The sequence below is a fragment of the Bufo bufo genome, chromosome 1 (genome assembly GCF_905171765.1).
Source record: "Bufo bufo chromosome 1, aBufBuf1.1, whole genome shotgun sequence".
In the NCBI taxonomy this organism is placed as follows: Eukaryota; Metazoa; Chordata; class Amphibia; order Anura; family Bufonidae; genus Bufo; species Bufo bufo.
Genome location: NC_053389.1, coordinates 758,083,660 through 758,227,838, shown reverse-complemented (window position 1 = coordinate 758,227,838; position 144,179 = coordinate 758,083,660). Strand labels below are relative to the sequence as shown.

The following is a 144,179-nucleotide window of genomic DNA, read 5'->3' as shown; positions in this document are numbered from 1 at the left end:
TTTAGGCATCCAGCTCGCCGCACGGGTTCACACCCCGTCTAGGGTATCAGGGCAGACAGGTGCCAGCTTAGGGTTAGTCAGGGGTGGCCATACTTTTCCCATCCGTAGATAAGGGTCCCCCTTCCCCTCCGTCTGGTGCAATACGACTGCTGCTGGGATAGCAGTCGTGACACCGCCCTGTTGGTTGCCAAATTCTAGATCAGAAGATTCAAAGTACCGAAAGGCTGAGTTGTCAGAGCAAGTCAAGGAAGAAAGGAAAGTATCGCCCTCTCTCTCCGATTTGAGTTGGGACCTGCATACCACTGTCTCACCGTGCCTGTTGTCTGTAGTTGCAGCTCGTCTCCGTTTTTCTGTACCAAGGCATTATTTGCGTGGATGTTATCTACCTCCAGGCAAATATCTCAAGTAAAGTTCTTGTTGGTTCAACTACTGACTCTCTCCTTATTCTATACCATCTCTCAACGCACCTTATGGTGCTGGCGTCACGAACACCAGGGACCAGGGGCGGACATATCGCCTATGCAGCTGGTTCAGCTGCACAGGGGCCCAGCGTGTAAGGGGGCCCATTCATACTAGCGAGCGCTTCTGGAAGCGCTTACTAGTATGAATGAGCCCCCTCTGGTATGCAAGAGAGAGGCGGAGGCGGTGGCGGTAAGCACTTACTTACCCCGCCGGCTCCGCTTCCTTCCTGGTCTCCTCCAGCCCGACTGCGTACAGCGCGCACTATGACCTGACGCTGTAAGCAGTCAGGTCGCGTGACTGTGCAGCGCGGGCTGTTGGAGACCAGCAGGGCAGGCACTCACATTAGGACACCCCGGCAGACATGGAGAGCAGCGGAGCAGGAGAGGTAAGTTTTAATTATTTATTTTTAGTCTGATCTGATGTCTGATGGGGGTCTGTCACATCGATATGGGGGGCCTGAATAAATAATTAACAACTGACATTAGGGGGGGTTCTGAGCAAGTGACATATGGGGGGCCTGCCTATTTTATATACTGGCAGACATGAGAGGCACTATGGGGGGCCCTATCTTGTATACTGGCACACATAGGGGGCACTATAGAGGGGGAGGAGCAATATGGGGGCAATATCTTATATACTGGCACACATGGGGGGCACTATGGAGGGGGAGGAGCAATATGGGGGCCATATCTTATATACTGGCACACATGGGGGGCACTATGGAGAGGGAGCAGCACTATGGGGACCCTATCATATACTGGCACACATGGGGGGGCACTATGAAGAAGGGGGGAAAGGAGCACTATGGGGGCATCTTCTCGGGCCTTATCTTATATACTGGCAGACATGGGGGGCACTATGGAATGGAGGAGCACTTTGGGGGCCCTATCTTATATACTAGCACACATGGGGGGCACTATGGAGAAGGGGGAGAGGAGCACTATTGGGGTCATTATATAGGGAAATTATACTGGCACATATTATGGGGGCATTTTATTCTGGCACATTGTCAGGCACCATGGGGATAACGGGAGGAGCACTATTGGGGCACGATATAGGAGTATTTTATACTGGTGCAAATTATAGGGCACTATGGGGACCTTGTCTCAACTGGGGGCACTAAGAAGGTTTTTTGGGCACACAGTAGGGAGCATTGGCACACATTATGAGGGCACTATGGGGACAGTGGCTCTAAGGGGGTACTAAGAGGAGGTATTTTTTATACTGCCACACAACAGGGCATTTTTATTTTTACTGTAACACATTATAAAGAGAATTATTACTACCGGGGGAATTATGGTGGGCTTTATTACAGTTGAGGGACTATGAGGAACATGGATACTAGTATGAGCACTATAGGAGCATACTATAGGACACAATGGGGACATTATTACTGTAGTGGCACTACTACTACTACGTGTTGTCTGGTAGATAATTATTTCTATTGGTGGGACTTTGGGGAGCAGTATTACTGTGGGGGGCACCCTGGCACGGTATCAGCTTAGCACAATTATTTTTGGGGAACATTATATTTACACTATTAGTGTCAGGGACACTATTTGCTGGGCACAGTTATTTTTTAGGACACGGTGTGCCAATAATTATTGAAGGGGAACTATCTGTGTGTAACCTGTATAGGGAGCACAGCGGGCACAGTATTGGGGGTGGCAGGATGGGGTGTTCAGAAGGTGGGAGGATGATGGAAAAATAGGAAACTAAGATGTCTGTCAAACTCTGCAGAGAGAAGAGATGGCTGAAAGAAATCATCATGGCGGTCTGTTCTGAAAGGAGAAGATGAGGACAGAGAACATCTACATCAAAGGAGACGTCACTGGATGACAGAGGTATGTGGACCTGTATTAGGCTACCTTCACATCTACATTAGTTATTCTGGCAGTCTGTTCCAGCAGAGAATGGCCTGTTGGAATTCACTGGATCTGGCACTGCTGGATGCAGACAGAATGCCTGCCAGCCCCATTGACTATAATGGGGTACGGCAGAGATCCGGCCACAATCTGGCAAAAATGCAGAGAATCGGTGGGACACGGCCGGCCGATTCCTTGCATTTTCTGCCGGATCAGGTGGCCGGAGCGTAGTGCCGCAGGTGTGAAAGTAGCTTTATACTATATGTTTTGTATTGCTATAAGTAATGTTAGGATGGAATAGGTTAGGTTCGAATTTGGCTTGGGGTGGGGGGGCCCAGGCACATTCTTTGCACAGGGGCCCTCTGCTGTCTGTGTCCGCCCCTGCCAGGGACCCTGCCTCCAAGGCACCTAAAAACCCATTCCACCAAGGGCACCTCAACCACCATCTTGCGGGAATCCCTGGACAACAGAGTGTGCCCCGAAGGAACTCGTGCTGTCCTGCCCATCACTGCACGCCGGCCCAGGGAGCTACAGAACAGTGAGTAAAACTACTACTACCCCCATCGGCCCACCATAACTCACACATATTGCCCATGCAGCCCGGTCTCTGCATAAAATTGGCGTCACAAACAGGATCAAAATCCTCTGCGCCTAGTGTGAATAGGACCCTAAGTTATATATTCTTTGAGAGAGACTTTGAATGTGCTTTAATACAGTATTAACAGTGAAGAAAATATAAATGCCTTTATTGAACTGAAAAAGTGTTTATGTGGATTGAAATTGTATGGGGAGACTTTGCAAGACCCCTACTACAAATTCGCATTGTCAAAAAGTGGAAAATTGCATATTTTTGTGTCACTAAAACTGCTTGCTGCCATTGGATGGACAAATTGCACCAAAATGGCCGCCTGAGGGCTTTCTTGTTATTTTTACTGCATTATCACTGTGCCAACACCCCGCTAATGGCAGGAAAAAGTTAGTGACACCCCCTCAAGAGCGGGAAAAGTGAGTGCCGTCCCTTTAAAAGAGCGGGAAGATAATTATTACTGCGACACCATAGACTTTACATTATGCCTCCCGGTGCTCCCCTGTGTGGTGGGAAATGGTGGTGCCGCCACCCTTATGCAAGTGAACCTAGGGGGCGGGCCTGAAGGTGCTGTGTATGCCAGCCCATCTGAGAGGGAGGATGTGTGCTGTGGTGGTGCTGTTGAAGAGGAGCGAAATTCCAACATGGCTGATCGTATCACATCGCAGCCTGGGAGAGAAAGACACAAAGTCCCCAAGGAGGAGCGTGCCTGCAGCTATGAGGTCTGGGCCGCCCGCTGGAGGAGCCAAGGTATCGAACCTCCACCTTATGCAGAACCCACCGAACCAGTCGAGCCCCGCTATTCGGTTCACCAGCGCTTAATGAGGGAGCTGCGCTCGGTAAGTCACAGTAAGGTCCACGTGAGAAATATTATGAGGAACTCATGAAAAAAATGATGGATTACCCAGTTGACTCCCTACCGGAATTGCAGCGGCGAAAGTGAGTCGTTTTGTCATTTTTCAAAGAGCAGGGGTTCGGTTTTTATCCGGGATCAGGAGTCCGGCCGGGACTTCTTCGTCAATAGGAGGTCCGTTAAACGATCATACCTGCCAGAGACCCAGCACAACCTCCACGTGGGGGAGGTGGTAGAATTCACCATAGTGGAGAGACCACGCGGCTCCTATGCCACCGGCATTATATGTCCCCTGCCAGAGCGAGAGATCTAGGAGGAATTGCAAAGGCCCCAAGTAAAAGGAGCCACCGTTTCGGAGTCTTCAGCAAAAAGAGCCAACGCTCGCAGCCCGTCATCACCTTCCCTGCGGGTAGGATATTAATCGACTAGCCAGTTTTATGGGCCTGTCGTCGTCTGGCAACCCACGATTGGTACCAGGGAACCGGATGAGCCTCCACAGACCCGTCTGCGCTCCTGGATAGAGTGCATTGCCCGACACCAGGATTCAAGGAGTGGGAGGCTGACCTAGCCAGAATGCGCCGCTTGGCCGTGCAGCGCCACCTGGAGAGCTTGAAGGTTTCCCATTGTGGGCTGGAGCCCACTTCTGCAAAAGACATGTATAGACCCGGATGTGTACCAGAGTTATCTTCGGATGAATGGGACTCTGGAAGCCCCTGGAGACCGACGTGCCATCATCACCAGACCCCTATGAGCAAGTAGGCCGGCTGGCCAACTCATTACACCTCAATATGAGGGAACTGTTCATTTGGAGCCAGGGTCAGTTGTCAAAGAGGGACTCCTTGTTAATGTTTTGTGGCAGTTCCTCATGCCACTTAGGCGTCCTCTATTCCTTTAAAAGGACTCTATAACGGACTCCAGAAATACTGAAAAATACCCTGTTGCGCACGTTTTAGCCTTTTTATATCCCTATTAACCCCCCTTCTCAGGTTTCCTGAGCTTTCATAAATCAAAGTTATGCAACGTTTTAAGTCAAGTGCCCAGAAGGACATTCTTCTGCGTTTTATCCTATTCAACGCATGTTTTACAAGTCAAAGACTTTGCACTTTAACTGCCTATTGGATTACAAATATTTATACCCCAAATCAGAGATGGACTTTGTCTTAGAGGACTTTGTCATGGACTGTAATACCCTCATGATAAATGCTACACCCATTTTTGCCACCGTCAAGCAAATAAGTCACGACGCCCAATGTCCCTTTTGCGCCATGAGAACTAGGAAAAATGTGTAGAATTGACATTTTAATAATGTGTATTGTCATGCAAACTCTTTTGCTTATCTGAGCCTATTGAAGTAACTTAATATTATTATGCAATGTTGAACTAGGAGATGTATAGGTGTGCGGCACATGTTTTGTATTTTCCAGGTGACGGCGTAGAGATCCACAGCGTCCAGCAAGTCAAACGCCGAGGACGGCTTAGCTTAAAGCACAGGGGAATAGTGTCCCACCACATGCTAAAAGGGGACACTTCAAATCTTTATGTATGTCATTTTATGCCATTGTCTATTTCCTCTGTAATAGCTGCAAACTCCTCACAACAGGCTGGTAACTGCCTTTACACACAGTCATCACTAGGTGGTGCTATCACATCATTTATATATGATAGATCAGGCACAGGAAGGGAGAGGTTGAGAGGTTAGTAAAGGAGAGGAGAGCATGTAACTTGTGCTGTGTGCCCCTGGGCACTCCTCAGAAGGGCAAGATAGATAAGAAACCAAGCCCAAGGACTACTGGATCCCTCCTTTTGTAGTGCCACTGTCCTGGAGTCAGAGACTAAGTGGATTTATTGTATTGAAGCAACCTGTTCAAATACTGGAGCAGATGACTAATGCCTGCCGCTAGGGAGACCGCCCTGTTGGTTGCCAAATTCTAGATCAGAAGATTCAAAGTACCGAAAGGCTGAGTTGTCAGAGCAAGTCAAGGAAGAAAGGAAAGTATCGCCCTCTCTCTCCGATTTGAGTTGGGACCTGCATACCACTGTCTCACCGTGCCTGTTGTCTGGAGTTGCAGCTCGTCTCCGTTTTTCTGTACCAAGGCATTATTTGCGTGGATGTTATCTACCTCCAGGCAAATATCTCAAGTAAAGTTCTTGTTGGTTCTCCTTATTCTACACCATCTCTCAACGCACCTTACGGTGCTGGCGTCACGAACACCAGGGACCCTGCCTCCAAGGCACCTAAAAACCCATTTCACCAAGGGCACCTCAAACACCATCTGGTGGGAATCCCTGGACAACAGAGTGTTCCCTGAAGGAACTGGTGCTGTCCTGCCCATCACTGCACGCCGGCCCAGGGAGCTACAGAACAGTGAGTAAAACTACTACTACCCCCATCGGCCCACCATAACTCACACATATTGCCCCTGCGGCCTGGTCGCTGCATATCTATCCATGTATGCATCCTGTATACACATCACTCCTAACCTCCGTGACAGGCAGACCTCTTTATAATGCTGCTAGCCGTGCGCTCACACGGGTCGGCTCTGTGTCCGGTCCATCAGATGGCGGGATTATGTGATGCGTGTAGTTAATGCGCTCCTCATACACGTGAACACTGTCTATTTATAGGGCGGCCTCTGGTTTTCCTCTGTGTATCTCTGCATAATAATTCTGACTAAAGGAAGCTCTTCCCCTCTTGAGTTTACCAGGACAGAGAACCTTCTTCTTTATTTTAACTTCCCTTCTGTTTCTCTTAGCTTAAAGGGAAATCCACCTTAAAGCCTTCTATGTCACAGGGAAATGTGTATGGAGTCTATGTCATCGGTATGAGCCTGTGGGTTTATGGTCTCTTCACTAAACAATATGGTATTTTCGGAATAAGTGCTGAGACCCCCACCTAGTAGGTCCCCGTATTAGGCTGCATTGTGTGCTACTCTCCATTTTAGTCCACAGAGAGCCAAGTGTCCATTCATTTCTGTAACTCTCCAAAGGCTATAATGGAGATTGTGATACATATTTGCAGCCAAATCTTCTCCCCCGCTTCCCATTCTCTTTGTGGCCTGTGCTGGCGCTGGATTCCTGATAGGTGGGGGTCTCAGTAGTGGGTTTTCGGTTACAGAATTTAAAATCCTCCGCTCATGTTCACATACGGTGAGGTCACTGGAGATGGATAAATACAGCTCCTGTTTAACTCAATAGAAATTATTATGCAGTAAACCATTGCTCTAACTGTGGAATTAAAGGGGTTCTGCACTTTGTTTTACTGATGATCTATCCTCTGGATAGATCATCATCATCTGACCGGCGGGGGTCCGACACCGGGACCCCCCGCCGATCAGCTGTTTGAGAAGGCAGCGGCGCTCCAGCAGCGCCACGGCTTTCTCACTGTTTACCACTGGCCCAGTGATGTCACAACTGGTATCAACTGCCCTGGGCGGGGCTAAACTACATTCAAGTGAACAAAGCTTAGCCCCGCCCAGGCCATTGATACTAGTCGTGACGTCACTGGGCCAGCAGTAAACAGTGAGAAGGCCGCGGTGCTGCTGGTGCGCCGCTGCCTTCTCAAACAGCTGATCGGCGGGGGTCCCGGGTGTCGGACCCCCGCCGATCAGGTGCTGATGATCTATCCAGAGGATAGATCATCAGTTAACCGCCTCACGTCCGCCCATAGACTATAAACGTCCTATGGGTGGACGTCTATTTCTGACAGCACGTTTTAAAACGTCCTGTCAGAAATAGCAGCTGCACGCTAATCGTGCAGCTGCTGATCGGGTTGCCCGCTGTCAGTGACAGCAGGGCAACCCTAAGACAAGGCAGGGACAGTTCCCAGGTGTCCCTGCCTTCACGATCGCTGCAGACACAGCGCTCACCGAGCGCTGTGTCTGCAGAGCAGGAAGCGCTGTGCGCTTCCTGTTCCGGCCCGGCGGTCATGTGACCGCCGTGACCGGAGAGTGCAGGGGCTGTGTGAGGTCTCTCAGAGACCTCGATCAGCCCTGCTGTGAGGCTGTACAGCGCAGGATTGCTGCTGTACAGCCTCTATAGGGGTGCATTTGTCCTGTAACTGGGGCTACTATGTCAGCCCCAGTTACAGGAGAAATCAACTGTGAAAAAAAAAAGAAAAAGTGAAGCAAATGTCCCCCAGAGGTCTTGTATGACCTTATGGGGGACGAAAAGTGTAAAAAAAAATAAAAAAAATAAAGGGTTGAAAAAATAAAATAAAATAAAGTTTCACATGTAAAAAAAAAAAAAGTTCCCAAGTTAGGAATAAAAAAAAAAAAATTAAAATAGAAAAAATAAAGTAAAATAGACATATTTAGTATTGCCGCGTCCGTAAAAACCAGCTCTATAAAAATATCACATGACCTAACCCCTCGGATGAACACCGTAAAAAATAAATAAAAAAAACTGTGTCAAAACAAGCAATTTTTGTCACCTTGCATCACAAAAGGTGCAACACCAAGTGATCAAAAACGCGTATGTCCCACAAAATGGTACCAATAAAACCGTCACCTCATCCCGCAAAAAATGAGCCCCTACATAAGAAAATCTCTCAAAAAATAAAAAAACTATAGCTCTTAGAACATGGAGACACTAAAACATAATTTTTTTGGTTTCAAAAATGCTATTATTGTGTTAAAGTGAAACAAATAAAAAAAAGTATACATATTAGGTATTGCCGCGTCCGTAAAAACCAGCTCTATAAAAATATCACATGACCTAACCCCTCGGGTGAACACCGTAAAAAAAAAAAAAAAAAAAACTGTGTCAAAACAAGCAATTTTTGTTACCTTGCATCACAAAAGGTGCAACACCAAGTGATCAAAAACGCGTATGTCCCACAAAATGGTACCAATAAAACCGTCACCTCATCCCGCAAAAAATGAGCCCCTACATAAGAAAATCTCTCAAAAAATAAAAAAACTATAGCTCTCAGAACATGGACACATTAAAACATAATTTTTTGGTTTCAAAAATGCTATTATTGTGTAAAACTTTAATAAATGAGAAAAAGTATACATATTAGGTATCGCCACGTCCGTAACAATCTGCTCTATAAAAATGTCACTTGACTGAACCCCTAAGGTGAACGCTGTAAAAATAAATAAATAGAAACTGTGCTAAAACAACCAATTTTTTGGTCACCTTGCCCCATAAAGTGTTATATTGAATGATCAAAAAATCATATGTACCCAAAAATAGTACTAATAAAACTGGCACCTTATCCCCTAGTTTCCAAAATGGGGTCACTTCTTGGGAGTTTCTACTGTAAGGGTGCATCAGGGGGCTTCAAATGGGACATGGCATCTAAAAACCATGTGGAGTTCCTTTCCTTCTGCGCCCTGCCGTGTGCCCATACAGCAGTTTACGACCACATGTGGGGTGTTTCTGTAAACCGCAGAATCTGGGTAATAAATATTGAGTTTTGTTTGGCTGTTAACCATCGATGTGTTAGAGAAAAAAATTGATTAAAATGGAAAATCTGCCAAAAAAGTGAAATTTTAAAATTTGATCTCCATTTTCCTTTAATTCTTGTGGAACGCCTAAAGGGTTAACAAAGTTTGTAAAATCGGTTTTGAATACCTTGAGGGGTGTAGTTTCTACAATGGGGTCATTTATGGGGGTATCCACTATGTAGGCCCCACAAAGTGACTTCAGACCTGAACTGGTCCTTATAAAGTGGGTTTTGGCAATTTTCTTAAAAATTTGAAGAATTGCTTCTAAACTTCTAAGCCTTCTAACGTCCTAAAAAAATAAAATGACATTTCCAAAATGATGCCAACATAAAGTAGACATATGGGGAATGTTAAATAATAAATATTTTATGAGGTATCACTTTCTGTTTTAAAAGCAGAGAAATTGAAATTTAGAAAATTGCGATTTTTTAAAATTTTTGGGTAAATTTGGGATTTTTTCATAAATAAAGGTGAAATATTTTGACTCAAATTTATGACTATCATGAAGTACAATGTGTCACGAGAAAACAATCTCTGAATGACTTGGATAAATAAAGGCGTTCCAAAGTTATTACCACATAAAGTGAGATATGTCCGTTTTGCAAAATTTGGCCTGGTCAGGAAGGGGGCAAAGGGCCCAGATGGGAAGTGGTTAAAATAAACTGCAGAACCCCTTTAAAGTTAAAGGGGTTATCCCATGACTAATGTAAAAAATGAAAATCAGACATCATATAGTACATGACAATTTCTTTGTAACAAACTAGAGCCAGCGCTGTACCTCACATGGATCCAGAGATATCACCATTCAGTTCTCCAATTGCTCTGAGCTGGCAGCTCAAGGGTGTGTCCTTTGCTCAAGGGCCATGTCCTTTCTGCTGCAGCTCAAGGGTGTGTCCTTTATCAGGAGGCATGTTCTCTCTTCACCTAACAGCTTCAAACAGTAGCTACATATGGTGGCAGTGAGAATGTAGCTCCACCTCAGAGATGTCACTGAGGTGTACACAATGGGAAAGGTACAGTAATTGGATGTTACCACTAGGGATGAGCGAATTTCATATTTTGAAATTCGTTTGCGCTTCGTTTGGTGGTAAAAGTAGACTTGCGTTATGGATTCCGTTACCGCGGACCATAACGCAATTCTATGACGGAATGCATAACGGAATGCCTTTAGAGGCGTTCCGTTATTCATTCCGTCATAATAGAAGTCTATGGCCTTATGGTCCGTGGTAACGGAATCCATAACGCAATTCTGCTTTTACCACCAAACAAAGTGTGAACGAATTTCTAAATATGAAATTCGCTCATCTCTAGTTACCACCATACTGGTAGCACTATTTGTCCTGTACTGCTGTACGGCTCATGCAATTTAGAAGATATGCAAGGGTTGTAGCCATAGCGTGCCGTAGTCACTAGGTCCAGGCACCGCATTGAGAGTACATCTAGGTTGTATATTTGGAGGCATAGCTCAGGTAACAAGTGTGCTGCTCCTCTGTAATTCCTCCTAGATATTTCTGAAATATATTGACAACTGTGTGTTACTAGATGGGAAGGGGGGCTTACATAAACCCTCTATCCAATCACTGCAGACTGTAGAAACACGTGCTTTTGACAATAGGAATAGTAATTAGAGCAGGGGCGAAGTGGGAACTTAAAGTGGCCCTGGAAAAAAAAAACCAAAAGTGGCCCCATGTTGTAGGTGGGTCCAAATTGACAAGACGGGACAACAAAAGCAGGCAGGGCCTGCAATACCATAGTGCAGTACAGAATACCGCCTCAGAAGAACCAAAGACCACAGTGAAGCACAAAGTACTGCCGCCCCAACCACAGTATTCTACTGTATCACAGTTAAGTTCAGGGGGGCACCTGGGGCCGTTGAGCATCAGATCATTATATAACCTGGCCTGCGGCCATCAAGAGGGCTTGAGTGGCCCCCTGGGAAATTTCCCTGTAGGGTTTATGGCCAATCCGGCCATGACTGAGAGATACTGAGGACCTATTCAGAGGATAGGTCATAAGTTAAAAAATCCCAGAAAACCCCTTTAAGGGTCCATTCAGACGTCCGTAGTGCATTGCGGATCCGCAATACACCAGGCCGGCACCCTCATAGAACTGCCTATTCTTGTCCGCAATTGCGGACAAGAATAGGACAGGTTCTATTTTTTTCCGGAGCCACAGACCGGAAGATCAGGGGAGCGCTCCGGAAATGCGGATGCGGAGAGCACATAAAGAATGAATGGGTCCGCACCCGTTCCGCAATTTGCAGAACGGATGCAGACCCATTATACGGATGTGTTAATGGAGCCTAAGTGTGGAGTGGTAGGTATGATTTCCTGTTGGAGTTCCTCTTTAAAGTGGGCCTGTCACCTTTCCTGACATTTCTGTTGCAGTAACTACCTGCGTTCCCCATGTAATAACACCTATTCTTATGGCTCTATGTTGTGCCAGTCCTTTATTATTTCTACTAGAAGTTAAGAATGAATTGTTGCCAGCTTGCAGTAAAGGTACAGCTGGGTGTTACCAGCTGGGGTAGGGGGGTTCCCTGCACAGTCTGACACTAGCAGCACTGATTGGACAAAGTCAGACACACTCAGCAGTACCCTTAACTAGAGATGGCTGGCAATTTATTTGTAAACTACTAGTAGGAATAATAAAGGAATGGCACAACACAGAGAAATAACAATAGATGATTTGGAATTGTTACTACATGGGGAATGCAAGTTACTAAAACTGACATGTCAGGAGAGGTAACAGGTCCTTTTTAAAGGGGTTAGCCCATGAATGACATTTATCATCTATTCACAAGATAAGTGATAAATGTATGACCGCTGGGGGTCCAACCACTGGGACCCCCATGATCAATTGTGTCCCCCAAGTCCCTTGTGTGAATGGCGCAGTAGTGTGCTCCATTCACTGTCTATGGTACTGCCAAGTACAGCGTTTGGCTAGCTCCAGCAGTCCTATAGAAGTGCATGGAGTGGTGGTCAAGCATGCGGGGGTCCCAAAACTTGGAATATCTGCGCACATGTATAACCTATCCTTTAGGCCTTATGCCCACGACCGTGTGCCGGCCATACCCATGCTGTGGACCCTAAATTGCACCGTGCACCCGCCATCTCGGAAGTGAATGGGGTCCACACTGCAAAAAAGTAGTGCATGCACAGACAGGAAACCCACGGAAGCACTCTGTAGTGCCTCTGTTCCACACCGCACCTCCCGGATTACGGACCCATGCAAGTGAATGGTTCTGCATCCGTAACAAGGTGTGCACACGGGCAGTGCCCGTGTATTGCGGATCCGCTGTTTTAGGGCCACAGTACCAGCATGGACCTGCTACGGTCGTGTGCACGAGGCCTTAGACAGTAGAACATGAACTCTGTGAAATCAAGCCTCAGGGATGTCTATTTTACGACCTGGCCCGGCAGTCACCTGCAGTCCACTTCTCGGATGTCCTTTGTTAATATTCTCCTGTTTGCCTTGTCACATCCTGTCCTGCACAGGCTCACACTGTCATTAGTCCTGAGAACATCTCATCACATGCACTGAACACATCACCTACCCCTGAGAACAGCCGTCTGCACAGACTGGATGGGAATGAAAGGATCCTCACAAGGCTCAGAACGCAAATTAAAGCTTCAGGGCCCCAAAGCAGACCAGGGGCCTGAATTTTGACATGCCATTTTCATTACCGGTATGTTATTAGGCGGTAGAAGGACTTTTGGACCCCTTCTAGCCCTCGTACCCAAGTGTATTATGTCACACCATATAGCTGTATGTAAGGAAACTCACACCATGGAGATGTCGCTCTTGGTGGGATTCGAACCCAGAACCCCTGTGCTGCAAGACAACATGGTAACCACATATTGCATGGGGGCCTGGGCTCATCAGAGGTTTTGAGCTAAGGTTTATCCACACAGGACAATATCTATAAAGGGGTTAAACCAAGTTCATAGAAAAAAAATCCCAAAAGGTTGTTAATCGCTATTGTAAACTGCTTTGCACTTTTTATACCCAAAAATATACCTTTCTCAACCTCTTGTGTCCCCATCATCAGCACTGCTCACCTACTTGTGGGCACCCGGCTTACTCCTGGAGATAGGCCATATTCTGGGGGTCATTTATTAAGACCAGTGCTTTAAACTCCAGTAAATCTCTAAGCTGGCGGTGGTTTTTCCGAAGTTATAAAGAGGCGCCAGCCTCTATAAATTCGGCGCATCCAGCACCAGTCTAAGGCCTCCTGCACACAAACGTATTGCAGGACGCATTTGCGGATCCAATACACGGGTGCCGTTCCGTGGGCATTCCGCATCACGGATGCGGACCGATTCACTTCAATGGGTCCACAAATCCGGAATGGTGCGGGACGGAAGCACAGAACGGAACCCTACGGGAGCACTAGGGAGTGCTTCCGTGGGGTTTCGTCCTGTACTTCCGTTCCGCAAAAAGATAGAACATGTCCTATCTTTTTGCAGAACGGCCGGATCGCAGACCTATTAAAGTGAATGGGTCCACGATCCGCTGCGGCTGCCCCACAGACGGTGTTCGTGCATTGCACGACCACGGGGTTTGTGTGCAGGAGGCCTAAATGTAAGACAGGTGTAGAAAATGATGAATGAGATGCCGGACCATCCAATTTTTTAGACCTGGCGTGAACAGGGAAAGTCTGAGATTGTTGCGCTGCAATCTGCGCCTGAAATATGCCCAACATAGGCATATTTCAGGTTGATAAATGACCCCCTCAGTTTTTTTCAGGGAAGGTAAGCCACCACCTCGATGGGTCCGGCAGCAGCTTACTCCCCTCTCCCCATTTAGAACACGTACCCTTGGACGACCCAAATGGACATGTGTATGGGAAGGGCAGAAGAAATATATGTCAGCTGAATAAATGCTCATCCGACAGCTAGCAGAGGCATTCTTAAATTGTGAATTCCATTGAAGACTGCGACTAATCTGAATGGTGACAACCTGTGAATAGGAAATGTAGGGTCATGCTGGGGCTGCAAGCTGCCTGTACGTAATAGGCTATAGCCATAATACTGTCATTTACAAAGGGATTCAATTATTTCAGTATAATGAAAATTCACTATAAGGGTACGACCACACGTTTTAGGCCGAAAAACTGCTGGAAATGAGCAGCGACAGCAATGCAAATGTTGAAAGCTGTGGGTAAAACCCGCAGCAACAATTGGGGCCACCTAGTGGAGGCACAGAAGAACTACATTTCACTTTTGGTGCTAATAATACACCATATTTAAAGGGATGTTTTCTGATGGAAGGGAATATCCCATAAATTTAAAGGGGTTTTTCAACAGCTCTTTACTGATGGCCTAGCCTCCGGATATCTGATTGGTGGGGGTCAAACATCTGGGACCCCCACCGATCAGCTGTTTAAGAAGGCAGCGGCACTCTCAGTAGCGCTGCGGCCGAGTGATGTCACGTTCAGGGATCAGTAACCTTCGGCAGTCCAGCTGCTGTGAAACTCCCAACGTGCAAACATGCTCGGCCGTTCATCTAACTCCAGTATTCTGGGAGTTGTAGTTTCAGAACACCTGGGGTCCCAGAGGTTGCCTCTTCCTGGCCTAGGCACAGCTCAGCCCCAATGAAACGAATGGGGCTGGGCTGCGATTCCAAGCACAACTACTATACAATGCATGGCGCTGTGCTTAGGGAGCTGGGAGAAGGCTGCGGGGCTACTACGAGCGCTGGTGCCATCTCAAACAGATGATCGACGGGAGTCCCGGGTGTCAAACACCCACCCATCGATCAGATACTGATGACCTATCATCAGTAAAAAACCAAATTGTCGGAAAACCCCTTAAATAAATAAAAAAGTATCTGGAGTAATGTACAGCATTATTTTATTCATATCAATGCAAAAAATGCTGATCTCCAGTGTAATGTTCACCTTTCTGTTCCTCTTTTCAATGCCTCATGCACACGGCTGTATCTGTTTTTGCGGATCGGTACATCCTCCCCTCTCTGTTAGAAATGCCTATTCTTGTCTGTAAAATGAAGAAGAGGACATTTTATATCTTTTTGGCAGGGCCGTGGAACGGACATACGGATGCGGACTGCACACGGTGCGCTGTCCGCTTCTTTTGTGGCCCCATTGAAATGAATGGCTCCGCAAAAAATGCAGACCGAAACTACAGTTGTGTGCATGAGGCCTTACTCACATTATCTGGAGGAATTTTGTCTTTACTTTCTGTCCCAACTCTAGTTAACACTTTCCTCCCCTGCAGAGAAAGTAGTCCCTCAGTCAGAGCTCGAGATTCCACTATAGCAGGGATGGCCAACCTGCGGCCCTCCAGCTGTTGCAAAACTACAACTCCCATCATTCCCAGACAGCCTACAGCAGGGCATGGTGGGAGTTGTAGTTTTACAACAGCTGGAGGGCCGCAGGTTGAGCATCCCTGGTCTACAGCTATCAGGTTGGCCATGCCTGCACTATAGTATGGAATGCTCCTTGTCCACTGCCTAGAGAGATATATCTACATGTTCCTATAAAGGGGTGAATGAATGTCTGGGCCGCCTCACCTGTTTCTCTGAGATTCTTACACCAGCGCTAAGAAGGAGGTACAAAAGGTACTGAGCAGGTGAGTCAAACACTGGATGCTGTAAAAGGCGGATCAAAAAGATAACCAGCAGAGGGAGCTACCAGAGAGAAAAATGAAATGGATATAAGGACCACATTATTATTTTTTTTGCATTTATATTGCAATAGTACTTTTCACAGGATAAGATTTCTCTCACACTTCGTTAGAACCTCAAACGTCGATTGCACAAAATAGTATAACAAAAAAATAAAAACCTAAAGAAAAAACTAAAATTGCAGAATTGTGTTCCCCTCCAAAAAAAATATATTTTTTTCTTCAATAAACTGTACTGTATGAATCCATTATAGTGCCAATAAAAATACTTTAAATCAGAAAGAAAGAAATCTGCATCTTCAAAGCCTAGTTAAAGGGGTTATCCAACCCCTATAATGCCTGGGCCCCTAACACAGGTTATACTTACCTTGCTCCCCAGCACCTGCATCGCTCCAGATGCCCACCGACGCTGCATCTCCCTGTCGCCTGACACAAAACACCCAGCGACTGGGGTGGGGCAGCCAATTGCAGGCCGCGACAAACGAGCCTCCCTAACGTCACCCACGATGCTAGGGAGGCTCGCCCCTGTATGCTATTGGGAGATGCAGTGCCGGCATCAGAAGCGACGCGGGTGCTGGGAGTAAGGCAAGTATAACCTGTATGAGGGGCCCAGGTCTGTTGGGGGCATTATAGCGGTTGGATAACTTGATAAAGTTTTCTCTTTCCACCCAGCAGACCCCGGCCTGGAAAGAATAATGACCTGGTCCCTAAGGTTCGGTTCCGGTACCATGAGTTCCACCGCTGTCAACTCTGTGCTTAGATAACTGTAGGTAAACTTCCAGTAAGGACAGTGTCGCATGCCCCACTGCAGTGGTGACGTGTCCCCAAGTGGCACATCATTGCTGGATCACGAGTTGGCCAATCATCAGAATAGGGCATCAATAGCTGATCAGTAGGCTTCGGAGTCCTGGCATCCGGGGCTGCGGAACTGACAGCGCACGGTGTGCTGTCCACATTTTTTTTCAGTCCCATTAAAATTAATGGGGCCGCATCTGTTTCGCAAAAACTGCAGATCAAATTCGGACCAAAAATCCGGTCGTGTGAATGGGGTCTAATGCAAATGTGAACCTACTCTTAAAAGGCATGAAAATATAATCTGTGGAATAATGAGTTTAGCGTACAACCAGAACCCTTATACATGTCTAATCCTGACTGTATCGCTAAGGGCTCATGCACACGAACGCAAGGGCACCGACTGTAGGGCCGCTGTATGCGGACGCAGAACCATTCACTTGAATGGGGTTCGTAATCCGCAGCCCAAAAAATTAGCGCATGCACTACTTTTTTTTGTGGTGTGGAGCAATGGACAGAAAACCCACGGAAGCACTCTGCATCTTCCAGATTGTGGTGCACAAGGCCGACAACGATCGTGTGCATTTGCCCTTTCCCTTACGTCCTACCAGCAGCACAGATGGGGGTTAACCACCCCCCGTGGACTGGTAGGACCGGCAGAATGTTTAATGAGCCCAAGCATAATAACTCAATTTAACAATTAAGTATCCCCTTAAAGCAGCGGTGGGGAACCATTTTGCTGCCAAGGGCCATTTGGATATTTGTAACATCATTCGGGGGCCATACAAAATTCTCAATAAAAATTTTTTACTGCTGTATTTGGTCAAACATATAATTGACTTAGGGATAAGTTACAGAAATTGCACTTCAATTAAAATAATCTAGAGGGCTGTATTTTTGCAGCACAAAATAGCGCCTGCACTATATATATATATACAGTATATTACATACAATACAGGCGCCATATTGACCACACATAGCAGTCTAATTTTTAAGTTCAGAATGTTACTTATTTGACATTAATGGCAGGAAGCTAAACCCAGGGGGTCCAGAGAGGGGTTCACCCAGCTTTCACTCTCCCTGCCTCTTTCTTCGCAACTGTCCCTGCCTTTGTCCCTTTCTCAGCAAAATATCTGCCCCCACCTCCATCAGCCTGAAATCAGCCTCCTATCAGACCCCCCAGGCCTACATCAGCCTCAGATCAGACTCCCATCAGACCTCTAAGCCTCAGATTAGACCCCAATCAGACCCTTCCTAGCTTCAGATCAGACTCCCATCAGACCCCCAGCCTCAGACCAGACCCGGATCAGACGCCCAGCCTCAGATCAGCCCCCATCAGACCCCCCAGGGTCAGATCAGCCCCTATAAGACCCCCCAGCCTCAGATCAGACCTTCATAATACCCTCCCTAGCCTCAGATCAGCCCCCATCAGACCCTCCCCAGCCTCAGATCAGCCCCCCTAGTCTCAGATCAGACCCCTATCAAACCCCAGCCTCAGATCAGACACCCCCAGCCTCAGATCAGACCCTCCCAAGCCTCAGATCAGACCCTCCCCACCCTCCTTTAGCCTCAGATCAGCCCCAATCAGACATCAGATACTGTATTTACAGTAAGATAAACAAATAAACTTACCTCTCCAGCTCCGTACGGCGCTGCCTCTTGGCAGATTCACTTACCCTCCCTGTTCTTCTTCCTGCCGCACTATATTGTCACCTCACACCGCACAGCGCCAGGTCATAGTGCACGTCTACGTGCACTGCGTCCTGACGCTGGATGTGTCAGGACACAGTGTGGGGCTGAAAGAAGACCAGGGAAGGTGAGGACAGCCAGTGCAGTGCTGTTCTCACCTTCCTGTGCCTCCCGTATGCTAATGACCGCTTCCATAATGGAAGGGGTCATAAGCATTTTCACATTATGTTCTGGCAGGGGGCCGGGGGCCACATGAAATGATACCGTGGGCCGCATACGGCCCTCGGGCCGGAGGTTCCCCACCCCTGCCTTAAAAGGAGGGAGTCAACCCCCAGCCCACTGTGTTCCTTCCTTCCGGAACATCAACCAGGTGATATCCCTCCCGGTTCTGTCGACATCTTCCACCTCCTCTGAGAAACCTGCTAGACATCCTCTGGACGTCTTGAGATGTCTCCGGATTTATATGGATAGATCAAAGGAGTTTAGGAAAGATAAAAATCTTCTAATCCTGTTTGCCGGTAAGTTTAAAGGCTGTAAGGCGTCTAAACCATCCATCAGTCGGTGGATTAAGGAGGCTATTAGGGAAGCTATTGTTTCCCAATCTCTGGACCCTCCGGAGTTTGTAAAGGCCCACTCTACTAGAGCTGTGGCTACTTCTTTTGCCGAGAGGAGTCTTTCTGCCTCTTGACATGATTTGTAAAGCTGCCTCCTGGAGCTCTGAATCGACATTCATCTCCCATTATATACTAGATGCCAGACTAGCTGAGTTTTCGGCCTTTGGGCAGACTATTCTTAGTTCTGCCAGGCATGATGGCCCTCCCTAGGGGTTTCTTCTTGCTATCTCCCCATCTGTGCTGCTGGTAGGACGTAAGGGAATCGTTAATTTCTAACGATAATTTGTTTCCCCTTAGTCCTAACAGCAGCACACAAATAACCCACCCTAGTAAGTCTAGTTTTTTTCTTGCTATAAACACAGTGGGCTGGGGGTTGACTCCCTCCTTTTAAGGGGATACTTAATTGTTAAATTTAGTTATTATGCTTGGGCTTATTAAACATTCCGCTGGTCCTACCAGTCCACGGGCGGTGGTTAACCCCATCTGTGCTGCTGTTAGGACTAAGGGAAAACAAATTATCGTTAGAAATTAACGAAAGTCAGTGCTTCGTCCAAGCTTGCATAAGACATGAACGTGTTTTATCAAGGTGGTCAGTGTTTGGTACAGAAAGATTTGGCCAATCTTTATTAAAATACAAGTTCATCAGAAATAAATTTGAAGGAAAAAAAATATATATACTAATAATCAAAAAGCTGGAGATCAGAATAAACAACCAAAGATAAAACACTGACACATGTTAATAACTTATCTATACAGCATGAGAATTTAACCGTCCACCTGACGAGGACTCCTCAGTGGAACTAGATCCATCGGCTGATGAAGATTTCTTTATTTTGGATAAGACAAGGTGGTAAAAGAGCAATGAGATCTTCGGCATTAAGCAGTCATTTGCGGAGTGCAGGCTGTCGCTTCGCTATGCGGGTGCAGAACTACCCTGCACGTTTCACCTCAGAATGGGTGCTCCAGGAACCAAAAAAAAAAAAAAAAACTAAATACAACGCAAAGACTACAAAGTCAACCACAGGTAAGACAAATCCGGGTTAATGGAGGAAGGGTGTTAACCTAACACTAAACGAGTGCATGAGCGTTAGTGGGAGAAGCAGACGGACAATTAACCCATCTCCTCCCAGGGAGATAACATTAGGCTTCAGTTAGTATAGCATTACGTTACAAATTACCAGGTCACTCCACATCACTCTGCAGCGTGGCGATTCTTGGTATCACTTTAAATATCACAGGAATGTTTGCATTGCAACAGAAAACGGTCAGCACAATCCCCTGGGGAGGGTGTCACTTGATACTGGGGAGCCAGAGACTTAGAAACGTAGGTCTTACGGTAAAAAGTGAACACGCATCAATAGATAATGTGAAAACAATTCCCCCCCAATAACAGAGGAAAGGAAGAATTGACCTGAGGGCAGTAAGCACCTACACTGCCCCCTGCTGGGGATGGGAAGGGCTGATTTTGGTGTGTCAGCCCTGATATAATAGTGTTTGTTCATTGTCTTTCATCCAGTCTCCGTCACTCTGCGCCCATCACATGATTCCACAGCATGAATTCTGCTTCCGCGCCTTTAAAGGGAGAGGACAGAAGTTATCAGTGGTCATAAAAAAAATCCAATATTACTTATAGCGTCTGATAAGTCGTCATCAACACGTCAACGAAATGCAGGAAAAAAAGGAATCTCCACATAATCTTCACATTTCAATACTACATTAACCCCTTCTACCCCAGGCGATTTTCAGTTTTAGTTTTTTACTCCCTGCCTTCTTGGAGCCATAATTTTTTTTTTGTCCATTCACATAGCCATATGAGGCCTTGTACTTTCTAATGGCACCATTTAATACTGCATAGGGTATAGTGGGAAGCTGGGGGGGAAAAAAAATTCCATATGGGGTGGAGCTGGAGAAAAAAAAAAAATGCAATTCTGCCACAGCTTTGGTTCTCTTGCACACAAACATTTTTTTTTTTCCCGTTTCGTTTTTTGCATTCCGTATACGGAACCATTCATTTCAATGGATGCAGGGGAAAAAAACGGAAGGTACTCCGTATGCCTTCCATTTCCGTATTTCTGTTCCGTTTAAGAACATGTCCTATTATTGTCCGCATAACGGACAAGGATAAAACTGTTCTATTAGCGGCCTGCTGTTCCGTTCCGCAAAATACTGAAAAAGCCATACGGTCGTGTGCAAGAGGCCTTACAGGTTTTGTTTTTACAGCAATCACTATGAGGTAAAACTGACCCATTACCGTCATTCTCCAGGTCAGTATGATTAGAGATACCACATATGTACTTGTACACTTGTGGTTTTAATACTGAAAAAAAAAACTCTGGTTCGGTTCCAAGTTTTTTTTTTTTTTTACAGTAATAATTTATGAAGTTATTACGCAAAGTAACTTCGGCTCATCAGAGCCAATACAGTATTACAGCAAAGTGAAGCATCCAAAGTCGATTCGTTCATCCCTACCCATATCGTCTACAGAGCTGTGTGGGGGCCCAATTTTTGTGGGGCTATCTGTACTTTCAGTGATACCATTTTGGGGTGTAACTTTTCGATCACTTTTTATAAAATTTTTGGAGGAGAAGCGATAGAAAAAACGGCAAACCGGCATTATTTATTTTTATTTTTTTTCCCTATTACGCCATTCACCGTATTGGATAATTTATTTTATATTTTAATAATACAGGTGCTTTCGGATGCAGCAATATCTATGATGTTTATTTTTTTTAATTGTTAATTTTTATTTTGGGGAGTAAATTGTACTTTTGTTTGTTTGATTTTTTTTTTATTACTTTTTTCAACTTTTCTTTTTAAGTCACTCTAGGTGACTAACATGCAATCACTGGATTGCACTTTGTATAAAGTAATGGTATTTTATCCATTACAATATATAAAAGGTCAGTATATTCCAATATAGTGCTGCCACCTGCTGGCCTACATTGGAATATACCTGTGAACACCATCAGAGCCTGAGCAGGCCCTGGCCTTTCATAGACGATAAATGGCTGCCCCGATCATTGCCTAGGGGAATTGTTAAAGACCCAGAAGTGCAGCACTTCCAGATTTTGCGCTCTCAGATGTCGATCACATTTGACCACCGCATCTGCGGGCTTAAATTTCCGTGATCAGAAGAATCTTAGCTGCATTGCAGACATTAGCCCTGGTTGTCTGCTGTGTGAAAGACCCAACATGTCACATTTCGGGAAAGGGTTAAAGGGGTTTTCCAACGCAGAGAACCTTTTTTCATGTTCTCTTAATAGGTCATTTTCTGACAACACATTCCCTTTATTTAAAGTGATATTCCGGTTACATAAAGTTGTCCCCTATCCACAGGATAGGGAACTATAAGATTGGTGGGGGTCCTACCGCTGGGAACCCCGTGCCCCGCTCAAAAATAAACACAGAGGCCGGTCGGGCATCCTAGTGTCTGCTCCATTCATCTATATGGGAATTCCAGATATAGCCAAGTTCAGCTCTCAGCTATCTCTGCAAGTCCCACAGAAATGAATGGAGCAGCTGTGCGCATGCCCAATCAGTCATGCAGTACATTTCGAGGGGATCCATGGGGTACGGGGTCCCTGTTTTTGTGACCCACACCAATCTAATAGTTATCCCCTACCCTTTAAATAAAGGTGGTTAAACATTTTAGAATTTTTGGCAAGTTTTATTCCACCCCCCCATGTCACTGTAGACTACTCACTGTTTTATAGAAGGCCTTGGACTGGGTTCCTAAAACTTCTGATTTACTGACTAGGTCATCCAGTTTCTCCCCGCGCTGAAGTAAAGACTCCATGGTGTTGTGCTGATGACAGAGGAGAAACGGGTTACATACAAGCAAGGCAAAAACTGAAAAACAGATGATGTCCATTCCCTGTGACTTGCTCCTCTCCTGGTTGTATGGAGAGGTCTCCTAATCACCCGCTCAGGACTCTGCTCTGAACTAGATCTGCGAGCTTCAATCTGGCAGATTGTGTGAATGAACTCTGTCTGGACGGCCATTGTAATGTCACAATTCCCCCGTAGCGGCCATTTTAGGCGAAGTGAGCAGCTGACAACAACGTCTCAGGATCAGCTGATCATAGCAAATCTCGTAGTAGGCTTCCCATAGTTTTTTTTTTTTTCTGTGCTAGTTTTTTGGGCTTTCAGAAAAATCTACGGGAAAACCAGAAGAAAACCCCACCAGACTGCATTTAGAAAAAAGTGCTATGAACCCAAAAATCGCAAGAAAAAAAAAGCGCATCCAGATCAGTAGTGCGATTCATAATTTCCTACTGACAAAGCTACGTTCTGGCATTTTTTTCCCCGTCTGAGTAAACCCTTGTCAGTGGCTCTCCTACAATCAGCGTTATAGATAAACTTTACATATTTACTCACCAGGATGATTTTGGTTTCGTCCAGCTCAGCTTGTACTTTACTCATTGGATCAGCATCTCGAGGGTTCTGAGAACAGAAGAAATGGTTAAAGCTTTCCAGGAACGTCTTCCATCTGGTGCTGCAAGATTTCCAATTAACAACCAGTCAGAACTCAGGATTCCAGCAGAGCCAACCAGGACATATATATCAGGCTACTTTCACATCGGCGTTTTCCTTTCCCCGTTTTGAAATCAGTCATAGGATCTCAAAACCGGAGGAAAGCGCTTCCGATGCGTTCCCATGACGCACAGAAAAACGCTGCAAGCAGCGTTTATTTTTTATTGAAATAAAACAGTACAAATAGTTTTTATCTTTAGCACAATGTACATTGGTGATGGACCATGTGATGAGCGCAGTGACGTCACCAAAGGTCCTTTTCCTCCCAGGTCCTCAAAGAAGAAGAAAGACGAGCCGAGCTGCGCAAACAAGTGGATGAGGTGAGTTTAATATTTTTTATTTTATTTTTTTTAACCCCTCCAGCGCTATTGTACTATGCATTCTGTATTCAGAATGCTATTATTTTCCCTTATAACCATGTTATAAGGGGAAATAATACTGCTTACAGAACACCGATCCCAAGCCCGAACTTCTGTGAAGAAGTCCGGGTTCGGGTCTGGGTACCAAACATGCAGATTTATCTCACGCGCGTGCAAAACGCATTAAAACGCGCATTTTGCCGCAACGCCGGTGTGAACCCAGCCTTAGGCCAAGTTCACACTTCCGTTATTTCCATCAGTGATTGTGAGCCAAAACCAGGTGCGGTTCAGAAGCACAGAAAGGGGGAAATCTTCCCACTGTATCTTATATCTGTAGAGGCTTCACTCCTGGTTTTGGCTCACAATCACTGATGGAAATAACGGATGTGTGAACTCAGCCTTAGGCCTCATGCACACAACCGTGGTGTGTTTTGCGGTCCGCAAAACACGGATGGCGTCAGTGCGCGTTCCGCAATTTGCGGAACGGCACGGACAGCCTTTAATATAAATGCCTATTCTTGTCCGCAAAGCGCGGACAAGAATAGGACAGGTTATATTTTTTCAGTGGGGCCACGGAACGGAGCAACGGATGTGGACAGCACACGCAGTGCTGTCTGCATCTTTTGCGGCCCCATTGAAGTGAATGGGTCCGCATCCGAGCCGCCAAAATGGCGGCTCGGATGCAGACCAAAACAACGGCCGTGTGCATGAGGCCTTACAGGGGAGGCATGGACCTTCAGATAACAGGGCCACAAACGTCCGTGCTTATCTGCTAACCTAAGAATGGCATGTTTGCTATTACCAAAGAGCATCTGTCTGCAGGATCAACCCTATTAGATTAGGCATAATGCCAGGTAGAGCTGATCTGTTGTGCCGTTATTGAGTAGTCCAAGTGCTAGACAGCTGAACCTAATGCTGTTGTTCCCATGTCAATAAGTGCCTGCAATATGTAGAAATTAGCCTTTTATTAATATGCAAATGAGCCACTGGGGCAACGAGGGCGGTGCCGCTGCACCTTATTGCACCAAGAGGCTCTGCTCACTCAGTTAGGGATCATGCACATGAAAGTATTTTCTTTCAGTGTCCATTCCGTTTTTTTGGTGGACCGTATGCAGAACCATTCATTTCAATGGGTCCGCAAAAAAACGGAAGTTACATGTACTATTATTGTCCGCATTACTGACAAGGATAAGACTGTTCTATTAGGGGTCGGCTGCTCTGTTCCGCAAAATACGGAATGCACACGGACGTTATCCATATATTTTGCAGATCCGTGTTCTGCGGACCGCAAAATACACACGGTCGTGTGCCTGAGCTCTTACAGCCTGCACCACAACCTCTTTGATTGACAGTAAAGATGTAATGACGCCTGGCCCAAAGTCTTGCATCTGTGCGTACAGTAAAGGAGCTACTCAGCCGATGGTACTGGGCCTGCGCCAAACACAGTGCACTACTGAATCCATAGGCTGGCAGTTTGTTTGTTTTTTTCCTTACTGTACTGCACTTGCGCCAGCCAGTTAAGCGAACGTGCAGGTGCGAGACTTCAGGGCCAGGCCCTGCGTTTAGGTCTCCTCTGCCTCGCCCTGTCATTCAAATAGATGGGGACGTGGCCTGTGAGCGAGCAGAGCCGCTGGGTGCAACGGCACAGCCCTCAATGCACCTAGGGGCTAATTTGCATATTAAGAAAAGGTTCATTTCTACAGATTGTGGTCAGCTGGTTTTAGGGAGACGTAGTCAGTGACAGATACTCCGAGTTACATAAAAACGCGTTTCAGGCTGGCAGCATTCGTCCGCTGTGTACAGGTTTGAAATGAAGCCACGCTTACTGAGGGGTTTAGCCCACTTTTCACTGTTCTCATCCTTTCCAAAGTGTGATTTGCATCAGAATCTGGCATAAATTATAGCACAAAGCTATGGCAGCTCTCAGCTGGCACAGATTTCTATTCCTGGCACACGGGCTGCTATTAGGAGGTGTCAATTTTATTAAACGCCCGCGCCTAATAAAATTTGGTGCGTTTTGCATCGCTGGACTTTATAGTAAGCTGGACATATGTTACACCGGTTGTATTACAGCTGCTTCAGGGTGTCAACAAACCCACCGACAATACTGGCACTTTAGTAATAGGCGATTCATTTAGTCACTATCTAAATGAGAGATGGAAAAAAAAACAGGCCCATTCTCCTGCACATAAGGCGACTGTTTACTGCTCTGCTGCCTCCGCCTCCTGACAATTTAATAACCACTCCGATCTTCTGCCCCAATAAGATCAGAACAACATGCTCAGGAGAATCCGTGCCAGCGTCTTCCTGCACAGTACACACTGTATAGAACGCCAGCCGGGGCACTGCCACCTCTGCACTTGATATTATTAAATCATATGAATGCAGTGTGACCTCACAAATACCCAAGTGGCACTGGGTTAGTGCGGGAAAGACTGCCCAGCAAAAGCGCCATTCTGTATAGCTGGTGAAATATATCTTTCGCCTCCGTGAGCTGGGTCAGTTATTCAATCCAACCACGAGGGTACAGCTTCTGCCTTCTCTCTAAGGCAGTGGTCAGCAACCTTCAGCCCCCCAGCTGCTGTGAAACTACAACTCCCAGCATGCACACTTGTTCAGCTGCTCTTGTAACTCCCACAGAAGTGAAAGGATTATTCTGGGAGTTGTCATTTCAGAACAGCTGGAGTGCCGGAGGTTGCCGATCCCTGCTCTAGGGGCCGTCTCGCCGTCATTGGTACTTGGGTACCTGACCTGAGGGTGTACGATTATTAGTGCATCCTTTTTGGTGCCCACAGCTCATCAGGCCAAGGCCCTTGACAGACTGTCCAGCAGTTAAGGGGTTACTCTTCAGAAATAGCAGTTATGAGAAGACGATAGGTCACCCTGTCCCTCCTATGAATGGAAGGGAACTGGTTGCACTAAACGTTACTCAATCAGGGAGGAAATTAGATTATACGGAGCAGAAATTCAGGCCACACCAACCAAGCCTATGGGACTTACAATGTACAAACCCTCAGCTATCTCCCAGCAGTACCACAGAACTGAATGGAGCAGCAGTGCACACGCATGATGGCCGCTTCAAATATAAGAACATGCGTCCCCTGTTCTCGTGATCAATATCAGTGTTTGTCATGGGACAACCCCTATAAGACAGCCATATGCATAAAACAGCTACTGAGCGGCCAGATATTGCTGTCAGCTCCACCATCAACATGCACGATTGGCTTGGCTGAGCGGCCATGTTTATTTCAACAAGGAGAGGGTAGTAATATGATGTCCGATACGTCTGGTAGCAGCTCATCTACCATGGGAACAAAGGAAGTCCAACATACACCCACCTCCCCACCAATCTGACATTGTAGGTCACTTGCTAGGTCCTCATACACATGAGAACACAGACCAAACATCAAGACCCATCATTTGCCAAAATGACACTCTTGTGGCACACACTGGTGCATGGAGGGGGGTTAAGGATCGGAAAACATACCTCTATACAAATTTTAGCATGTCTTACTTTCACCCAAGAAAATAATTTGGGCTGACCCATGTGATCCCATCCACATACAACCTGAGCATGTCACAGCCGTGTAACATGTCCTCAAGTCCCCCTCAGTGCTGCCGGGTAGAAGGAAGCCAGAACAAATGATCTGGTCCATCCTATTGTAAGCTCTAGCACACAAATAGATCGGTCACTGCCTCCTACAAAATCAGAATACTCATGTCCTGCTGCTGCCATTATTCCAAAGCAACCACAAAAGCAGCTGCCAACGTCGGGGGATAAAGAGCTCAGTACCGTGGACGTGAATGTGCTCCGGTAAGGCAACTTTCACACTATGGTGTAGATAATACAACCGTCTGCATCCGTTCAGAACGGATCCGTTTGTATTATCTTTAACATAGCCAAGACGGATCCATCTTGAACACCATTGAAAGTCAATGGAGGACGGATCCATTTTCTTTTGTGCCAGTGAAAACGGATCCGTCCCCATTGACTTACATTGTGTGCCAGGACGGATTGGCTCAGTTTCATCAGACGGACACCAAAACGCTGCAAGCATAGTTTTGGTGTTCGCCTCCAAAGTGGAACGGAGGCGAACTGATGCATTCTGAACGGATCCTTTTCCATTCAGAATGCATTAGGGCAAAACTAATCCGTTTTGGACCGCGTGTGAGAGCCCTGAACGGATCTCAGAAACGGAAAGCCAAAATGCCAGTGTGAAAGTAGCCTAAGTTAGAAGATTATGTTTCTTACTTGGTACTTGGCAAGGTAGGAGTCCAATGCATTGTACTGAATAGTGGCCGGAGAGCCAGATGGCCAGTCTATTCGCTCCACCTGGGTGGAGAACTCCTCCAGAACCTAGAGAAATGCAGATGGTGAAAGTAATAAGTAACACATCAATATGACAGAAGAAGCAGAAAACACTATCGCGGCTTGCTTATTCTGTCCGTTTATCGATGGAGTGTTTTAGACCTATGGTTCTCTGGGACCGGTCTGGCTGGGTGCAGTATGTACCGCTGCATGTACAGCTCCAGTAACGTGCGCAGTGGGAAAAAGAGTCCCGTGTAATAATACGCATGACACTTTCCCTGTATTTGATGTGTGCGCTGAGAATGGCGCAGCAATCCTGCTGGTGCCAGAAAAGACTAAAAGGTCGGAGGAGAGTAAGGAGCTTTATTATTATTATTGAGGAGGCTGCTGCCGGCAGCTGATTGGCCAACTTGGACCACTGTGGAGGGGGGCACATGTGCGGCACTGCCAGTGGACTGGAGGGGTAAGCAGCCACTTGTAAGAGGTGGGCACTCGTGGATGTTGAGCAGGACGCCTGCCCGGGTGTGGTCTGGGGTGAAGAGTGCAGAGTAGTCAGACACCTGTACTGGCAGAGCCCTACTGACAATGGGAAGGAGGGGAGCAACAGCAAGTTGTCTTTTCATACATTTCCAGGAGGAATAATAAAAGAAAGACCAATGCAGTCTTTGAAGAATTGTTATTTCAAGAGGAATACAAGTATTCCCCAAAAACGGACGTGTCAGGAGAGCAGATTTATCTCTACAAAAAAATCATCCTTTCCAATTCTATCTTACCTTATCCAGGAGAGTAAAGCAGACCCTCTGAGGGTACTCCGCATCAGCGATCACCACCCCCGCCAGGGAGTCATTCCGCACGTACACGTGACAGAGGTACTCTGTGAGGAGACACAAGGCCACACACATCTAAAGCATTCTGTGAACCGACCCCCTGTTAAATCCTCTGAGGGCCGCACGCCTACCTTGCTCCTTCACTGATGAGCGGCTCCCCTTGTCTGACCGCTCCACAATCAGCTGGCTGGTGAATGTCATAAACTCTTGTAAACTGCAAACAGCGGAGAAACAATTATCAAGATGTACCATGTCCCCGGAGAACCTTCAGTGCCTTACACTTATCGCTTTAGAACAAGGAAAGGCACCACACACAAGAGTGAGCGCCGAGGAGACCTGCTATGCCTTTATTAAAGGGTTACTCCATGCTGGAAACATTGCTCTTACCCTGCATGGAGGGGGCAGCAGGTCACTCCATTCATTCTCTACCTCCAGATGTTCTGAAACTACAACTCCCAGAATGCTCCAATCACTTCTATGGGAGTTAGAAGAACAGCCGAGCATGTTTGCCTGCTGGGAGTTGTAGTTTCACAGCAGTTGCAGTGCCGGAGGTTGCCGATCCCTGCTCTGTGGGCTAGGGATGGCACAGTACACTGCCAGAGAGAATGACTGGAGAGGCAGTGGACATACATGACCTGTCGCTACATTCATAGAGGCATATGGGACCCCCGCCCGGTTCTCAAGATCAGTGGGTGTCCCAGCAATCAGACCACCACCAATCGAAAACTTCCTCCCGAGAATAGGGGCTAGGTTTCTAACTTGCCCCTTTAGAGGAGAGAGAAGTACAGGCCGGATGTGTGCCTCCCCAATACAGCTGGTTTATAGCTGAAATTATATAGCGGGGTTGCCAGGAGTACGACCCCCACTGATCAGGTACTGATGACCTATCCAGAGGATAGGCCACCAGTATTTAACCCATTCAAGGCCCATTTTAGTTTTTTGCATTTTCATTTTCTCCTCCCCACATTCCAAGAGCCATAACTTTTTTATTTTGCGTTCACATTTTTTGCAGGGACAAGTTGTATTTTTTCATGTCATCATGTCTGGTATTGGAAAACAGGGAAAAAAAATAAAAATCTGTGGGGTGAAATAGAAAAAAAAAAAGCCCACAATTCCAAGTATGTATGTATGTATTACGCCATTCACCATGAGCTAAAAATGACAGGAGTATTCTGCAGCTCAATACAACCAGGTCGATACCAAATTTGTATTGTTTATTTTTGTTTTACAACTTTTAATAAAATAAAAATTGAAAAAAATAAAACTGTTATATTTCCGTCTACACAGCTGTATGAGGGTGTTAGTTTTTTTGCAGGACGCACACTGTAATTTTTATTCTTACCATTTTCTTTGGGTATGTATGACTTTTTGATCACTTAACCAATTTTTATTTTTTAATTTTTTTTGGGGGGGGGGGGGGGGGGGAGTGATCAAAAATGGTGAATCATGCAGGACATTCACCAAGCAGAAAAAATACTTTTGTATCTTAATAGTTCAGACATTTTGGGATGAGATGATGCCGGTTTATTATTAGTTATGTTTATATGTAAAATTGGGAAAGGAGGTGATGTTTTTTTAACTTTTTTTTGTACCTTTTACACGGTGGGGTAGATTTATCAAACATGGTGCAGAGGAAAACTGGCATTGCAACCATTCAGATCCCAACTTCTTCGCAGCTCCTTTGGAAAATGGAAGGTAGAATCTGATTGGTTGCTACGGCAACTGAGCCATTTTTCTTTGCAACCGTTTTGATTAATCTTCCCCAACAACTTTTAGCCCCCTTAGTGGGCTACAACGTGCAATCTTCTGATTGCTTGCCCATAGACCACGATAGAATACTATTGCAGTCTATGAGATTCTGATGCTCTGTGAACAGCTTTACAGTCAGTTTAACAGGACAAGCCTGAGAACCTTCAGCAGGGCCCAGAGCTGTCATGGGAACCCATTTGAGACCGTCAATTTCACTACGGGGGCTCCAATCAGAAGGCAGAGAGAGAGAGCCCACTCTCTCCACCTAACCCCAAAGATACCATGATCTCTATTGACCACGGAATCTGAGAGGTTAAATGACTGGGTTCAGCGTCATCGCAACCAGATGCCGGCTGGACACGACCACCACATTCATCTGCAAGTGAGCGCTGTAGGTGGCCATTTCCAGCAGCAGTCACTGAGATGGATGGAGCAGCAGTGGTGATGCCCAACCTGCTGCTCCCTTTATTCAGGGAAGAAAACAGGACAACCCCTTTAAGCCACATTTTAGGGCTTGTCTGAGATTGTGCATTATCTTGGACAACCCCTTTAAGATGCAGCTAGCACCCGCTGCAGACCCCCTGGCGATGAGCAGATTGTCTGGGGTCTGACTGCTGAAAGCGAAATGTAACGACCACAGGAATGGAGGCGACAACCGGTTACTGCCTCCATTATAGCCCTAATAGGTTGTCACCAAGCTGCAGACAGGGCTCCATGACACAGGCTCTCCATTACCTGGACCTCTGGAAGAAGCTGAAGGAGGACACATCGTAGGCACTTTTCAGCAGATGGACCTTGTAGTCTCCCTTATACAGTATACTCAGACTGTACAGCCTCATGGTTCCTTCTCCTGTAGGGGGCACAATAACGGGTTACACGTAGAGCGGCAGCGGCCCCCCCCATACCCCCGGCACAGCCCGCGGCCTCCTCACCTGGGCTCGGCTCTCCTCCCCCGCCCTCTTCTCTAGGATGTCTCTGTTATCGGTTTCGCTCCCGGCCACGGAAGCGGCCCTTCCCGTTACACGTCACAAGCCGGAAGTGCGTCCGGTGCTAAATTGTTCCCGTCCGGAAAAGCCGCATGCCAGTGAGCGCTGAGGGGAGAAGGTTCCTAGACGGGAAGAGACTGCGCACAGGGAGGGGACCGCTGAGCCCTCCAGATATGCAGGACCACTGTATATGCCATGTAGTCACCCTCATGCCATACCTGCCCATGGCTGTGCCCTCCAGATATACAGAACCATTGTATATGCCATGTAGTCACCCTGTCCTGCCATATCTGCTCATGGCTGTGCCCCCCAAATATACAGAACTACTGTATATGCCATGTAGTCACCCTGTCCTGCCATATCTGCTCATGGCTGTGCCCCCCAAATATACAGAACCATTGTATATGCCATGTAGTCACCCTGTCCTGCCATATCTGCTCATGGCTGTGCCCCCCAAATATACAGAACCACTGTATATGCCATGTAGTCACCCTGTCATGCCACTAGTCACCCTTTCCTGCCATATCTGCTCATGGCTGTGCCCCCCAAATATACAGAACTACTGTATATGCCATGTAGTCACCCTGTCATGCCACTAGTCACCCTTTCCTGCCATATCTGCTCATGGCTGTGCCCCCCAAATATACAGAACTACTGTATATGCCATGTAGTCACCCTGTCCTGCCATATCTGCCCTTGGCTGTGCCCTCCAAATATAAAGGACCACTGTATATGCCATGTATTTGTTCTGGTTCTGGCCAAGCTGCCAGTTCGGTTGATGTACTGCTCCAAATTAATTAATGTACGTGCACGGAGAGATCAAATCTGAGACAACTCACAGCTAGGAGTTAAAACAGTATCTCTAGTTTATTTCTGAAAACAGCATAGGTTTTACGACATGAAGAAGTGGGAGGGGGGGGGGGTGAAAGATAGAGTATATCTTTTCTATTGGCTACGAACACTATACTGTAACCTTGACGGCCAGAGTAAATTCCTCCCCCCTCCCCCCTTGCTCGTGGGAGAAACCGTTACTTCTTCTTTCTTTGTAACTGATTGCTTGAGCTGAACGGAAACCTCTTTGTAACTGCTTGCTTGAGCTGAACGGAAACCACAAAGAAACACATGATATAACACAAAATAAGATTCTAGTTTATAGGTGTTGGCTGAATGCCTGGCCGCCATCTTAGCTAAACATAGTCCTCAACAAGCAAGTATCCATTTTGTATCAATAGTCCATAACATATTCACCCTTTCCTGCCATATCTGCTCATGTATGTGCTCCCAAAATATACAGAACTACTGCAGACATCCCAACCTGCAAAAACTCATTTCAGGGAGGTTTTCTTTTTTTTGTTCTTTCACAAACTTTTTATTACATTTTCCAGACATATGAAGTATCTGCACACTTTGCTCTATGGTGTGGAGGACTGGGCTCATTACCCTGCCCCAAATTATCATATTTATGTATATGATTAAAGGGATTCTGTCACCACCTAGAAGCCCTGTGAGCTAAACATCTGCTCATGTCCAGGGTAGCATTCTGATTTCTAAGGTGGCCTTATAAAAGCTATTTGTGGCTTTATTCTGCGGAAAAACAGGTTTTACTAACCTGTCAATCATTGAATTAAGGTGCCCAAGCAGGGGAGGTCTGTGGATGCATGGTGCCCGGCCGCACGCATCGCCGTTCGTGCCCAGCGCCGCCATCTACTCCTCAGTGCCGCCTCTCCCTCCCCCTCCTCCTGCTTTGAGATCCAGCGCGTGCGCACAGGCTCAGCCTGATGCGCCGTTGCGGACTGCTGGCATCGGCTTCTTCTTGCACTGTGCGCACGCGCCGAGAAGGGGACACTGCTACAGGTTGCCGGAAAGGTTTACTGCGAATAAACTAGAGATGGGAAGTTCAGATCTTTCACATGAATCGGTTCATTCGCTGAGCTGACAAGAAGCAAGTGAACCCTGTGTGTAATTATCTACCCCACTGTAGGAAAAAAAACAAGCATCCGGGATTGGGGGGGGGGGGGATTTAACACTGGGGTAAATAATATAATTAAAATGGAGGGTTAAATGTGTAAATGTATTTAAAAAAAAATACATCTCTCTCAATAGTTCTATAGCTACTGAATGAGACAGAAGAAGGGATGCCTTTAACATATAGATCTTCTTGAGAAGCCAATTTGACCCTAAAGGGTTAATTCAACCTGTAATCTCAACTCTGTGTCCTGTCACTTCTCTTATCTCTCTGCTCTGCTATCAGTAAACCAGGGAGACTTGAGATCCCTGCTACTGTATATGCCATGTAGTCACCCTCTCCTGCCATATCTGCTCATGGTTGTGCCCCCCAAATATACAGAACTACTGTATATGCCATGTAGTCACCCTCTCCTGCCATATCTGCTCATGGTTGTGCCCCCCAAATATACAGAACTACTGTATATGCCATGTATTCACCCTGTCCTGCCATATCTGCTCATGGCTGTGCCCCCCAAATATACAGAACTACTGTATATGCCATGTAGTCACCCTGTCCTGCCATATCTATCCTTGGCTGTGCCCTCCTAATATAAAGGACCACTGTATATGCCATGTAGTCACCCTCTCCTGCCATATCTGCCCATGGCTGTGCCCCCCAAATATACAGACCTACTGTATTTGCCATGTATTCACCCTCTCCTGCCATATCTGCTCATGGTTGTGCCCTCCAGTCTATACACCGTGATTATAGTTGACAACCAGAATTTTAGTTTTTTTTCTAAACTTCACGGGCAGCCAACATTTTTTACGGACAAATTGGAAAACCATAATGAATTATGAAGATTATAAGTAATACATGTCTATAGCTCAATTTACTGATAAGAACTCATAACCAGAATTTACTGTGAGCTGTAGAATGATGATAATTACCACCAAAATAATTTAGTCAAATGCCACCAGCTTAAAAAAAAAAATCACAGACACATCAATTTTTTTTCACGGACACAGGAAAAAAAAGTCATCAATTTTTACGGACTGTCCACTAATTTCTGGACAATTGGCAACCCTGACGGTGATGCCATCCCATGATTGCCTAAACATGGCTTTGCTTTTCTACCACCTCTGTGCCCGGCCCCTCCAGTCATTAGTGACTGTCCCCTTCATCCATTACAGTGCCCTCTGACCTATATGGCTGTGCTAGCTCATAACTCCCAACTTTTTCGAAGGTCAAAGAGGGACAATTTTGGTTCACTGTATGAAAGATCCATTTTCCCTGCATATTTATACCCTTCAATAGTTTTCTTTTTCAATGGGTCATTGATCCAGGGAGCTATTCTGATTGGAGTCGGGAAGGAATTATTTTCCCCTTCTCTGGATCAACTTGCAGGATAACAGGCCAAACTGGATGGACAAATGTCTTTTTTCGGCCTTATTTACTACGTTAATATGTTACAATAGCGCAAAATTATCTGAATATAAAAATTTCTAAAAATCCAAATAGCATCTAATAATGAACTAATATATAAGGCGAGCTCTAATATACAGAGAGGAACCAGACAAGCATTTTCTGGATTAATATTGTAAATGTAATAAAGCAAATCTATACCTCAGATCAAAAAGAGGGACTTGAAGCAGCAAAGAGGGACTTGGTCAAAAAGAGGGACACTTGGAAGGTCTGCTAGTAGACAATTACCGTACCCTTTAATAAGTTATGATTATACTCCCATCTATCACTGTGCCTTCTGACATACAGTCAGGTCCATAAATATTGGGACATCGACACAATTCTAACATTTTTGGCTCTATACACCACCACAATGGATGTGAAATGAAACAAACAAGATGTGCTTTACCTGCAGACTGTCAGCTTTAATTTGAGGGTATTTACATCCAAATTAGGTGAACGGTGTAGGAATTACAACAGATTGCATATGTGCCGCCAAAAGTAATGGGACAATTGGCTTCTCAGCTGTTCCATGGTCAGGTGTGTGTTATTCCCTCATTATCCCAATTACAATGAGCAGATACAAGGTCCAGAGTTCATTTCTAGTGTGCTATTTGCATTTGGAATCTGTTGCTGTCAACTCTCAAGATGAGATCCAAAGAGCTGTCACTATCAGTGAAGCAAGCCATCATTAGGCTGAAAAAACAAAACAAACCCATCAGAGAGATAGCAAAAACATTAGGCGTGGCCAAAACAACTGTTTGGAACATTCTGAAAAAGAATAACGCACCGGTGAGCTCAGCAACACCAGAAACCCGGAAGACCACGGAAAACAACTGTCGTGGATGACCGAAGAATTCTTTCCCTGTTGAAGAAAACCACCCTTCACAACAGTTGGCCAGATCAAGAACACTCTCCAGGAGGTAGGTGTATGTGTGTCAAAGTCAACAATCAAGAGAAGACTTCACCAGAGTGAATACAGAGGGTTCACCACAAGATGTAAACCATTGGTGTGCCTCAAAAACAGGAAGTCCAGATTAGAGTTTGCCAAACGACATCTAAAAAAGCCTTCACAGTTCTGGAACAACATCCTATGGACAGATGAGACCAAGATCATCTTGTACCAGAGTGATGGGAAGAGAAGAGTATGGAGAAGGAAAGGAACTGCTCATGATCCTAAGCATACCACCTCATCAGTGAAGCATGGTGGTGGTAGTGTCATGGCGTGGGCATGTATGGCTGCCAATGGAACTCGCTTCACAGTGCAGTTGGACAATGACCCAAAGCATACTGCAAAAGCAACCAAAGAGTTTTTTAAGGGAAAGAAGTGGAATGTTTTGCAATGGCCAAGTCAATCACCTGACCTGAATCCGATTGAGCATGCATTTCACTTGCTGAAGACAAAATTTAAGGGAAAATGCCCCAAGAACAAGCAGGAACTGAAGACAGTTGCAGTAGAGGCCTCGCAGAGCATCACCAGGGATGAAACCCAGCGTCTGGTGATGTCGGTGAGTTCCAGACTTCAGGCTGTAATTAGAAAAGGAGAAATCCGGCACTCTGGATGCTTTGCAGTAGAAATCTTCCATTTATTGAAGCAACATAAATCCATGTACAGACAAGGGAAGGGAAGCTTACTGGATATTTAGACTTAATACCAGAATGCCTTCAAGTCTTAATATAAAAAGAGAACTTATGTATTTTTATCAATGAATTGTTTTCACAACCTGTTTATGGTAATCATGAATTTGAATACACCTTGCCATTGTTTGTTGATGGGCTCATTTTAGATTTTAACATGAATTTTACATTGTTTTGTTATGTGTCTGTTTACGACATGCGGTTTTTGTTACACTGACATAGCAGTATATTATTGTAGATCACGCTTTTTGGTATGCTTGTCAGTGTTACACCCACATGTGATTGCTACCAGGTGCATGATGCTTGTTGGATCAATTTATTTTCTCCTTTCCACCCCCACTCAGTGGGAGTGGTATTTTTAAGGGAGGTATTTATTGCTCCAGTCCAGCACCAACCTGTGTTACGACTAAGGACTTTGTCCGAAACGCGTCAACAGAGTACCGCTTGTGTCTGCCTTTTCTGTACAAGGATTTATGTTGCTTCAATAAATGGAAGATTTCTATTGCAAAGCATCCATAGTACCGGATTTCTCCTTTTCTTCTTATGTTTTGGATCCCCTGGTCCTTCCGTGCACGCGGAGTACTTATACATAGGTGAGCTGGAATTTTAACTTATTGCACATTCAGGCTGTAATTGACTGCAAAGGATTTGCAATCAAGTATTAAAAAGTGAAAGTTTGATTTATGATAGCAGACTTGAAATTAACTCTGGACCTTTTAGCTGCTCATTGTAATTGGGATAATGAGGGAATAACACACATCTGGCCATGGAACAGCTGAGAAGCCAATTGTCCCATTACTTTTGGTCCCTTAACAAGTGGGAGGCACATATGCAAACTGTTGTAATTCCTACACCGTTCACCTGATTTGGATGTAAATACGCTCAAATTAAAGCTGACAGTCTGCAGGTAAAGCACATCTTGTTTGTTTCATTTTAAATCCATTGTGGTGGTGTATAGAGCCAAAAATTTTAAAATTGTGTCGATGTCCCAATATTTATGGACCTGACTGTATATGGCTGTTCAATATTACTGTCTTCCTCCAATCATCACTGAACCTTTCTTCAATCAACTATTAGGCTACATGCACACGACCGTATGTGTTTTGCAGTCCGCAAATTGCAGATCCGCAAAAAAAAACGGGTGACATTCCATATGGCATCTGTTTTTTTGGCGGATCCGTTTTTTTTTGCGGATCCATTGTAATAATGCCTATCCTTGTCCGCAAACTAGAAAAAAATAGGACATGCACTATTTTTTTGGCGGAGCAACGGAACGGACATACTGATGCGGACAGCACACGGTGTGCTGTCCGCGTTTTTTGCGGACCCATTGAAATGAATGGGTCCGCATCCTATCCGCAAAAAAAACGGAATGGACACGGAAAGTGCTCTCCTCCTCCAACCAGCCATCACTGTGCCTTTCTCCAACCAACTACAGTATGTGTCCTCTTCCAGTTAACCATCATAATTCCCTACTCCAACCAACCATTAGTTCGCACTTTTACAGCCAACCATCACTGTGCCCCTCTCCAACCAACCATCTCTGTGCCCCGCTCCAACCAACCATCACTGTGCCCCGCTCCAACCAACAATCACTGTGCCCCCTCCAACTAATAATCACTGTGCCTCGCTCCAACCAACCATCACTGTGCCCCGCTCCAACCAACCATCACTGTGCCCCGCTCCAACCAACAATCACTGTGCCCCGCTCCAACCAACCATCACTGTGCCCCGCTCCAACCAACCATCACTGTGCCCCGCTCCAACCAACCATCACTGTGCCCCGCTCCAACCAACCATCACTGTGCCCCTCTTCAACCAACCATCACTGTCCCCTGCTCCAACCAACAATTACTGTGCCTTGCTCCAACCAATCATCACGTGCCCTACTCCAACCAACCCTCACGTGCCCTGCTGCAGCCAACTATCACCGTGTCTTTCTCCAACCAACCATCATTTTGCCCTCCTTCAACCAACCATCACTGTGCCCCTCTTTAACCGACCATCACTGTGCCCTGCTCCAACCAACCATCACGTGCCCTGAGCAGACCAACCATCACCGTGCCCTGCTCCAACCAACTGATAAAGACGCCCTAAATTAGGGCATTTTAGATACACTCTGGTGTTCCAGATCAATGTACCCCCCCCCCCCCCCAGGGGTTAATATCCACGCGTGGCTGAGAGACTAGACGCTGACACAGAAGTTGGTCAAAGCAATCTCTAACTTTTATTACATGGGATAAGCCGTATATACATCTTCTGAGGCTAAAACATTGTTTCATTGGTCAAAAAGGAAGAAGAGATAAGAGAGAGGAGATAATACACCTGCATCTGCGCACTGGGCCCTACTTTGGAATGTGAACTAATGTAAACATCTGGTTACCATCGCCATTTTGTAATGGCTTCTATTCTAACAATAATACTGCATATGTCATATGTGACACTTCAAAGAGGTGCTTCTCTATAGGCAGTGTATAATATATATCATCAAGTCATATGATTGGTCTACGCATTCCACCACACTCCATGGGACACCTGCAGAAAGATGAGAAATCAGACACTGCCCGCAGCACTTTGCCCCCCCCCCCTCCTCTCCTGCTTGAGACAAAGAGAAGGGTGGGGGGGAGGCACTTGGAGAAGAAAAAGTTTAACTCATTACAGTCCTAGATATACAAAATATAGAATAAAATTCACACATCTTTAACAGTCCCCCCTTGAATTTCATTCTCTCCCTAAACCTAACCATCTGTCCCAATGCTCCGACATCCTCTTCACCAGCTTCCACGACAAGACATACCTAGCGAACAGCCTCCCGTGACACTGGATTCGAGCACGGGGAAGTCAGATGATCTTTCCCTAACTGGCGTCGACATTATATGGGGGGACTGGAGGTCATCAATGCTTCTGATTTTCTGGATCGATGTTTTCATACAATTTTTCCATATTCTTTTGAGTCATGATCAACAGTCACACAAGGGAAAACCAGTCTCAACACTTCCTTGAAATCAATCCAATTTTCCTTTTCTTTGAGCTTCACTGTGCATGTGGTCAACAACACTCGGAATGGACCATCAAACCAGGGTTTTAGGACTTTTCTAACGTGTCTTTTATTACCACCCAATCTCCAGATACAAGTGGGTGGGTTCCTGGTACTTTATCAAAACCTGGAAGTGAAGCAAAAACTCGAAAATTTACTTTAGTCAAATGCTTATACAAACTGATCACATAGTCTGTCAGACAACCATGTTGCATCTGGAGCTGCTGTGGGAAATAAAATCCTATCCTAGGGCCTGATCCAAAAAGGACCTTATAGGGACAAAGGCCTGTCTCACAGTTAGGCGTATACCTTACTAAAAGAGGGCTACCAGCAGGCACTCTAAGGCTTTTGAATCTTTAACTTAGTGTCCCGTTCAGTTCCTTTTCCCTACTCTACTGCTGCTTTGTGGATGGTACGAAGCATGTAAGGCCTTTCCTACACCCAAAACCGTCATCATCTCCTGCATCACTTCACCTGTGAAGTGAACACCTGTGTCACTTTCAATGATCTAAGGTACCCCATACCTGCACACAACTTCGGCCATAATCTTCTTTACTTCTTTGGGTACGGTTTTGGCCATCCTGAAAACAAGTCACATATCAATACATACTCATACATGCCCACCTTGTGTATTTGAAGGTAGTATGCAAACGTTGAAACAGATACAAAAAGCAAGATGTGTTTCTTGGGTACCTTAAACACCTTGCCCACGTTGTTGTGGGCACAACTGTTTATCCTTGAGTATGTCTGACTGTTACAGTGCTGAACCCTGGGGCGTACCATATGCTACGTACTAAATCACACATAGCAGTTTTTGTCTGGTGCGTCACTCCATGGGTTGCCTGTGCCATCGTGGATTAGAGGGACCTGGGAAGGTAAAGTTTCCCTTCTTATTTGTAGTCCCCCCTTTTCCATCCACCAGTCCCGGGACTACTTATTTATCTCCCAGAGTGAGGGATATCATTGGGCCAGACTGAATCTGCTAAAAATGTTTAAAAGTAGAGCCGATACTGGATTTCCTGTTTCCTAATCTTGATCTAACTCCCCCCCTTTTCCTGTCTTTGTGTTCTCCTTATAACAAAAAACATGGGTGTCTGTGGGGACGTACAGTGATCCGGGCATGGTCAACATAGAAGACAATCCTCTCGTGTGGTGTGGATGAGGAGTACCACACACAGCACAACACTCTCTCTTCTGGGATCTGGGTCCCACAGACTGTCACGGAACCATGAACCAGACGTACAACAAGGGATAAGTGAAAATAAGAAGGCTTTATTGAAAATAAAGCTGTAAAGCAAAAGTCCAAACGGATGGCGAAACCGAAGCAGAGTCTTTGCGAAGCCAGAGGTCAGGCACCAGAAGGGTAGTCAGACGAAGCCAGGATCAGGAACCAGCAGGGTAGTCAGACGAAGCCAGGATCAGGAACCAGCAGGGTAGTCGGACGAAACCAGGATCAGGAACCAGCAGGGTAGTCGGACGAAACTGGATCAGGAACCAGAAGCAGCAGCAGTCTAGAAGCATGTGAACACAGGAGGACCAAGCAAGGAACTGAAGCCACAGACCTCCTATATATATGAGCTGGGCATCCAGCTCCTCCCAGTGGGAAGGAGGAGCCGCAGGGTGGGAGGCTACAAGAAACCCAGAAACCAAGATGGCCGCCAGCACATGTCAAACGAAGGAGAACAGCAAGAAGGTAAGACCATGACACAGACTCTGCAGGCCCATCATAGGGTGGCAGACTTACTTTTTCCTCACTTCAATGAGGCGTTTGACATCAGGGCTGTAGCAATGCCAAAGGAACACTACCTATGGTTGGCACCACTGAACCACCCAATGCCGCTTGATGTTACTCTGCATTTTGGCTTACAGAAGTATCCAACTTTCCCTATCGCAGAATTAATAGACTGGAAAACACAACAGGACTTCTCATCTTCCATGGGAGTGTCTTATAACTAGGGGATGGGCACAAAGGCTGTCGTTGTCTGTAACGTCCACCCCTATCCTCCTCCCTCCGCTCTGAGTCATCTAAGTCCACCCCCTTCAGTTGGACGCTGTGGTCCTTCTTTTGTCTGTCAGTAATCTGCCAGCTGTCCATTAGAACAGAGCTCTGATGTTTAGCACAACACTTAACATGTAACACGTAACTTCAAACATTGAAACAAACAGATCTGACAATACAGACATGAACACACAAAGGGCCCATAAGAAACTTTTCATTGACTTCGATAAAAAAAAATGTACAGCTTGATCAATGCTGTTGGCACCAATAAAAACCAAAAACTTCCATGAAAAATAAAATAAAACCCTCAATGCGCATATTATTTAAAAAAAACAAATACCGTACTCCATACGCATTCATATACATTTTCATGTACTCATTTTCATTAACAGTTCATAATCAGTCTTCACACATATTCGCCTCAATTACAACTCAAAGCCACACCCATTCACATTCCACTGAATCATTTATGTCTTCCAACCCACATTGTTTCATCCCAAAACTTGCAGCACAGACAAACACAGCTTTCCTGGAAACAGATAGCCACACCACACCCAGAATTGCTGATGGTCTGTCGCTGTAAGACAATATACATGTTATAATCATACAGTCATTTTGTTAAAAGCTGGATTCCCACAGTACACTGCTTGGGAAAGAAGAAAGAAGATTATTGAACAATTCTTTGTCTTCTATAATAATATTACACATATAACATCACTTACTCTGCATGATTCCCTGCCCCCATGATTCCCTCCCCCCTTTCCCTGCTCCTCTTATCTCAGGAATGTTTCTGTATGAAGGTGGGGGGGGGAAATGAATTTCTCTATTTCACAGTTCCTGACCATCTTTTTGTCCCTCCAGTTGCCATAAATCGACTTGCCGCTCGGTGCCATGCCTGTGCTGCACCTAATAATCCTTCCTCATTCAGCTTTCCCTGACACTGCTCTGTTTTCTCACTCGTTAAAACTCCCCATTCAACATCACCGCAGTTCTGATGCCCTCAATCTGTAAGCTCTAACTTCACAGTTTCTTACAGATTTTCATCCCTATTGCCAGCCGGGCGACCTTCTGTCCGGGGCCACACTTTCTCTAACATTCTTTGTCACATTTTAACTTTCAATTCTTCATATCACATCCTATAATCTCCCTCTTTCCTCGCTACTAGCTAGGGGCTGTATTTTCTCCTTCATAATACTGGGACTGGTCCCTCTTAAAACAACAGTATTTCAAACTGACACACACACAAAGCAGAGGAGTGATCAGCACCTTTAGCCCTTTCTTCCGCAGACAAAGGATTCACCCTCCCCACTGGTTTGCTCAAATCTGACTATCACGTCTGACTAGTCAGCCGGGACTCCCCGCACGTCTTCCTCAAAACCAGGGGTCAGGCGGGCTCCGTCGCATCTTCCTGGGGTCAGGTCAGGTAGAGAATATCACCGCAGTCTTCCCCTAGATCAAAAGGTCATGCGGCTCTACGCGTCTTCCTGGTCAGGTCAGCCGGAGTTCCTTTGTCCCACACCTCGGCGCTACAGCGCCCCCTTCCAAACCAGGAGGTTACTGTCCCCTCCCTTTGTCTGTGGTTTTACCGTCTGTGCTCAACTCACTCCTCACATAAATCGCAGACACACACAAAACATATACACACCAGAGTGATCTATGATTTCAGACTATTGGTTCAATAGACTCTAAGCTTTCAGCATTACAGCCGACTACTATACTTACATCAGTACCACCCCACAGCGGACTGAGCTATCTGAGCATGACGAAGTAAATAGCAGAAAGGCAGATGAGATAAAAAAGTTTTCTCACCTTTCTTTGAGGTTGCAATCCTCTCCCCTCTGCTGTTCGTCAAGCTCAGGGGCCCGTCTTGTCAGCTGTTTGATGCTACATTCGCTCAGAGTCCCTTTGTGGTCGCCATTTTGATAAAGACGCCCTAAATTAGGGCATTTTAGATACACTCTGGTGTTCCAGATCAATGTACCCCCCCAGGGGTTAATATCCACGCGTGGCTGAGAGACTAGACGCTGACACAGAAGTTGGTCAAAGCAATCTCTAACTTTTATTACATGGGATAAGCAGTATATACATCTTCAGAAGAGGGCAGTCCTCTCTGAGGCTAAAACATTGTTTCATTGGTCAAAAAGGAAGAAGAGATAAGAGAGAGGAGATAATACACCTGCATCTGCGCACTGGGCCCTACTTTGGAATGTGAACTAATGTAAACATCTGGTTACCATCGCCATTTTGTAATGGCTTCTATTCTAACAATAATACTGCATACGCCATATGTGACACTTCAAAGAGGTGCTTCTCTATAGGCAGTGTATAATATATATCATCAAGTCATATGATTGGTCTACGCATTCCACCACACTCCATGGGACACCTGCAGAAAGATGAGAAATCAGACACTGCCCGCAGCACTTTGCCCCCCCTCCTCTCCTGCTTGAGACAAAGAGAAGGGTGGGGGGGAGGCACTTGGAGAAGAAAAAGTTTAACTCATTACAGTCCTAGATATACAAAATATAGAATAAAATTCACACATCTTTAACACAACCATCACCGTGCCCTGCTCCAACCAATCATCACTCTACTTTGTTCCAACCATCACTGTGCCTTCTCCAACCAACCATGACTGTGCCCCTCCTCTAGCCAACCATCACTGTGGTTGCCCTCCATGCATAATTTGTTAGATAATTCATCCATATGAATATAACAAGCAGTCCTCAGAAATTGAGAAATGTCCTAAGGGCGTGCATGTATTATTTTTTTTATGGGTCAGTGTTGAAAAAAAGTCTCACCTAAAAAAAGCTAAAGTATTTAAAAAAAAATCCACTCCTTGAATTATTGCAATTTATGAATAGTGTAGTGTCCCACTACGTAAAGGTGGGCACTACTAAGGGTCATGTTGCCCCCACCTCCTGTGGGAAATTGCTAATGTGTTTTGTATTGCATTGTAATGCATATTTTTATGTTATTTCCTGTGTACCAGGCCTGCTAGGGGTGTAGTTTCTCCTCCCAAGCTGTAGAGGGAGCTAGGAAAGAGTTAGTCCAGTCCAGGAGGCTAAGTAGCTCAGTCTAGCCTGCCTGAGGTTCCTGAGCAAGAAAAGCTCAGAAGTTAGTCCAGGAGAAGAAGTTCCCTCCTGAAGTTATCCTGCAGCTTTCAAAGTACAGAGCAGTGCTAATTTTAACCAGCAAAGTAGAAAGCTGAAAGGCAGAAGGTTATTTGCAGCAAGTGGATTCATGCCAGAGGAAGGTTCCCCTCCCAAGGATAAAGCCAGCTATTAGACATCCGGGAGAAAGTCAGACAGGATTCTGCAGAAAGTACAGCCTGATCTGTGAGTTTATTCCCTCTGAGTTATCTTGCTAGGATTTTACCTGCCATTTATGTCAAGCCTGCCTGATACCATTATCCTGCATATGGAACTTTATCTAAAGCCTGTAAATAGTTGAACTGTTCAGTAAAAAGGAGTTCTGGTTCACTACAACTGTGTGTACCTCAATTATTCCTACAACAAATCGGTGTGCCACCGTTACCGGCACTGGCGTCACAAACTATAAGGGATCTTGCCACCGGCACACTAAACTTCCAACACCCAGGGCACCTCACCTACCATCCGGCCTGGTCCCTACATACATAGAGTGCCCCAGAGGATCTATGTGCCAGCCTCTCCATCACTGCTGTACACCTGCCCAGGGTCTTCTACAAACTGTGAGTACTAAGAGCAACCGTCGGTCTGCCTATTAACCCGTGACCTCACATTCGCTCCCCCTGAAAGACTGGCGTACTGCAATAGGACCTCAGGAACCCCATCCACTAAGGCCTCGTTCACATCACCGTTTCTCCTTTCCGTTCTCCAGCTCCGTTGAGCAGCTGGAGAACAGAAAGGACGGATTCTGCAGATAACTGAGACCTAACTGAGCGTAACGGAGCCTAAAGACCCCATAGACTATAATGGTGTCTGTTCGGCGTCCGCTCAGAACATGATTTTTGAGCGGAGACGAAAGTCCCCTCTGGTGGCAGTAATGAAGATGACTATGCTGGTTGGTTTAGGCTGCAACTTCCCTTCATGAGGCTTGCACTTACTGTACATATCTGCTAGTCAGTTTACTCGGTGGGATTTCTATAATGTCAGCTACATAACTTCTACAGTAATTCCTGCTGATCTTCCACACGAAATCCCACTGCGGAGAGTCAGCAGCATGTACATCATGTGTGAACCTATCCCAATAGAATTAATGGCAAACTGTAGCAATGAACATAACTGCATAAGGGTACATTCACAAGAACTGACTGCGTGAATCACGTATTGTGGTGTGTACCCATCTACTTGAATGCGTCCGTGATCCGCAATATACAGCAAAAGATGGGACAGGTCCTATCTTTTGCAGTGCGGAGGCACAGACCAAAAAGCCACGGAAACGCTCCCAATCCAGGCCTCTGCTCTGCACCGTATGTTGAGGATTGTGGACCCATTCAAGTCAATGGGTCCGCATCTGTGATACGTGATTCACATGGCGATGTCCATATATTGTGGAACCGCCACTTGCAGTCCACAATAGGTGCTTGGATGCCTACGGTCATGCGAAGGGACCCTAACTGTACATTTTCTTGTAAGAAGGGGTTAGAGCATCTTCAGGCCTCTGAGCCTCTGCAGAGGGGAGTGAGCGCTGTTTTGGGAGGACAGAATACTTACCTTTCTATCCTCCTAGCTGCTCCACTCCTCTGCTGTGTGTGAAGCATCTCCACCTCTGGGTGGACTGACACACCGACGGCTTCACAGACAGCAGAGAAGCGCATCAGCCGGCAGGATGGAATGTTTAGTAAGTATATTCTCCTCCCCGCACAGCGCTCGTTCCCTTCTGCAGAGGCTCCGCTACCACCAGCGAATGAATACATTGGCCACAGCACATTTACAAAATCATACACTCCTAAAGCTGGACCACCAATGAATAAGTGAGACACAGCACAGGCACCGTTAGACAGTTTTGCTTAGCCCTGTCAGTCAATGATGAGGGGGGAGTGTACAGAGCACTAGGGGTGTAGTTGTAACGGTGCTCCAAGAGCTACACCAGCCCCTCGGTGCTCGAACTTCCTAATTTGCAAAAATATAAAAGTTTATAAAGAGAAAAAAAGAGTGTTTCTTCAGGGAGGAACAAAAATACCAAACTTCAAAAAAGCAAAATTTAGCCAACTAAGAGAGGCCATAGGCCTAACTAACTGGGACAAAGTCCTCAAAAATAAAAATACAGCCACAAAATGGGATATTTTAAAAAGTATTCTAAAATCTAATTGTGAGAAGTACATACCTTATGGGAATAAAAGGTTAAGGAACAAGAAACATGTGGATAAATAGGACTGTAAAGAAAGCAATAAATGACAAAAAGAAAGCATTGAAATCACTAAAACAGGAGGGTAGCGAGGAAGCACTGAAAAACTATAAGAAAGAAAATTGAATATGTAAAAAACAAATAAAACTAGAGACCGAGAGATTAATTGCCAAAGAGAGCAAAACTAACCCTAAAATGTTCTTCATTTATATAAATGGTAAAAAGTATAAATTTGAAGGTGTCGGCCCTCTGCAGAGTAATGAGGGGGGAGTTGCAGAGAGCGATGAGGAGAAAGCAAAGCTATTAAATATTTTTTTATCCACTTTATTCACTGAAGAAAATAAACTGTCAGATGAAATGCAGAATGTAAAAGTAAATTCGCCATTAAAAGTTCCCTGTCTGACCCAGGAAGAAGTACAGCAGCGTTTTAAAAAGATTAAAATAGACAAATCGCCAGGACCAGATGGCATACACCCCCGTATCCTAAGAGAATGAAGTAATGTCATAGCCAAACCCTTATTTCTGATATTTAAAGACTCTATACTGACAGGGAGTGTTCCACAGGATAGCAAATGTGGTGCCAATATTCAAAAAGGGTCTAAAAACAGAGCCTGGAAACTATAGGCCGGTAAGTTTAAGGCTACTTTCACACCTGCGTTGGGTGCGGATCCGTCTGGTATCTGCACAGACGGATCCGCACCTATAATGCAAACGCTTGTATCCGTTAAGAACGGATCCGTTTGCATTACCATGAACAAACATTTTGTTCATGATAATGCAAACGGATCCGTTTTGACTTACATTGAAAGTCAATGGGAGGTGGATCTATTTTCAATTGCACCATATTGTGTCAGTGAAAACGGATCCGTCCCCATTGACTTACATTGTAAGTCAGGACGGATTCGTTTGGCTCAGCATCGTCAGGCGGACATCAAAACGCTGCAAGCAGCGTTTTGGTGTCCGCCTCCAGAGCGGAATGGAGGCTGAACGGAGGCAAACTGATGCGTTCTGAGCGGATCCTTATACATTCAGAATACATTGGGGCTAAACTGATCCATTTTGGGACGCTTGTGAGAGCCTTGAAACGGATCTCACGAGCGGACCCAGAAACGCCAGTGTGAAAGTAGCCTAACATCCGTCGTGGGTAAACTGTTTGAAGGTTTTCTAAGAGATGCTATCAAATAACGCCATAACAAAGAAGGAGAAAAGAAGCTCAAAGTACCAAAAATAAATATTTTATTAAGTTATATCAGGACATAATTAAAAATACATGCAAGTGATGCCATCCACATCACATAGACAACACTTCCCCACAAACAAACACATGCTTGAGAGTCGGTGTGAATTACCGTCAATACCCGCATGCGGCATTGTGTATACTTCCCGTCTAAATCAAGTGTCGCATAAAAAGTTTTTGGGCCATATTCATCATCCTGCCATTATTACATTGAATGTATAGACCAGTTATGAATTTTTTGCAAAAAAAATATATTTTTTCTGTATTACAGATATGGAGTTTCATGGGATGAGAGAGGCGTCCTGCAGGATGATGAATATGGCCCAAAAAATTTTTATGCGACACTTGATTTAGACGGGAAGTATACACAATGCCGCATGCGGGTATTGACGGTAATTCACACCGACTGTTAAGCATGTGTTTGTTTGTGGGGAAGTGTTGTCTATGTGATGTGGATGAGTGACTGCACATGTATTATTAGTGCGTTGAGGTGTAGTGCAATAGAAAGATATAATTTATTAGAATATGAGAATAGAAGATGATTCCATATAACAATTTTTTCCCGGGGGGAGAAATGGTCATCTTATGCACAATTTATGCGCCACACGATCTCACGCTACTAGAGTACTGTGCGGACTGATCCGCACCTCAAGAGAGAACATCGGCATGAGCGTTGATATAAAAAGGTAAAAAAAAAAAAAAAAGAATTATTTTTTTAAGATTTTTTTTTTTAAGATTTTTTTTTTTTTGTACCCTGCAGTTGGGTGGTGTTCACACCATCCGTTTTTAAAAAAAAAATAACAAGTTGGATGAATTGCTTTCAATTGCAGCACGCGTCTCTCTATCCTGATGAATTTATTATAGCCAAAGTGATTTTATTGTGATTTTAAAATTCACTTGCACTTTTTATAATATGCCATTGTTTATGTATACTTCAATGTGAAGCTACACCTTATCGGCACAAGCACTTTATATATATATATAGATGTATGAGAATATATACCAAGATCACAATACAAGAAGACACTGGAAATAGTGGAATGGAATGGATCGATTTTTAAAAAAAAAGAACACTTGATTTTGTATCAGCTATCACTTATTGTAATCACTTGATTAAATGATGTTGTACATATGTATTGAAAAGCTGGATATGTATTTAGAAGCCAGCATGTTGTTGGTCTGTGCACTTGGCTTGAGAAGGATCCCGGAAGGGGATTGAAATGTTGCCTATTTTGTGTCACATGTGTGAATAAAGACACTGCGTTTTTTACAAGAAGAGTGCTGCGTTGATTTTCTATGAATATATATATATATATATATATACTACAGAGGACAGTATACGGCTGCAGATGGATTTGGATAAATTGGAGGCTTGGGCAGAGAAGTGGCAGATGAGGTTTAACACTGACAAATGCAAGGTTATGCACATGGGAAGGAGAAATGCAAGTCACCCGTACATACTAAATGGTAAAACACTGGGTAACACTGACATGGAAAAGGACCTAGGAATTTTAGTGAATAGCAAACTAAGCTGTAGAAACCAGTGTCAGGCAGCTGCTGCCAAGGCCAATAAGATAATGGGTTGCATCAAAAGGGGCATAGATGCCCGTGATGATAACATAGTCCTACCACTTTACATACACATCACTAGTCAGACCACACATGGAGTACTGTGTACAGTTCTGGGCTCCTGTGAACAAGGCAGACATAGCAGAGCTGGAGAGGGTCCAGAGGAGGCCAACTAAAGTAATAACTGGAATGGGGCAACTACAGTACCCTGAAAGATTATCAAAATTAGGGTTATTCACTTTAGAAAAAAGACGACTGAGGGGAGATCTAATAACTATGTATAAATATATCAGGGGTCAGTACAGAGATCTCTCCCATCATCTATTTATCCCCAGGACTGTGACGAGGGGACACCCTCTGCGTCTGAAGGAAAGAAGGTTTGTACACAAACATAGAAGAGGATTCTTTACGGTAAGAGCAGTGAGACTATGGAACTCTCTCCCCGAGGAGGTGGTGATGGTGAGTTCACTAAGGCCTCTTTCACACGGGCGAGATTTCCACGCGGGTGCAATGTGTGAGGTGAACGCATTGCACCCGCACTGAATCTGGACCCATTCATTTCTATGGGGTTGTGCACATGAGCGGTGATTTTCGCGCATCACTTGTGCGTTTCGTGAAAATCGCAGCATGCTCTATTTTGTGCGTTTTTCACGCAACGCAGGCCCCATAGAAGTGAATAGAGCTGCGTGAAAATCGCAAGCATCCGCAAGCAAGTGCAGATGCGGTGCGATTTTCACGCATGGTTGCTAGGAGATGATCCGATCATTATTATTTTCCCTTATAACATGGTTATAAGGGAAAATAATAGCATTCTTAAAGAGGACCTTTCACTACTGTACAAACTAAAAACTAACTATATCAGTGGGCAGAGCGGCGCCCAGGGGTCTCCCTGCACTTACTAGTATGTCTGGGCGCCGCTCCGTTCGCCCGGTATAGGCTCCGGTGTCTGCGCTCCCTCTGACTGATTTTTTGTATGAGGCGTGTCCCTTGCTGCAGCGCTGGCCAATCGCAGCGCACAGCTCATAGCCAGGCTATAGACACCGGAGCCTATCCCGGGCGAACGGAGCGGCGCCCAAACATACTAGTAAGTGCAGGGGGACCCCTGGGCGCCGCTCTGCCCACTGATATAGTTAGTTTTTAGTTTGTACAGTAGTGAAAGGTCCTCTTTAATACAGAATGCTTAGTAAAATAGGGCTGGAGGGGTTAAAAAAAAAAGTAAAAATTATTTAACCACTACAGGACCGCCGTACGCAGGATTGCGTCTTTGCGGCGGCCCTGTTATTCCGAGTGGACGCGCCGGCGCGTCATCTCGCGAGACGCGAGATTTCCTGTGAGCGCGCGCACACAGGCGCTCGCGTTCACAGGAACTGCAGGTAATCGAGTGGATCTGCAGCCTGCCAGCGGCGATCATTCGCTGGCAGGCTGTAGATCCGATTTTTTTTTATTTGATTTGTTTTGATAACAGCGTCTAATATACCTGCTACCTGGTCCTCTGGTGGTCCCTTTTGCTTGGATCGACCACCAGAGGACACAGGCAGCTCTGTAAAGTAGCACCAAACACCACTACACTACACCCCCCCTGTCACTTATTAACCCCTGATCACCCATTATAGACTCCCTGATCACCCCCCTGTCACTGATCAACCCCCTGTCATTGATCACCCCCCTGTAAGGCTCCATTCAGACGTCTGTATGTGTTTTGCGGATCCGCGGATCCACAAAACAAATACGGACGTCTGAATGGAGCCTGACAGGGGGGTGATCAATGACAGGGGGGTGATCACCCCATATTAGACTCCCTGATCACCCCCCTGTCATTGATCACCCCCCTGTAAGGCTCCATTCAGACGTCCTTATGTGTTTTGCGGATCCACGGATCCGCAAAACACATACGGACGTCTGAATGGAGCCTTACAGGGGGGTGATCACCCCATATAGACTCCCTGATCACCCCCTTGTAAGGCTCCATTAAGACGTCCGTATGTGTTTTGCGGATCCGCGGACACACGGATCCGCAAAACACATACGGACGTCTGAATGGAGCCTTACAGGGGGGTGATCACCCCATATAGACTCCCTGATCACCCCCCTGTCATTGATCAAATACCAACTTTGTATAAAAAAATGGGAAAAGTTGTCTTTTAGAGAGATATTTCTCTCACCCAGCATGGGTATATGTAGAAAGACACCCCAAAACACATTGCCCAACTTCTCCTGAGTACGGCGATACCACATGTGTGACACTTTTTTGCAGCCTAGGTGGGCAAAGGGGCCCACATTCCAAAAAGCACCTTTAGGATTTCACAGGTCATTTTTTACACATTTTGATTTCAAACTACTTCTCACGCATTAGGGCCCCTAAAATGCCAGCGCAGTATAACTACCCCACAAGTGACCCCATTTGGGAAAGAAGACACCCCAAGGTATTCCGTGAGGAGCATGGCGAGTTCCTAGAATTTTTTATTTTTTGTCACAAATTAGCGGAAAATTATGTTGTTTTTTTTTTCTTACAAAGTCTCATATTCCACTAACTTGTGACAAAAAATAAAAACTTCCATAAACTCACTATGCCCATCACGAAATACCTTGGGGTGTCTTCTTTCCAAAATAAGGTCACTTGTGGGGTAGTTATACTGCCCTGGCATTTTAGGGGCCCTAATGCGTGAGAAGTAGTTTGAAATCAAAATGTGTAAAAAATGCCCTGTGAAATCCTAAAGGTGCTCTTTGGATTGTGGGCCCCTTTGCCCACCTAGGCTGCAAAAAAGTGTCACACATGTGGTATCGCCGTACTCAGGAGAAGTTGGGCAATGTGTTTTGGGGTGTCTTTTTACATATACCCATGCTGGGTGAGAGAAATATCTCTCTAAAAGACAACTTTTCCCATTTTTTTATACAAAGTTGTCATTTGACAGAGATATTTATCTCACCCAGCATGGGCATGTGTAAAAAGACACCACAAAACACATTCCCCGACTTCTCCTGAGTACTGCGATACCACATGTGTGACACTTTTTTGCAGCCTAGGTGGGCAAAGGGGCCCACATTCCAAAGAGCACCTTTAGGATTTCACAGGGCATTTTTTTTACACATTTTGATTTCAAACTACTTCTCACGCATTAGGGCCCCTAAAATGCCAGGGCCGTATAACTACCCCACAAGTGACCCCATTTTGGAAAGAAGACACCCCAAGGTATTTCGTGATGGGCATAGTGAGTTCATGGAAGTTTTTATTTTTTGTCACAAGTTAGTGGAATATGAGACTTTGTAAGGAAAAAAATAAATAAATAATCATTTTCCGCTAACTTGTGACAAAAAATAAAAAGTTCTATGAACTCACTATGCCCATTTCCGAAATGGGGTCATTTGTGGGGTTTTTCTACTGTCTGGGCATTGTAGAACCTCAGGAAACATGACAGGTGCTCAGAAAGTCAGAGCTGCTTCAAAAAGCGGAAATTCACATTTTTGTACCATAGTTTGTAAACGCTATAACTTTTACCCAAACCATTTTTTTTTATCAAAGACATGTAGAACAATAAATTTAGAGAAAAATTTATATAGAAATGTATTTAAAAAAAAAATAATTACAACTAAAAGTGAAAAATTTAATTTTTTTGCAAAAATTTTGGTAAATTTCGATTAATAACAAAAAAAGTAAAAATGTCAGCAGCAATGAAATACCACCAAATGAAAGCTCTATTAGTGAGAAGAAAAGGAGGTAAAATTCATTTGGGTGGTAAGTTGCATGACCGAGCAATAAACCGTGAAAGTAGTGTAGGTCAGAAGTGTAAAAAGTGGTCTGGTCATTAAGGGGGTTTAAGCTAGGGGAGCTGAGGTGGTTAACTCACCTCAACCACTTGTTCGCCAGCCCGGCTTCTCTTCTTTCTTCTTCTTTGCTGTGCAGGAGGAAAAGGACCTGTGGTGACGTCACTGCGCTCATCACATGGTCCATCACATGATCCATCACAACACCGATCCCAAACCCGAACTTCTGTGAAGAAGTTCAGGTTTGGGTACCAAACATGCCGATTTTTCTCACGCACGTGCAAAACGCATTAAAATGTTTTGCACTAGCACGGAAAAATCGCGCATTTTCCCGCAACGCACCCGCATCTTATCCGGCCCAAATCCATGACGCCCGTGTGAAAGAGGCCTAAAAGAGTTCAAGAGGGGCCTGGATGTATTTCTGGAGCGTAATAATATTACAGGCTATAGCTACTAGAGAGGGGTCGTTGATCCAGGGAGTTATTCTGATTGCCTGATTGGAGTCGGGAAGGAATTTTTTATTCCCCTAAAGTAGGGAAAATTGGCTTCTACCTCACAGGGTTTTTTGCCTTCCTCTGGATCAACTTGCAGGATGACAGGCCGAACTGGATGGACGGATGTCTTTTCTCGGCCTTATAAACTATGTTACTATGTATAGTTTGAATCAGCATGATCAACCCTACCAGACAACGTGCCTGGTTTATTAGGGTTGATCATGCTGACAGAGGCTCTTTCATGGAAATCTCCATAGACTACTTCAAGTGGAGAAGATTCTGTTTTTCAGTATGATTTATGCATAGTTACATACTAATGTAGAATTTGCCACCACTACGTCATAGATTAACGAAAGACAAACTGCTATATGTCAGCACAATCAGGATTTTACTTCTAACGAAAAATATCTCAAAACCCTGACGTCAGAGCCTCCGGCAGAGTGGAGGTTGCTATGTGATCCTGGTGATGGAGTGTTTGCCGGAGATGATGGCTCATTACCTGTGTGACGTGATTCTGCATGAGCTGCCAATTTCACGGGGGCCATTGGCTTTAATGGAACCCTAGGGTTTTGTGAATCTAGGGGTCATGATATAAACATTAACCCTATAACTAACAGACCTTTATGTCTTGTAGAACTATAAGTCCAAACATCACCAGGTAAGGCTACTTTCACACTAGCGTTCAGAGCGGATCCGTCTGGAGTCTTCCCAGACGGATCCGCTCATATAATGCAGACTTGGGATCCGTTCAGAATGGATCCGTCTGCATTATATTGTAGAAAAAATTCTAAGTGTGAAAGTTGTTCAGACGGATCCGTCCAGACTTTACATTGAAAGTCAATGGGGGACGGATCCGTTTGAAAATTGAGCCATATTGTGTCAACTTCAAACGGATCCGTCCTTGCTGAGCGGAGCGGAGGCTGAACGCTGCCAGACTGATGCATTCTGAGCGGATCCGCATCCACTCAGAATGCATTAGGGCAGTACGGATGCGTTCGGGGCCGCTTGTGAGCCCCTTCAAACGGAGCTCACAAGCGGAGCCCCGAACGCTATTTGTGAAAGTAGCCTAAGGGTATGTTGTAGGTATTTTAGAACAATAGATCTCTCCACATTACAATGCTCCACAAAGCATTTTGGGGAATAGGTCTGCTGTGTGGGACCTGTGGCCCTCATGACCACAGTAAGTAGTGAGATTTCCCAGACAACAGCACTGCGGAGTCCATTTTCCATTGACTGTAATTGCGTTCCTAGAAAGCGCTACGGCTGATGTGACGTGAGCGCAGCCCAATGTTCTGGTGTCAGGGGAAACAATGGTTAGCCATGTTGGATTTCCCATGGGAGATTAACAGCGACAGAAATGTCTGGTAGCAAACTGTCTGCTTCTCCTTATTGAACTAGTAGAGAGACATTCTGACTGCTGTCTTATGTGTCTCCATGGTAACAGACAACAAACAAACCCTGTGTAGTCTGATCCAGAAGTCATATTCCATGCCATCCGTCCCCTACTTTACAGAGATAGAATATACCAGCAGGTTGTTGCGTATCTGAGAAAAATGAGGGTAAGGGCTCGTTCACACGATCGTCGGTGTCCATTTGCGGATCCGCAATACACGGGAGCAGTTCCGTTGTCATTCTACATCACGGATGCGGACCCATTCAATTTAATGGGTCCGCAAATCCGGAGATGCGGAACGGAAGCACGGAACACTACGGAAGCACTACGGAGTGCTTTCTGGGGCTCCGTTCCGTGCCTCCACACCGCAAAAAAGATAGAACATGCTCTATCTTTTTGCGGAACGGAGGGATCGCGGACCCATTCAAGTGACTGGGTCTGCGATCCCCATGCGCCTGCCCCAAGGAAGGTGCCCATGCATTGCGGACCACAACGGTCGTGTGAACGAGCCCTAAGTGTGCACAAAGGGGTAGGGCCAGCCCTGGAAAGCTAAGGGGCTAGGCCCTGCATATGTGTGCACTGAAGCCCTCAACTCCATTTTTTTTTTTCTCAGGAACCATTTTAATCAGAAGGATTAACCCTACCAGGCAGTATGAGTTGAGCCTGCTGACAGGTGCACTGTAAGTACTGCTCTGTGAACTTGTGACCAGCAGTGTTATAATGACTGCACCTCCTGTGACTGTACCCAAAGGGGCCCACTGGTGGCAGGACAAAAGTATTCAGATCCAGGGGCTGGTTTTCAAAATCCAGAACATTTTTTATGGCACAACCCCTTGGTCCATTTGGGACACTGGGATATGCCATCAATGTCAGATAGGTGCCAGTTCCTCCTCTGGGACCCGCTCCTATCTAGAGAATGGATCCTTTAAAGTGAAGGGGAGCACACAGCGCATGTGCGGCATCAGAGGTCGCAAAAACGCCTGTACAAGCATCATAGACGCCTGTTCAGGCCATTTTACTCCCTGGAAAAAGACTCATCAGTATTTTTACCCATGGTCTTTTTCTAGTCAGAAGCGCTGTATCTGAAGCTGCCGAGAAGCCCCGCCCCTCACAGATCTCTCTCACAGGAACAGCTCCAGAGTCTGGACTAAACACTACATTGTGGTTACAGGACCTGTGGTGATGTCACAGTCATGTGATCAGCCGTGTGTGTGGGAGGAGTTAAGGGAACACAGGCTCCATGTAGGACTGTGCTGGTGGAGAATGCAGAGGTACTTTTATGTATGGAACAGTGGCGTAACTACCAGGGAAGCAGGGGAAGCAGCTGCTTCGGGGCTTCCCGGCAGCGTGTGTGACAGTTTATTTTCAAGTTCGTTAAATATCGATGTCTTACTGTTCAGGGGCCCTTCACAGCAGCTGACCAGGCCCCCTCGCTAATGTGATCTAATCTTACTTTCTCCTAAAGTCTTCTGATGTGTCTGGGATTCGAACCCACAACCTCCAAAGTATCAGTGTATCAGAGGCAAAGCATTTACCCTCACAACCATAAAGGCTGCATTACAACTGATTGAAAAAAAATGAGACTTCTACTGTTATAGCTGGCTAAGTGTACATCTATACACATGACAGCTGCCCCAACACACCCAGCACTGCTATATCTCTATATGACAGCTGTCCCAGCACACTCAGCTCTGCTATATCTCTATATATGAGCAGCTGTCATGTGTATAGATGTACACTTAGCCAGCTATAACAGTAGAAGTGTCAGATTTTTTCAATCAGCAGCAAGGCTTCTCTTATGGTCTTGTGGTTAGATGCTTTACAAGGGGGTATTTTTGCAATGTCACATTATAAGGAGAATTATTACTACTGGGGGGGCATTATGGTGGGCTTTATTACTCCCCCATGGTATGACCCCCTAGTAGCAGCACCAGCCTCTCCCTGCCCTGCGACCCGACTGCCCCTTCTCCAAATCCTTATTATGAAATCTTTCTCATTAGGATAAAGCACAACATCAGCTCCGCCGAGCCCCCGGCCAAAGTGTTGAAGTGGTTTCTGAGATCCCCAAGGGTCAAGTAACTGTAAGTTTTCATGTGAAATATGTTTATGTTATACACATATTGCATCCACTGTGCCCCACAATATACAGTATACCGCTACACTGTGCCAAAGGAGTGGGGTTTACACAGGAGGAGGCAGGTGCGAAGCGCGCTGGGGGGGCCCTTAGAAATATTTGCTGTGGGGCCCAGTCACTTCTAGTTACGCCCCTGGTATGGAAGGAGTGTATAAAGCAGGGCTATGTCAGTGTAACCAATCTATTGTACAGTTTTCTGTGTGTAATGTGCACACAGTAGTTCTATCTGTGTAATGGACATGTAGCAGAGCTGTGTGTGCAATGTGTACATGGTAAACTGTCTGTGTAATGGGCATGTGGTAGAGCTGTGTATGTAATATGTATATAGTAGTGTCAGGTGGGCACTGTGTATGGCAGCTTCAGGTGGGCCTTGTGTATGGCAGTGTCAGGCGGACGCTGTGTATGGCGTCGTCGGGTGGGCCCTGTGCCCTGTGTATGGCGTTATCGGGTGGGCCCTGTGTATGGCGTCGTCGGGTGGGCCCTGTGTATGGAGTTATTGGGTGGGCCCTGTGTATGGAGTCATCGGGTGGGCCCTGTATATGGAGTCATCGGGTGGGCCCTGTGTATGGAGTCATTGGGTGGGCCCTGTGTATGGCGTCGTCGGGTGGGCCCTGTGTATGGAGTCCTTGGGTGGGCCCTGTGTATGGAGTCATCGGGTGGGCCCTGTGTATGGCGACGTTGGGTGGGCCCTGTGTATGGCGTCGTCGGGTGGGCCCTGTGTATGGCGTCGTCGGGTGGGCCCTGTGCATGGCGGCGTCAGGTGGGCCCTGTGCATGGCGGCGTCAGGTGGGCCCTGTGTATGGCAGCGTCGGGTGGGCATTAAAATGTCTGCACTGCGCACAAAATTCGGTAAGTCCGAGTCTCACTTCGGGCTTCGATTCTACAACTTTAAAAACATTTTAAAACAGCAATCCGAAGTCGGCTTAGGTATCACCTGGTACCTTGGTACCTAAGCCGACTTTTAAAATGTTTTTAAAGTTGTAGAATCAAAGACTGAAGTTCTTCAGTGAATTCTTGCAAGACTTCGGACTTAACAAATTTAGCCTCCGTGCAGCGAATACATTTTAATGCTGTACGGAGACAGGTCTCCGTACGGCGTTGAAACAAAGTTGTGGAACGAATCAACTTTGGATCTGAAGCGCAATTCGCTTACCCCTAATTGCAACCAAAGCCTAACAAGGTCCACCATGGCTGTATGTTATTGCATAGCCCAATAGAAAGCCTGTTAGTTGTAGACTGACAGGATAAAGCCTCATTCACACGTAAGTGTTTGATCAGTGATTTCCATCAGTGATTGTGAGCCAAAACCAGGTCTGGAGCCTCCACAGACATCAGGTATAAGGGAAAGATCTGCACCTGTTCTGTGTTTAGAGCCACATCTGGTTTTGGCTCATAATCAAGGATGGAAATCACTGACCGAACACTGACGAGTGAATGAGGCATAAAGGTATAATGATATACGCATCATGTCAGTGATCAAATAATCGCCATGTGAAATCCCCTGGCAATTGCGGACAAGAATAGGACATGCTCTATTTTCTTGCGGAGCCGCTGCCCGGAAGTTCGGTGCCGAAGCCCGGAAGTTCGGGGCCGTGCTCTGGAAATGCGGATGCGGAGAGCACATAGTGTGCTCTCCGCATCTCTTTCGGCCCCATAGAGAATGAATGGGTCCGCACCCGTTCCCGATATTGCGGAACGGATGCGTACCCATTTGCGGACGTGTGAATGGACCCTTAGGCACCAATGCTCCCAAGCCCCACTCATTTCTGTGGCCAGCCCCTCTCTCGCTGCTGTGATTGACAGGACCAGGCAGTGGCAAATCAGCCAGGAAGGGGTTAAGCACGGAAATGTGTAGAGCTTGGGTGCAACAAGAGCAATGGTGATGCCCTCATTGCACCAAAGGCCTACTTTACATATAAAGAAAATGTATTTTATCTTGGGAAAGGAGCCTCGGATCAACAAAAGAAAAACTGTGTTTTAATCAGGAGAACCACAGCTAGTTAGGGAGGTCGCTGGTGACAGAGTCCCTTTAATAATATTTATTCAAAAAATTACACAGTTATAAAAAATTGCCTTTATTTTATAAAAGTAGTAAAAAAATACACATAATCATATTTTTTGCATTAGACATTCTATTGTGCAAAAGCAGAAAACTGTAATCATACAAAGCGAATAATCTGTCAGCAGATTTGTACCTATGACACTGGCCGACCTGTTCCATGTGCACTTGGCAGCTGAAGACATCTGTGTTGGTCCCATGTTCATATGTGCCCGGATTGCTGAGAAAAATGATGTTTTAATATATGCAAATGAGCCTCTAGGAGCAACGGGGGCGTTGCCATTACACCTTAGCTTTCTCTGCAACTGTCAGCCCTCTCCACTTTGATTTACAGGGCCAGGTGTTATGATATTTCCACATTAAAGTGGAGAAGGGGCGGCCGTTGCAGAGAGAGCACAGCCTCTAGGTGTAATGGTAACGCCCCCGTTGCTCCTAGAAGCTCATTTGCATATATTAAAACATTTTTCTCAGCAATGCGGCCACATATGAACATGGGACCAACAGAGATGTCTTCAGCTGTCAAGTGCACATGTAACAGGTCAGCCGGTTTCATAGGTACAAAACTGCTGACAGATGCCGTTTAACGTGTTATGCTGCAAGCAAAATCAATGGCAGAAATCAAAGCCTTACACTGCTGAGACCAGTGATTGGTTGCAATGGTATGCGGGATGTTACCGCTGTAGCCACAACAATATGTCACTGGCTGAAGCCAGGGAAGAGAACTGCGCAGTGGTGCTGAATTGGGGGGACTGGGTAGGTAAGTGTGAGGTTGTTTATTATTTTGACAGGCGCCCAGCAGTTCAGTGATATAAACAATATCTTAGACAATCCCTTTAAGGGGTTACAGGAGCATTTTTGGTAACATTATATTACGTAGGTGCTATTTTTGGTATACGTTTTAAAGTGGTATGTGCAATGTAATCAGCTGAGTGTGTAAGTGTAAGCAATCCTGGAAAATCCACAAGATTGCTGCAGTCACACATGGCAGATTGCCGTTGTATGCAACTACGGAAGTTTGCTGTTTGGAAACGTATTTTCCGGCTAACAGTGCAAATAACGTGTTCTCTAATGGAGTGGTAACCTCTGAAGATACAAAGACATTGTACTGTGTAAACAAGTACTTGCTCCTGACCCTTCTGAGAAGTCAGCGGCTGTATACAGTAGGATAAACAAGCATCATTACTCTTCTAATGACATGTTATTCAGGCTGTCACTTACACACTGCGCTGTAAATCATGGCTCAGTGATGTGAGTAATTCACAGCAAATATTGTAACTAGGCTACCTGCTCCAGAAGATTGGTCCAGCTATTAGAATGATTACCTTCTTACAATGTAAATTCTATAAACACCATTGTATTGATTTTTTTAATTGTTTGTTGCTTTATAAATGCAAAATTAAGCAACTTTCTAAATAGTTTTCATTAAAAAAAATATATAATTTCCATTTTTGCTTCTGCAGAATATGTGTAACTCCTTCACCTAGCTGGAGATGCTGCTGAATCTGACCTAAATCCATGACAGCACTGTCCCTCTCTCTTCTCTCAGTGTTAGGGTACCTTTACACAAATTTTAGGGCAATTATAACACATGATGAAGACAAGAAATTGGTTCCAACCTGGCAAAATATGTAAATGTTGTAAATGGTCAAGAAAGTCCAATTTCATCATTGGTAAGATCAGTCTGATTAGCGAGAAATCTGTGTGTAAACCTGGAGAAAGCAGCAGTGAGGGGGAGGATTTTTCACATGGCAGATGAGAATGTAGAGGGGGATAGGATCTAAGAAGGGCAGTTCACACAGGCTGAAATAAGGGAGGAAAGCACACACAAGGCGTTTGGCAGGAGGAGAATTATACAGGTTGTGTACAAGTGTAGAGAGAAAGCAGAGCATCCATGCCAAACTCTGTTGGGGGAGGAGAATCACACGCTCCTCAGAATTATTGACTGTTAGTACAAGTGAAGGGGTTTCCCTAATGGGCTGTAAGAGGCAAAATCACTCCAGGAATTAAGCTATACTGTACATGAGAGCTAGTGAAAGCAGAGGCATCCTGGATGCACAGAATTCACAAGAAACATGTTTTACTGGGAGGGGCATGTCCACACGAGGAAAGTCTGAACCTAGGAGCAGGTTGTAAACCTCATACAAGGGGGTTTCAAAATGAATGAAGGAATGAAGAATGCAGGTTGAAAGTTAGTGTACTTTTTTTTTTTTTTTTTACTTAAGGAGGACCTACTACCACAACAGGCAGCATCTGCAGATAGCATTTTATAGAGCAGATGGAACTGAGCAGATTGATGTATAGTTTTGTGGAAACAGATACAGTAATATTTGTAATTTATACATTTAAACCTCTGCTCTTTCTTTACTTAAGATTGCCTCCATATACAACTATCAGTGACTGACAGCTATCTCTGTATACACACTTACACAGAAATTGCTATCAATCCTTGATAAAACCTCCCCCATTTATAACTATCAGTGACTGACAGCTATCTCTGTATTCACACTTACACAGAGAATGCTATCAGTCACTGATAACACCTCCCTATGTACAACTATCAGTGACTCACAGCCATCTTTGTACACACACTTACATAGAGAATGCTATCAGTCACTGATAACACCTCCCTGTGTACAACTGTCAGTGACTGACAGCTATCTCTTTATACACACTTACACAGAGAATGCTATCAATCACTGATAACACCTCCCCATGTACAACTATAAATGACTCACAGCCATCTTTGTATACACACTTACATAGAGAATGCTATCAGTCACTGATAACATCTCCCCGTATACAACTATCAGTGACTGACAGTTATTTCTGTATACACACTTACACAGAGAATGCTATCAATCACTGATAAAACCTCCCCCATTTATAAGTATCAGCGACCGACAGCTATCTCTGTGTACACACTTACACAGACAATGCTATCAATCACTGATAACACAACCCCTCCTGTACAGCTATCAGCGACTGACAGTTTTATCTGTATGCACATTTACACAGAGAATGCTATCAATCAATGATAACACCTCCCCTGTGTACAACTATTAGTGACAGGCAGCTATCTCTGTATACACACTTACACAGAGAATGCTATCAATCACTAATAACATCTCCCACATGTACAACTGAAGCCAGAAAGAGCAGAGATATAAATGTATAAAATACAAATTTTACTGAAACTTTTCTCCCAAAACTATATAATCAAATTGCTCAGCTTCTGCTGCTCTGTAACATTGTGCCTGCATATTGCACTGTATTTAGTGCCCATCTCAGACATTGATGATACTTAGCTAGGATATGCCATTGATATCAGATAGGTGCAGATCCCAACTCTGGGAACCACTCCTATCACCAAAAATGTGCCCTCAAACTGAAATACGGCACACTGCAGTATGCACATGCACAGAATGACTACGTATAGACGACGTATCCTTAATATTGTTAGGCAAGCAAAGCAGGAAAGGGAGGTGGATGTTATTGTCCATCTTGGGACAAATGATCTGTCTTGCAATGAGGTTTCAAAGGTGAAAGAAGCTTTTCACACACTTGGAAATGATATACAGGAGGTTGCATCAACTGTTTCATTCTCTGCAGTTTTGCCTGTGCATAACCTTCAGCATGACAGGAATATGCACATTAAGGAATGCAATGTATGGCTTGGTGAATGGTGTCTGAACCAAGGGTTTGGCTTTGTGTCTCATGTTAGCTCTTGTTGGAATGGAAAAGAACTGTACAAGAAAGATGGTTTGCATCTTTCTCTCAAGGGAACGAATGTCCTCAGTGAACAGTTCCAAGTATTTGCTAAGGAGCATTTAAACTAGGAAAGGGGGGCAAAAGAGTGATAATCCAGCAGTCCGACTGCCCCTCGGAACAATGCCAGAAGATGCCAGTAGCACAAAGGTTAAGAAATGACAAGCTCAGATTCTTGTCTACAAATGCTCGCAGTTTAGGGAATAAGATCAATGAACTTGAGGCTTTAATGGCATCTGAGAATATAGATTTAGTGGCTGTTACTGAGACGTGGTTCAGTGGGAGTAATGACTGGGATATAACAATACCAGGGTTCTCTCTATATAGGAAAGACAGAGAAGGCAAGAAGGGGGAGAGGTGGCCCTGTATGTGAAAGATAGCATAAAATCTAATTTGATACAAGTTAGCGAGAACAATTTAGAGTCAGTTTGGGTTACCTTGCAGCTTGATAATCATAAGGTAACCCGTGTAGGTGTGATATATAGACTACCTAGCCAAGTCAAAGAATTAGATGATCTACTAGTTGAGGAAATAGCTAAAACGACATTGAAGGCGGAAGTTATCATTATGGGAGACTTTAATCTTCCTGATGTAAACTGGAAAACCAAAATAGCTAGTTCTGCCATGAGTACAGATATTCTAAATTCCCTACTGGGATTATCTCTACAGCAAGTAGTTGAGGAGCCAACCCGGAAGGAGGCCATTTTAGATTTAGTATTCACAAATGGGAATTTGGTATCTGATATTACTGTAGGGGAAAGCTTGGGATCTAGTGATCACCAGTCAGTGTGGTTTACTATAAGTACACACCACACAAAAACAAAAGTTTTAGATTTTAGAAAAACTGACTTTTCTAAAATTAGATTAGTGGTATACGAGTCCCTATCAGATTGGAACAGTTTCAATGGAGTCCAGGAGAAATGGGACTACTTAAAAGTGGCACTATTGAAGGCAACAGAAAATTGCATTAGGTTTGTCAGTAAAAGCAAAAAAAGGAAGAGACCACTGTGGTACTCAGCAGAAGTGACAAAAATCATTAAAAACAAAAAGATAGCTTTTAGTAATTATAAAAAAAAAAAAAACGAGGATGACAGGCAAATTTATAAGATTAGGCAGAGAGAGGCCAAACAAGTTATAAGAGCTTCTAAAGCACAGGCAGAAGAGAAATTAGCTCAGTCAGTGAAAAAAGGCGATAAGACATTCTTCAGATACATAAATGAAAAAAAAGAAACCAAAACAAGGAATTATTAAATTAAAAACAAAAGAAGGAAGGTATATGGAAGAAGATAAAGAACTAGCTGACTGCCTCAATAAATACTTCTGTTCAGTTTTTACAAAGGAAAATGAAGGAAAAGGACCTCAGTTAGGAAAGAAGACTAATGAATCTTTTGATGCATGTGTCTTTACAGAGGAAGAGGTTCTAAGTCAGCTGTCTAAAATTAATACAAATAAGTCACAGGGACCTGATAGGATACACCCAAAGTTTTTAAAAGAGCTCAGTGGCGAAATAGCAAAACCATTAACAGATTTATTTAACCAATCACTGGCAACAGGAGTCATCCCAGAAGATTGGAAATTAGCAAATGTTGTGCCCATTCACAAGAAAGGTAGTAGGGAGGAATTGGGCAACTATAGGCTAGTAAGCCTGACATCAATAGTGGGGAAATTAATGGAAACCATACTTAAGGAGAGGATTGTGGAACATCTAAAATTCCATGGATTGAAAGATGAAAAACATCATGGGTTTACTTCAGGGAGATCATGTCAAACTAATCTTATTGATTTTTTGGATTGAATGACTAAAATAATAGATGACGGAGGTGCAGTAGACATTATCTAGACTTTAGTAAGGCTTTTGATACTGTCCCACATAGAAGGCTTAGCAATAAATTACAGTCTTTGTGCTTGGACTCCCATATTGTTGAATGGATTAGGCAGTGGCTGAGGGACAGACAACAGAGGGTTGTAGTCAATGGAGTATATTCAGACCATGGTCTTGTTACCAGTGGGGTACCTCAGGGATCTGTTCTGGGACCCATATTGTTTAATATCTTTATCAGCGAAATTGCAGAAGGCCTCGATGGTAAGGTGTGTCTTTTTGCTGATGACACAAAGATTTGTAAAAGGGGTGATGTTCCTGGAGGGATACACCAAATGGAAAAGGATTCAGGAAAACTAGAGGTAGGACTAGGAAAACTAGGTAGGCAGACAATGTCATAGAGCAGCAGGAAATGCTAGCAGAATGCTTGGGTGTATAGGGAGAGGCATTACCAGTAGAAAGAGGGAGGTGCTCATGCCGCTCTACAGAGCACTAGTGAGACCTCATTTGGAGTATTGTGCTCAGTACTGGAGACCATATCTCCAGAAGGATATTGATACTTTGGAGAGAGTTCAGAGAAGAGCTACTAAACTAGTACATGGATTGCAGGATAAAACTTACCAGGAAAGATTAAAGGACCTTAACATGTATAGCTTGGAAGAAAGACGAGACAGAGGGGATATGATAGAAACTTTTAAATACATAAAGGGAATCAACAAGGTAAAAGAGGAGAGAATATTTAAAAGAAGAAAAACTGCTACAAGAGGACATAGTTTTAAATTAGAGGGGCAAAGGTTTAAAAGTAATATCAGGAAGTATTACTTTACTGAGAGAGTAGTGGATGCATGGAATAGCCTTCCTGCAGAAGTGGTAGCTGCAAATACAGTGAAGGAGTTTAAGCATGCATGGGATAGGCATAAGGCCATCCTTCATATAAGATAGGGCCAAGGGCTATTCATAGTATTCAGTATATTGGGAAGACTAGATGAGCACTCTTGGCACAGCATACACAGCCATATCCCCATTCACTACTATGAGACTGCCGGAAATAGCCGAGCCAGCCCTTGCTTTTGTTGGAACTCGCAAAGCAGTGAATGGAGTTTGACCACGCTTGTCTAGTGTGCTTTCCTTCACTTCGGGAGTCCATTCTAGAGATATGAGAAGGTCCCAGAGGTGGGACCTGCACGTATCTGACATTGACACCATATTCTAGCGATATGCCATCACTGTTTGAGATGGGAATAACCCTTTAAGGAAACCAGCAACGTATTAAAATGTTGTTTTACAAGTCCCCATGTCAGTAAGTTTGGGACTACTAACGCACCAGCATATCCTTATGCAGCTGAGGTTTAGATGCCTCTGTCACCAAATATTTCGGTATTATGTAGTAGAAGAACTTGTCTATTATCAGACATAAGGCTGGCAGCTAAGGGCACATGTACATTGCACCGATGTGATCGCTAGATGTACAGTCCTTGGCTTTATACAGGATAAGATGTGAATCATGTGTAGGCAGGCTCATTGGGATTCTTGAGGTAATAAGAATTAATTTTGGTTTTTACTCAGAAATTCTGCTCCAAATTATATACTGCTATATACAGGTGCATTTCAATTAATTACAATATCATCAAAAATTAATTTATTTCAGTAATTTAATTCAAAAAGAGAAACTCATATTATATAGATTTATTACACACAGAGTGATCTATTTCAAGTGTTTATTTGTTTTAATGTTAATGATTATGGCTTATAGCTAATGGAAGCCCAAAAGTCAGTATCTCAGAAAATTTGAATATTGTGAAAAAGTTCCATATTGTAGACTGATGGTGTCACACTCTAAACAGTTAATCAACACAAAACACCTTCAAAGGTTTCCTAAGATTTAAAATGTTCCATCAACGTGGTTCAGTAGTTTACACAATCATGGGGAAGACTGCTGACTTGATAGTTTTCCAGAAGACAGTCATTGACACCCTCCACAAGGAGGGTAAGCCACATATGGTCATTGCTAAAGAAGTTGTCTGTTCACAGAATGCATATTAATGGAAGGTTGGAGTATAGGAGTGATGCGTACTGTGATAGGTTTTATATGCCGAAAGCTGCTTTGATGCATGTGATGTGGGCTTCTCCTCGGTTGAGAAGGTATTGGGAGGAGACTATGGGATTTATTGAGGATATATATAATTGTAGTTTACAGATTAATGCAATCTTGTATATTCTTGGCTATGTTTCTGAAATCTCTGTATCGGAGAGTCACCAATTGGCCATCCTGAGCCAGAAAAACTATAGCACAGTGATGGTGAACCTTTTAGAGACCGAGTGCCCAAACTGCAACCCAAAGCCCACTTATTTATCGCAAAGTGCCAACAACCTACTACAGTCCAGTATAGCATATCTTCCATGTACTTTATCATTTAGCTATAATAGCCTGCATTCAGTGCGCTGCCTGTGCTGTTCATAGTGCGCCCTGTGCTGATGAATGGCAGGAAAAGTCTAAGGCATATTTGAACACCATAGACTTTTTCCAGGATGCGGCTGCCCACAGAGAGGGTTCTGAGTGCCGCCTCTGGCACCCGTGCCATGGGTTCGCTACCTATAGCGTATCATTAGAACTTAGAAGGATCCGTTTTCACCTACGGTCTATGGATTTATTTCACATAGGAATACTGTATTATTAGTTGATTGGCGGTTGGGATGAAACAATTGGTCGCTTTCATGTATGTCTACGTTATTGAAGCCAGTATTTGTCTTCTCCATGTCCATAAATATTTTTGGATGTCCTTGATAGTTTCCTCCGCTTTGCTGTGTACGAGTGAGGGTCTGGTTGGTCTTTCAGCTCATCTTTTGATCAACTGATATTTTGTGAAGGTGATGGATAACCAGTGTGCGGATTGGGGGAAACTTTTGTTTTAATACTGCCTTGTTGACACCAAAATTTTTAGGGCACCAAAAATAAAAAAATGTAGGCTACCCTATGTAAAGCGGTTGTCCACTGCCTTTACCATTTAATCTTGGGATCTATAATGCTTTGGTAGAAAATAACAGGAGAAGCCTGGGTATTGTTTCCTCACCAGCGTTCTGCAATTCAGGCAACAAAGAGACACAGGCTGCCATAAAACAGCTTGCATCTGCTGAGGGGCTGACAGGAAAGCCTGCCATGCTCTGGAATTGTAAATGGAGCACTTCCAATAATAACATTATTAAGGAATTGCTAATGACTTTACAAATAATTTCTTCTGTTGAGTCTGCAGGATGCTAATGAGCCAGAGTTGCTGCCCTTCTCCCACCTGGCAAGCTGTTTCTGTCATCTCTACTGTGTATCTATAGGATTGAGTTGTGCCTTTGCAATGAATGGGTTAAAAGGTGGAGAAACACATTTTAAGGGTCAATGAGTTGAGGGTATATATAAAGCGGTGACACCACAGGGCAGCAGGTTATAAGAACAAGGGAGGGGGTTCAGACTGTTCCTGTGCCCGGTGATCTATCTGCCAAGCTGTTGGGTCTTTTTTAAGGTGGCCTCTATATGGTATTTCGTTGTGTGTGATGTAGTATGTCAGCAAAGTGTTCGTCCTTGTACAGCGAGGTGTGGCTTAGGCAGTAGGAGGCAACAGGTAGCTGAGGAAGGAGGCATTGGGTGCTGGCTAAACACCTGGCAGCGTCCTCCATGAACCCCGGAGTGCTGGATCCCAGCAGAAGACCTTCAAGTCCTGAGCTATATAACTAGCTGCACTCTCTGGTCCTCATGCTGGATAACAAGGGCAGAATGGAGATCACTCAGAGGCAGAAGGTAAGATGTTGGGGTATTACACCCACTTCTTTATCGTTATCATACATTATTATTCACTGTGGTGTGGTTACATAGCTAAATAGCCAGTGCCTCTATGCAGATGTTGTCCTCGGTTGGATTTGAACCCGGGACCCTAGTGCAAAAACGCTAGTGCTATTCACCGTTCTGCCCATCACATGTGTCTTCACATTTTCTTTGGGCATCTATTATTTTATTATGTGTTTTAATTTCTCTACTCCGCGTCAGGATAATCCACTCTGGATAATCATGGATTTTTGGTGTGCATTATGTGTGAATTATGCATTATGTGTGGCTAAAGTTGCTGCCATACACATGAGATAGCCGTTGGCCAAACACTCGACATCTACCTGTCGTGAACCTCCCATACATATGCAGCTGCCAGACTCCTCTCCTTGTCTCCTGAGAACCAACAGATCGGGCAGCCGAAATCCAACATGCCCAAACCTTATAGCCCCCCCCATACCTTTTCTCTCCCCCTCCCCTTCCATCAACCACTGAAGGAAGGTCAGAAGGCCACCATGCGCATTAGATGGTCGGCAGGGAACGTAACAATCCTACTACATACAGAGTGGATGCTGCCTGATCAATGTTTCGTCAGGAGTTACAGTAAAGAGCAGGATGTAAGTGTTTCTTGTAACCATTAACCACTTGCCATCTGGGCCATTTGCCCCCTTCCTAACCAGGCCTAATTTAGCAAAACTGACATATCTCACTTTATGTGGTAATAACTTTGGAACGCCTTTATTTATCCAAGTCATTCAGAGATTGTTTTCTCGTGACACATTGTACTTCATGATAATCATAAATTTGAGTCAAAATATTTCACCTTTATTTATGAAAAAATCCCCAAATTACCCAAAAATTTGAAAAATTTGCAATTTTCTAAATTTCTATTTCTCTGCTTTTAAAACAGAAAGTGATACCTCATAAAATATTTATTACTTAACATTCCCCATATGTCTACTTTATGTTGGCATCATTTTGGAAATGTCATTTTATTTTTTTAGGACGTTAGAAGGCTTAGAAGTTTATTAGCAATTCTTCAAATTTTTAAGAAAATTGCCAAAACCCACTTTTTAAGGACCAGTTCAGGTCTGAAGTCACTTTGTGGGGCCTACATAGTGGATACCCCCATAAATGACCCCATTGTAGAAACTACACCCCTCAAGGTATTCAAAACCGATTTTACAAACTTTGTTAACCCTTTAGGTGTTCCACAAGAATTAAAGGAAAATGGAGATCAAATTTTTAAATGTCACTTTTTTGGCAGATTTTCCATTTTAATCCAATTTTTTCTTTAACACATCGATGGTTAACAGCCAAACAAAACTCAATATTTATTACCCAGATTCTGCAGTTTACAGAAACACCCCACATGTGGTCATAAACTGCTGTATGGGCACACGGCAGGGCGCAGAAGAAAAGGAACTCCACATGGTTTTTAGATGCCATGTCCCATTTGAAGCCCCCTGATGCACCCTTACAGTAGAAACTCCCAAGAAGTGACCCCATTTTGGAAACTAGGGGATAAGGTGCCAGTTTTATTAGTACTATTTTTGGGTACATATGATTTTTTGATCATTCATTATAACACTTTATGGGGCAAGGTGACCAAAAAATTGGTTGTTTTAGCACAGTTTCTATTTATTTATTTTTACAGCGTTCACCTGAGGGGTTCAGTCAAGTGACATTTTTATAGAGCAGATTGTTACGGACGTGGCGATACCTAATATGTATACTTTTTCACATTTATTAAAGTTTTACACAATAATAGCATTTTTGAAACAAAAAAATTATGTTTTAATGTGTCCATGTTCTGAGAGCTATAGTTTTTTTTATTATTTGAGAGATTTTCTTATGTAGGGGCTCATTTTTTGCGGGATGAGGTGACGGTTTTATTGGTACCATTTTGTGGGACATACGCGTTTTTGATCACTTGGTGTTGCACCTTTTGTGATGCAAGGTGACAAAAATTGCTTGTTTTGACACAGCTTTTTTTTTTTTTTTTACGGTGTTCACCTGAGGGGTTAGGTCATGTGATATTTTTATAGAGCTGGTTTTTACGGACGCGGCAATACCTAATATGTATACTTTTTTTTATTTGTTTCACTTTAACACAATAATAGCATTTTTGAAACCAAAAAAATGATGTTTTAGTGTCTCCATGTTCTAAGAGCTATAGTTTTTTTATTTTTTGAGAGATTTTCTTATGTAGGGGCTCATTTTTTGCGGGATGAGGTGACGGTTTTATTGGTACCATTTAGTGGGACATATGCGTTTTTGATTACTTGGTGTTGCACCTTTTGTGATGTAAGGTGACAAAAATTGCTGGTTTTGACACATTTTTTTTTTTTTTACGGTGTTCACCCGAGGGGTTAGGTCATGTGATATTTTTATAGAGCTGGTTTTTACGGACGCGGCAATACCAAATATATCTATTTTATTTTATTTTTTCTATTTTTTCTATTTTTTTTTTATTCCTTATTCGGGGACTTTTTTTTTTTACATGTGAAACTTTTTTTATTTTATATTTTCAACCCTTTATTTATTTTATTTTTTTTACACTTTTCGTCCCCCATAAGGTCATACAAGACCTCTGGGGGACATTTGCTTCACTTTTTCATTTTTTTTTCACTATTGATTTCTCCTGTAACTGAGGCTGACATAGTAGCCCCAGTTACAGAAGAAATGCACCCCCCAGAGAGGCTGTACAGCAGCAATCCAGCGCTGTACAGCCTCAGTGCAGGGCTGATCGAGGTCTGTGGATGACCTCACACAGCCCCTGCACTCTCCGGTCACGGCGGTCACATGACCGCCGGGCCGGAACAGGAAGCGCATAGCGCTTCCTGCTCTGCATACACAGCGCTCGGTGAGCGCTGTGTATGCAGCGATCCAGAAGGCAGAGACACCTGGGAACTGTCCCTGCCTTCTCTCTGGGTTGCCCTGCTGTCACTGACAGCGGGCAACCAGATCAGCAGCTGCACGATTAGCGTGCAGCTGCAATTTCTGAACGGATGTTTTAAAACGTGCGTTCAGAAATAGAGATCCACCCATAAGACGTTTATATCCTATGGGCGGACGGGAGGAGGTTAAAGGGTTTCTATCACTTCGTATGACATAATTAGCTGTCAGACACTAGCGATCTGCTAGTGTCTGCTCTGGCCAACCATCCTACTATAATCACTTGTGGGGCAGCGGTTTTGCTAAAAAACTAACTTTTATAAATATGCTAATGAGCCTCTAGGTGCTATGTGGGCGTCATTAGCACCTAGAGGCTCCGTCTACCTTCATACACAGCCGCCGCCCAGCGCATCCCTCCAGCCCGCCCATGTCCTCCTCCGTGTGACGCTGCGGACGAGTTCTCGCGCATGCGCCGTGCGCGGCTGTATTCGGCGCATTTGAGATCTCAGCTCGGAGCGGTCAGACATTCAATGCGCATGCGCGGCTGTATTCGGCGCATGCGCATTGAATGTCTGACCGCTCCGAGCTGAGATCTCAAATGCGCCGAATACAGCCACGCATGGCGCATGCGCGAGAACTCGTCCGCAGCGTCACACGGAGGAGGACATGGGCGGGCTGGAGGGACGCGCTGGGCGGCGGCTGTGTATGAAGGTAGACGGAGCCTCTAGGTGCTAATGACGCCCACATAGCACCTAGAGGCTCATTAGCATATTTATAAAAGTTAGTTTTTTAGCAAAACCGCTGCCCCACAAGTGATTATAGTAGGATGGTTGGCCAGAGCAGACACTAGCAGATCGCTAGTGTCTGACAGCTAATTATGTCATACGAAGTGATAGAAACCCTTTAAAGGGTAACTGTCATGTTTTCATCAAAAAATCTATTTTAGCAAATGTTACTGCTGCAGCAGCGTTATGCATAAAGAAATCTTTAGTTTCTTCACATACCACTGTCTTCCTTAATTTTTTTCCTTAGTTACGGCTGTTTAAACATTTACAATATGAGGACCTTCTCAAGATGGCTCCTCTGCCAGTTCTCTGAGGCCAAAACTGCTTTCCCTCACTTCCCATACAAACTTGCTGTAGCCAGCAGCTCCCTGCCAGCCAATCAGATTGGATTACTGAGAGACACGCCTCCTCACTCTGAAGCCTAATGCAGGCATGCAGTGTGAAGGACGCCCCTCCGTCTTTCTAGCCGGAGACAGATGAGCCATAGCAATAGTCTTTTAAGGGAGCAGTGGAAAGGGACAGGAGACATTAATGAAAGCCGTTATTATAAGGTAATTACAGATCTTTGGACAATCATTGACAGACTATCTCAGGTATACATGCCTAGCTCTAATAAACTAGCAAATAAAAAAAATATGACAGTTATCCTTTAACCAAGCTGTTTGACCACAGAATCCGCTGCATTATCCGCTGCTCTCTGTCTACACAGCAACTCTACGGCAGAAACATACTGCATCCTTACTTTCAACTTCTACTGTGCCTTAATACAGTTCCGAAAATAAGTTACGGCCTAAAAACTATTAAAATGTCTTTCTTGTACAAGAGGCAATAACTGTTCTCTGCTGGTGGTGTAGTAATGCGAGGAATAGGCAATATTCGTTTTCGCGTTTTTTTGCTATTTTTTCACAAAATATTTGCAATAAATTAGCAAATTTTACAATTCGTGATCTCCAGTCATTATTTTCGCAATTGCGCAAATCGGCACTAATGATGCGCCTATTTTTCGCGCAATACATGCAACTTCTCATTTTATCAGGTCTGAGTAGATATTACTGACTGGTGCACTAAGTATTGTTGTGACATCACAGCACTATGTCTGTAGCATGTATGTATAGACGGCAGAGAAACAGTAATTCCTATCACACTACCTAACACCCTGCACTGGAACCTATCAGCTACACTATATCACTATCTAACCTACACTGACTATCTCCCACTAACTATCTGTATTATATATATATATATATATATATATATATATATATATGAGCTAACTAACTATGTAATGTAATTGGTTAAGGAATAGTCTCCAGATGAAAGCACAGAGCACAGCAATGACACTGCTCTCTCTCTCAGAACTGCAAAAAACTGCAGAAAATGGCTGCTGGGGAGGTTCTTATACAGTAAAGGGGCAGGCAGTTTTCTTATTGGTTGCTAGGGATGTTGCTAAGCTGTGACAAAGACATTGCAGCCTTCTCATTGGCCCACAAACAAGAAGGGAGGTTACTGATGAAAAAGAATCTAGAATATTCGCGATTACGAATATATAGCACTATATTCTACATCTTTGCGAATTCTCGAAGTGCCGATATTCGCGATAAAAATTAATGATTAGTATACTTGCGATCAACACTAGTAGTATATATAATACATGTTCACTTCAGTTCTATCTGTCCGTCCATTCATCCCTCCATCAAACCATGTGTGGATTTTGTTGCATAAATTTTCCATAGTGTGTGAACGAAATTCGCTAAAATGTCATCCACTTTGCTGTTCCTGAAAACACTGCAGATTTTCCAGAAGCAAATTCTGTGGAAGAAAACTGTTTATACGCCACGTGTGGCTTAGGCTGCCTTTTAATTTAAGGTGACGTTTTATTATTTGTGTGCATCAACATTTAACGAAAATAGTGACATCTACAATCTTCTGATCCCTTTTCTTCTCATATGTTTCTTCTTTGTAGTGTTTTTTTTATTTTTTTTTGACCTAGGTTAGATTCTTTAACATCCCTTTCAATTTTTTTGACATTTTCCTATTCTGCTATTTTCCTAGTGTGTCAGCGCTAGGTAGGGGCTGGGGACAGTTGGACAAACATCCATTTTGTGGAGTTTTTATTATCAGGAGTAATGTGAATATGAACTTTTATTCTGCTAGGTTCTGCTTCTTAAAGGGCATCTGTCAGCAGATTTGTACCTATGAAACTGGCTGACCCGTTAGGCTACTTTCACATACGCGTTTTTTTGCGGATCCGTCATAAATCTGCAAAAACGCTTCCGTTACAATAATACAACAGGATGCATCCGTCATGAACGGATCCGGTTGTATTATGTCTTCTATAGCCATGACGGATCCGTCTTGAACACCATTGAAAGTCAATGGGGGACGGATCCGTTTTCTATTGTGCCAGATTGTGTCAGAGAAAACCAATCCGTCCCCATTGACTTACATTGTGTGCCAGGACGGCTCCGTTTGGCTCCGCTTCGTCAGGCGGACAGCAAAACGCTGCAGGCAGCCTCCAGAGCGGAATGGTGACTGAACGGAGGCAAACTGATGTATTCTGAGCGGATCCTTTTCCATTCAGAATGCATTAGGGCAAAACTGATCCGTTTTGGACCGCTTGTGAGAGCCCTGAACGGATCTCAGAAACGGAAAGCCAAAACGCATGTGCTCTTGGCAGCTGAAGGCATCTGTGTTGGTCCCATGTTCATATGTGCCCGCATTGCTGAGAAAAATAAAGTTTTAATAAATGCAAATTAGATCCTAGGTGCAACGGGGGAGTTGCCGTTACACCTAGAGGCTCAGCTCTCTCTGCAACTGACTCGCCCTCTGCTCTTTGATTGACAGGGACAGGTGTGATTACATTTACACTGCCTTGTCCTTTCACTTAAATAGCAGGGGGTGCATCGGTTGCAGAGAGAGCTGAGCCTCTGGGTGTAACGGCAACGCCCCCGTTGCTCCTAGAAGCTCATTTGCATATATGAAAACATCATATGTGGGCACATATGAAAATGGGACCAACACAGATGCCAAGTGCACATGCAACTGGTCTGACAGTTTCAGGTCCATGTAAACACGGGAAGAACATACAGTCTCCATGCTGATGTTGTCCTTGGTTGGATTTGACCCCAGGACCCGAGTGTTTCAATGCAACCTCTAACCTCAGGGTTGGATTCAGCAGCTATCAGTTGAAATGGGGGCCTGTCAACTTGTCTTCAAATGTCAGTTTTGCCATTTGAACCATGCAGATTACGTTTTCTGCCTGGACAGCATAGATACCTTGCTCTCTGTGGATATATCTAACGTCAGCCTGTCATATATGTTTATATGTAACATGTCAGTCTAAAGATGGCCATACACCTTCAATAACCACCAGTTGCTCCTCTGCTATTTCTACAACTCCCACGCACACATCCACACTTTGCTCGGCCGAGCACAGATGTACTCTCAATTAGGAGAGGGGAATATCTTTCTTGGAGAAATTCAACATGTCCAAACCTTCTTCTTTACCCCAACCATGGGTGCACCTCCAATGAGGCCAGGAAAGGCAGCTGCCTCAGGCGGCGAGACATAGAGACGAGTGGGGGTAGTGGCTCATCTTTCTATATTCACCTGTATGCCTTTAACAGGAGGGGGGAGCCATTTAAATTTTCACCTCATGCATCAGAAAGGCTAGGTGCACCCCTGACCCCAACATTATCTGTCGGGGAAAGTTACCACAACCTCATACACAGTTGGCCAGTCATACCAAAGTTGGTTTGGCCGACTAGTGCTTTGAGGGCTTTAGCGCACTCATGCACACAATTGTCCTGCTTGACCTCTGCATACAACGTCTGGTAAACACCTTTGTACTGCCATAACATGCTGATTAATAGGATAGTCCTACAACCAACGGGACTATTAGAGGAGATAACAGGTAAGACAGCCATCTGCTCCTGGGACACGTCAACATATACTCATAGGCACTCACTTATTCATAAACATCTGAGTATGGGAATAGTAGAGGGCGGTCAGAGACACTTTAAGTAAGGGTATATGTGTACTATCTCCTTGTTTATTCACTTTTCAGTGTAGTAAGCTTGAGGTTGTGGCAGGAGGTGAATGCCCCTAAATTGTCCAAAGACATCTGTGCCTTTTCTCATCATTCATCATTGAATAAAAGCTCATCAGAGGAAATATCCAGACCACTAAAATCCTAGGTATCCATAGCGGTCATCACAGAGTCATTATAGTACCCATAGCGCCAGCAGTGACAATTGTCAGGAAGGGATATCTGCCATCGCTACGGTCTTTTCCTGTTCCTACAACAATCTCTGTCATTACAGGAGAAGGCTGTTTGTGCATCAGGGGTTGCCTGGATCATCAATAGCGATGAGCGAATTTCTTGAAATTTGTTTTGGGTCCGATTCTAAGAAATCAGTCAGAAGATTCGATTTGGGTACGAATAAATTGGGTCTCCTAGGGCTAATTTTTCTCTATTTTCTCTCTTTTTTAGAAATTTCTCTGTCTCCCTTCGTTTAACACAATGACGGCGATAGTAAATAATTTCAGAGTGACACTCTGGATAAAAGCATGGTTGACAATGTTAACAAACAGCGGATTTAAAAACACTATGGACTGTCGAATTTATTATGCTTTTTAAAATTAAAAAAATTTAAAAAATTGTTACTTGGCCTGTTGGTGTTTATACAAACATAATGGTATCAGAAAAAGCAGTTGCTTGTTCTGAACCTGCAATCTTAACGGGGTAGATACCTGTCCTAATTTATACACACATGGTAGTATTGGCAGAAGCAATCGCTCTGAACAAGTGTACACAACTATACTTTTTTTTTGGGAAGCAGCAGAACCTGATGGAAAGGAGATGTGCGGCTGTGGAGGAGCAGTAGTAGCGACAGCAACAGTACAGTATGTAATCTGAAAGACAAGGCAGTAGATGTGTGGCGTACAGCAGTACAGTATGGGACTTGACAGACAAGGCAGTAGATGCTGTGGCTATGTATGGGCAGTAGTAGTGGCAGCAGCAGCAATACAGTGTGGAATATAATAAACAGAAAGACAGTGGCAGTGGCATCATTGGGTTTGAGATAGATAGCCACTGTCAGCAATGCCAGATCTATTCATTGGCATCAGCAGGAGGTGTCCATGCTTGATTGATTTTCAAAAATGTAATATTTTGTACACTTGCAGAGGACATTTTTTTCTGCCTTAGTGTGACAGTGTCATCTGCCTCTGAATACCCTAGGCTGGGCAAGACAGTACATCCTTAACAAAATGAGCCAGTTCTAGCCACTTTTCCAATCTGCCTCCCTGGAAGTCCATGGGGTCAGGGAACAGAGTATGTGCCGTAAAAAGGGAACAGTCCAGGTAACCTGGTTGTTCAGACAGTGCATATCCTTTTGCTGATGTGCATCAGGGTGGGGCGGCTGAGGCTTCTGCTTCTTGTAACAGAGACGGGCGACGGCAGGTGGGCAGAGAGGGGCCATGCGGCCAGACAAGTGGATGGCAGGTGTCTGCTCAGTGAAAGCTGCAGCAACATGTGTACAACTCCTCCAGTTGTAGCTCCTCATCCTCATCTTTCTCCACTTCCTCCTCTGGGTGACTTTTTCCATGAGGGGTGACATTGTTGGTGTTGCTGTTGTGCCTACTCATAAATCTCTTCAAAGGGCTTGGCAATCATCCCTAATGAGCTGCCACTGTCTGAACACAAACTGACACATGACTGCTTTATGCTGCTTGTACAGACCCTCTAGCATATGCAAGGTGGAGTTCCAGCAAGTTGCAGATCAAGCAAGTCCAGGAGGGCTTTCTTACCCACATAACGTCTAAAATGTGCAAACACTCTCCTGAACTTGGCCAGTACCTTCTGCAAAACTTGATCCTTTTTAAAAAAACAAACATTGCACCACTAAATTTAACAAGTGCACCATCTAGGGAGCATGTGTTATTTCCCCCAAATGTTTTTGCCATTGTCGCTGACCATGTTGCCCAGTTGTAGTTGGCATGGGGACATCCAGCGGGAAATTTGCTTGATGCAAATTAGCCACTGATCCGCTGTGTGGCATCTCGCCCAGGTTCTAAGATGGCATGACAATGCTTTTGTTTACGCATATGAAAAGAGGGAAGGGGAGTTGAAGCAAGTCTCTGCCCTGTTTCTGTTGGGATGAGAGGATGTCCGTGAAAGAGGCGGATAAGTGCCAGGTGTGGGAACCAGACCGACATAAAAGTGGAGGTGTCAATAGGACCTGGCCTCATTGCTGTGGTGCAGCGTTGCAGCGCAAAACCTAGACCCAGTGGGCCATGAAAGACATGTACTGTCCCTGCCCGTAACAGCTGTGTTAATGATGGTGCGCACCTTGCTGCGCAGTGACAATTCCAAGCAGTGGCGCACGTTCTCTTCCACGTGCAAGTACAGGGGATGTCCTTTTTTTTTCAGAAATAGAGGTGGCCGGGTATCCTTCATCGAGCCTGTGCACCCGACATCTGTTCTATAAAAGCAATAAAGTGGTATGGCAGCAACTGGACCGCCAGCAAGGTGGCCAGATGGGAATTCAGTTTGCACACAAGCAGATAACTTGTGCATATATTTGTTTCCTGGCCACACATTTCATTATGGATATCTGACAACGGAGCAGAGGATGAGAAGGAGGAGGAATCTAATGGGGAGAAGCAGTAACTGATGATGATGACGATTTAACGAATGGAGCTGGTGATGTTGCCTCATGTGCTGCAGTACAGAGGTGATGCCTCTGTGGTTGAATGCCCAAGGCTTATTATCATCCTGCCGATCTTGCACACGGCAATGGTTTTGCCTGAAGGCAGTGTGGAGAAAAATTGCCATATGGGAGATACCCGCTACGAGCAATCCGACCTTCGCCTCGGTCTGGCATGTTTTGTGTCTGCATGAGCGTTATCAGTGGCATCACCAGTTCGTGAGCCAACCACAATAGAAGGAGATCTGGCCCTGGCAATTTCTTTTTTGAGATGTTTTGCCCGTATGTTGACACCAACCTCCACCTCTGCTGTCACCTCCTTCTCATCACACTGATCCAATTTCCAGGTCCTATCTAACACACAATTATCTTCAAAGTCATTAACCTATATATATATCATGGGCTCCTTGCCCCCCTCCTCTGTATTGGCCCTGAGTGCCACAGCCACTAGTGCCCATACCATCACCAGCATGGCAACAAATGCCACCACCACCAACACAACACAGCTAGGCATCATCAACAGGAAGACTATCCTTAGTATCTTCCATAGCACCTGGGGTGTTTGCTCTTCTTAGGAGAAAAGAAGGCTCTCCACTAGGGGAGGGGAACAGTGAAGACAGAGATGATGCAAATAAAAGGCTTCTCTCTGATAGCAAGGAGGAAGAGCAGGAGGAATACGCTGAACCATTACTCTGAGGGAACGTCAATATCATCGTGCTGTGACTGAGATGACAAGTGAGCCATCCAGTTCACAATGTCATCCTCTTTCTCATCAAAAATAATCTGTCGCTTATCGGAACCGAGGGAAAACTGTGGCTACTACTAGTCGCCGGATGGCTGGTGGCGACTGTGCTGCCGCTTCCATGTCTACAGCCACCCACATTCTCACTTGAGGATGATGCAGGGACCATTTCCTGTTATTCTGTCCATTGCCACTGTGAAAAGTCACAGGATTGGTACACTGATTGCAGCAAAATATATGCTGCCATTGATGTTCGAAAATATGCCTATTTGTAAACTCATTAACTGTAGAACTGCAGAAAATCTGCAACAGCTTTTGGAAACAAAGCGAGAAATGTACAACGTCTGCGGCAAAATAGATGCTGATGCTGGAAAATACGCTTTTGTACTAACTGTACAAAATTTGCAACAGATTTTTGGATAGAAAAAGATCCAATTGCACGTCTTTGGCAAACTATACACTACCGGTGACACAAAAAAATACACTTATCTGTACACTTATTTACTGTAGAAAATTTGCGACAGGTTTTTGGAAAGAAAAAAGCATCTGCCGCAAAAAATATGCTCCCAGTGTCACGAACCCAGCGGTAGTGAACCCACTGTGCCACATGTCCTACCTCCTATAAGGGTGTTGTCTAAGTTCTTCACAGTACCCCTGATGGTGGGGATGGACTTTCCCGAGGGGAACACCAGGTCACTACCTCTTGAGGAGGATTGGCACACAAGGCAGCTGGTCCAGACGGACCAGGGGGTACCAGAGGTACAGACATAGTCAGCAGGCCGTAACCAGGAGCAACAGTGCAGGACCGAAGGATGAGGCAGAGGCGAAGTCAAACAAGCAATAGGTCAGGGCAGGCGGCACAGGTACAGGTCAGGCAATCTGAGTCGGCAACAGGAGAGTCAAGGCAAGCAGGCAGGGATCAAACAGGTAGCGGAGTCCAGGAACACAAGCAGAGATAACAGCAACCTTAGCAGGACACAAGGTCCTTGACGCTGAGGCATCTGGGAAGGGGGCTGAGCCACTTATATATGTGCAAGAGGGCTAGGATTGGTCAGCGAGGTCACATGATCTAACCCATAAAGCACAGGAAATGGCACTCGCTGGACCTTAAGGAAGTGCTGCAGGGAGGAAGCAGCAAGCATGCTGTGGCCAGGGCTGAAAGGAAACTGTGGAGCGGATCCCAGAACAACAGCACCCACACGGACAGCGCCCAGGACTGCAGCAGTGAATGGGAAAGCACTGGCAGCAGATCATCGCTGAACGCCCGGGACCGCGGTGGTAAGCAGGGGAACAGCGGCGCACAGGAGCCGCTGTTACACCCAGTGACTCTGGAAAATACGTATATATATATATATATATATTTAAATCCTTGTAAAAGACACACAAAAAACTAAATAACCCTATTCTGGGTTAAAGTGCTAAAACCTGTCTTTCCATGAATCAATCAATCCACCTAATTAAATATATCTTACCAGTCTCTACACTGTCCCTGTAAGGCCCTAAACACGTCCTATGGTGCCTAAAGGACCAGTCAATATCGTCCCTCCTGAGGTCTGTAAAACTGACTGCAAGGTGATAATCCGTCTTTATCTTTCCTGCCCTGTTTCTCTCATTAGTGTACTGAATTTGATATGAAAACAGCATGCGCGTTTTGTGTGATTTATTCGAATCGCCAAACCATCAGGTTTGTTTGGAAGTAGAAATTTTGGGAAATGTGCAACAAATTTGATTAAAATCGATTTCCTCATCCCTAGTGATAACAATTAAACTATAGGAGGCAAAATTAGACGCTTTTAGGCTAGGTCTACACGAAGACATGTGTCGCGCGACAGATAGGGCACAACTACATTTTGTTGCACCAATGTCGTGCAACAATTTTTATAATGGTAGTCTATGGTGTCGCACTGCGACATGCTGCGACGCCACAGTCGCAGAAAAATCCATCTCAAATGGAATTTTTGCGACTGTCGCGTCGCAGCATGTCGCAGTGCGACACCATAGACTATTATTATAAAAATTGTCGCGCGACATTGGTGCGACAAAATGTTGCACGACAAATGTCGTCGTATAGACCTAGCTTGTCCAGCGTGCAGTGTAGCATGTTTGGCCACTAGATGTCAGCACGTGTGAAAACTGACATCTTTCATGATAGATTTTTACAAGGACAGGCAAAAAATAATGGCAAAAATATAAAAAGAATGAGACATGCAAAGCTTTTATTTCTGACCCTCTCCAGTTTTTGGCCTGCACACTGTGCACCTGCCCTACATTGTGTGAGCAAGGCTTACCTATTTTTCAATGAGCATCCAATTATCCAGAACATTTGATAATCCAGCATCTGCAAGTTCTTGCTAATGACTCGTAAAGGAAATATTACTATACCTGATATCTTAAAGGGATTTTCCCATCTGGTCTGGGACCCGCACCTATCTCCAGAACGGGGACCCCAAAGTATTAGGGAGAGCAGCCGCACAGCAGTGGCCAACTTCTGTTCACCGCTATGGGAGTGCCGAAAAGTGCTGGTTCAGCTACAGTACAGACCAAAAGTTTGGACACACCTTCTCATTCAAAGAGTTTTCTTTATTTTCATGACTATGAAAATTGTAGATTCACACTGAAGGCATCAAAACTATTAATTAACACATGTGGAATTATATACATAACAAACAAGTGTGAAACAACTGAAAATATGTCATATTCTAGGTTCTTCAAAGTAGCCACCTTTTGCTTTAATTACTGCTTTGCACACTCTTAGCATTCTCTTGATGAGCTTCAAGAGGTAGTCCCCTGAAATGGTTTTCCCTTCACAGGTGTGCCCTGTCAGGTTTAATAAGTGGGATTTCTTGCCTTATAAATGGGGTTGGGACCATCAGTTGCGTTGAGGATAAGTCAGGTGGATACACAGCTGATAGTCCTACTGAATAGACTGTTAGAATTTGTATTATGGCAAGAAAAAAGCATCTAAGTAAAGAAAAATGAGTGGCCATCATTACTTTAAGAAATGAAGGTCAGTCAGTCAGCTGAAAAATTGGGAAAACTTTAAAAGTAAGGGCTATTTGACCATGAAGGGGAGTGATGGGGTGCTGCACCAGATGACCTGGCCTCCACAGTCACCGGACCTGAACCCAATCGAGATGGTTTGGGGTGAGCTGGACCGCAGAGTGAAGGCAAAAGGGCCAACAAGTGCTAAGCATCTCTGGGAACTCCTTCAAGACTGTTGGAAGACCATTTCAGGGGACTACCTCTTGAAGCTCATCAAGAGAATGCCAAGAGTGTGCAAAGCAGTAATCAAAGCAAAAGGTGGCTACTTTGAAGAACCTAGAATATGACATATTTTCAGTTGTTTCACACTTGTTTGTTATGTATATAATTCCACATGTGTTAATTCATAGTTTTGATGCCTTCATAGTCATGAAAATAAAGAAAACTCTTTGAATGAGAAGGTGTGTCCAAACTTTTGGTCTGTACTGTATATTCGAAAGTCCCATAACATTCCGATGCACGCATCCATTCTTGAGGCTGTTATAATGGAATGGGTATTTTTTATGTTATTTTAATTGCCTCATTATAATTAACGGATGTAGAGGTTGTCATGAGCTTTTAAAAGAGGGTTGTACTGCGTCTAGTTCAGGTGATGATTAAGGCTATAAGCCGAAACGCGTAAACCAGTCATGCTGCATTGCTTTGGAATATTTTTAAGGGACTGAATAAAGATGTTTTAACTGGAAAGCATGGACCCCAGAAGCTATTTGTACAACAAGTAATGTCAAGATGGAACAACCCCTATAAAGGGGTTATCCAAGTTCTCCAACAGCGCCCCCATGTGCCGGGCCCCTCACAGGTAATATACTTACCCCGCTCCCCGCGCCACTGCTGGTCCCCACACCGCCGCTGCCGCTTCTCCCTGTACATGGATGAAAACATTCGGTATCGGGGGTAAGCAGCTAATGGCAGGCGGGACGGGGACGAGCCTCCCTAGCGTCACCCACGATACTAGGGAGACTCGTTCCCGCCTTCCATTGGCTGCTCCCCACCCGACACCGAATGTTTTCATCCATGTACAGGGAGAAGCAGCAGCGGCGGTGCGGGGATCAGGAGCGGGGAGCCAGGTAAGTATATTACCTGTGAGGGGCCCGGCACATGGGGGGGGGGGGCTGTTGGAGAACTTGGATAACCCCTTTAAGGGTACGGCTACACGGTGACACTGATCGAGGCCAGGATCGCAGAGTAGCAGTGATCCCATAGAAATGAATAAGATCGCAGTGCGAGTCTTAAAAATTCCAACACTGCTGGATTTTCTGCGACTCGCACTGCAATTTCCTAAATTTCTATGGGATCACCGCTACTCTGTGATCCTGGCCGCGACCAATGTAGCTTTACCCGTAAAATCTCTAGTAGTCAGCTATGAACGCTGCCAATGTCAGGCTCCTCTTCAAAGAGGATGAGTCACCACATTTTTTCATGCCAATTAAAACGTAATAGCGACAGATCTTCATTTTTATTTTTTATTTTTTTCTGATTACAGATTTTTTTTAATTCTATGATTATGGGGCCTGCCATCTTGCCTGAGCTGTTCAAAGAATTTTAAGAATTGCTTTACGGGTGCCACATGGCCCATAGACAGAATTGACTAAAGCTGACCTCATTGACTTCTATGGGAGAGTTTTCTAGGCATGCTGTGTGACCTGTGCAAAGATCATTTTACTAGCCAGGAGTAGATAAGCTTTGACAATCACCTGTCATTCTCAACTTGCCTGTAATGATAAGGAGAAAACTACAGTAAAGTGATCTATACAGACCAAGAAGTGGCGCCTATTACGCTTAGTGGCCAGTGCGGAAACGTCAGGATTTATGATTTTTGTTTAAATATAAATATTGACATGGAAAATGAAAAATAATAAAAATTCTAAAAAAATACATATAACATAAAAACATGATTTAAAAAATACCGTATTTTTCGCTTATAAGACGCGCCTGATGATAAGACAAACCTAGGTTTTTGAGGAGGAAAATAAGAAAAAAAATATTTTGAACCAGAAGGTGTGCTTTTGGTGGGTTTTGAACTAATGGTGGTCTGTGGATGACACTATTATGGGGGATCTGTGGATGACACTTATGGGGGCATCTGTGGATGACACTGTTATGGGGGGGATCTGTGGATGACGCACTGTTATGGGGATCTGTGGATGACGCACTGTTATGGGGGATCTGTGGATGACACTGTTATGGGGATCTGTGGATGACACTGTTATGGGGATCTGTGGATGACACTGTTATGGAAATCTGTGGATGACACTGTTATAGGGTACTGTGGATGACGCACTGTTATGGGGGATCTGTAGATGACACTGTTATGGGGATCTGTGGATGACACTGTTATGGGGTACTGTGGATGATGCACTGTTATGGGGGATCTGTGGATGACACTTTTATGGGGATCTGTGGATGACACTGTTATGGGGGATCTGTGGATGAGACTGTTATGGGGATCTGTGGATGACACTGTTATGGAGATCTGTGGATGACACTGTTATGGGGTACTGTGGATGACACACTGTTATGGGGGATCTGTGGATGACACTGTTATGGGGATCTGTGGATGACACTGTTATGGGGTACTGTGGATGATGCACTGTTATGGGGGATCTGTGGATGACACTGTTATGGGGATCTGTGGATGACACTGTTATGGGGGATCTGTGGATGAGACTGTTATGGGGATCTGTGGATGAGACTGTTATGGGGATCTGTGGATGAGACTGTTATGGGGATCTGTGGATGAGACTGTTATGGGGATCTGTGGATGACACTTTTATGGGGGATCTGTGGATGACGCACTGTTATGGGGGATCTGTGGATGACACTGTTATTGGGATCTGTGGATGACACTGTTATAAGGGATCTGTGGATGACACTGTTATGGGGATCTGTGGATGACACTGTTATGGGGATCTGTGGATGACGCATTGTTATGGAGGGTCTGTGGATGACACTGTTATGGGGATCTGTTGATGACACTGTTATGGGGATCTGTGGATGACACACTGTTATGGGGGATCTGTGGATGACACTGTTATGGGGATCTGTGGATGAAACTGTTATGGGGATCTGCGGATGACACTGTTATGGGGGATCTGTGGATGGTGCACTGTTATGGGGATCTGTGGATGACACTGGTATGGGGATCTGTGGATGACACTGTTATGGGGATCTTTGGATGACACTGTTATGGGGATCTGTGGATGACACTGTTATGGAGATCTGTGGATGACACTGTTATGGGGTACTGTGGATGACGCAATGTTATGGGGGATCTGTGGATGACACTGTTATGGGGATCTGTGGATGACACTGTTATGGGGGATCTGTGGATGAGACTGTTATGGGGATCTGTGGATGAGACTGTTATGGGGATCTGTGGATGAGACTGTTATGGGGATCTGTGGATGACACTTTTATGGGGGATCTGTGGATGACGCACTGTTATGGGGGATCTGTGGATGACACTGTTATGGGGATCTGTGGATGACACTGTTATGGGGATCTGTGGATGACACTGTTATGGGGATCTGTGGATGACACTGTTATGGAGATCTGTGGATGACACTGTTATGGGGATCTGTGGATGACACTGTTATGGGGATCTGTGGATGACATTGTTATGGGGGATCTGTGGATGACGCACTGTTATGGGGGATCTGTGGATGACACTGTTATGGGGATCTGTGGATGACACTGTTATGGGGATCTGTGGATGACACTGTTCGACGCATTGTTATGGAGGATCTGTGGATGACACTGTTATAAGGGATCTGTGGATGACACTGTTATGGGGATCTGTGGATGACACTGTTATGGGGATCTGTGGATGACGCACTGTTATGGGGGATCTGTGGATGAAACTGTTATGGGGATCTGTGGATGACACTGTTATGGGGGATCTGTGGATGGTGCACTGTTATGGGGATCTGTGGATGACACTGGTATGGGGATCTGTGGATGACACTGTTATGGGGATCTGTGGATGACACTGTTATGGGGATCTGTGGATGACACTGTTATGGAGATCTGTGGATGACACTGTTATGGGGTACTGTGGATGACGCACTGTTATGGGGGATCTGTGGATGACACTGTTATGGGGATCTGTGGATGAGATTGTTATGGGGATCTGTGGATGAGACTGTTATGGGGATCTATGGATGACACTTTTATGGGGGATCTGTGGATGAGACTGTTATGGGGATCTATGGATGACACTTTTATGGGGGATCTGTGGATGACGCACTGTTATGGGGGATCTGTGGATGACACTGTTATGGAGATCTGTGGATGACACTGTTATGGGGATCTGTGGATGACACTGTTATGGGGATCTGTGGATGACACTGTTATGGGGGATCTGTGGATGATGTATTGTTATGGAGGATCTGTGGATGACACTGTTATGGGGATCTGTGGATGACACTGTTATGGGGATCTGTGGATGACACTGTTATGGGGATCTGTGGATGACACTGTTATGGGGATCTGTGGATGACACACTGTTATGGGGGATCTGTGGATGACACTGTTATGGGGATCTGTGGATGACACTGTTATGGGGATCTGTGGATGACACTGTTATGGGGATCTGTGGATGGTGCACTGTTATGGGGATCTGTGGATGACACTGGTATGGGGATCTGTGGATGACACTGGTATGGGGATCTGTGGATGACACTGTTATGGGGATCTGTGGATGACACTGTTATGGAGATCTGTGGATGACACTGTTATGGGGTACTGTGGATGACGCACTGTTATGGGGGATCTGTGGATGACACTGTTATGGGGATCTGTGGATGACACTATTATGGGGGATCTGTGGATGAGACTGTTATGGGGATCTGTGGATAAGACTGTTATGGGGATCTGTGGATGAGACTGTTATGGGGATCTGTGGATGACAGTTTTATGGGGGATCTGTGGACGACGCACTGTTATGGGGGATCTGTGGATGACACTGTTATGGGGATCTGTGGATGACACTGTTATGGGGATCTGTGGATGACACTGTTATGGGAATCTGTGGATGAGACTGTTATGGGGATCTGTGGATGACACTTTTATGGGGGATCTGTGGATGACGCACTGTTATGGGGGATCTGTGGATGACACTGTTATGGGGATCTGTGGATGACACTGTTATGGGGATCTGTGGATGACACTGTTATGGGGGATCTGTGGATGAGACTGTTATGGGAATCTGTGGATGACACTGTTATGGGGGATCTGTGGATGATGCACTGTTATGGGGGATATGTGGATGATGCACTGTTATGGGGGCATCTGTGGATGACACTGTTATGGGGGATCTGTGGATGACACTTATGGGGTATCTGTGGATGACACTGTTATGGGGGATCTGTGGATGAGACTGTTATGGGGATCTGTGGATGACACTTTTATGGGGGATCTGTGGCTGACGCACTGTTATGGGGGATCTGTGGATGACACTGTTATAGGGATCTGTGGATGACACTGTTATAAGGGATCTGTGGATGACACTGTTATGGGGGATCTGTGGATGAGACTGTTATGGGAATCTGTGGATGACACTGTTATGGGGGATCTGTGGATGATGCACTGTTATGGGGGATATGTGGATGATGCACTGTTATGGGGGATCTGTGGATTATGCACTGTTATGGGGGCATCTGTGAATGACACTGTTATGGGGGATCTGTGGATGACACTTATGGGGGATCTGTGGATGACACTGTTATGGGGGGATCTGTGGATGACACTGTTATGGGGATCTGTGGATGACACTGTTATGGGGGATCTGTGGATGACGCACTGTTATGGGGGATCTGTGGATGAGACTGTTATGGGGATCCGTGGATGACACTGTTATGGGGGATCTGTGGATGACACTGTTATGGAGGATCTGTGGATGATGCACTGTTTTGGGGGATCTGTGGATGATGCACTGTTATGGGGGATCTGTGGATGATGCACTGTTATGGGAGCATCTTTGGATGACACTGTTATGGGGATATCTGTGGCTGATGCACTGTTATGGGGATCTGTGGATGACACTGTTATAAGGGATCTGTGGATGACACTGTTATGGGGGATCTGTGGATGGGACTGTTATGGGAATCTGTGGATGACACTGTTATGGGGATCTGTGGATGACACTGTTATGGGGGATCTGTGGATGACACTGTTATGGGGGATCTGTGGATGACACTGTTATGGGGGATCTGTGGATGACACTGTTATGGGGGGATCTGTGGATGACACTGTTATGGGGGGATCTGTGGATGACACTGTTATGGGGGGATCTGTGGATGACACTGTTATGGGGGGATCTGTGGATGACACTGTTATGGGGATTTGTGGATGACACTGTTATGGGGATCTGTGGATGACACTGTTATGGGGGATCTGTGGATGACGCACTGTTATGGGGGATCTGTGGATGAGACTGTTATGGGGATCTGTGGATGACACTGTTATGGGGGATCTGTGGATGACGCATTGTTATGGAGGATCTGTGGATGACACTGTTATGGGGATCTGTGGATGACACTGTTATGGGGATCTGTGGATGACACTGTTATGGGGATCTGTGGATGACACTGTTATGGGGATCTGTGGATGGTGCACTGTTATGGGGATCTGTGGATGACACTGGTATGGGGATCTGTGGATGACACTGCTATGGGGATCTGTGGATGACACTGTTATGGGGATCTGTGGATGACACTGTTATGGAGATCTGTGGATGACGCTGTTATGGGGTACTATGGATGATGCACTGTTATGGGGGATCTGTGGATGACACTGTTATGGGGATCTGTGGATGACACTGTTATAGGGGATCTGTGGATGACACTGTTATGGAAGATCTGTGGATGGTGCACTGTTATGGGGATCTGTGGATGACACTGGTATGGGGATCTGTGGATGACACTGTTATGGGGGGATCTGTGGATAACAATGTTATGGGGATCTGTGGATGACACTATTATGGGGATCTGTGGATGACACTGTTATGGGGGATCTGCGGATGACTCACTGTTATGGGGGATCTGTGGATGAGACTGTTATGGGGATCTGTTGATGACACTGTTATGGGGGATCTGTGGATGACACATTGTTATGGAGGATCTGTAGATGACACTGTTATGGGGGATCTGTGGAAGATGCACTGTTATGGGGGATCTGTGGATGATGCACTGTTATGGGGATCTGTGGATGACACTGTTATGGGGGATCTGTGGATGAGACTGTTATGGGAATCTGTGGATGACACTGTTATGGGGGATCTGTGGAAGATGCACTATTATGGGGGATATGTGGATGATGCACTGTTGTGGGGGATCTGTGGATGATGCACTGTTATGGGGGCATCTGTGGATGACACTGTTATGGAGGATCTGTGGATGATGCACTGTTATGGGGGATCTGTGGATGATGCACTGTTATGGGGGATCTGTGGATGATGCACTGTTATGGGGGCATCTGTGGATGACACTGTTATGGGGATATCTGTGGATGATACTGTTATGGGGGATCTGTGGATGACACTGTTATGGGGATCTGTGGATGACACTGTTATGGGGGATCTGTGGATGACACTGTTATGGGGGATCTGTGGATGACGTATTGTTATAGAGGATCTGTGGATGACACTGTTATGGGGATCTGTGGATGACACTGTTATGGGGATCTGTGGATGACACTGTTATGGGGATCTGTGGATGACACACTGTTATGGGGGATCTGTGGATGACACTGTTATGGGGATCTGTGGATGACACTGTTATGGGGATCTGTGGATGACACTGTTATGGGGGATCTGTGGATGGTGCACTGTTATGGGGATCTGTGGATGGTGCACTGTTATGGGGATCTGTGGATGACACTGGTATGGGGATCTGTGGATGACACTGTTATGGGGATCTGTGGATGACACTGTTATGGGGATCTGTGGATGACACTGTTATGGAGATCTGTGGATGACACTGTTATGGGGTACTGTGGATGACGCACTGTTATGGGGGATCTGTGGATGACACTGTTATGGGGATCTGTGGATGACCCTATTATGGGGGATCTGTGGATAAGACTGTTATGGAGATCTGTGGATGAGACTGTTATGGGGATCTGTGGATGAGACTGTTATGGGGATCTGTGGATGACAGTTTTATGGGGGATCTGTGGACGACGCACTGTTATGGGGGATCTGTGGATGACACTGTTATGGGGATCTGTGGATGACACTGTTATGGGGATCTGTGGATGACACTGTTATGGGGATCTGTGGATGACACTGTTATGGGGATCTGTGGATGAGACTGTTATGGGGATCTGTGGATGACACTTTTATGGGGGATCTGTGGATGACGCACTGTTATGGGGGATCTGTGGATGACACTGTTATGGGGATCTGTGGATGACACTGTTATAAGGGATCTGTGGATGACACTGTTATGGGGGATCTGTGGATGAGACTGTTATGGAAATCTGTGGATGACACTGTTATGGGGGATCTGTGGATGATGCACTGTTATGGGGGATATGTGGATGATGCACTGTTATGGGGGATCTGTGGATGAGACTGTTATGGGGATCCGTGGATGACACTGTTATGGGGGATCTGTGGATGACACTGTTATGGGGGATCTGTGGATGACACTGTTATGGGGGATCTGTGGATGACACTGTTATGGGGGGATCTGTGGATGACACTGTTATGGGGGGATCTGTGGATGACACTGTTATGGGGGGATCTGTGGATGACACTGTTATGGGGGGATCTGTGGATGACACTGTTATGGGGATTTGTGGATGACACTGTTATGGGGATCTGTGGATGACACTGTTATGGGGGATCTGTGGATGACGCACTGTTATGGGGGATCTGTGGATGAGACTGTTATGGGGATCTGTGGATGACACTGTTATGGGGGATCTGTGGATGACGCATTGTTATGGAGGATCTGTGGATGACACTGTTATGGGGATCTGTGGATGACACTGTTATGGGGATCTGTGGATGACACTGTTATGGGGATCTGTGGATGACACTGTTATGGGGATCTGTGGATGACACACTGTTATGGGGGATCTGTGGATGACACTGTTATGGGGATCTGTGGATGACACTGTTATGGGGATCTGTGGATGACACTGTTATGGGGGATCTGTGGATGGTGCACTGTTATGGGGATCTGTGAATGACACTGGTATGGGGATCTGTGGATGACACTGTTATGGGGATCTGTGGATGACACTGTTATGGGGATCTGTGGATGAGACTGTTATGGGGATCTGTGGATGACACTTTTATGGGGGATCTGTGGATGACGCACTGTTATGGGGGATCTGTGGATGACACTGTTATGGGGATCTGTGGATGACACTGTTATAAGGGATCTGTGGATGACACTGTTATGGGGGATCTGTGGATGAGACTGTTATGGAAATCTGTGGATGACACTGTTATGGGGGATCTGTGGATGATGCACTGTTATGGGGGATATGTGGATGATGCACTGTTATGGGGGATCTGTGGATGATGCACTGTTATGGGGGCATCTGTGGATGACACTGTTATGGGGGATCTGTGGATGACACTTATGGGGTATCTGTGGATGACACTGTTATGGGGGATCTGTGGATGAGACTGTTATGGGGATCTGTGGATGACACTTTTATGGGGGATCTGTGGCTGACGCACTGTTATGGGGGATCTGTGGATGACACTGTTATGGGGATCTGTGGATGACACTGTTATAAGGGATCTGTGGATGACACTGTTATGGGGGATCTGTGGATGAGACTGTTATGGGAATCTGTGGATGACACTGTTATGGGGGATCTGTGGATGATACACTGTTATGGGGGATATGTGGATGATGCACTGTTATGGGGGATCTGTGGATGATGCACTGTTATGGGGGCATCTGTGGATGACACTGTTATGGGGGATCTGTGGATGACACTTATGGGGGATCTGTGGATGACACTGTTATGGGGGGATCTGTGGATGACATTGTTATGGGGATCTGTGGATGACACTGTTATGGGGGATCTGTGGATGACGCACTGTTATGGGGGATCTGTGGATGAGACTGTTATGGGGATCCGTGGATGACACTGTTATGGGGGATCTGTGGATGACACTGTTATGGGGGATCTGTGGATGACACTGTTATGGGGGATCTGTGGATGACACTGTTATGGGGGGATCTGTGGATGACACTGTTATGGGGGGATCTCTGGATGACACTGTTATGGGGGGATCTGTGGATGACACTGTTATGGGGGGATCTGTGGATTACACTGTTATGGGGATTTGTGGATGACACTGTTATGGGGATCTGTGGATGACACTGTTATGGGGGATCTGTGGATGACGCACTGTTATGGGGGATCTGTGGATGAGACTGTTATGGGGATCTGTGGATGACACTGTTATGGGGGATCTGTGGATGACGCATTGTTATGGAGGATCTGTGGATGACACTGTTATGGGGATCTGTGGATGACACTGTTATGGGGATCTGTGGATGACACTGTTATGGGGATCTGTGGATGACACTGTTATGGGGATCTGTGGATGACACTGTTATGGGGATCTGTGGATGGTGCACTGTTATGGGGATCTGTGGATGACACTGGTATGGGGATCTGTGGATGACACTGCTATGGGGATCTGTGGATGACACTGTTATGGGGATCAGTGGATGACACTTATGGAGATCTGTGGATGACGCTGTTATGGGGTACTGTGGATGATGCACTGTTATGGGGGATCTGTGGATGACACTGTTATGGGGATCTGTGGATGACACTGTTATAGGGGATCTGTGGATGACACTGTTATGGGGGATCTGTGGATGGTGCACTGTTATGGGGATCTGTGGATGACACTGGTATGGGGATCTGTGGATGACACTGTTATGGGGGATCTGTGGATGACACTGTTATGGGGATCTGTGGATGACACTGTTATGGGGATCTGTGGATGACACTGTTATGGGGGATCTGTGGATGACGCACTGTTATGGGGGATCTGTGGATGAGACTGTTATGGGGATCTGTTGATGACACTGTTATGGGGGATCTGTGGATGACGCATTGTTATGGAGGATCTGTAGATGACACTGTTATGGGGGATCTGTGGAAGATGCACTGTTATGGGGGATCTGTGGATGATGCACTGTTATGGGGATCTGTGGATGACACTGTTATGGGGGATCTGTGGATGAGACTGTTATGGGAATCTGTGGATGACACTGTTATGGGGGATCTGTGGAAGATGCACTGTTATGCGGGATATGTGGATGATGCACTGTTGTGGGGGATCTGTGGATGATGCACTGTTATGGGGGCATCTGTGGATGACACTGTTATGGAGGATCTGTGGATGATGCACTGTTATGGGGGATCTGTGGATGATGCACTGTTATGGGGGATCTGTGGATGATGCACTGTTATGGGGGCATCTGTGGATGACACTGTTATGGGGATATCTGTGGATGATACTGTTATGGGGGATCTGTGGATGACACTGTTATGGGGGATCTGTGGATGACACTGTTATGGGGGATCTGTGGATGACACTGTTATGGGGGATCTGTGGATGACACTGTTATGGGGGGATCTGTGGATGACACTGTTATGGGGATCTGTGGATTACACTGTTATGGGGATCTGTGGATGACACTGTTATGGGGATCTGTGGATGACACTGTTATGGGGGATCTGTGGACGATGCACTGTTATGGGGGATCTGTGGATGACACTGTTATGAGGATCTGTGGATGACACTGTTATGGGGACCTGTGGATGACGCACTGTTATTGGGGGTCTATAGATGAGACTGTTATGGGGATCTGTGGATGACACTGTTATGGAGATATGTGGATGACACTGTTATGGAGATCTGTGGATGATGCACTGTTATGGGGGATCTGTGGATGATGACACTGTTATGGGGGATCTGTGGATGACACTGTTATGGGGGGATCTGTGGATGACACATATATAGCATCTTATACTTTAAATGTGTCATCCACAGATCCCCCCTTAACAGTGTCCCTGTGTAAATAGTGACCCCTAATACAGGGGCTGAAGGCCGGCAGTCACTGTACTCTATTACACCGGGCCACGGTCACAGCAGTCTTTATATGTAAAGTGTAGTCATGGGAGCTTTGTAAAAATATCACAATCCTCTGCAGTAGCGCAATCCTCTGTAGTACTCACTATCAAACTACCGTAGCAGGCAGGCTGGCTGGCAGTGTAACGTCACTCACTTCGTCACGCGCCTGCTCCTCCCACTTTATATAATTATATTATATTAACTATTGTCTATTTTGTTGTCTTTTATGATGATATTCAATAAAAATGTATTATTAATATATATGTGTGTTCTTGTTTGTTGGGTATATTGAGTATTTGCTCACACATAATCCCTCATCTTTTTGGTGATTGTTTTGGTTATATTCGCTTTATAAGACGCACTGCCATTTCCCCCCCCACTTTTGGGGGGAAAAAGTGCGTCTTATAAAGCAAAAAATACGGTAGGTCATTTTCTGATGACACATTCCCTTTAATATCTTAAGACTTTAAGGACCAAACGGAGCGTTATTTGCCCCCATAGACATGTATTAGGACGGAGCAAAAGGGACTGCCTCTTAAAGGCTTCAGTATTGCATTCCGTCCTAGAATTTCGTTATGTTCTGTTATAACTCTGTTATAACCAAACCTATAATGGAGTTCAATAATGCCAATGCGAACCCACCCTTATAGTGCGTTCCTGTACACACTACGTCCCGTCCTGAAGCTGTGCTCTGCCAGGACTTAGGGCAGCACAGATGCCCAGAGAAGAAGACCAAGGAGTGGTGAGTAATACTAGTTCTAGGACTAGGAGCACTATACTCACCGCTCCCTAGGTCCTGAAAATAAATGCATTTGTCCTCTTCCTGGGCCCCTTCCTGAGTTTGGGCCCCATAGCATTTGCCTTCCCTGCTTCCATGGTAGCTACTCCCCTGGAATGAGTATTTTTTTACGTTATTTTAATGGCTTCATTATGAAGCAATTCAGACCTTCCTATGAGGGTCCATGCATACGGCCGGATCCGCAAAACATGGATACCGGCCGGGTGCATTTCACATTTTGCAGAACTAAACGTTATATCCTCTGTAGAACTATCCTATCCTTGACCGCATGTATACGTGTGTAGGCTGGACTGTGTGCTCAGCAGTTCTCAGGAAGGACATATGTGTTAACAGAGTTACTGATTAACTCCTGCACTGCTAGACACTGCAGCTTGGGTGCAAGCAATGTATATTCATTGGACGGTTTGAGACCATCACCCCATCGTTTCTTTTGCATCGCTCTGAACGTGACAACCCCTTCCTTTCCCATTCTCCTCCCTGTAAGCCGGCCGTAGCCATTAGCTAATAGTAGTAGTAGACAAGCTGTGAGTAGTAGAAAAAGTCGCGGTGGAGACTGGTCGGTTCACACCATGGATATTAAATGGAGAAGTCTTGGAGAATATATACAGGACTAGCAATTGGGAAAGTAGGACCAAAATATGCACTCAGCAGCAGACATAATCAGGATCAGAGACACCCAGGGATTTCAGGTGTGACAGGCACACACGTATCTGTATCCTGCACCAGCCTTCCATAACCTGAGATCTCCTGCCTGGAAGCATGGACTCAACTGTGCATCCAGATGTAAGTCCATAGGGAAGTTTTTATGGGGGTCTGTGATGGTTTGGAGTATGTATTTGGCTAGATGTACAGAATTTATCATGGTATGATCAGTGTTGAAGAAATAAACGTAGTTCCAGTCATCTTATGACTAAGGACAGTTTGTCACCATAATAAAGAAGAAGGCAACACAACGAAACTGAAGTGCTGGAACTACGTTTATTTCTTCTGTTACCAAAGTTCTTACCTGAGTTGCTCCGTGCACTGGGGGTTAATGACTATTATCAGGTGAGCTGGAATTCAACTCTAAACAGTCATGATCAGTGTTGAGTATGATGGTCATTATTGGACATGTAGTGTCCATATGTCTCCATTGAGCAGGTTTATTGCATGAGAAGTGCCCCTAGGCTAATCCATACTTGCACAAAGGTTGAATTTCAGCTTTGTAAAGCTAGACATACACATTTATTTTATTATTTATTTTATGCACTTATATAGCGCTACTATATTCCACAGCGCTTTACAGACATTAGCATCCAACTGTCCCCAATGGGTCTCACAATCTAAGGTCCCTATCAGTATGTATTTGGAGTGTGGGAAGAAACCGGAATACCCGGAGGAAACCCACGCAAACACAGGGAGAACATACAAACTCTGTGCAGATGTTGTCCTTGGTCGGATTTGAACCCAGGACCCCAGTGCTAACCATTGAGCCACCATGCTGCCCATACACATACAGATATTGTGCTACAATGGCTTCTGCAAAACACTTGACCATTATATAGACTGATTGGTACTTCTTAGTGACTATTGGGAAGTCTGATGCACTCTCATATGTAATAAATTATGTCGAAAATTAATCTGCACACACATTATGGGAATGAGTTAGGGGCGTAGCTATAGGGAAAGTAGGGGAAGCGGCTGTTTTGGGGCCCTGACCCAGAAGGGTCCCATTCAGGAGGAGGGCTAAAAGATTTTGTCAGGGCCCCCTCAACAGTATTACACAATTAAATTATATACGGTGACAGTATAGACAGTGTGGAAAACAGATGGAACAGCTGCCGGGCCTGGTCTGAGAGAGCGATCTTTACTAGCCACAGGAATGGGGGCGGCATTCAAAAATTTGCTGTGGGGCCAGTCATTTCTAGCTACGCCACTGGGATAAGTATTAAGGTTGTTTCAGTCAATGACATGAAGGTCAATTTATATAGGAAGCAGGTGGAGGGTTTGGGCAGTAGGCTAGTCCAAGACATGGCTAATTAGACCCTACAAGACAGCAATGGGGCTTAGCAGTGTCTCTTTGGGTGAAGTTGGCAATGGACTGGATTACTTTTTGCTTGACTCATGAGGAGTTTCTGACCAGAAGTCACTAGTCAAGGGCTTGAGTTAATACCTGTATCCACTGAATACAGTGACTATTAGTCATTGCGTAAAATTCTAATAACGATGACCGCAGTCACCCCGTGAGGAGCCAGAAGAGAACTAGGCTCTTGGCCAAATGGGCAGAAGAAGTGAATCCTTCAACATGTGACTAGATTGGCAAGAAAATTATTGATTGTCAGATTGCCCCACGCTCAAATCTACGCCAGCTTCCCATGACTGTTATTTTTGTTAGTGTGGGCATATGTCGGGGTATTGCCACCACATTTCATCATATACTCAAGTAGTGGAATAGAGAGATTCACAACATGAAGCTTTAATGAAGAAATTTTTGTTTTATCAGCAATGTTGAGTAAGAAAAGTCTTGGTTCACAGTCAATGAGTCAAAAGGGTTGTTCTGGTCGTATGTAAATAAGGCTTGGTGTGTGGAGGCACAGAGGTTTGACTGACAGTTTCTATATGGACATGTAATACCATTTTCCTTGTTGTTTTATGGAGGCTTTCTCCCCTAAAAATATTATTTTAAGGGGCACCATTCAACAGCACACAGAGTGCTATGACTATGTAAATGGACCCTTAGGGACCCCAGAATCATAACGTATCATCTATTCACAGATTAAGTGCTGCTAGGGTCTCACCTCTTCTAGTAGAAATAATAAAGGAATGGCACAACATAGAGACATAAGAATAGATGCTCCAGAATTGTTATTACATGGGGAATGCATGAAGCTATTAAAACTGGCAGTTCAGGACTCTCAGGAGTGGTAAAAGGTCCTCTTTAAGACGGGGACACAGGACCAATGTACTCATAATCGGTGGTGGTCCCAGTGGTGGGACTCCCAGTGATATACAGTGGTCCCTCAAGGATACAATATTTTCAACATATAATGGTCTTTTCTGACCCATCGTAAGTTAAAACTAGACTCAACATACAATGTCTCAGACTCAGATCCAACCAATCAAGGCCACTTCTCTGGTAAAATAGCTGGATTAGTTGCTAGTTACCAGCTATTCCTGACTGTTATATGTAAAGACTTGTTTTATCTGTCTTAGCTATTTGCTTATTTTTCTTAAATCTTAATTTTCTCTTATCTTGGATGACATTTTGAGGCTTTGGAACCAATTACTCAAGTTACAATGGTTTCAACATACAATGGTCGTCCTGGAACCAATTAATATTGTAACTTGAGGGTCCATTGTATACTTATTTTCCCTGGCGCCTCCACAACGGCACTCTCAGGAGGGTGTCCCCGCCTCCCCATGACAGGAAACAACCTAGAAGCTCAAGTTTAAAAGGCCCCCTCCCTTTACCTGCTTCACTTGTTGTTTCCTCTCCTCGGGATCGTGTGGAAGCCGCTCCTGCGGTGTCAAGAGTTCAAGTCATCCCGCACGGCCTATTATTATTGCCCCATCCTGGGAGGGCCGGTGCAGAGGACGGTACAGAAGGGACCTGGAGCCTCTATCCCCGCTCCTTAGGCATAAGCCCTTCAGTGAAGGCAGCCCCGGGCATCCGTTCCCCAGCTCCATCTTGCGGCGGGAAACGAGGGATCGCCCGCATGTGCGCATGCACAAACAGGCCGGAGCTCTCTAGGGCCGAGAGTTCCGTTTGCCAGGCCTCTGCGCGTCACTTCCGCCAGCGCATGACGTCAGAGGCCTGGCGGATATCAGGGGAGATGTCAGCAGGAAGGAGAGCTGCAGTCCCAGCATCTTCATGACACGTGCAGCATGTCAGCTACACTGGAAGTGCCAGATACAGATATGTCCCAGAAGCCTGTGGATCCTTCTGCCGCCCAGAGCCCGGTAAGCCTCCTTCCAAATATTGTGCTACATACAGTCAGTTCCATAAATATTGGGACATCGACACATTTTTGGCTCTACACACCACCACGATGGATTTCAAATGAAACAAACAAGGTGTGCTTTACCTGCAGACTGTCAGCTTTAATTTGAGGGTATTTACATCCAAATCAGGTGAACGGTGTAGGAATTACAACAGTTTGCATATGTGCCTCCCACTTGTTAAGGGACCAAAAGTAATGGGACAATTGGCTTCTCAGCTGTTCCATGGCCAGGTGTGTGTTATTCCCTCATTATCCCAATTACAATGAGCAGATAAAAGGTCCAGAGTTCATTTCAAGTGTGCTATTTGCATTTGGAATATGTTGCTGTCAACTCTCAAAATGAGATCCAAAGAGCTGTCACTATCAGTGAAGCAAGCCATCATTAGGTTGAAGAAACAAAACAAACCCATCAGAGAGATAGCAACATTAGACATGGCCAAAACAACTGTTTGGAACATTCTTAAAAAGAAGGAACGCACCGGTGAGCTCAGCAACACCAAAAGATCTGGAGGACCACGGAAAACAACTGTGGTGGATGACCGAAGAATTCTTTCCCTGGTGAAGAAAGCACCCTTTGCAACAGTTGGCCAGATCAAGAACACTCTCCAGGAGGTAGGTGTATGTGTGTCAAATGAGTGAATACAGAGGGTTCACCACAAGATGTAAACCATTGGTGAGCCTCAAAAACAGGAAGGCCAGATTAGAGTTTGCCAAACGACATCTAAAAAAGCCTTCACAATTCTGGAACAACATCCTATGGACAGATGAGACCAAGATCAACTTGTACCAGAGTAATGGGAAGAGAAGAGTATGGAGAAGGAAAGGAACTGCTCATGATCTTAAGCATACCACCTCATCAGTGAAGCATTGTGGTGGTAGTGTCATGGCGTGGGCATGTATGGCTGCCAATGGAACTGGTTCTCTTGTATTTATTGATGATGTGACTGCTGACAAAAGCAGCAGGATGAATTCTGAAGTGTCTTGGGCAATATTATCTTTTCATATTCAGCCAAATGCTTCAGAACTCATTGGACGGCGCTTCACAGTGCAGATGGACAATGACCCAAAGCATACTGCAAAAGCAACCAAAGAGTTTTTTAAGGGTAAAAAGTGTAATGTTATGCAATGGCCAAGTCAATCACCTGACCTGAATCCGGTTGAGCATGCATTTCACTTGCTGAAGACAAAACTGAAGGGAAAATGCCCCAAGAACAAGCAGGAACTGAAGACAGTTGCAGTAGAGGTCTGGCAAAGCATCACCAGGGATGAAACCCAGCGTCTGGTGATGTCTATCCGTTCCAGACTTCAGGCTGTAATTGACTGTAAAGGATTTACAACCAAGTATTAAAAAGTGAAAGTTTTATTTATGATTATTATTCTGTCCCATTACTTTTGGTCCCTTAACAAGTGGGAGGCACATATGCAAACTGTTGTAATTCCTACACCGTTCACCTGATTAAGATGTAAATACCCTCAAATTATAGCTGACAGTCTGCAGTTAAAGCACATCTTGTTAGTTTCATTTCAAATCCATTGTGGTGGTGTATAGAGCCAAAAATTTTAGAATTGTGTCGATGTCCCAATATTTATGGACCTGGCTGTATGTAGCTCCTGCTGTGTGTGTGTGTGGGGGGGGGGACTAATATCCCCCCACTGGTGTGATGCTGGTCCCAAGTTAGAGTTATGGCCACTAGCCCTGATTTATATTATTACTTTGTAGGGCAGGGAGACCAGCACCATTAAATTCTCTGGAGTAGAATCGGGGCGGAAAAAATGTGCAATCTGCAAAAAATCCCTGCCGTCAAAGACTTAAAAGGTGCTCTGTCCCAGATGTACGGACAAAGTGGTGACCGAAGAGTCTCCTTCCTTCCTAGAATCTATAAGAAATAAGATCAAGGAAGAAGTAAAGACGGTGATAGACGCAAGACTACCACCATGTTCCCCCAACCATCTACCTCTCAAAGATCACAGACGTTGGAATTCCAAGTTGAACCTGACTCTGATGATGAGGAAAAATTCTCAGATGTAGGTTCTGAGTTCTCTGAGGATGATTCTGGGAAGCTCTGAGGACACAGAAAAATTATTGAGAACTATAAGAGCCACTATGAAAATTGAGGAAGTAAAAGAGCCCCAGTCTATTCAAGATAGAATGTTCCAGGAACTGGGTGAAAAGAGAAGAAAGGTTTTTCCCGTTCATAACAATATAAAAATGCTAATCACCAAGGAATGGAAAGATCCTGAGAAGCGAAATGCAATCCCAAATGCCTTTAAGCGGAAATATCCTTTTGCAGATTCAGACGCAGCTTTGTGGGATAAGACTCCAAAGATAGATGCCCCTGTTGCCCGCATATCAAAAAAGACTTCACTGCCCTTTGAAGATATGGGCCTTTTAAAAGACCCTATGAACAAAAAATGTGAGGGTCTTCTCAAACGGGCATGGGAAACAGACACGGCTATGCTAAGGCCGAGTATAGCGGCAACCTGCACCTCCAGATCATTGTCAGTCTGGTTAACCCAGTTAGAGGAACACCTGGCAGCCATTTCCACATGCTATGCTTGCTGTCAGTGAATAGAAATGCTGTTTATATCCAGAGGCTGACTACCTGCCAGGATCATGTCCGGCTGATGCTGCATCATGCTTTGTTACAGTGGATCAGAGCGCTCTGTAGAGTTCTTGCTGTGTGCTGGGGCATTGGGCCCTATAGTAATAATCTATAAGGTAGACTGGTGGCTTTATTGTCTCATGTCACACCCTTGTGATTGGATTTCTTTTAAGAAAATATTTTAAAATTCTCCAAATACACGTCACTAATACTAGAAAAAAGTACCCGGCACTGCCCAAGTATGAAGTGTTGGTCTATCTGTTTGTGTATTTATTAGATTTGTTCCTAGGGGGTCCAGGGGGCCAATCCATGACCTTTTATTTATTTTTTTATGGGGAAATCGCTAGTAGCCCTATATACGGTACCCTGTATACAGTACCCACAGCACCCTGCCTCCTTAACTGTGACTTCCAAAGCGCTCTGCCCCCTGAACAGTGACCTCCACACAGGGCCGGACTGGCCTGCCGGGATACCGGGAAATTTCCCGTTAGGCCGGCAGGCCTGAGTGCCGCAAGGCCGCGGCCCTGGTGACAAGTGGGGGGAGGCCGGCGGCAGGGCACAGCAGGAGATGAGCGCTTCCATTGTGGAAGCGCTCATCTACATAGTCATCTGTATCGCCGTCCTCAGGACAGCGATACAGATGTCTATGCTACGGCAGGGGAGGGAGAGGTGTGTCCCCTCCTGTTCCTCTGATAGGCTGCCAGCACTAGGCCGGCAGCCTATCAGAGGCCGGTGCAGGCGGCGCGATGACGTCATCGCGCCGCCTGAGGCGTATAGCGAGGGACACAGGCCGGAAGAGGCCTGCATCGCATCGCTGGAGGTAAGTCTAAGTGTTTTTTTTTGTTTTTTTTTATATAGGTACAATACTGGATCATTATGGGGGGGGGCTACTGGAACATGATATGGGGGGGGGCTACTGGCACATAAGGACGACTACTGGCACATAAGGGGGGCTACTGGCACATGGTGGGGGGCCTACTGGCACATGATGGGGGGGCCTACTGGCACATGATAAGGGGGGCTACTGGCACATAAGGGGGGCTGCTGGCACATGGGGGGCTATTGGCACATGATAAGGGGCGGCTACTGGCACATAAGGGGGCTACTGAAACATGATAAGGGGGGGCTACTGGCACATAAGGACGACTACTGGCACATGATGGGGGGATACTGGAACATGATAAGGGGGGGCTACTGGCACATAAGGATGACTACTGGCACATAAGGGGGGCTACTGGCACATGATGGGGGGCTACTGGCACATAAGGATGACTACTGGCACATAAGGGGGGCTACTGGCACATGGGGGGGCTATTGGCACATGATAAGGGGGCTACTGGCAGATTAGGGGCCTATTGGCACATGATATGGGGGCTACTGGCACATGGGGGGCTATTGGCACATAATAAGGGGGCTACTGGCACATAAGGGGGCTACTGGCACATAAGGGGGGCTACTGGCACATGATAAGGGGGGGGCTCTGACTGCTGGCACATGATGGTGGGGGGGCTCTTATTACTGGCACATGATTGGGGGGCATCTATGGGGGCACATCTTACTGGCACATGATTGGGGGGGCATCTATGGGGGCACATCTTACTGGCACATGATTGGGGGCATCTATTGGGGCACCTATTACTGGCAGATTATTGGGTGGGACTATAGGGGCATCTACTGAGGCTAAAAAGAAGGGGTATTTTATATGGGGGGCTCTGTAAAGGGGCATTTTATACTGGTACACATTATGGTGGGTACTATGGGGAAGGGGGGAGCACTATTGGGTCATCTACGGGGGCACTGAGAAGGGGTATTTTATATTGGCACATTATGGGAACATTAGCTCAACTGGGGGCATTACAAATGGGTTTGTTTTGCACATTATAAGGAGAATTATTACTACTGGGGGGGGGGGGCTTTATTACTCCCCCATGGTATGACCCCCTAGTAGCAGCACCAGCCTCTCCCTGCTCTGCTATCCCTCTACCCCTTCTCCAAATCCTTATTATGAAATCTTTCTCATTAGGATAAAACACATCAGCTCCACCGAGCCCCCGGCCAAAGTGTTGAAGTGGTGTCCGAGATCCCCAAGGGCCAAGCCAAGTAATTGTAAGTTGTTTGTTTGTAATTGAAATATGTTTGTTTGTAGTTGATCTTGCAGATTTTTTATTTTTTTTGCAGCATATGGGTGAGATTTTATAAATATTTTTATTATTTGGTCAAAAGGCTCATTGGGGGGGATTGTAACAGGACTGCCGTAGAATATCTAAAATAGCTGGTCAAGTAAAATATTGCGTGCAACAATCATTAAATAGGTGGCCACACGTGTTTTTAAAATGAATGCTTTCTCCTATTATAAACAAGTAAATAATGACGCAACGCTGTGGGGCTGGTGTGCAACTTTTTCCAGGGCTGGTTTTTATCCCCAGTCCGGCCCTGCCTCCACAGCACCCCGCCCCCTCAACAGTGACGGACAAACAGACATTTTTATAATATAGATTTTTTTTTAGCCCTTAGTCATTTGTATGTCATGGTCACCTGGTATAAGACAAGCGGCAGATCTTAAATATATCTATACGCTATCTATTCTATAGGAGAAGCCAGGTATTAGGACTTCCCACACTGTTGGCTTTACATTAACCCTGTCATGTGGATGATTGCATTTATCTATGTCTTATGTAACTGACCGTGAATATTCCTGTATTTACCATTGCGCAAAGGTTAACTGTTCAGTTGCCTTCCTTTTGGGATACCAGGACTATATGTAACATAAAAGTATAGTTTTAGATACAGCATATTAGTTTTGGTTGTTTTTCCCCAAAACAGCGAACATTTCACCCACCATTAGATAGAGGATGTGTGCTGATGGTGGTTTGATATAAATGTTCCTGTACTTATCTGCACTGCTACATACATGTCCAGTACATGTGTGAGATATCACATATACAGAGCTTCCACCTACATACCATGTGTCTGAGGACACTAGCATCTTGGTGCATCCAGGGCACGAAGAAGGGGAAGAGGATTCCAGCTCTCCTCATGGAAACAGTGACAGGTAAGTTTCACGTTGTATATTTTTCCTCAGTGAGGCATTATAAATGTGTAAGACTACAGTTACTATGTGGGGCCCACTATTACTTGTTTGGGGGCATTAAGAGGAGCTTGGTTACTAGGTGGGGCCTAAAAGGGACACTTAAAGGGGTTGTGCCATAAAGTACTTTTCACTCTAAAGTTTATTTTCTTGAAGTACTCTATTTCCCATTCCTACTTGGATTTTTTATTTTTATTTTGTCAAATTGACCTCATTTGCAGTTTTCTCTTATCTCCCATGCTTGAATCCTACTTCCTGGATTGTCATGTGACTGCTGTCCACTGCTGTGTCCTGACATCAGGAGGACATATGACACTAACCAGTTCATTTTCTTCCTCCACATATTTAACATGTTCTGTGTAACTGGATTTAATACAGGCACAACTAATGTCCATCATTTGTTAGAGCTAAATGTACTATTAAGTTCATCTGTATGTCTATTATCTGTCTGTCTGTCAATCCATAACTGACATTTAGCATAGAGGAGTGGTTACTGAAGGGAAGGAGCATGTGTGTCCTCTATTAGAAGGCTCACTACAGGACGTAACCAACAGGTGTGTGTGGGGGGTGGGGGTAAAACATATATCATTATACACTCCAACAATGGGGGCAGGAACAAAAGTTGCCGTGGGGCCCATAAGACTCTATTTATGCCCATTGCAGAGGGCTTTCTCAGACTCTTTAGGCTCCGGGAAGATCTCTCCATTTTTCTTCTCACCTAAATGTTGCTGCTAGATATCCCATGGATCTACTTGTAGCTGTCCAGATATAAATTTCCTCATGAACTACCTTCCTCATGCAGTTTTCCTCCCTTTTGACCTTGTCTTAAACCCGCGTAGGTGGAGCAGATGCTGTCTGAATTCAAGCTTCATGAAGAAGAATTGCAGGTCCTTATGAGCAGAATGCAGGCAGAGATGGAAAGAGGTCTTCACCTGGAGACGAATGAAGAAGCCAGTGTAAAAATGCTGCCGACCTACGTGCGCTCCACACCTGATGGTTCTGGTAAGAGGCATAGGGCAATGTGATTCAATATAGGAAACAACCTGTGGCATATGGATAATGTAGACACTATCAACAAAAATGTTCTACACTATGGTACTGTCCATGATATATGATTGCAGTACATGGTTAGCTTTGACCAACAGAAATCACTTTGATTTAGGGTCAGTCTGGTTCACCGTAGGGCCAGAGGATCCTCACATGGGTTGAGGCTGTAAATAAAATCAGCAGATGTGCGACCTGTGCCTGTACTGCGGACTGCAAATTGCAGTCCACAATGCACGGGCACGGTTTGCAGATGCGGACCCATTAACTTGAATAGGTCCGAGAACATGTTGTGCGGAAACACGGACTGAACTCCCACGGAAATGCTCCTTAGTACCTCCGTGGGCTACCACTCTGTGTCTCTGCTCCGCACCGCTCAGCAAATATGCCTGAGAGGCGGCCGTACAAAAACTGCTGCATGCAGTGGTACTTGTCTGGTTGCCTCTGCATATTTGCCGTGCTGCGGCCGGATTTCTGCCGCTCCCCATTATATTGACGGACTTCTGGCAGCACATGGCTGCACACAGTAGTTACGGATCCGGCAGGCTGTTCCCCTGCCAGAACCATTAACGCCAGTGTGAAACAGGCCTTAAACTAGTACAAGAAGCCCCACACTGGGTGGAACCAGTGGCAATGTCCTAAACCGGGGATGGGCAAACTGCGGTTCTCCAGCTGTTGTAAAACTACAACTCCCAGTATGCCCAGTATGCCTTCACCTATCAGCCTACAGCAGGGCATGATGGGATTTGTAGTTTTACAACAGCTGGAGAGCCGCAGTTTGCCCATCCCTGTCCTAGACTCTTTGCCATGTCACCACCTTTTACGGACTTTAGCTTTCAAGAGATGATCTGATATGCTCATGATACAGCCAGATTGTCACTGGACACAGCGCTTGTCACCAGTCTGAAAGCAAACATAGGCCTAGTTCAAACAGGGGCTTAGTGCAGTTCTTCTGCTTGTGTCCTTCACCCTCAGCACAGCGGCATCAGGATTCCTGCTCTGTCTCTCACTTCTTAGCAAATCTTTTATTTACTCACGTTGACATTGCCTGACCATGCAGGGGGTGGGCGGCCGGGAATCTCAGGTTATATAATGTCAAGGGGCGACTGCAGCAGAAGTAGAAAATGGTAGATTGTAAATGGTGACATAAAAGAGATGGACACTTTATTACAAGGAGAAGAGTCGTGGTTACATGTTTTACCATGAGATAAGATAGTAGATAGATAGATAGATAGATAGATATTAGATGGAGTAAAGTCTGAAAGTGTAGGTTCCTGTCTGATGGAGCCACCTTTCTGTTGGTAGATGGGACCGAGACAAATTCGGTTAAAATGTGCACAAAGAGTTTCTAATGTTCATGTATAGTAAGTACAACAGTAATGCAATTCAGATTTATCCACCTTTTCAGTGTTTGCATGCATCTTTGCACATGCAGCAGTTTACCACTACATATAGTGTTTGCTATACATGTCAGCCATGGTAGAGTACAAATGTACTTTATTTCATGTTATTTGAAGGTAGGGTTGCCACCTGGCTGGTTGTGCCCGGAGGCCAGTGTCATATTTTTTTTACTGGCCTATTAAAGTGCTTGCTCTGGCTCCATATATGGATTAGGAGTAGAGATGAGTGAATGGACTTCGGATGGTACTTGGAAAGTCGATTCGTTAAAAACTTAATTGTAATACTGTATGGAGTTCACAGTATTAGAATGTATTGGCTCCGATGAGACGAAGTTATTACTTCGCGAAGTCTTGCGAGACTTTGTATAATAACTTTGGGAATTCATTATTACTGTAAAAAACCTTGGTACCGAACTCGGGTTCAGTTCCGAGTGGTACCTTGGAACCAAGCCTGAGTTCGGTTACAAGGTTTTTTACAGTAATAATTAATTCTCGAAGTTATTACACCAAGTCTCGCAAGACTTCGAGAAGTAATAACTTCAGTTCATCTGAGCCAATACATTCTAATACTGGGAACTCCATACAGTATTAGAATGAAGTTTTTACCAAATCGACTTTGGACATACCATCCGAAGTCCATTCGTTCATCTCTAATTAGGAGTCCCTGCTCTGTATCCTTATATGGATTCATTGCCTCTGCTCTGGCTCCTTATATGGATTAAGAGTCCGTGCTCTGGCTCCATATATGGATTAAGAGTCCGTGCTCTGGCTCCATATATGGATTAAGAGTCCGTGCTCTGGCTCCATATATGGATTAAGAGTCCCTGCTCTTGCTCCATATATGGATTAAGAGTCCCTGCTGTAGCTCCATATATGGACTAAGAGTCCCTGCTCTGGCGCCATATATGGATTAAGAGTCCCTGCTGTAGTTTCATATATGGACTAAGAGTCCCTGCTCTTTGTTCATATATGGAGTCAGTGGTATGAAGAACCCCAAAGACTGTCAGTATGGGGATACCCCTGTGTATTTAACTTTTATTCGGCCACTATTTTCAAATGGTCTCTGCCGGGTTTTGAACCTACAACCTTCTGTATTGATATATATCAGTATATTGTATGGGAGGGTTCTTTTTTTTTTTTTGAGGATAAAAGCAGAAGTATAATTTTATATTTTTTTTTAGCAATTGCAAAATAATTTATAGCACAAAATAGATCAAAATAGTCAGAAAACCGTCTGTTATAGAAGGAGAAAAATTTAAATATGTAGGCGCCATTTTAATCAAATGATTGAAATGAACGTCACTTGATGGACCATACTGACTATAAGGCCTCATGCACACAACCATATCCATTTTGCGGTCAACAAACAGTAAATCTGCAAAATACGTATAACGTCCATGTGCCATCCGCATTTTTTTGCAAATCTATTGGGTCCGTGGACTACATTTTGCGGTCCAGAATAGAACATGTTCTATAATTTATGGAACAGACATACGGATGCGGACAGCACATGGATAGTATCTGTATTTTACGGATCTGTGATTTGCGTGATAGATAGATAGATGGTGTTCTATGAGGCAGAAGGACATTTCGGCCTCTTCAGGCACCAGAGCTGTGGCTCTACCTTTGCACTCCCTTAAATCCCAACATTTCATTGTTCCCTTTGCAAGCCTTAACAAGATACAAGATACTGACTTCTTCTTTTCAGAGGTTGGAGATTTTTTGGCCTTGGATCTCGGTGGAACCAATTTTCGAGTAATGTTGGTTAAAGTAGGGGAGGATCTAGATGGACAGTGGAAAGTCGAAACCAAGCATAAGATGTATTCGATCCCTGAAGATGCCATGACAGGAACTGCAGAGATGGTGAGAAGCTTTATAGAAAGGATTTGGGGTTGACACAATTGTGGGTTAATTTTGGTGGAGTATAAAGAAATAGCAACTTATTATTGAATTTTTCCAGCCCAATCCACTGTTCAATCCGCGTGGAAAATATTATAGTAAATACAGGGGCGGGTGTGTGACAACAGCCTCTTGTCCTTTTTTATGATGGATGAGACAGTACAATTGGTGGGAGCTGATGGACCTTATGACACACTAGTAAAGGTTATACAAGAGTAAAGTAATAAAGTAGTAGTTTTTTGTTTTTATTTTATTTTTTATTTTCTTGTTAAGTTACTTTTCAAACTGACTGAGTGTTTTCCTTCCAGCTCTTTGATTACATTGCTGAATGTATCTCAGATTATCTGGGTCAGCAGAACATGAAACACAAGAAACTGCCCCTTGGATTTACCTTCTCCTTCCCAGTCCGACATGAGGATATTGACAAGGTGAAGTGTATTAGTATACATGAGGTGTGGACATACAGTTACCTAGGCTATCACTGCCATATACTGTATGTTGTAGATTTTCAGGGTTACCTATCTGTCATACAGGGGTGGATTAGCCATAGACCTTACAGGAAAATTTCCCGGTGGGCCGATGCCCAGGGGGCCACCTGAGTCCTCCTCACAGCCGGCCAGTAGAAGTTTTTGGGGATGTATTTTTTGCTGCTGGCAGTATTTTGTGATGGACTGTGGTATTTGGCTCTGTTGGGGTGGTATAATGTGCCACAATATGGTATTGCTGGCCCTGCCTTCCATCAATTTGGACCCGACTACAAAACATTTTTAGTATTTTTTTCCAGGGCCACTTTAAGTTCCCAGTCCACCCCTTCTGTCATACACAAAGGCTTATAGTGAATTTCTTTATTATAGGGGATCCTTCTGAACTGGACCAAAGGATTCAAAGCTTCAGGAGCGGAAGGGAATAACATTGTTGGACTGCTGAGAGACGCCATCAAGAGACGAGGGGTGAGCTGTTGGTCAATGTGATGAACTGAGAGACCTTTTTCAATGTGATAGCCCCTCTCTAAAATAAAAGAGTCCACTCTGGAACACACCCCATTTTTTTATTTTTTTTATTAAATATTTATTTTCTTTTTTTTAAAACACAGTGAAAAACAGTACATTATTGTAAGCAAGACAATCAACACAGGGTAGCCATTATAAGCAACAATCAACTACCCTATAAAGAGAGGCAGGATCCTGCCTAAGTTATAAATATCACTATAGATTCAAAATTAATGTACAACTATCACCTCCCCCCCCCCCCCCCCCCGATTGGCTGTCGTCAGAACAGCTCTATCAAATATACCCACAATTACAGTATTAATTATAGCTAAACAGTCATACAGTACGTGCCGCTCTCCGTTTCCTTTCCATATCCTCAAACATTCTAATTTGTTGAAGGTACAGGATCCATTCATTTAGCGAGGGCGGGGAGACAGAGCCCCAGTGTTTAATTAGAATAACTTTTGCTGCCATCAAACCCCTCATCCAGATCTGTCTGACCCGGACCGGGATTACCATTTCTGGAGCAAAGTATCCCAATATCACTGTCAGCATCCCAGGATTATACATTCACCTAAAGAATTATTAGGAACACCTGTTCTATTTCTCATTAATGCAATTATCTAGTCAACTAATCACATGGCAGTTGCTTCAATGCATTTGGGGGGGTGGTCCTGGTCAAGACAATCTCCTGAAGTCCAAACTGAATGTCAGAATGGGAAAGAAAGGTGATTTAAGCAATTTTGAGCGTAGCATGGTTGTTGGTGCCAGACGGGCCGATCTGAGTATTTCACAATCTGCTCAGTTACTGGGATTTTCACGCACAACCATTTCTAGGGTTTACAAAGAATGGTGTGAAAAGGGAAAAACATCCAGTATGCGGCAGTCCTGTGGGCAAAAATGCCTTGTGGATGCTAGAGGTCAGAGGAGAATGGGCTGACTGATTCAAGCTGATAGAAGAGCAACGTTGACTGAAATAACCACTCGTTACAACCGAGGTATGCAGCAAAGCATTTGTAAAGCCACAACACGCACAACCTTGAGGCGGATGGGCTACAACAGCAGAAGATCCCACCGGGTACCACTCATCTCCACTACAAATAGGAAAAAGAGGCTACAATTTGCACGAGCTCACCAAAATTGGACTGTTGAAGACTGGAAAAATGTTGCCTGGTCTGATGAGTCTCGATTTCTGTTGAGACATTCAAATGGTAGAGTCCGAATTTGGCGTAAACAGAATGAGAACATGTATCCATCCTCTGCTGGCTACTTCCAGCAGAATAATGCACCATGTCACAAAGCTTAAATCATTTCAAATTGGTTTCTTGAACATGACAATAAGTTCACTGTACTAAAATGGCCCCCACAGTCACCAGATCTCAACCCAATAGAGCATCTTTGGGATGTGGTGGAAAGGGAGCTTCGTGCCCTGGATGTGCATTCCTTAAAATCTCCATCAACTGCAAGATGCTATCCTATCAATATGGGCCAAAATTTCTAAAGAATGCTATCAGCACCTTGTGGAATCAATGCCACGTAGAATTAAGGCAGTTCTGAAGGCAAAAGGGGGTCCAACACCGTATTAGTATGGTGTTCCTAATAATTCTTTAGGTGAGTGTATATCATAGAGGACTCCTTTTGTAGGGTTACAAAGACCTGTTCCGAGTACTTTTTTAGTTTAGTAAAATTCCAAAGTAGGTGGCCGTAATCCGCATTCACATATCCACATTTAGAGCAGCAGCAATCTCGGCCTTTATTTTGGGGGAATTTCGCTTGCATTTTTGGCGTATAATACGATCGGTGCAAGATCTTAAATTGAATTAATCTATGAGCATTGGAAATTGTAGCCTTTCTTACATTTCTGTAAATGCTGGTCCACTGTAGTGGAGGGCAATGCAACTCTTGCTCCCGCTTACTTGGGCTTTTAAAAAGTGTTACAGTTGCCAATGCCATTCGGAGTTTGCAGTATAATCTAGATATCCTAACCTTCTCATCTTTCTGGGCATAACAATAATCAAAGAATAAATTCTCTCGTGGAAAAATGTAGCCTTTATTTCTAGAGGCCTCATATATGTGTTTTAAACGTGAATACATGAACAGATCTAATAATGAACTATCAGTGAAATTAAATTCCAAAAACGATTTAAAATGTCCCGAAGAAAAAAGGTGACACACATTGACAACCCCCTTACATAACCAGTAAACAAAATCTGTGATTTTGAAGAATTCCACCAAACTCCTGTTCTCCCAAAGAGGGGTGAAAGCAAAAGGACAGGAAACCTTTAAAATCTCCTTAAGCTTATTCCAAACCCTCTGTAGGGTCCAAGGGATCAGTAGGGACTTCCTCAATCCCATATACCCAAACTCCAAACATGTGAAGATATTCTCTATTGGTTTATCCATAACCTTATTCAAATATCGTGCAAGTGAACTCTCTTTAAAGTTACAACATCGCTGAATCTGTGCACATAAATAATATCCTTGAAAAAAAGGAAATGATAACCCGCCCTCTGACTCCGACAGCCATAAATATCTTTGTTTTATACGCACCCTCTTCCTTCCCCAAATTAGATTTTTAATAAGAGTCTCCAATCTATGGAAAAAGATATCATCGATCCAAACAGGGGAAGCACACATCGGGTACATCACAATAGGCAAGATAATCATTTTAACCAATGCTATTCGATCTGTCTTTGCCAATATCAATTTCTGCCAAACGCATATTTTAGACTTATCTTTATTCAAAACCGGGGCCAAATTAAGCTCATAAAACCTATTTATGGGAACCCCAATCTTAACCCCCACATAGTCCAAAGTATCATTAGGAGCAAGAACGCGGACGTCACTCCCCTCATCTATGGCCTTACGGTTCAGCGGGAGGAGCGATGACTTAGTCCAGTTAATCAAATAACAATTTGATTAACCAAAATTTACCAAATATAATTTACCAAATAATTTACCAAAATCCTCTATTTCTTCTATCACATAAAGAAGGATTTTCCATCTCTGATCCAGGAACAGAATCACATCATCAGCATACAGGATTATTCTATCGCTCACTCCCGCCACCCCAAAGCCGTCTATACGGTTATCTAAACGGATCTTACAGGCCAACGGTTCAATAAATAGGGCGAAAAGAAGAGGAGAAAGGGGGCATCCCTGTCTCATCCCTCGCCGCATCGTAACGGGAGAAGAACTAATACCATTGATATTAATACATGCTAACGGCTGTTCATATAGCATTTGAGTCATTTCCATAAATATGTACCCCAAACCAAATTGAGACATAGTAGCCCACAAAAAAGACCACTCCATCCTGTCAAACGCCTTTGCGGCATCTAAAGACAGAATGAAGTGGTCTATACTACCCCCAACAGAGAGATTCAGATACACCCTATAAAGACTCATCTGTATTTGCCGGCCCGGAATAAAACCCGTCTGATTGGGGTGTACCAGAGAGGCTATGACCCTCTTCAAACGATTAGCCAGAATTTTAGCAAAAATTTTGTAATCCGTATTTAAAAGCGATATGGGTCTATATGACCCCATATCGCATATATCTTTATACTTTTTCAACACCAAGATGATCACTGCCTCTCTAAATGATGGAGGTAAAGAGCCAAATAAACAGGATTCATTCAAGACCCGCACAAGAATTGGAAGGAGCGATTTAGTGTGGTACCTATAAAGTTCAAACGGCAAGCCATCTGGACCAGGGGATGAATTATACTTTAGGGATGGGAGCATCGCTTGCAACTCCTCCAAAAGAATAGGGCGATCCAGCATCTCTCTGTCCTGTGAATCTAACTGGGGAAGCTCCACTTGTTGTAAATATTGGTCCATATCATTCCGACTAAACATAGAATCAGACTGATAAAGAGTAGAATAGTATTTCACAAATTCCTCCCTAATCTCCTCTGAGGACCTCACCCTATTACCTTTTGAGTTCCTAATCTCCCTTATACTAGTAGCCTCTCTCTGATTAGCCACTAATCGTGCAAGAAACTTGCCCGTTTTACCCGATTCACAAAAGCGATTTTGACCTTGTAAAAGAAGCTTATGTTGTGCTTTACTGTACAGAAGTGTCTTAAAATTGGCCTCCTTTAACTGAGTTATATATTGCTCATTATGATGAGCAATTAATAAAGCCCGTAGGCTCCTAATTGCCTCTGTCAGCTGTTGTTCCCTTCGACGAAGTTCAAATCTATACCTATTGATTTTAGTAAAGTATAAGCCCCTTATATGGGCCTTCAATGCATCCCACACATAGTGTATATGTGTTGAGCCTACATTAAAGCCCCAGAATACCTGTATATCCAGATCAATTCGGCATTGCTCCCCTATCACATCAAACCAATGCGAATTCAGTTTAAAAGTTCTGCCCAAAACTGGAGCATCCGCCTCTCTGAACATAATCAGAACTGGGGAGTGATCTGAAATTCCATGAGGTTCATACTTCATTTTCACAATTTGATGACTCAAATCACGACTTGCAAAAGCCAGATCAATACGGGACATTGACCCATAGGACTGGCTGAAGCAGGAAAAGATTGACCCATAGGACTGCCAAATAATACTCAGAGGCGATCCAGTCCGACCTTGCCCAGAAGAGGTGGAGAAACGATCCAACTCAGGATCAAGAACTGAGTTGAAATCTCCAGCTACTAATAATGCACATAGATTTTTTGTGGCTATGTATTTAGCTAATAGAGAGAAGACAGTTGATTTGTATGGTGGGGGAATATAAATAAACGCCAATATAATCTCCTGCCCTTTCCAAAAACCATAGAGGAATACAAATCTCCCTTCTTTATCTATCATATTATCTACAGGTTGAAACTCCATCCCGCGGTGAATATATATACGCTGACCCCTCTTGCGTATGAAGAGAAGTAAGCGTGATATTCAAAAGAAGCCCATTTCCTTTTCAATGTATAGAGCCTATCTACTGTTGCGTGGGTTTCTAGTAATACCCCAATAGCCGACAAATGACGGGCCACAAGATCAAACACCACCGTCCTCTTCACTCTGTCTCCCAACCCTCTCACATTCCAGAATAGAATATTACGTGGCATAAGCGATGTGTAAATGCAAATCCCAGTCCCCCCTCTAGGAGAGAGACACGTAGACCTGAAAAGCAAGTGACGACAGCCAATCCCTTCAGTCTCAGTTTTGTCATTTCATCTCTAATTATCGGGACATCTCCTTGTACTACTGAGAGGGAAAAGGCCAGCTCTGCAACTGAGGTGCTAATGGAATTTACTACTCCCAATATATCCGCAAGTTTTTTATTAATACTCTCAAAACCTTCACTCTGGGGCGAACTGGTCTTTAACGAGCCCAATTCTGACCGGTCCGTAATAATCAATCCCAGCTCAGCCTGTGGGACAGATCTTTGCACACCTCCCCTAGTTTTGGGTGGTGGTGACTTCAAAAATTTATCTAATCGAGCATGGGGGCCCCCCCCCCCGAACCACCTTTCGGCGAGGACACCCCTCCTCATTTACGATACTTTGGCGGCCTTTTTATAAACTTAATAGGTAACCACTATGCAAACAATTCAGAGATCAAAAGGGGGGGAGCAATTTTAGAGCCAGGCAATATGAAATACAAAAGGTTTTCCAGTACCAGATCCACTTATAATCCGAATCTGCCTAAGGCAATACCCCACTTTACTGTAAGACCCAGACGGCTTATTTCGTGCTCATAGAGACATAAATATCCCACAGACTGATATATCATATGTACAGTCGTGGCCAAAAGTTTTGAGAATTACATAAATATTGGAAATTGGAAAAGTTGCTGCTTAAGTTTTTATAATAGCAATTTGCATATACTCCAGAATGTTATGAAGAGTGATCAGATGAATTGCATAGTCCTTCTTTGCCATGAAAATTAACTTAATCCCAAAAAAAACTTTCCACTGCATTTCATTGCTGTCATTAAAGGACCTGCTGAGATCATTTCAGTAATCGTCTTGTTAACTCAGGTGAGAATGTTGACGAGCACAAGGCTGGAGATCATTATGTCAGGCTGATTTGGTTAAAATGGCAGACTTGACATGTTAAAAGGAGGGTGATGCTTGAAATCATAGTTCTTCCATTGTTAACCATGGTGACCTGCAAAGAAACGCGTGCAGCCATCATTTGCGTTGCATAAAAATGGCTTCACAGGCAAGGATATTGTGGCTACTAAGATTGCACCTCAATCAACAATTTATAGGATCATCAAGAACTTCAACGAAAGAGGTTCAATTCTTGTTAAGAAGGCTTCAGGGCGTCCAAGAAAGTCCAGCAAGCGCCAGGATCGTCTCTTAAAGAGGATTCAGCTGCGGGATCGGAGTGCCACCAGTGCAGAGCTTGCTCAGGAATGGCAGCAGGCAGGTGTGAGCGCATCTGCACGCACAGTGAGGCGAAGACTTTTGGAAGATGGCCTGGTGTCAAGAAGGGCAGCAAAGAAGCCACTTCTCTCCAAAAAAAACATCAGGGACAGATTGATCTTCTTCAGAAATTGGTGAATGGACTGCTGAGGACTGGGGCAAAGTCATTCTCCGATGAAGCCTCTTTCCGATTGTTTGGGGCATCTGGAAAAAGGCTTGTCCGGAGAGGAAAAGGTGAGCGCTACCATCAGTCCTGTGTCATGCCAACAGTAAAGCATCCTGAGACCATTCATGTGCGGGGTTGCTTCTCATCCAAGGGAGTGGGCTCACTCACAATTTTGCCCAAAAACACAGCCATGAATAAAGAATGGTACCAAAACACCCTCCAACAGCAACTTCTTCCAACAATCCAACAACAGTTTGGTGAAGAACAATGCATTTTCCAGCACGATGGAGCACCGTGCCATAAGGCAAAAGTGATAACTAAGTGTCTCGGGGACCAAAACGTTGACATTTTGGGTCCATGGCCTGGAAACTCCCCAGATCTTAATCCCATTGAGAACTTGTGGTCAATCCTCAAGAGGCGGGTGGACAAACAAAAACCCACTAATTCTGACAAACTCCAAGAAGTGATTATGAAAGAATGGGTTGCTATCAGTCAGGAATTGGCCCAGAAGTTGATTGAGAGCATGCCCAGTCGAATTGCAGAGGTCCTGAAAAAGAAGGGCCAACACTGCAAATACTGACTCTTTGCATACATGTCATGTAATTGTCGATAAAAGCCTTTGAAACTTCTGAAGTGTGTGTAATTATACAAACCGGATTCCAAAAAAGTTGGGACACTAAACAAATTGTGAATAAAAACTGAATGCAATGATGTGGAGATGGCAAATGTCAATATTTTATTTGTAATAGAACGTAGATGACAGATCAAACGTTTAATCCGAGTAAATGTATCATTTTAAAGGAAAAATAAGTTGATTCAAAATTTCACGGTGTCAACAAATCCCCAAAAAGTTGGGACAAGTAGCAATAAGAGGCTGGAAAAAGTAAATTTGAGCATAACGAAGAGCTGGAAGACCAAATAACACTAATTAGGTCAATTGGCAACATGATTGGGTATAAAAAGAGCTTCTCAGAGTGGCAGTGTCTCTCAGAAGCCAAGATGGGTAGAGGATCACCAATTCCCACAATGTTGCGCAGAAAGATAGTGGAGCAATATCAGAAAGGTGTTACCCAGCGAAAAATTGCAAAGACTTTGCATCTATCATCATCAACTGTGCATAACATCATCCGAAGATTCAGAGAATCTGGAACAATCTCTGTGCGTAAGGGTCAAGGCCGTAAAACCATACTGGATGCCCGTGATCTCCGGGCCCTTAAACGACACTGCACCACAAACAGGAATGCTACTGTAAAGGAAATCACAGAATGGGCTCAGGAATACTTCCAGAAACCATTGTCAGTGAACACAATCCACCGTGCCATCCGCCATTGCCAGCTGAAACTCTACAGTGGAAAGAAGAAGCCATTTCTAAGCAAGATCCACAAGCTCAGGCGTTTTCACTGGGCCAGGGATCATTTAAAATGGAGTGTGGCAAAATGGAAGACTGTTCTGTGGTCAGACGAGTCACGATTCGAAGTTCTTTTTGGAAATCTGGGACGCCATGTCACCCGGACCAAAGAGGACAAGGACAACCCAAGTTGTTATCAACGCTCAGTTCAGAAGCCTGCATCTCTGATGGTATGGGGTTGCATGAGTGCGTGTGGCATGGGCAGCTTGCATGTCTGGAAAGGCACCATCAATGCAGAAAAATATATTCAGGTTCTAGAACAACATATGCTCCCATCCAGACGTTATTTCTCTTTCAGGGAAATAACGTCTGGATGGGAGCATATGTTTTTCAACAAGATAATGCCAGACCACATTCTGCATCAATCACAACATCATGGCTGCGTAGGAGAAGGATCCGGGTACTGAAATGGCCAGTCTGCAGTCCAGATCTTTCACCTATAGAGAACATTTGGCGCATCATAAAGAGGAAGGTGCAACAAAGAAGGCCCAAGACGATTGAACAGTTAGAGGCCTGTATTAGACAAGAATGGGAGAGCATTCCTATTTCTAAACTTGAGAAACTGGTCTCCTCGGTCCCCAGACGTCTGTTGAGTGTTGTAAGAAGAAGGGGAGATGCCACACAGTGGTGAAAATGGCCTTGTCCTAACTTTTTTGGGATTTGTTGACACCATGAAATTCTGATTCAACATATTTTTCCCTTAAAATGGTACATTTTCTCAGTTTAAACTTTTGTTCCGTGATTTATGTTCTATTCTGAATTAAATATTAGAAGTTGGCACCTCCACATCATTGCATTCAGTTTTTATTCACGATTTGTATAGTGTCCCAACTTTTTTGGAATCCGGTTTGTATTTCACTACATCACAGAAACAACTGAAACAAAGATCTAAAAGCAGTTTAGCAGCAAACTTTGTGAAAACTAATATTTGTGTCATTCTCAAAACTTTTGGCCACGACTGTACATACAATGCCCGGTAACCAAAAACGCTGAATACATATAGAAGGAGAACATAGAAGCTGGATACATATAGGCTAAGAACACAAGAAAGAACATGTTCAGCTGAGTACATAAACACCCCAAAAGTCAGACTGGTTCGGCTTGCCAGAAGTCATACAGGCAGAAGCCGCTGTATATCCAGATAACTTGTTGGAGTGAGAGTTTGTCATATAAATCGTATGCGGTAAATAAGGCAAAGGCCTCTTACAGGCCTCACCGTCCTGCCCTCAAAAGGAAGCCCCCAAATGTGTCCTTTGCACCCAAACCACCGACTTGTCAAACCACCCTACTGAATGCCCCCCTAGCGCATGATATTTTCCAGGGGGCAAATCCATCCAAACTCACAAACAGACGGATGAAACACAGGGCGACTGTCAGTCGGCGGGCATCATTGGAGACCTCATCAGGCATTCGTCTGTGACCTCAACCCCTCTCAGGCACACAGAAGGAATCAGTGCCTCAGACTCCACGGCATCCACCTCCAACCTCCACAGAAGACTCCACCGGCATCCGCAGCTAAACACTGCAATCCACCGGAATCCCCAGAAGGCTCCACCGACGTCCCAGAAGAGAGAAGGAAAGCACAGCAGCGCCTACACGCCAAAAGCACGAGGCCTCTACCGTCTCCTGTCACCACCCGGAGGTAAGTATCCGCACCACAAACTTTTTCACACTCCGGCCAAGAATGCAAGCCTAACCAGCGAGGGCAGCGTCCCAGGACACACGCCTGCTCCAACATCAAATCGGCCCCTCTACGCTCCACAAGCGGCAGGCGACGGGTCACGGCAGGTCACAGCTGGGCTCGGCGTTCCTCGGCATTCCTCATCGGGGCGGGAGGCAGGGAGAGAGGGGGAAAGGACGACAGGAGGAGGAGCGCAGCACGCACACCTACGTCATGCCGCCTCGTTCGAGCGTCTGATGCTGGAACACACCCCATTGATTTTCATGCATGACGCACCATCTGAGAGCTACAAATCTGGTATTTGTAATAACATTTAATTTGAAATTAACTGCTCATTGCATAGTAATACTTGCCGTGGGGTAACCCCTTTAAGTATTCTAAAGGTGTAACTGGAAGCTACAGGGGTCAAGTGCAATATCAGTGAGAGTAACTCAGGGTCCCCTTCTTGCTATGTGGCATTTATAATGTCCTTCTAGGTGACAGAGGAGCCTATGGGCCCCGTCGGACACCAGTGCCTGGGTAAGACTGCTACTCCTGCACCCCCTACAACTTTATCCCTGAATTATTTACGTGCATGCTGCTTTACATAAATGTTTATTCATATGAACATAGTTCCGGCTGCTGATTTTAGCTCTCCTACAGTTATATGTGATTTAGTATTATACTGTTTCATTCCCCTGACATGACGATCATTCTGTCTCTGCCCTCACCAGGATTTTGAGATGGATGTTGTGGCCATGGTGAATGACACTGTTGCTACAATGATCTCTTGTTACTATGAAGATCATCATTGTGAAGTTGGCATGATAGTAGGTAAGTGTGCATTCACAAGCACCGATGTGAGGGTGGGTTCACATCACGTTTTTCCTATCCCTTTGACGTATACATTTTTTTGTATACGTTAAACGGATGGGAAAAATGTGATGTGAACCCAGCCTAACATTTAACTGTTCAGACCGGGAGTAAAAATGTGTGTGTGTGGTCCAAAATATCTGCAAAAACAAAAAGCAGTCCCATGCGCTAATGTGGACACAGAGTGGATATAAAAGGGTGTCTGTCATTTATTCCATGAGTGCAATGTATAGGTGATTTCACATCTTATCTACTCCCTCCTGACCTCTGCACAGGTCACAGAGGATGAAAACTCTCCCATATAAGTCAATTAGGTCCCCCCCTGTCCATTGTGTTGATAGCCCATGGTTGCTTTTTGTAACACTAATCTCCAGGCACTCTTGCGATGTCTCTCCCTACCAGCCACCACTGCTCACTCCAGTCTTCTTGGTGGGCACTGGCGGAGATGCCAGATGGATTGTGTGCAGAATGCATGGCCATCCAACCAATTGCAGGACTAGGCCGTTTCAGGAGGTCAAGTTGGCAGGTCAATCGGGAGGCTTAGTCAGTGGACTGATCAGGGAACTAGTAGGGTGACCAATCCAAGTGCCCAGTGCTCTATTTTAAGTTTAAACTTTTTTGTGCTGCTACTTTGGACAGTTATTGTGCCGAATAACCTGCTGCAATTAGATTGTGATTGCGTATCTCAGTGTTTCTGAACCAGTTTGCACTGGTTGATACTCAATATAATTTGAGTACCATAGCTGCCCTGGTGTCTAGCTACCAGATGCAGGACCAATCCCACTAAACTTCTGGGTTGGTTCTAACACAGAAAATGAAGCTAATCCAACTCCCTCCTCCATTACAGGTGATGCACAGAGAGAAGGGGCCGATTTAACGATTGCACTGAACTATTGCACACAGCCAGCCCCTAGCTTCAATAGTCACGTCCTGAAACACAGAGGATGGAGAGGCTTACTTTCTTTGACGAAACCAACCCAGAAGTGGTGCGGGGTCAAAACTGGTAGCGGGTCATTGGGAGCTGCTATGGTACTCAAAGTATACAGTACCAGTCAAAAGTTTGGACACCTTTTCATTCTTGTTTTTTTTTTTTCATATTGAAGACATGATCACTATGAAGGAACACAGATGCAAATAACCAAACCAGAATAGTTTTTTATATTTTACATTCTTCACAGTATCCCTCTTTTGCTTTGATGACAGTGTTTACTGCAAAACACCCCCACACTATCACACCTCCTCTTCCATGCTTCACAGTGGGAACCACACATTTAGGAACAATCCAAACATGGTTGGAACCAGAATCTCAAAGTTTGACTTTCAATGGTCTAATGTTCATTCCTCATTTTCTTGGCCCAAGCAATTCTCTTCTTTGGTGGGGGCTTTTTTGCAGCAATTCGACCATAAAGCCCTGATTCTGACAGTCTCCTCTGAACAGGTGATGTGGAGATGTGACTGGTACTTGGTCTCTCTAAAGCATTTATGTAAGCTCTGAATTTAAATGGATTCTGTCACCACATTTTACACCTACAGTAAAACATAGCTACTTGTAGGTCAGTGGCGTCGCCAGTGTGGGGCCAGAGGGGGCCACAGCCCCCCCTACATCATGCTGTGCCCCCCCCATGTGCCCCCCCAACTAAAATCCCCCCCCCCCCAAGTGAGCCGCCGCCGCCCCCGCCCCTGCCGGGCACAGGGAGATGACCGCTTCCATTGCGCTCATCTCCATTGTAATCTGCCTGTGCCAGCGGAGGTGCAGGGGAGGGAGAGGCGTGTCCCTTCCCCTTCCTCTGATAGGCTGCAGGCAGTGGTGTACCTACCATATAGGCAGACCACGCAGCTGCTATGGGGCCCGTGAGAAAGAGGGGCCCGAAGTGGAGGAGAGGCCACGCCCCCTAATTGCTCCTGTTTATCTTTCTAAAGCTAAAGGACCTTTGATGATGTCATCAGAGGTCCTGTAAGGGAACTGCACAGTGTAAAGTGTAGTTCCCAGGTTAGAACAGTGCATCTGCCAGGACCTGTGATGACATCATCTTCAACATCACAGGTCCTGCAGAATCTAGCAAAGGAACTGAACCAAAAATTGTGTAGTTCCTAGGTTTCAAAGGTATATCTGCCAGGACCTGTGATGACATCATCACAGGTCCTTCACCCCCTAACAGCAAGTATTAGAAGTTCACAAGCAGCTCTGCATTGATCCATACAGACTGGAATGGACTGGTAAGAGGAGGTCCTCCACTTTTCATCATTTACCCCCCCTCCATGCCCTGTTTTTACTCATTGCTCACTCATGTATAATACTTCAGACAGTTACAGTGACCGCTACCTCATGTACCTCACACACACAGCGACCATAATGTATAACTGACCACATATTTCTGTAAACACTGCATCTACAGTATTATACCTTCTATGTCTCACATCAATACACTGCTCTGTGTGTAATATATATATATATATAGATACACACATACATGCACACACTGCATATATTACACAGTATTATACATGCACTATGTACAGATATATAGTATATACCGCAGTGCACTGATATGTGAGGTACAAGGTATAATAGATGCTGTGTGTACAGATATCAGTACACTTCTGTATATACTATATATGTGAGGTACGAGGTATAATAGATGCAGTGTGTACAGATATATAGTATATACAGCGGTGTACTGATATCTGAGGTACGAGGTGTCAATACACTGCTGTATTTACTACATACCTGTACACACTACATCTATTATACCTCGTACCTCACATATTACACTACTGTATATACTGTATACCTGTATACACTGCATATATTATACCCCGTACCTCACATATCAGTACACTGCTGTATATACTATATACCTGTACACACTGCATATATTATACCGCGTACCTCACATAACTGTACACTGCTGTATATACCATATACCTGTACACACTGCATATATTATACCGCGTACCTCACATAACTGTACACTGCTGTATATAATATACTATATACCTGTACACACTGCATCTATTATACCTCTTTTGTGTGCCAGGGCTGTTTTGTAATCCCAATCCGGCCCTGATGGCATAAATTATAAAACGCAGCAGCAAGAATAGTTCATGGAACAAAGGGAGGGGCTATAAAAGGGGAATGGGGGCCCAATTTAGATTCCTGTTATGGGGCCCAGTGATTTTTATGTACACCCCTGGCTGCAGGCACTAGGCCAGCAGCCTATCAGAGGCTGGCGCAGGCGGCGCGATGACGTCATCGCGCCACCTGAGCCTCACATTACAGCGTGGGACACAGTAAGAGACTGCATTGCATCGCTGACACTGAGGTAAGTATAAGTGTGTTTTTTTTTTACAATAGTGTTACTGGCACATTGGGGGGGCTTATTACAATACTGGCACACGATGATGGGGGGGACTTTATACTGGCACATGATGATGGGGGGACTTAATACTGGCACATGATGATGGGGGGGACTTAATACTGGCACATGATGATGGGGGGGACTTAATATTGGCACATGATGATGGGGGGGGACTTAATATTGGCACATGATGATGGGGGGGACTTAATATTGGCACATGATGATGGGGGGGACTTAATACTGGCACATGATGATGGGGGGACTTAATACTGGCACATGATGATGGGGGGACTTAATACTGGCACATGATGATGGGGGGGACTTAATACTGGCACATGATGGGGGGACTTAATACTGGCACATGATGATGGGGGGGACTTAATACTGGCACATGATGATGGGGGGGACTTAATACTGGCACATGATGATGGGGGGGACTTAATACTGGCACATGATGGGGGGGACTTAATACTGGCACATGATGAGGGGAATTAATACTGGCACATGATGGGGGACTTAATACTGGCACATGATGGGGGGGACTTAATACTGGCACATGATGATGGGGGGGACTTAATACTGGCACATGATGGGGGGGACTTAATACTGGCACATGATGAGGGGAATTAATACTGGCACATGATGGGGGACTTAATACTGGCACATGATGATGGGGGGGACTTAATACTGGCACATGATGATGGGGGACTTAATACTGGCACATGATGATGGGGGGACTTAATACTGGCACATGATGATGGGGGGACTTAATACTGGAACATGGGGGGGGCTTAATACTGGCACATGATGATGGGGGACTTAATACTGGCACATGATGATGGGGGGGACTTAATACTGGAACATGGGGGGCTTAATACTGGCACGTGATGGGGGGACTTAATACTGGGACATGATGGGGGGGACTTAATACTGGCACATGATGGGGGACTTAATACTGGCACATGATGATGGGGGGACTTAATACTGGCACATGATGATGGGGGGACTTAATACTGGCACATGATGATGGGGGGACTTAATACTGGCACATGATGGGGGGACTTAATACTGGCACATGATGATGGGGGACTTAATATTGGCACATGATGATGGGGGGGACTTAATACTGGCACATGATGATGGGGGGACTTAATACTGGCACATGATGATGGGGGGACTTAATACTGGCACATGATGATGGGGGGACTTAATACTGGCACATGATGATGGGGGGACTTAATAATGGCACATGATGATGGGGGGACTTAATACTGGCACATTATGGGGGGACTTAATACTGGCACATGATGATGGGGGGACTTAATACTGGCACATGATGATGGGGGGGACTTAATACTGGCACATGATGATGGGGGGACTTAATACTGGCACATGATGGGGGGGACTTAATACTGGCACATGATGATGGGGGGACTTAATACTGGCACATGATGATGGGGGGACTTAATACTGGCACATGATGGGGGGACTTAATACTGGCACATGATGATGGGGGGACTTAATACTGGCACATGATGATGGGGGGGACTTAATACTGGCACATGATGATGGGGGGACTTATTACTGGCACATGATGGGGGGGACTTAATACTGGCACATGATGAGGGGAATTATTACTGGCACATGATGGGGGACTTAATACTGGCACATGATGATGGGGGGGACTTAATACTGGCACATGATGATGGGGGACTTAATACTGGCACATGATGATGGGGGGACTTAATACTGGCACATGATGATGGGGGGACTTAATACTGGAACATGGGGGGGCTTAATACTGGCACATGATGATGGGGGACTTAATACTGGCACATGATGATGGGGGGGACTTAATACTGGAACATGGGGGGCTTAATACTGGCACGTGATGGGGGGACTTAATACTGGGACATGATGGGGGGACTTAATACTGGCACATGATGGGGGACTTAATACTGGCACATGATGATGGGGGGACTTAATACTGGCACATGATGATGGGGGGACTTAATACTGGCACATGATGATGGGGGGACTTAATACTGGCACATGATGGGGGGACTTAATACTGGCACATGATGATGGGGGGACTTAATACTGGCACATGATGATGGGGGGGACTTAATACTGGCACATGATGATGGGGGGACTTAATACTGGCACATGATGGGGGGGACTTAATACTGGCACATCATGAGGGGAATTAATACTGGCACATGATGGGGGACTTAATACTGGCACATGATGATGGGGGGGACTTAATACTGGCACATGATGATGGGGGACTTAATACTGGCACATGATGATGGGGGGACTTAATACTGGCACATGATGATGGGGGGACTTAATACTGGAACATGGGGGGGCTTAATACTGGCACGTGATGGGGGGACTTAATTCTGGGACATGATGTGGGGACTTAATACTGGCACATGATTGGGGACTTAATACTGGCACATGATGATGGGGGGGACTTAATACTGGCACATGATGATGGGGGACTTAATACTGGCACATGATGATGGGGGGACTTAATACTGGCACATGATGATGGGGGGACTTAATACTGGCACATGATGATGGGGGGACTTAATACTGGAACATGGGGGGGCTTAATACTGGCACGTGATGGGGGGCTTATTACTGCCACGTGATGGGGGACTTATTACTGGCACGTGATGGGGGCTCTTGTTACTGGCACGTGATGGGGGCTTATTACTGGCACATTGGGGGGCTCTTGTTACTGGCAGTGGCACGTTATTGAGGGCACTTATTACTGGCACATTATTGGTGGGCACTATAGGGGCATCTACTGAGGCCACAAAGAAGGGGTGTTTTATATGGGGGGCTCTGTACAGTAGCATTTTATACTGGGACACATTATGGTGGGTACTATGGAGAAGGGGAGAGAGGAGTACTATGGAGTCATCTACGGGGGGCACTAAGAAGGGGTATTTTATACTTGCAAATTATGGGGGACACTGAGGGCATCTACTGGGGCACGATATATGGGACATTTTATACTGGTACATTATGGGGGGCACTAGCAGGAAGGGGGGAGAGGAGCACTATGGAGGCATTTACTGGGGCACTATATAGGGGTATTTTATACTGGCACATTATGGGGGACATTAGCTCAACTGGGGGCATAAGGGGGTATGTTTTACACATTATAAGGATAATTATTTCTACTGGGGGGCATTATGGTGGGTTTTATTACTCCCCCGTGGTATGACCCCCTAGTAGCAGCACCAGCCTCTCCCTGCTCTGCTATCCCTCTGCCCCTTCTCCAAATTCTTATTATGAAATATTTCTCATTAGGATAAAACACAACATCAGCTCCGCCGAGCCCCCGGCCAAGTGTTGAAGTGGCGTCCGAGATCCCCAAGGGCCAAGCCAAGTAACTGTAAGTGTTCATGTGAAATATGTTTATTTTATATATGTACACTCCTGTGAGAGGCGGGGAGGGAGATCTGTGGATGACACTGTTATAGGGAGGGAGATCTGTGGATGACACTGTTATGGAGGGGGAAATGGGGATGACACTGTCATGGGGTGGATCTGTGGATGACACATATAGCATAAGATGCTATATACGGTATGTGGCATCCACAGATCCCCCCCATAGCAGTGTCATCCACAGATCCCCCTCTCTATAAAAGTGTCATCCACAGACAGCTGGACTTTTCTTCCCTGTTGCGGTTTTAGGTATTGGGTAAAGTATTGCAGCATTTCTAAGCGTACTTGTGTAAATGTATCGTTGTTATAGCTGCCCCCCCTACTTTTGTCCTGGCCCCCAGTATGCCCCCCCAAAATTTGAAAGCTAGAGACGCCACTGTTGTAGGTCTCCCTGAGCTGTATTAAATGATGCCCTTATTAACTAATAGTCTTGAATTATTTCTTTATAAAATCGATTTTAGTGATATGCTAATGACTTACATAATGTGCCCTTTCCTAACTTGGTGCCCAGCCGCACCCCTCGGTCCGGTGCCTAGCACTTTGCTCGATTATGCCATTACCTGTAGTGTGCACGGGCGCAGACTACAGTGTGTAGTGTGCACGCGCGGGATTTCAAACAGGCTCAGGGATTACGTCAGCGCGTCGGCTCTTGAATATATTATATTAGAGGCGGCGCTGGACTAAGGAAGGCGGCGCTGGGCACTGGACCGACCGGTGCAGCTGGGCACCAAGTTAGGAAAGGACATCCCTTTGGGCACTTTATGTAAGTCATTAGCATATCACTAAAATCGATTTTATAAAGAAATAATTCAAGACTATTAGTTAATAAGGGCATCATTCAATACAGCTCAGGGAGACCTACAAGTAGCTATGTTTTACTGTAGGGGTAAAATGTGGTGACAGAATCCCTTTAACTGCTGTTTATTTGAGGTTTCTGAGGCTGGTAACTCTAGTGAACTTATCCTCTACAGCAGAGGTAACTCATCATCTTCCTTTCATGGGGTGGTCCTCATCAGAGCCAGTTTCATCATAACATTTGATGGTTTTTATGACTGCACTTGAGGATACCTTCAAAGTTCTGGAAATTTTCCGAATTGACTGACCATCATGTCTTAAAGTAATGATGAACTTTCATTTCTCTTAGTTGAGTGGTTCTTACCATAATGTTGATCAGAACAGTAGTAGAATAGGGCTAAACATGGTATGGACTGTAAACCAATCCTACTTGTATACAACGGAAATCGTGGCAAGGCATACCTGTTAATCGAAGACCATTTAAGGCAACTATCTCATGAATCTGATTGAAACATAGAATGTGTCGGCAGATAAGAACCATTTGGCCCATCTAGTCTGCCCAATATACTGAATACTATGAATAGCCCCTGGCCCTATCTTATATGAAGGATGGCCTTATGCCTATCCCATGCATGCTTAAACTCCTTCACTGAATTTGCAGCTACCACTTCTGCAGGAAGGCTATTCCATGCATCCACTACTCTCTCAGTAAAGTAATAATTCCTGATATTACTTTTAAACCTTTGCCCCTCTAATTTTTAACTATGTCCTCTTGTAGCAGTTTTTCTTCTATTAAATATTCTCTCCTCTTTTACCTTGTTGATTCCCTTTATGTATTTAAAAGTTTCTATCATATCCCCTCTGTCTCATCTTTCTTCCAAGCTATACATGTTAAGGTCCTTTAACCTTTCCTGGTAAGTTTTATCCTGCAATGCCAAGAGTGTGCAAAGCTGTCATTAAAGCAAATGGGGGCTACCGTGAAGAATCTAAACTATAAAAAATAGTCTGGTTTGGATAAAGGGGTTGGCCACTTTCTGGTTATTGTTGACCAATGTGTTTCTGAGATGATTATATGGCACTTACTAATATAGCCTTTTTTGAAATTGTGCACCATTTTCTATATTTCATATTTTATGCCCCTTGTTTACAAAGTCTTTTGTGCTATCCACACAGGGGTTCTCTCCATAACATGGCTGCTGATGGAGAGTCATGTGGCAAATCACCTCCATGTGATGTCTTCTCCATTCAAACACATTGCACTTGCACTAAACCTCCAACAGAAGATGGCAAGTGCAGTGTCTTTGAATGGAAGAGACATCAGGTGATTTCCCTGGTCACAGGACTCTCCATCAGCGGCCATCTTATGGACAGCACAAAAGACTTTGCAAACAAGGGGACATACCATATGAACAAAGGCTAAGTGCCAAATAATCATCTTACAAGAACATTAACCAGAAAGTGGCCAACCCCTTTAACACTTTTCCGTTTACTACTTCCATCTGTGTTCCTTCATCAATTTCATGACTTTAATATGAATCTACAATGTAGAAAATAAGAAAAACTATGAAATGAAAATGTGTGTCCAAACTTTTGACTTGTGCTGTATAAGTGCAATCACTTTCATTAAAACAACTTTTTATCTGTCCGGACAACCCCATTAATTTAAAAGTTGCTCGCAGCAACATGAGTTATCTATCCCACCACTGAGAGTTGACGTATCTTCTCTTTTTCCTTGATCACTTTGATCTTCCAGGCACTGGATGTAATGCCTGTTACATGGAAGAGATGTGCGAGGTGGAGCTGGTGGAAGGAGAAGAAGGTCGCATGTGTGTCAACACAGAGTGGGGTGCATTTGGAGACACGGGTGAACTAGAAGACTTCCGTCTGGAGTACGATCGAGTAGTGGATGAGGGCTCCCTACATCCTGGTCAGCAACTGTAAGAACACACTACATTTTTCTATTCTTTCAAAGTTATCATTCTAGGGATTGGTAAAGGTCAAAAAATTAGGAGTCCCATTGATTGAACATATACAGTATAATATATATATATATATATATATATATATATATATTGTGGGGGTTTTAACTCCGTCACTGTGCACACATACACACATGTCAGTTTAGTCTTCACCACAGGCAGTGTTTATTTCAGCAAACAAAAGTAAACATGTCCAAACTTAAGCTTTCTTCAGCCCACACATATTGTATAACATAAAGTCCCACATTTAGTGTTCAGTCCAAATCGGGTAACAAAACAATATGATCTCACCACTCTCTGGGGTCTTTCAGAGACCAATTCCTCCCTCTTAGCTTGTTCAGCTTTTAGTTAGCCTGTGCACACTTGATCTCCCCAGCTGAGATTCCCACAGCCTTTTTAACCACACCATAGGAAAACCCTGTATGGAGTACCGGAGTGACCTGTCCCACCCAATCTCTCTGGTCACTCCTAAAACCCGGACCCAAAATCCACTTTAATGAAAACCTCCCAGCAACCTAATGTTACTGGTATACTTATTTCCGGGAATTATATCACTGAGGCATACATTCTCAGTGAGACGTACCGACCATCCACGATTCTCCCCTCTGGGCTACTACAATATATATATATATATATGCAGTGGATATAAAAAGTCTGCACACCCCTCTTAAAATGTCAGGTTTCTGTGCTGTAAAAACATTAGACAAAGATAAATCATTTCAGAACTTTTTCCACCTTTAATGTGACCTATAAACTGTACCACTCAATTGAAAAACAAACTGAAATCTTTTAGGTGGAGGGAAGAAAACATATACAAATAAAATAATGTGGTTGCGTAAGTGTGCACACCCTCTTATAACTGGGGATGTAGCTGTGTTCAGAATTAAGCAATCACATTCAAAATCATGTTAAATAGGAGTCAGCATACACCTGCCATCATTTAAAGTGTCTCTGATTAACCCCAAATAAAGTTCAGCTGCTCTAGTTGGTCTTTCCTGAAATTTACTTAGTCGCATCCCACAGCAAAAGCCATGGTCCACAGAGAGCTTCCAAAGCATCAGAGGGATCTCATTGTTAAAGGGAACCTGTCACCGGGATATTGTGTATAGAGCTGAGGACATGGGTTGCTAGATGGCCGCTAGCACATCCGCAATACCCAATCCCCATAGCTCTGTGTGCTTTTATTGTGTAAAAAAACAGATTTGATACATATGAAAATTAACCTTAGATGTGTCCTGTACGTGAGATGAGTCAGGGACAGGACTCATCTCAGGTTAATTTGCATATGTATCAAATTGGTTTTTTTTTACACAATAAAAGCACACAGAGCTATGGGGACTGGGTATTGCGGATGTGCTAGCGGCCATCTAGCAACCCATGTCCTCAGCTCTATGCACAAAATCCCGGTGACAGGTTCCCTTTAAAAGGTATCAGTCAGGAGAAGGGTACAAAAGAATTTCCAAGGCATTAGATATACCATGGAACACAGTGAACACAGTCATCATAAAGTGGAGAAAATATGGCAGTGACATTACCAAGAACTGGACGTCCCCCCAAAATTGATGAAAAGACGAGAAGAAAACTGGTCTGGGAGGCTACTAAGAGGCCTACAGCAACATTAAAGGAGCTGCAGGAATATCTGGCAAGTACTGGCTGTGTGGTACATGTGACAACAATCTCCCGTATTCTTCATATGTCTGGGCTATAGGGGAGAGTGGCAAGACGAAAGCCTTTTCTTATGAAGAAAAACATCTAAGCCAGGCTACATTTTGCAAAAACACATCTGAAGTCTCCCAAAAGCATGTGGGAAAAGGTGTTATGGTCTGATGAAACCAAGGTTGAACTTTTTGGCCATAATTCCAAAAGATATGTTTGGCGCAAAAACAACACTGCACATCACCAAAAGAACACCATACCCACAGTGAAGCATGGTGGTGGCAGCATCATGCTTTGGGGCTGTTTTTCTTCAGCTGGAACTGGGGCCTTAGTTAAGCTAGAGGGAATTATGAGCAGTTCTAAATACCAGTCAATATTCTAGAAAGCTGAACATGAAGAGGAACTTCATCTTTCAGCGTGACAACGACCCAAAGCATACATCCAAATCAACAAAGGAATAGCTTCACCAGAAGAAGATTAAAGTTTTGGAATGGCCCAGCCAGAGCCCAGACCTGAATCCGATTGCAAATCTGTGGGGTGATCTGAAGAGGGCTGTGCACAGGAGATGCCCTCGCAATCTGACAGATTTGGAGTGTTTTTGCAAAGAAGAGTGGGCAAATCTTGCCAAGTCAAAATGTGCCATGCTAATTGACTCATACCCAAAAAGACTGAGTGCTGTAATAAAATCAAAAGGTGCTTCAACAAAGTATTAGTTTAAGGGTGTGCACACTTACGCAACCACATTATTTTTATTTTATTTTTTTTCTTCCCTCTACCTAAAAGATTTCAGTTTGTTTTTCAATTGAGTTGTACAGTTTATAGATCACATTAAAGGTGGAAAAAGTTCTGAAATTATTTATCTTTGTCTCATTTTTTTTACATCACCTGACATTTTAACAGGGGTGTGTAGACTTTTTATATCCACTGTGTATATATATATATATATATATATATATACATACACTCACCTAAAGAATTATTAGGAACACCTGTTCTATTTCTCATTAATGCAATTATCTAGTCAACCAATCACATGGCAGTTGCTTCAATGCATTTAGGGGTGTGGTCCTGGTCAAGACAATCTCCTGAACTCCAAACTGAATGTCAGAATGGGAAAGAAAGGGGATTTAAGCAATTTTGAGCGTGACATGGTTGTTGGTGCCAGACAGGCCGGTCTGAGTATTTCACAATCTGCTCAGTTACTGGGATTTTCACGCACAACTGTTTCTAGGGTTTACAAAGAATGGTGTGAAAAGGGAAAAACATCCAGTATGCGGCAGTCCTGTGGGCAAAAATGCCTTGTGGATGCTAGAGGTCAGAGGAGAATGGGCCGACTGATTCAAGCTGATAGAAGAGCAACGTTGACTGAAATAACCACTCGTTACAACCGAGGTATGCAGCAAAGCATTTGTGAAGCCACAACACGCACAACCTTGAGGCGGATGGGCTACAACAGCAGAAGACCCCACCGGGTACCACTCATCTCCACTACAAATAGAAAAAAGAGGCTACAATTTGCACGAGCTCACCAAAATTGGACTGTTGAAGACAGGAAAAATGTTGCCTGGTCTGATGAGTCTCGATTTCTGTTGAGACATTCAAATGGTAGAGTCCGAATTTGGCGTAAACAGAATGAGAACATGTATCCATCCTCTGATGGCTACTTCCAGCAGGATAATGCACCATGTCACAAAGCTCGAATCATTTCATATTGGTTTCTTGAACATGACAATGAGTTCACTGTACTAAAATGGCCCCCACAGTCACCAGATCTCAACCCAATAGAGCATCTTTGGGATGTGGTGGAACGGGAGCTTCGTGCCCTGGATGTGCATCCCTCAAATCTCCATCAACTGCAAGATGCTATCCTATCAATATGGGCCAACATTTCTAAAGAATGCTATCAGCACCTTGTTGAATCAATGCCACGTAGAATTAAGGCAGTTCTGAAGGCAAAAGGGGGTCCAACACCGTATTAGTATGGTGTTCCTAATAATTCTTTAGGTGAGTGTATATGTATATATATACACTGCTCAAAAAAATAAAGGGAACACAAAAATAACACATCCTAGATCTGAATTAATTAAATATTTTTCTGAAATACTTTGTTCTTTACATAGTTGAATGTGCTGACAACAAAATCACACAAAAATTTAAAAATGGAAATCAAATTTTTCAACCCATGGAGGTCTGGATTTGGAGTCACACTCAAAATTAAAGTGGAAAAACACACTACAGGCTGATCCAACTTTGATGTAATGTCCTTAAAACAAGTCAAAATGAGGCTCAGTAGTGTGTGTGGCCTCCACGTGCCTGTATGACCTCCCTACAACGCAAATGCCAAACGTCCTGCACGGTGTTGGGCTGTAAGCACAACCCCACCTGTGGACGTCGGGCCCTCATATCACCCTCATGGAGTCTGTTTCTGACCGTTTGAGCAGACACATGCACATTTGTGGCCTGCTGGAGGTCATTTTGCAGGGCTCTGGCAGTGCTCCTCCTGTTCCTCCTTGCACAAAGGCGGAGGTAACGGTCCTGCTGCTGGGTTGTTGCCCTCCTACGGCCTCCTCCACGTCTCCTGATGTACTGGCCTGTCTCCTGGTAGCGCCTCCATGCTCTGGACACTACGCTGACAGACACAGCAAACCTTCTTGCCACAGCTCGCATTGATGTGCCATCCTGGATAAGCTGCACTACCTGAGCCACTTTTGTGGGTTGTAGACTCCGTCTCATGCTACCACTAGAGTGAAAGCACCGCCAGCATTTAAAAGTAACCAAAACATCAGCCAGGAAGCATAGGAACTGAGAAGTGGTCTGTGGTCACCACCTGCAGAACCACTCCTTTATTGGGGGTGTCTTGCTAATTGCCTATAATTTCCACCTGTTGTCTATCACATTTGCACAACAGCATGTGAAATTGATTGTCACTCAGTGTTGCTTCCTAAGTGGACCGTTTGATTTCACAGAAGTGTGATTGACTTGGAGTTACATTGTGTTGTTTAAGTGTTCCCTTTATTTTTTTGAGCAGTGTATATATATATACATACAGTACAGACCAAAAGTTTGGACACACCTTCTCATTCAAAGAGTTTTCTTTATTTTCATGACTGTGAAAATTGTAGATTCACACTGAAGGCATCAAAACTATGAATTAACACATGTGGAATTATATACATAACAAACAAGTGTGAAACAGCTGAAAATATGTCATATTCTAGGTTCTTTAAAGTAGCCACCTTTTGCTTTGATTACTGCTTTGCACACTCTTGGCATTCTCTTGATGAGCTTCAAGAGGTAGTCCCCTGAAATGGTTTTCACTTCACAGGTGTGCCCTGTCAGGTTTAATAAGTGGGATTTCTTGCCTTATAAATGGGGTTGGGACCATCAGTTGCGTTGAGGAGAAGTCAGGTGGATACACAGCTGATAGTTCTACTGAAAAAAGACTGTTAGAATTTGTATTATGGCAAGAAAAAAGCAGCTAAGTAAATAAAAACGAGTGGCCATCATTACTTTAAGAAATGAAGGTCAGTCAGTCAGCCGAAAAATTGGGAAAACTTTGAAAGTAAGGGCTATTTGACCATGAAGGAGAGTGATGGGGTGCTGCGCCAGATGACCTGGCCTCCACAGTCACCGGACCTGAACCCAATCGAGATGGTTTGGGGTGAGCTGGACCGCAGAGTGAAGGCAAAAGAGCCAACAAGTGCTAAGCATCTCTGGGAACTCCTTCAAGACTGTTGGAAAACCATTTCAGGGGACTACCTCTTGAAGCTCATCAAGAGAATGCCAAGAGTGTGCAAAGCAGTAATCAAAGCAAAAGGTGGCTACTTTGAAGAACCTAGAATATGACATATTTTCAGTTGTTTCACAGTTGTTTGTTATGTATATAATTCCACATGTGTTATTTCATAGTTTTGATGCCTTCATATTCATGAAAATAAAGAAAACTCTTTGAATGAGAAGGTGTGTCCAAACTTTTGGTCTGTACTGTATATATATTGTGACGAATACCACACCTCGTGCCCGCTTGACGTCAACTACGAGCTCACGAGACGCGGTATTGTCCCTGGTTACCAAAAACGTGACGTTACGCCTTCCAGAGGAGCAGGTAAGGTCTGGTTGGTATAGTTTACACACACACCTCCTGTCCACGAGGGCACAGAGAGGCAACAAGCTGAGAGAGCCTTCTCACTGCCGCAGTGAAAACAGCGCTGTCTCAGCCCGGGAAATCTGCCACCAGCTTCTCGTTTGATATAAGCCCGGTCCGCTAAAGGGATTATACAGGGTGAGAAACCAACCCGCGGTAGCTTATAACTAGGCCAAAACACGGACGTGGGGATTCGTGATCGAGATACAAGATAGCACAAGATTAAATTATATATTTAATCGCCATAAGGGCACACTAGATTTAACACAATATACACAGAGAATCTATACAGTGGTCTGAGGTTACAGATACAGATTATATGGGTACAACAGGGTTAAGCAGTGTAAAAGTCAGATACCTGGTAGATGAAAGTTCCTTTTGGTGGTGAGGTGTTCTTTGCTGCAGTCTACATGAAGGGCCGTGATCTCAGCTAGTTCCTGGGTCCCTCTAAACATATTACACGATGTGACCCTTCTTCAGAGAAAGACCCGCCCGCTTGCTGGCACAAGCCTTTTAACCTGTAGCCGGCCCCTCCCCTCCCGGCCTCAGGGAGGGGTCCACTCCCCCTCTTCTGGGCTGGCAGCAAATGACCCACAAAATCCTTTAGGGTTCATAGCTCCAGACCAGAGGGTCACAGGGAGATGGTTCTGGGACCAGCGGACCTGCCTGGGTTCCGGCTACAGGTAGAGTCCAAACCTGGTACAGTTATGTGGTTTCTGTGGGGAGATATGGATATCTCCTTTGCCTGGCATGCCCTCCTCAAATAAAGCCTATGGGCACGTACATCGTGGCCACCGGGACACAAATATGTCTCCGGTTTGCTCCTGCGATGGCCGGGCGATTCATAATCCCTTATGAAATGTAGGTGCCAACATGTCTGGACGATACCCTTGATCCTCACAAGGGCTGATACCTCCTGTTGGGGGGTTTTCCTGCAGGATTTAGCTTGCCTCCAAACTGGTGGATAGAGGTGTGACATTCTCCACCTGGGGCCTCCTTGAAGCCTGGACCCCCTGGGGCTTTCTTCCTTGCCAGCTGACACTCAGATGGCTGGGGGGTGGAAACGTATTTTGCATGTACACTGATGAACATGCCAAGAGGTGAATCAAATGACAATCAGAGCTGGGGCTTTGAAGCAGGGCCCTCCTGTGGAGTTCACTACCTCTGCTATCTGTCAGCTAATGGGGGTGTGAGGACATGGCTGACAGTTAATATTAATCCATATTCCTCATATATATATATATATATATATATATAAAAAAAAATTACCATTCTTTAACATTGTATATAATATATTTTATTTCAGTCCAAGTTATGTGTGTGTGTGTCTATGACCAATATTCAAAATAAATATCTTTATGTGAAGATAAATTTGGATTTGTGCCTTAAATATTTTGGTGTTCTTAATAATGAGCTTTTATTTTGACTCCCTTGCTGTTTACTCCTACCATGGAAAAGCTATGAGAAGATGATTGGAGGAAAGTACATGGGAGAACTCGTCAGACTGGTCCTGATGAAGATGGTGAATGAAAATTTGGTATTTGGAGGAGAAGCTTCTGAACAACTGAAGATGAGAGGAAGTTTTGAAACACAATTTGTGTCACAGATAGAGGGGTAATAAAGAAATTATCTGACATTTCTAGGAACACAGCTTTAGGGAGGGTCCTTTCATACAGATGGATACCAGCCCAGAACAAGCCCTCTAAACCAGTCAATTGACACTTGTTTAAAAGGCCTTTTACACAGGCTGACTGAAAACAGTATTGGGATGAATGATCGTTAGTACAATCATTCATCCCCCATACAGTTGTGTGTTGGCAGCACATCCCCTGTTTAGACGAGGAGATGTGCTGCACAAATGACCAGATCGGGGGGGTGTCTAGACAGGTTCATGATCCTCCAAATGAACGTTCATAGAAATGCTCTTTCCCCATCATCGATCAATGCGAAAGGGTTCTCCTTACTCTTTAACATTAAAAGGGTTGTCCTTTGTTGGTAAAAGGGATACCTGATGATTAGTTCTGTTACTCTCTGAGATCAGTTGTAATATCTTGTGACCATGTCTGCAAGTCTTTAAAGGGCATCTGTCAGCAGATTTGTACCTATGACACTGGCTGACCTGTTACATGTGCGCTTGGCAGCTGAAGGCATCTGTGTTGGTCCCATGTTGATATGTCCCTTCATTGCTGAGAAAAATGATGTTTTATTACAGTATATGCAAATTTGCCTCTAGGAGCAATTGGGGCGTTGTTGTTACACCTAGAGGCTCTGCTCTCTCTGCCGCGCCTTCTGCACTTTGATTGACAGGGCCAGGTGTGATGACATTTGCACTGCTTGGCCCTGTCAATCAAAGTGCAGAGAGCACAGCATTGCCCAGTGAAATCAGGGTAATGCACAAGCAGGGCCCTAAGGCAATAGATACACTATAAATCAATAGAAGTAAAAATTAGGTACATCCCTTTATTAACCCAAAATGTCCAAATAGTGGATTCAAACATAGGTTTTCTGAGACAGACAGTCTCTTGGTTGTCATTTTTTCAACCCCCATTATTAGTTTCATCCCAAAAATGTTTTTTCTTGTTCTTATTTCCAGAGACTCTACAGATTTTAAGCAAACCTACAACATCCTGCGAACACTTGGTCTGCAGCCCACACTGGGCGACTGTCATGCAGTGCGTATGGCATGTGAAAGCGTGTCCACACGAGCTGCTGTCATGTGTGGATCCGGCCTTGCTGGAGTCCTCAACCGCATGCGTAAGAACAGGGGAGAAGACATCCTCAAGATCACAGTTGGGGTGGACGGATCTGTCTACAAACTCCACCCTTTGTAAGTTAAAGTATTTTGTTGTTTACATCAAAGTCAAAATTTACTCTCCCAATTTATTTTTTTATGGAATGAAGTCACCTAACATAAACTCATAGTGGACCGAATACAAAACGATTTCAAGCTGGGTGGACTCATTTTATTTTATTTTTTTGCACAATCTGTGATTCTAAAATGTGTTTGACTCCATTTCCTTCTGCTTTAAGCTTCAAGGAAAAGTTCCACGCAGCAGTCCACAAGCTGACACCAAGATGTGAAATCACCTTCATCCAATCAGAGGAAGGCAGCGGGCGAGGTGCGGCCCTGATCTCAGCAGTGGCATACAAGATGGCTTACCTTATTGGTCATTAGCTATCGATGCAACATACTCCTTAGAAACATGTTTTCCCCACCTCCGGTGATCTACAGAGTTTCTGCAGACCAGTACAAAAACAACCTGCAGGGCTCCATCACATCAACATTGCCAGACTTGAAAATCAGATATGGATACATCATGATATGTAAGAGGTGCAAACACCTTCCCAAAGCTTCACAATGTATTCTGCAGAACAGGACATCTGTGCATTGCCAAGTATCTTCACTTAAGTGCACGCCAGATGGGACATTCCCAACAGTGCTCTAAGAACCTAGTCATCCAGCAAAGACAAGCTAAGAGACAGTCATATCTTGGTGAAGACACATCTTCAAGTTGTTGCTTTAAGGTTACAGAGTTGTACATTTTCAGTTCTCACGTGGATTTCTCAGGTAATAGGTTTCTAGAAGCGGACAGACGTAAGTAGAGAAGCTAAAGAGTTTACAAGGTTTGAGCCCTCAGCAAACCTAATGCTCAACATTAAACCTGGAGAATTGGACGCCATATTTAGTACCTGGGTCAATAGTTTAGATCGACAACATATAGTAAATGTGAAGAATCCAGCTACGGTTTATACATTCATTAAAGTGATTTCTTTCTCCTGGAATCTGTATAATGTATGTCGTTAATTGTACGTTTTGTATGTATACAAGAATGTGGCCAGCAGTAATCATTAATGACAGAACAGTACATTACACTGTAAGAAGAAAATGAATTATTTCTTAAATTACTATTGTGGAATGGACATTTTTGGAACCAAAGTGTACAGGTAGCTATAAAATGGGTCATCACAACCTTCACCTCCAACCCAGATATCTAAGACTTTTATACCCCTGTTAATCCATATAAGGAAAGAAGGGCAGCATCTGCTCCTCCTCTGCTCTTCATTGTAGATAACCACACCCATGAGGAATTGAAATGCAGCCAACCTAGGAGCGCCTTCTCTCAAAGGTCTCAGCCTCAGGAGCTTCCTCTATTTAATGTCCACCCTTAATCAGCTTTTTTTGATGGTTACTTGTTACCATTTTTCATTAATTCTTGTTTGACAATGTAGATAATGATGTTAGAAAATGGTTTAGTATGAACATTAAGACTTAATAAACCTCATATCAGTGTATTTTACAGTATTATAGTAATGGTCTCCAGTCAAGAATATATCTAGTGCTAAGTGAGTTTTTGGTTAGATGTTTGCTGAAGTTCCCTGAAGAAGAAAGAAATCTAAAAGGAGTCTGTACTTTGAAGTCCAGCACCTGGAATTCCAAAGAATAAGAAAAAATCCAATCTTTAATAATATAATGTAAACATAAAACATCTGCTCGTGGGGAAATATAAAATACACTTACGCATTTCGGAAGAGTTCCTCAATCATAACAATCTATGCTATGATTAAGGAACTCTTCCGAAATGCGTAAGTGTATTTTGTACATCCTCTTGAGCAGATGTTACCTATTTTTAACTTATATTAATAAAGTTTGGATTTTATTTTATTCTTTGGAATTCCTATTGCTGTTTTTTAAGTCTCATATTTCTCCTGACTCTGGATGTTTTGTCCATGCAAGAGGTTACTCAGAAGACGTGGTTCTAGTGACTGGGTGAGCTGAATTCAAAACTTGTTTCTTTGTTAAAGGGAGTCTGTCACCAGGAAATTCACTGTTAAAGGGGTTCCCCGGGCTGTCCTATATTGATGACCTATCCTCAGGATAGGTCATCAATATAAGATCGGCAGGGGTCCGACACCCGGCACCCCCACCGATCAGCTGTATGAGGAGATGGCCCTCACCACTGCTGTCTGTGGCAAAGCAGTGGCGAGCTGGAAGAAAGAAGGGAGACCTCATGGGTACATTGCGCACCATCTCCTCATACAACTTATCGGCGGGGGTGCCAGGTGTCGGACCCCCGCCGATCTGATATTAATGAACTATCCTGAGGTTAGGTCATCAATATAGGAGAGCCCGGAGAACCCCTTTAAAACAGGCAAAACTCCTTGTAGGGTTAGCTCAGCTGAATGCAATGATATCTTTCACCTAACAATCCGTTGCTTCATTGTGGAGAAAAATAACTTTTCATCCATAAGCAAATGAACAGTTAAGTTCACAGAGTTCGGGCCCAAGCTACTCTGTGCACCCTTGCTCCTCCTGCTTCGTCTGCCAGTCTCTCCCTCTCCTTGATTGACAGGGCCAGGTTCCCGCATAGTCATCTTGCCTGGCCCTGTCAATCAAGAAGAAGGGAGAGAGGCTGGCAGAGGAGGCAGGAGGAACAAGGGTGCACAGAGTCCCTTAGGCCCACCCTCAGTGCACTTAACTACTCGTTTACATATGGATTAAAAGTACTTTTTCCTCCAGAATGAAGCCAACAGAACGTTAAGCGAAAGGCATTATTTCCTTCAGCTGAGCTAGCCCTACTAGACATTATGCTTGGTGAACTCCCTGGTGTCAGATTACTTTTGATAATTTTCTATCACAATACAGCTGAAAGTATTGTAAGAATATCACAAAGTACTAGCTATGGTGACTTGTCATTTATTATTTACAGACTACATGCTATACCTCTTTTACATGATGCTGCTTACTGTAAGATAAAGCCAGACATAAGGACATCTGTGTTTGTTACATATGGTTCTATGACATGTATGCATTTATCAGCTATTACTCTGATGTGTATATATGCCTATTATGGCATTTGGACATCATATAAGGAAGCCCCCCTGCAGATTTACCGTCAGATTTGCATGCAGTGTATTGCAGTACTGGCAAGGTGGATGAAATTTTTGCAAATCTCATTCAGATGCAGTTGAAAAAAAATCAAAAGCAAATTTACAGCAAACTCCTCGACAGATCTTCATGGATTTCCCCCTATTATTTAACCTATTAGCTGGAATGAGGAGCTGCAAGCAAAAAGTGGACCAAACATGACTGTCTATTAAAAGGCTGGCCATTCATTTTAATGGGCAGCATGTAAGGAACGCGTGTGGCCAGGTGTTTGCCAAGGATTTCAGAGGCCGAACCTGTGACGACATAGGCCAGGCTGAAAAAGGGATAGTCTTGCTAAGACAAGCCCTTTAGTTGTGCAGTATGCAAGCCTTATGATCGTAGATCATGATAGATCATTTGGCTAGATTAGGATAGCCACCCTGTCTATAAAAAACGAGGTCAAAAGAAGTCTTCTATGAAATCTGTCTCATCGGTATGGTATTACAGAGCCATCATGGAGAGAAAATGCATACCTCAAATTGATGGAATCTGAGGGGATGTCTCATCAGAAAATGACCTTTCATGTTTTTTTGTATCACAAACTGGCATGCTTACCAGATAGGGCGGCCCCTGTAGATGCACTTTTTTTCCCCAAAAATACCCCTCCGCTCCACTGCTGTGCCCCTCGCTGTTTTTGGGGCACCATATGCTACTTAGGACCATCGGTACAGGGAGGAGGAAACATCTGGTTTCCTCAGGGGGCGTCTCTTTCTCCCTGGCTGTGACTCCATCCAATCGCAGCGGGCCACGTCACAGACAGGGAGAAGGTGAGCTGTTCTCGTGAGATTTGTTAAATTTCATGAGAACAGGTTATGTGAGTTAGTACAGCAAATACTATGCTCGCTTACATAGCCTGTTCTCATGAGATTTACCAAATCCGGTCTGCTGTGATACAAAAACCCATGAAAGATCCTCTTTAAATCAAGTTTTTAGACATTTTTGTTATAGATATTTTGATGATTTTTTAAACCATATTTTTCAGACTATAAGACACTCCTGACTATAGGATGCACCCAGGTTTTAGACAACAGAAAATAGTAAAAAAAAAATATTTCCTACTAATTGAAACTTCTCTGGTGTTCCAAGGGAGT

General features: G+C 44.6%; 2 protein-coding genes and 1 long non-coding RNA gene across 4 annotated transcripts; 1 reads left to right on the top strand and 2 right to left on the bottom strand.

Moving 5' to 3' along the window:
• Positions 1-19,565: 19,565 nt before the first annotated feature.
• On the bottom strand, positions 19,566-31,791 carry YKT6 (YKT6 v-SNARE homolog). The gene is made up of 8 exons (XM_040414571.1): positions 31,668-31,791; positions 31,471-31,585; positions 29,118-29,200; positions 28,933-29,033; positions 28,103-28,207; positions 23,336-23,401; positions 22,662-22,763; positions 19,566-20,530 (listed from the first exon to the last, which is right to left on the bottom strand). The coding sequence occupies exons 2-8, from the start codon at positions 31,572-31,574 to the stop codon at positions 20,495-20,497; spliced, it is 597 nt and encodes a 198-aa protein (XP_040270505.1). The 5' UTR covers positions 31,575-31,585; positions 31,668-31,791; the 3' UTR covers positions 19,566-20,494.
• Positions 31,792-40,252: 8,461 nt separating this feature from the next.
• Positions 40,253-60,283, bottom strand: LOC120986177. The gene is made up of 4 exons (XR_005775648.1): positions 60,145-60,283; positions 46,530-46,533; positions 43,142-43,147; positions 40,253-40,265 (listed from the first exon to the last, which is right to left on the bottom strand). It is a non-coding gene; the product is annotated as an uncharacterized LOC120986177 (long non-coding RNA).
• Positions 60,284-68,999: 8,716 nt separating this feature from the next.
• GCK (glucokinase) lies at positions 69,000-141,455 on the top strand. Of its 2 annotated transcripts, none has more exons than XM_040414565.1 (10): positions 69,000-69,157; positions 106,789-106,951; positions 110,102-110,256; positions 110,601-110,720; positions 111,147-111,242; positions 121,629-121,728; positions 131,137-131,320; positions 138,621-138,776; positions 139,756-139,989; positions 140,193-141,455. In XM_040414565.1, exons 1-10 carry the CDS (start codon positions 69,113-69,115, stop codon positions 140,335-140,337), a joined length of 1,398 nt encoding a protein of 465 aa, XP_040270499.1. In that variant the 5' UTR covers positions 69,000-69,112; the 3' UTR covers positions 140,338-141,455. The 2 variants fall into 2 exon arrangements, with proteins under 2 accessions (XP_040270499.1, XP_040270500.1); XM_040414566.1 differs by lacking the exon at positions 69,000-69,157 and adding an exon at positions 96,753-97,061.
• Positions 141,456-144,179: the final 2,724 nt, after the last annotated feature.

Excerpts from the sequence above, each read along its gene's own strand:
- GCK (XM_040414565.1), top strand. The coding sequence starts at position 69,113 with ATGCTGGATAACAAGGGCAGAATGGAGATCACTCAGAGGCAGAAG. Across the intron at positions 106,952-110,101 it reads CTCCACACCTGATGGTTCTG|AGGTTGGAGATTTTTTGGCC; the intron begins GTAAGAGGCATA and ends TCTTCTTTTCAG. Across the intron at positions 139,990-140,192 it reads GTCTACAAACTCCACCCTTT|CTTCAAGGAAAAGTTCCACG; the intron begins GTAAGTTAAAGT and ends TTCTGCTTTAAG.
- YKT6 (XM_040414571.1), bottom strand. The coding sequence starts at position 31,574 with ATGAGGCTGTACAGTCTGAGTATACTGTATAAGGGAGACTACAAGGTC. Across the intron at positions 29,201-31,470 it reads AGCTTCTTCCAGAGGTCCAG|TTTACAAGAGTTTATGACAT; the intron begins GTAATGGAGAGC and ends CGCTGTTTGCAG. Across the intron at positions 28,208-28,932 it reads GCTTTACTCTCCTGGATAAG|GTTCTGGAGGAGTTCTCCAC; the intron begins GTAAGATAGAAT and ends GCATTTCTCTAG.